At 35.9% G+C, this 144,179-nt stretch overlaps 1 protein-coding gene across 4 annotated transcripts; it reads left to right on the top strand.

The window, feature by feature from the left end:
• The first annotated feature begins 34,445 nt into the window (after nucleotides 1-34,445).
• GLRB (glycine receptor beta) lies at nucleotides 34,446-137,503 on the top strand. Of its 4 annotated transcripts, none has more exons than XM_045464680.1 (10): nucleotides 34,446-34,823; nucleotides 36,428-36,577; nucleotides 71,365-71,471; nucleotides 73,200-73,267; nucleotides 100,012-100,241; nucleotides 100,349-100,431; nucleotides 102,264-102,404; nucleotides 108,324-108,476; nucleotides 121,942-122,240; nucleotides 135,821-137,503. In XM_045464680.1, the coding sequence occupies exons 2-10, from the start codon at nucleotides 36,456-36,458 to the stop codon at nucleotides 136,115-136,117; spliced, it is 1,500 nt and encodes a 499-aa protein (XP_045320636.1). In that variant the 5' UTR covers nucleotides 34,446-34,823; nucleotides 36,428-36,455; the 3' UTR covers nucleotides 136,118-137,503. The 4 variants fall into 4 exon arrangements, with proteins under 4 accessions (XP_045320636.1, XP_045320653.1, XP_045320654.1 ...); XM_045464698.1 differs by lacking the exons at nucleotides 34,446-34,823; nucleotides 36,428-36,577 and adding exons at nucleotides 70,055-70,073; nucleotides 72,552-72,668; XM_045464697.1 differs by lacking the exons at nucleotides 34,446-34,823; nucleotides 36,428-36,577 and adding an exon at nucleotides 68,673-68,691.
• Nucleotides 137,504-144,179: the final 6,676 nt, after the last annotated feature.

The raw sequence follows: 144,179 nt of genomic DNA, 5'->3' as shown, positions 1-144,179 counted from the left end.
AGAAGCTGATTTTACAAGACATCACATATGTATTTGTCAAGTTGGCTTTATTCAGCTTTCAGACACTAAATTAGACACCCAGGAATATTGTATTCATAATGGTTAGGCGGTCTAGAGCAACATTCACCAAGATGGTCACTGGACATATGTGGCAACTTCTATTTAAATTAGCAATTCAATTTCACTCATCCCATTTTGAGTGCTTACTTGCCATTAATGGCTTGTGTCTTTTATGATGGAAAGCGCAGATAATAGAATATTTTCATCATTGCAGAAAGTTCTATTGGTAACAGTGTTCTACAGCCTCATCCTCAAACTGTGTTCCATGGACCTGACATTGCTGTCGTGTGAGAGTTTATTAGAAAAGCAGATTCATTTTTGCGCCCAGGAGGCTTAGTCGGTTGAGCAACCAACTCTTTCAGCTCAGATCATGATCTCACCGTTCATGAGACTGAGCTCCGTGTTGGGCTCTGCACAGAGCCTGCTTGGGATTCTCTCTCTCCCACTCTCTGCCCCTCCCCCACTCTCTCTCTCTCTCTATCTCTCTCTCTCTCTCTCAAAAATAAATAAACATTAAAAAAAAGGAAAGCAGGTTCCTGGGCTCTATCCCAGACCCACCGAATCATAATTTGCACTTTTTGCAAGATACCTAGGTTTCATACGAGGACACATCAGTGCTGCCAAGACATCATTTTTTGTCTGCCTTTAAATACTAACTTCCTGGAAGATACATCATATTGAAATGTGCCTGATTTTTGGGGCACCTAGGTGGCTCAGTTGGTTAAGCATCCACCTTCAGTTCAGGTCACAATCTCATAGTTCACGAGTTCAAGCCCCACACTGGGCTTTGTGCTGACAGCTCAGAGCCTGGGGCCTACTTCAGATTCTGTGTCTCCCTCTCTCTCTGCCCCTTTCCCCCTCTTGTCCTGTTTCTCTCTCTCTCTCTCTCTCTCTCTCTCAAAAATAAATAAACATTAACATTTTTTTAAATGTGCCTAATTTTTGAGATGTAGGGGTCAATACTTTATCTGCACTATTTTTTAATTCAATGCCTGAGCAACAAACTATTTTACAATTATTTTATAACTAAGGGTGATTATGATGTGTTTGTGATTTTCCAAGTTGTCTGGTTTAATTCACAAGTTAACCATTTGCTCTCATGGTTTGAACCCACATAGCTTTTAAATTCAGAAAGCCTCCTTATTTTATTGAGACCCTCAGAAAAAAAGGAATGCCAGCAGAAGAAAATCACAGGCCAAGTGATGGTAATGATGATGTTCCACTTGTTTGAGTCATGAAAATAGTTTGGTCTGCATAATAGGACCAGCCCCTAATAAAGGCAACTCTCTGAGAGTGGAACTAGAAATCCATACTTGAAACTGCAAACTGGAGTGGGGTTAGCCCAATTTTAAAAATGAAGGTAAAGATTAATCTATCCAACAGTATATATACCAACCCAAAGATATTTACTATTATTATAAGATTAAAAAAATTAATTCAGTTCTCAGAGTTGCAGAACCACTCAGGTGTAGCCTCCTTTAAAATGGAGAAAATCTCACTTCACGTATATTGCATAATATCTCATCACCTTCTACATTAATAGTAAATTGTTTTGTGACGATGGAATTGATTAACATGTCAAATGTAAGAATTATTGCTGAGCTTTAGGTAGATCATTTGAATATAATTATGTTCTACATATTTGTTCTTGAAGATGAGTATTCATTTCTTTACAACAAGCCAAGATTCTAAGATAAACAGTTCTCATAAAGATGTATAGGGCTTAGTTCAGGCTCTGAAGATAATTAGAAAGTTTCACAAATGGGCCGGCCCTGAATTCCAACTCTTGAGATAAACCAGGGATCCAAATAAAATAAGCTAATCTGGCTCAAGTTTTATAAAATCATGCCAAAATTCCATCTTTAACTGCTTAAAAATACAATATACTTTGTGGTGGCCAAATAAAAAATAATCACATTATTTTGTGATGAAGACTATGGTCCATGTCTTTCTTTGAAGTGAGATTAAATTTATTTTTCTTCTGGCTCCGCTTCCTCAGTTCCAAGATTCCAATTTGTATACCTGAATTATTAAAGAAATCATTTGGAGTGAAATAAAAAATGTCAAACTCCTAAGCTTGTAGAGCTTCATGGAGACCTTTCCTCTCACTCTCACCGAGATCTTTTCCCTCTTGCTATATTTGATACTACTTTCTAAAGCTGAAAGAGAGAGTATTTAAAAAACATATATATATATACATATATATATATATATATATATATATATATATATATATGAGATAAGAACTCAACTGCCCCTTCCCTACATTGGTTCCCAGTTGGCATGGTGCATTAACTAAAATTTCACCATTAGGAATCTATTACTTTATCCCAACTCATATCTTCTCCAAACATCAGTCTTTATGTTGCAAAGTCCTGGGGGTAGTTTTCATTTACATTCTACTGTATGAATACTTTTATCAGATGTTTTACCTCCAGCTGTGACAGGTTACATGAGTTTTAAGGAATGTGACTGGGACTATATGGGACAGAGGGTAATACTAGAGCCTAGAGCACTACCTATGGAGGACAGGCTTAGCCAAGTTACTAAGAGGACAGTATAAGCTGCCCAGTACTCTGGGATGATCTGGATGGAGAGCATGGTATTAGTAAGGGAAGGTGAGGGAACAGGCTCAAACTTTATGTCTCATTTTGCCCAGGACTATAAACAGGGAGACTGTTCGTTGCACTAGAGTTTCCTAATTCAATCAGGAACCCTGTATTTAAAGTCTGAAGCTTGTTAAATTGTAAAGACTAAGCTTATTAGTTAAGCAGATGGAGTTTTGACTCAAAGGTTGTACCGAGCAAAGTACACAAAGCAGCAGACTTTTCACATACCAATACGGACGATTCGAATAAGCACTCTATTTTTTCTATGTTGGATATTTGGGAGAAAAATAATTTTTGGTCTGAATAATCTGCTGATAATTCTTGCAAATACCCACTGTACTGTCACACTTTACTGTCAAGACAGCAGCTCGATTATAGTTCACATACTTCTGGAATACAATAGAATACTCACTGCTGTTTTACCAGTGAAAAGTATTATTATGGTAGACCTGATACTGGAACAAAAATAAATAAAAAATAAGTAAATAAATAAAAATAAAAATAAAAATAAATAAATAAATAAATAAATAAATAAATAAAATAAAAAAATAAAAATAAATAAAATTTTTAATTTTAGTAATTGAAAATTATAAATTTATACTTTTATTTGTCAATTAAACAAGTTAGCCATTTTTCATAATTCTTTACACTGATAGTTTGAAAAAATAGTTTTTCTAAAATTGTACAGAATAACATGCATAAATAAATGCATACAGAATAACTTAATTGAATAAAGACATGGGGAGCAGAACTGATCGTGATATGAATTCTAAGAAAAAATAAAATGGTCTATATAAAAATTATCAATAAAATTACATTTCCATGAATCACAAAAATCTACCTGGATAAAAGTTAACTAGATTGAAAAAGATTAATCATCAAACTTAAGATTATATAAAAAGATTCCTATCTATAAAAACTTGCATTTAAAATATCCAACATTCTGTGAATCCTTGTGATAAAATGCATCAATACGATAACTACCTTCTGCAAAATTTAAAAACAATGGTTTTAAAAGCAGAAAGATTTTTATGAGTATTTCCAGAGTAATATTACATCCTGTTTGTAAATTAACGAAAAATTATAAGCATTTATTCACTCTAGTTATTAACTCTTCCTAGGAACTCTTACAAAATGCATGTGCTGTAGGAAGTATATTAAATCATTTTTAATTAGCAGAAGTACTTCCATTCGTACATAAGTATTTTTAAAGTGTCATATTTACAGACAACTAAAGGTTGGCTAGCTAACTTATACTTCTTGGATTCCAAAACTATGCCTAGGACGCATAATAATATTTTAATTTTTACATTCTCTCACAATTTCATTAATATCTGACTTAGTTGCATTATGTTTAAATATAAACTTCAAAATTTCAACCATAAATGTTTAAATGTTTAAAAATAAATGTTTAAAAACAAAAGCAATCATTTGAATTATATTTTGCATTGATAATATTTAAAATATATATATTACACATTATATATAGTTATATATAATATGTATATATTTAATTATATATAATTATGTGTATTACATAAATTTTATATTATATAAATATTACATATTTATACATTGTAATATATTTTATAATATAATTTATATTATACAAAATGTATATGAAATTTTTATAAATTTTCATAAGTTTATACACATTTTATATAAATATTTTAAATTTAGTACTTTACATAGAGCTACATGTGATATACTCATGGACCATTAAGAGATTGTCAAGGATAATTTGATTGGACCTTATTTTGTTTTTTGAACATTGACTTTAGAATCTAATTCTGCCATAAGATGTGTTATTTTTCATGATTAGTTATTTGTAGCGAGGTTTATTCCAAGGTAGCCATTTAGACATTAAGTCTTCCAATTTTCTCTCTTTCTTATTCTGATACAATGTTAGAGAATTCAGAATTTAAAAGTACAAAATTCTTAATAATATTGAGAAAAAAACATCATGTCTTCTGGATGTGGGTAACCCTATGTGCCAGGGGTCAGAAACTTTTTTTTAAGTCTATTTATTTATTTTGAGAGATAGAGAGAGAGAGGTGGAGGAGAGAGAGAGAGAGAACAGGGGAGGGGCAGAGAGAGAGGAATCCCAAGTGGGATCCACTCTGTCAGCTCAGAGCCCTATGTGGGGCTTGAATGCCATGAACCATGAGATCATGACCTGAGACAAAATCAAGAAGCAGATGCTTAAACTGAGCCACCCAGGCTCCCCTAGAAATTTTTAAATAGGAGGATTTAATAAGGGGATTTTGCTACCCTCATGTAGCTAGTTTAGGAGAAAAGGGAAGAAAGACTTAGAGCAGGAGGTAGCCACCATCCCAGGTCTGGGGAGTAAAGGGAAGAGAGCCCGGTAACCAGAAACTGGGGGCAGACCTCTGACTAGAGTGCTCCGAGCAGAAGAGGGAAGCCATAGAGGCTGATGGCCAAAGCCATCTGCCACTGTGGGCATGATGGTGACAGGCACAGCAAGCAAAGAAGGATAGATTTGGAACTGAGATACAGTGGATCAAAACCCACAACTTGAAAGCAGTAACTGACAATGTTTAGTTATTACATTCTTTGAATATATGTATCAAAGTTCGTTTAGCTCTAATGACAAATAATATTTACAACAAACTAACCGATACTCATAAAATCGTTTTCTGCTATAAAGCTACAACTCTTTGATACTTAAGTTCGTCCTGAGTTCATAGACTTACAACTTCTACATATTAGTCATATTTAATGCTATATGTCATTAAAAGTTACTGAAACGGCAAATTAAGAATATGGTGCTACGGAGAGGAAAGAACCTTAGATTTTGCGTCAGAAAAGCTGGTTTTTAATCCAATTCTGAACACCAAGTAGTTGATTTTGGACACATCTCTTAAATTGCCTGAATCTCATATTCCTCATTATGGGGTTTATTTAATGATATTGAATATTATTTCAAGATTCACATATTAGAGACTATTTGATTCAGTGACTTATAGAAGAACAATACAATAAATTGTGTTGTTTTTCGGAACAGTGTGATGATATGCCATAGAAATGACCTTATGTAAATTAATGGGGTCTATAAAAATATGAAGAAATTATTTCATCCACCTATCTGCTTTCAGATACACAGATGCCTTGGTATGCAAAGCTAAAAGAAAAGATTCTGTTTAGTAATAGCACTTTGTTGAAAGAAGTGTAATAGGAATGGGCCTTTGTTTTGTATAAAATTGTTGCATCATTGCTAAAATTGGAAAAAATACAATCAGATATGCCCAGAATCAGAAAGACATTGTTAGTTATTGTCCAAATTTTACTTTTCTTCATAAGTGTTATAATATCGGGAGGAGTTCAAAGTAGTTATTTTAAAAGTCAATAAATAGAAACTGCTAAATAATCAATCTAGCATATATAAAAGGGTTGAGATGTGGAATAACTTAGCATTCAGAAATCTTGCCATTTTTCTGAAATGTTAAAATAAGAATCAAAGTGACAAGAGCAAAAATATTGGTTTCTAAAGCACAATAAAATTCAGTAGAACTAAAAATAAAATAAAATAAAGGATTGACCAGACAAAAATATAAAAGAAAAATCTGGAGTCTTGATGCTGAACCCAAGCTATTATGATTCTGGAATTTATTAAAAGGAATAATTCATGGGACATTTGGAAGTAATCTTTCTGCTATATTATGCATTCATGAGCTCTTTATTAGGATATTGTGGCTACTTTTTGGTCACCGCACTTTTTAAAAGATGTGGACAAACTGGAAAAGATCAGTGAAGAATGAGGAAAATGAATAAAGGGATAGAAAATAGTAACCCAAGGAAAGGTTTAAAGAATGGTGTTGCTCATAATAGACAAGGAAAGCCCACAGGGCAGTCTGATTATTGTAATTAGATACATGAGGTATTTTCACAAGATTCTAACTGTTATTTTTTTCTTGATATGAATATTAGCTAGAACAAAAGAAAGTATGTAATTAAAGAGCATTTTATTATATACATATATATATGGTAGTGTATATTTTATTATGTACTATATATTATAGTATATATATAGTGTATATATAGTATATATCCCCCCAATTAAGCTTGTGTTTGTTTGTTTTTCCATTTCTTTGAATCTAGTGAGAGAAATACTAGAAAGTTACCTTGGTAATCCTTAGGAAGACAAATTTCCTTTCAGACCTGAAGGTAGATCCTCTTTCTAAGCAAACAGAGCAGCCTCCTTTGTCTAGGAAATGGGGTATAAAGCCATCTGTTGTGTTTTGGATGGTGTTGGGCCAGGACATTTAGTCTAACAATCCTCAAGTGGGTATATAGATAAACTGAGAAGAAAGGGCATATGAGGCCCTTTGAGTTTTGAGAAGTATAAAAGCAAGGCTCTGGGCAAGTTCAGAACTGCACAGACATTTCTTGAAAAAATTTTGGAAGGGCACTCCCAGAATCTGGGTAAGGTCTGAATATGACTGAGAGAAATAAGCATACGCACCTTGACTATATCAATCAAAACAGTGTAGGTCCTTGTTCCATATAATTCTCAGAGAATAGAGGAGAATCCCTCAAAGATTTATGGACTCACCTAGCTGATTGTGGAGGACGGGTTGTCAACAGAGACACCATGTGGCAGGGAGAAGCAATGGCAGCAGGAGAATGAAGAGAAACTCCACGTTCCCCTTTAACTTAGGGAGAGGTTGAAGCTCACAAAGGAGAACTCGATTCTCCTTGTGATATGGATATTTCAGACTGTAATAGAGATATGGCTGCGTTTCTAGCCCACCTTGGATAAGTACCTATATAGCAAAGCAGCTACATGAAAAGAATGTTTTTAAAGATGAAATAAATAATTAAAAGCTATAAAGATAAGAAGGAAACATTTAATTATGCACAAATACTGTTTCCTCATGAAAATCTTTTTAGTATGCCTACATGAGATTTTCCATGATCAACACTCATGGCACCATGAACCCTCTACTTAGAAATCATTAAAATTGAAATCCTATATACATTGCTGTTTATTGACGAAAATCTGTCTCCCCCTTTAGAATAAAATATTCCACAAGAGCAGGCCACCCATCTCACCTTGGTAGCTTCAGCACGTCTCACTCTAGGCTCACAGGATCACCATTGTAAAGCCAACCTCTACCACAATGGTGCATAACATGCATTCTATACATAACTTGGTAGATAATATACATTTAATGAACAGGGACTGAATATCATTCTTTAATAATCTAAAAGTTAAAATTGAATACATTAAAAAAAATTCTTCTCAAGGGGCGCATGGGTGGCTCAGTTGGTTAAGTGACAGACTTTAGCTCAGGTCATGATCTTGCAGTTTGTGAGTTCGAGCCCCATGTAGGGATCTGTGCTGACAGCTCAGAGCCTGGAGCCTGCTTTGGATTCGATCTCCTTCTCTCTCTGCCCCTACATCACTCATGTGCTCTCTCTCTCAAAAATAAATAAATATTAAAAATTTTTTAAATGTTTGTATTTATTTTTGAAGGAGAGAGAGAGACAGAGCATGAGTGGGGGAGGAGCAGAGAGAGAGGTAGACACAGAATCCGAAGCAGGCTCCAGGCTCTGAGCTGTCAGCACAGAGCCCGATGCAGGGATTTGCACTCACAGACCGTGAGATCATGATCTGAGCCGAAGTTGGATGCTTAACCGACTGAACCACCCAGGGTGCCCTCAAAAATAAATAAATATTAAAAAAAAAAAACTTTAGGGGCGCTTGGGTGGCGCAGTCGGTTAAGCGTCCGACTTCAGCCAGGTCACGATCTCGCGGTCCGTGAGTTCGAGCCCCGCGTGGGGCTCTGGGCTGATGGCTCAGAGCCTGGAGCCTGTTTCCGATTCTGTGTCTCCCTCTCTCTCTGCCCCTCCCCCGTTCATGCTCTGTCTCTCTCTCTGTCCCAAAAATAAATAAACGTTGAAAAAAAAAAAATGCTAAAAAAAAAAAAAAAAAAAAAAAAAAACTTTAAAAATTCTTCTCACAGTAAAAACTCCAGGCCCAGAAAGTTCCACTGGTGTATCTTTACAAACTTAAGAAGAAACGAGGGGCACCTGGGTGGCTTAGTCAGTTAAGCATCCAACTCTTGACATCGGCTCAGGTCATTATCTCATGGTTGGTGAGATCAAGCCTTGCACTGGGCTCTGCACTGACAGCATGGAGCCTGCCTCTCTTTCCCTGTCTCTCTCTGCCCCTCCCTTGTTCGTGTGATCTCTCTCTCTCTCTATCAAAATAAATAAATAAACTTAAAAAAAATAAAGAAGATGGGGTGCCTGGGTGGCGCAGTCGGTTAAGCGTCCGACTTCAGCCAGGTCACGATCTCGCGGTCCCTGGGTTCGAGCCCCGCGTCAGGCTCTGGGCTGATGGCTCGGAGCCTGGAGCCTGTTTCCGATTCTGTGTCTCCCTCTCTCTGCCCCTCCCCTGTTCATGCTCTGTCTCTCTGTGTCCCAAAAATAAATAAACGTTGAAAAAAAAATTAAAAAAAAAAAATAAAGAAGAAGTAAGAAATAATACCATTCCAACATAAATTCTTCCAGGAACTGTAAAAAAAGGTGGAAGTCATAGCTCCTTATATGAATAGCATCCACCCTCTGATTCAAACCTGGCAAAGAAATTACAAGACAAAAACATTACAGACCAACTGTAAACATGGGTGCAAAAATCTTTAACAAAATATTAGCAATTAGGATTTAGTACAGTCGACCCCTGAAAAACCGCACAGGGTTTGAACTACACGTGTCTACTTATGTGCAGATGTTTTTCAATAAACACAGTACATCTTTATTGTAAGAATAGAGTATATAATACATATAACATACAAAATATGTGTTCACTGACTGTTTATGTTATTGGTAAGGCTTCCCGTCAACAGTAGGCTATTAGTAGTTAAGTTTTAGGGGAGTCAAAGTTATATGTAGATTTTTGACTGCCATAGGGATGGGCGGTAGTGCTGCTAATCCTTGCATTATTCATGGGTCAACTGTAGGTATATTTATACACACATACACCAATACCAAGTGGGGTTTTCCATATGCAAATTTAGTTTCACATTAAAAAAATCAATCTTCGGGGCACCTGGGTGGCTCAGTCAGTTGAGCACCCGACTTCAGCTCAGGTCATGATCTCACGGTTTGTGGGTTTGAGCCCCATGTGGGGCTCTGTGCTGACAACTTAGAACTTGGAGCCTGCTTCAGATTCTGTGTCTTCCTCTTTCTCTCTGCCCCTCCTCTGCTCACACTCTGTCAATCTCTCTCTCAGAAAATAAATAAGCATTAAAAAAATTAAAAAGAATCAATCATCATAATTTACCACACACACACACACACACACACACACACACACACACACAGAGGCAGGAAGCGGGGGGAAATCACATCATTGTTTTGATAGATTTATAAAAATCATTTGACAAAATTTAACACTTACTCATAGTAGAAATTCCAAGAAAACTAGGATAGTAGGGAAATATCTTAATCTATAAGTAATCTATAAGAATATCTATAAAAAACTTAGAGCAAACATCTTACACAATGAGGAAACATCAAAAAAATTTCCTTTGAAATTCGGAAGGAGACAAGGATGTCGACTATCACTATTTCACTCAATGTTGTACTAGAAGTTCAGTCAGGAAACAAGGCAAGAGAAAAGGACATAATAATGAAAAAAGAAGAAATAAAGTGATCGTTACCATAGACATAATAATTTGTATCTAGGAAATATAAAAAGCTTAAAAACAATTATTACTAATAACTGAATTTAGCAAGGGTATTGGATATGTGTCCAATCTACACAAATTGTGTGCATTCTAGCAATAAAACAACAACGAAATAAAACAGAAAATAATTGTATCATTATAACACATTAACAAACATTAAATGTCTAGGAATAAATGTATCAAAAGATGTCCAAGGCTTCTGCACTAGAAATGGAAATTTTTATTAAGGTTGAAGAAAGAGGAGGAATAATTTATGTTTATTGGAAGGCTCAGTATTGTAAAGATACCAATATTTCCCCAAGTATGTTTAGATTCAATGCAATCCTAACTGAAATCCCGGTAGATTTTTTTTTTTTAAATCAAAAGTGATAAGCTTATTCTAAAATGTATATGGAAAAAATTAGCAATAGCAATATTGAAGAAAAGTTGCTAGGCATTACCAACTATCAAGATCTGTTATAAAACTACCATGATTAAAACAACATGATATTTGTGTAAGGATGGAGAAGTTGAATAAAGGAATAGTACAGAAAGCACAGAAATAGCCCCCATATGCTGTCATCTGATTGTGGTGAGTGATCTGCCCATATTCTCCTTAATAAATAAAGGACTTATTATTTCAGCTGCTGGTAAGGTAGTTCTCAACTGTCAACCCTTTATGGGACTGCCTTGGCTAAAGAAAACTCTCACTCAAGGGGTGCACTTATTTCCAGGGCTAGCCTGCATCCAGTGACTGATCGGCACCATTATATTAAGGCTAGAACCCTCTCCTTAACTCAAGAAACTCTGAAAGGCCATCCCAGCTCCAGACCTCTGCACGGAATCCACAGGGCTCTTGTTGGGGCAACATTACAGATTAACTTCTCTCTCTGTCCAACCTTCTTTCCCTTCTACCTCTTTTACAGTTCTGCGTTCCCAAGAGCACTCCTTAACAAATGTCTGGCAAGCCAACCTTTATCTTTTTAATAGAGAAGCCAAAGAGCAGCAGTTAGTGCCAGGAATGTTCTAAAAAGCAGATGCTGATATGCAATTTCAGAGCTGGATCATCTGTTGCTTGACTGGAGGATGGCTGGACTACTGCAAAGTCAACCAAGTGGTTGACTTAAGTCAAGTGGTTGATTTAAGGAATGTGTTCTTTTCCACTCTTATCAGAAAAGAGGATCATAAACAGAATTTATTTGGAATAGAGGAAACATTTATAGACATTTGGAGTTTTGTCCCAGGGCTATGCTAACTCTCTTACACTGTGCCATGAAATAGTCCAAGGGGATTTGTACCATTGTATAGCCCACAGGAGATCATTGGTCTATTAGATTGATGCCTTTATGCTAATCGGACTGAATGAGCCAGAAGTGGCTATTGGATTAGAGGCCTGAATAAGACTCATATATTCCAAAGGGTGGGAAATAAAACCTGCAAGGATTCAGAGACCCATTACATCAGTAAAACTTTTAAGGGTCCAGAGGTCCTTTATTCTCCAAAGTAAAGGATGGATTATTGCATTTTGTACCACTAGGAAGAAAGGACATTGCTAAGTAGGCTCATTTGTGTAATGGCGGTACCATGTGGCATATCTAGGAATATTGCCCTGACTTTTGTATCAAGTAACACAAGAGTTGGTCACATTTGAGTAGGGCACTGAGCAGAAAAAGGTTCTAGAGTCTGGCCTCGAGACAAACTCTAGGTTATTAAAATTGATGGACTGTATGGTATTTAATGTATCAGTGGTAAAAGATGCTATGAGAAGTTTATGGAAAGTCTCAATGAAAGAATCATAACATAGACCCTTAGGGTTTCTAGCAAGGCCATGTCCTCTTCAGTGGATAATTATATGCCTTTTGAAAAGAAGCATCCTGTTCAAAACCACTGAATTGTAGATAAAAAGTTTAATGCAACAGGATAGAGAGTCCAGAAATAGTTTCACAAATCCAAAATAGCATGGAAGAGATGGACTAATCAACAAATGAGCTTTGAGCAATCAAATAAATACTGGGGTAAAAAAATTAAGTTAGACTAATTTTCACGCCAGCACCTACGTAAACTCCATATGGATTAGGGCCTAACTGTTAAGAGAACAACCTCTGGGCTTCCAGACTTGTTTGGGTTTTCTTGAGGATTTCATTGACTTTACAAATTAATTTGGAAAGTGTCATCATCTTTATAGTATTGAAAAATTCCTATTTAGGAGTATGGTCTCATTCTTCACTTATTTTGGTCTTTCTTTACATTCTTCAGTAGAGTTTTAAAGTCTCCTTGATGTACATGTTCCTTTTATTTTTTTCAAGTTTTACCCCTGAACTTTTTGTTTTTCTTATAATACGTATTATTTGTAACAATAGCTTCAACAAAGTTGTGGTATCTTGAGGCTCTCTCCCCAAATGTCACCATTCTTTTTTCCCCAAGTTCTACATAAATAAAGAAAATAAAGAATGGAAAATGGAGGGCGAAATGGAAATGGAGAGAGAGTCAATTAAGAGACTCTCTTAATGGGAGAGTCAAACAGGTTTGCTAACCAAGTCCCAGAATTTGGCAAATGTAACCCACCTAGTTACGAGCACTGATGGACTATCTGAAGTTGATGCTGAGCACTGTTGGCTTTCCCCTAACCTTCCACTGTTTGTATCTCATGTGAATTTCTGTTGTGTATAGACTCTAACCTGGAACCATACTGTAAGTGGATTTGGGAAAAGATAATTTCAAGCTTCTCCTCTAAAATATAGAGGAGACCTAAGAAAAGAGTAGCAGTGATTTGAGTTGACTTTAGACAGGGGCCACAGGGGCAATTCCATCCTGCCACATGCTTTTTTCAAACACAGCCACTCCCCGGAGTTTTCTATGACTGCTTTCATGCTGCAATGGCAGAGTTGAGTATTTTCAACAGAGACAATATTGCTGGTAAAGACTCAAATATTCACTATCTGGCCTTTTAGAGGAAAAAGTTTGTCAACTTTTGCAATAGAAAAATCCAATATGCTTTTCAATATATTCTGTGTGCATTGGTCTTTGTGTTTTTTATGTCTTCCTGAGTCCATTTTGGTTATTTATATCCTTGAATATTATCAATGGCATCTAAATTCATCCTGTTTTTTTGTTTGTTTGTTTTGTTTCTTTTCTCATTAGTAATTGTATGTAGATGTTTCTTTTTTTTTTTTTTAACATTCATTTTCAAGAGACACAGAGCACGAGTGGGGGAGGGGCAGAGAGAGAGGGAAACAGAATCTGAAGCAGGCTCCAGGCTCTGAGCTGTTGGCACATAGCCCTAAGCGGGGCTCGAACTCACGAACCATGAGATCATGACCTGAGCCGAAGTCGGCCACTTAACCAGCTGAGCCATCCACGTGCCCCAACATGTAGATGTTTCTAATATCTTTTGTTTTGATACAAAATAAGACTTTGCCAGAAGTTATTTTACTTTAATTGATATAATTTGTTATTTATTTTCATTAATTTTTGCTTTCACTTTTACGTTTTCTTTTATATTTAAAAGGAAATAGCCTTGTTCTTTTTATGCACTTCTTGGATTGAATGCTTAATTCATTTATTTAAAATATTCTTGGGTTCTAATAAATACATTCATAAATTTTCTTCTTGGTACTGCTTTGGTCTAAAATCCGTTACTTCTGAAATACAGAGCTTCTTCATTAATTTTGAAAAATTATATTTTCAGTTTTGATTTTCTCTTTAACTCAAGTTGTATTTTGAAATGTGTTTTTTTCATTTTGGAAATGAAAGGCTTTATGTGTATGTATGTTTCTAGTCATTTATACTTAATTTTTAGTTTATTGTATTGTAGCTTGAAAATTAAGCTGATATAGATTTTCCCACCCTGAAATCAGTTGAGTGATTTACTGCAGCTTTATAAATAGTCATTATCTACTATTGCAGAGGCAAAGAAGTTGGGCTTTGGAAAAGATCATGCATAAATTACAAGGTTTTTGTCTTTTTTTTTTTTTTTTTTTTTTTTTTTTTTACTGGTTATAAAATTCTCTCTGTAGATCAGTAATGTTAATTGTGTCATTCAGATTTTTATCTTCAGCATTTTGTGGTCCCAAACCAGACAGAGATAGGAATAGGGAAAGGAGAGGAAAACTGACAACAGCAAGACAAAATTAAGGGCGGTTTTAGTTACTCTACATTTTAGTCACCAAATCAGACCAATTCAGGTAAAAAAAGAATTATGTATTTATTAATAAAAGAAACAGAAGAAGCAAAAAATGCAAACAAATTCCATATCTTGCAAGGTTTTTGCTATGTGATCTGATAATTTTTGAAAAAGTCATGTTAAAAATCTTCCCCCATGATTATAGAATCATGTACTTCTCGTTTTATTTAAAAAATTTAAATTACTATTTTTTAATTAAAAAAATTAAAAACAAATTCAAGTATGTATACATACAGTATAGTGTTGGTTTCTGGAGTAGAACTCAGTGATTTACCACTTACATATAACCCCCAGTGCTCATCCCATCAAGTGCCCTCCTTGATACCCATCATCCATTTGCCTCCCCGCCCCCCCGACTTCCCTTTATTATTATTTTTTAAACAAAAGCATTTATTTGGGGTCATAGTATCGCAATTTGAGAGCACAGATTCAGGTAACAACCCAAATTGTGTCCTACTAAGGAACAAAGTTAGGGGTTTTTAAAGACAAAAGGGAATGCTGTATATGTTGTTTACAAATAACTGTGACTGATATTGGTGGCAGAAAACTAACCTTGGCTAAATAGAATTGGTTGCTGAAGCGATCACTGAGCAAAAGTCCATTACTGTAGCAAGTTGCTGGTATTCCTGCAGACCCCCCAGACTATTTGTGCTTTGACCCTACTCAAAAGCTTTTGGCCCACCTAAAGACTCTACCAAAAAACCACTAGAACAAATAAATGAATTCAGTAAGGTCATGGGATACAAAATTAATATACAGAAATTTGTTGCATTTCCATATACCAATGATGAAGCAGCAGAAAGGGAAATTAAGAAAGCAATCCCATTTACAATTACTCTAAAAATAAAATACTTAGGAATAAACTTAACCAAAGAGGTGAAGACCAGTAGTCTTTGAAAACTATAACACACTGATGAAAGGAATTTGAGGTGACACAAAGAAATGAAAAGACATTCTATGCTCATGGATTAGAAGAACAAGTATTGTTAAAAATGTGTATACTACCCAAAGCAATCTACAGATGTAATGCAATGTCTATTAAAATATCAACAGTATTTTTCACAGAACGAGAACAAACAATCCTAAAATTTGTATGGAACCACAAAAGACCCCAAATACCGAAAGCAATGTTAAAAAAGAAAAACAGAACTGGAGTTATCACAATTCCAGACCTCGTGTTATATTACTAAGCTGTAGTAATCAAAACTGTATGGCTCTGGTACAAAAATGAACACATAGATCTATAGAACAGAACAGAAACCCTAAAAATAAACCTGTAAGTATATGATCAAGTAGTCTTCTCTCTCTCTTCTTCTTCTTCTTCTTCTTTTTTTTTTTTTTTTTTTTGAGAAATTTTGGAGAAATTTTTGTTTTGGAGAAGTTTTTGTTGTTGTCTTAGCTATAGAATGAAAGTTTGTGATTGTTATAATTTCTTTAGGTATTTCCTTCTTTGTTGTGGCCAGTCTTCTAATGAGGTCATCAAACGCATTCCTCATTTCTGTTAATCTTATGTTTTGTTTCAATTTTTTTTTTTTTTTACTGAAGTATAGTTGATACACAATATGACATTAGTTTTAGGTGTACAACATAATAATTTGATGAGTCGGTATGTTATGCTGTGCTCACAAGTGTAGCTACCATCTGTTATCATAAAATGCTATTATAATACCACTGACTTTATTCCCTTATTCCCTGCGTTGTACCTTTCATCCTTGTTACTTATTCCATAACTGGAAGACTGTACTTCCCATACTCCTTCACCCATTTTGTCCATCCCCCCGGACAGAATTTTCATGTCTGCTTTTGTTACCCATCTATTACTGCATATTTCTACTTTTCCCATTAGAGTCCTTATCGTATTCATCATAGCTGTTTTAAATTCCCTGTTTGATAATTCAAGCACCTGTATCTAAGACTGGTTTCTGATGCTTGCTTTATCTCTTTATATTGTTTTGTTCTTGCTTTTTATTTTGTTTTGTTTGTTTGTTTGTTCATTTATTTTTGATGAAAGCTATACGTGTTTTATTGGGTAATAGGAACTGACGTAAATAGGCGTTTAGTGTGAAGTTTTATGTTAATCTGGTTAACAGCTGGGCTTCACTTACTGTTTGCTTAGTTATAGGTACCAAAACCATCAATGTTTCTTAACCTTGGGTTTTTTAAAGTAGTTTTCAGGGAGGGGTAACTGGGTGGCTCAGTCAGTTTAAGTGCCCAACTCTTGATTTCAGCTCAGGTCATGATCTCATAGTTTGTGAGTTTGGGCCCCTCCTCGGGCTCTGTGCTAAGCACAGAGCCTGCTTGTGATTCTTTCTCTCTGTGTCCTTTCCCTGCTCATTTTTCTCTCTCTCTCAAGATAAATAAGTAAACTTAAAGAAAAAAAAAAAAGAATTTTAAAGTACTTTTCAGGAAAATTCTGTTTCTTTCAGTTGTAACACACCATTCTTACCCAGGAGGCTTTCGGGTGTGGCAGTATGGGGTGGGGGAGGTTATTCTATAATCTTCCAATCAGTCTTTCACTGGGGCCTGTGTATCTGGCCTATGGCTTTTCACAAGTGTTTTGTTTTTGTTTTTGTTTGTGTTTTTTTGTACAGGTTCCCTCCATAGGTGGAGAGGAAGGCCGGAGGGGTTTGAGGGAGCAGAACAGTTTTCCCCAGAGCTCTAGGACAAGGCTCTGATGAAGTCTTTGCCCCTGGAGAGTAGGTCATCGTTACAGAGAAGGCTCTGGGCATACATCACAAGGATTACTCTTCCTTCCTTGCTCTCTCCAGTCTTCACTGTGACAACCTGTTTGGTTTCCTCAGGGTAAAGTCCATGAAGTATGAAGCTCCCTAGGACTTCAGCCCCCAGGAGTATCTCATTCTCATGCTAGTCCACACTCAGCCTCCAGTAATTTGTCAAAATTACCAGTTAAGATTCCTACCAGTTTATAGCTCCAGTGGCCTCTGTACCATGTGAGCAGATTTTGGCCATGAGACTCTGGAATTTCCCGTCTCTCCAAACTCCAGGGCGGACGTTAGCACAATAGACTTAGTTCTCTGATAGGTCTAAGAAAAATCATTGGTTTCCGGTTTGTCTAGCTTTCTCTTGTAAGGATAGGAGTGACAACTTCCAAGTCTTTACATCTGAAACTAGAAGCCTCTAATCTAGTCTTTATCCTTATAAATATACTTGTTTGGGGCCTCATTTAATACTTGTAGTGTTATATCTTACTTTATCTGATTTTTAAAATTATCATTTGTTTAGAACATTCTTAGTCATGTCATTATTGTTAGCCTATGTGATTTTATTTTGTTTTGTTCCTTATAAAAAGCACATGGCTGGATTTTGTTTCTTAATCTAACCTGGCATTTATCATTTAATAGGGTAATTCAACCCCTTACTCACGCTGTCATTGCTCTGTATTGTGAGGATTCTGACATTTGATTTTCCAAATTGATGATTTGTTTTTAGCACTCTATTTTTAAATTCCCTTTATTAACCTTTTTTATATAAAAAAAGTGTGCTATTGTTGTTTTTAAACTGTTTAACTTCTTTTTTTATTCTTCTCTACTTTCTTTGAAATGTTTTCTTATATCATTTTATGGATTCATTTTTATTTCCTTACTCGTATTTAGGGATTGTCTTACCTGGGTAGTAAGAGGCTAAAAAGGAATTCTGTCACCAGTTGGCTAGGAGCCAATGGACTGGCAAGCTGTGACACCTCGGTTGAGAGCTCTCTTTGGAAGCCTCCACATTAGTAAGCTCTTACGGAGTGAGCAGCAAGATGCATCTTCCTCCTGGCTTCTCATTTCCCTGGCACAGTCCTTCCCTAGGGGGACACAACAGGTAAGTGCATTTTGCTTTTCCCTGTGCTCTGATCACAGTGCAGATATGAACAGTTCTTCTGTGAAAGCCATGGCATGGGAGGGCATCACCCCAATTTCCTCATGTAGGTTCTCCATTAGGACTCCATGGTCTTGCATGACAGAAATCACTCTTTGTAGACTTCCCTTGTAAAAGAAAACCTTTTATGAGGTTGATTGCCTCTCTCTAAGCTGTATCCTTTGGCCCAACCACCCAACACAATTCCTCAACACACACACACACACACACACACACACACACACACACACACACTAATTACTAAAGAGGTGATTTGTAAAAGACAGAATTCATTAGTAACATAGGAAGACATCTTTATAGAATCTCGTTAGTTATCATTAACTTTTTCCATCTTCTTGAATAACAATATTAGACAAAGTAGCTTTCATATTGGAGGCTAAGTATATAGCAATATATGCCTGAAGAAGACTGAAGAATTTATTTTTATTTTGTTCTTTGTAAATAAAAGAGAACCTTGCATTTGCATTAGCGAAAGTAAAGAAATATATCTATATCTGTCTATTAGAAAAACACTCTGATTATTATTTTGTATCTGGCCAAGCTAAAGCGCTCACATCAATAGTGCCCTATTTATTCACGACATAATATTATCCTTATAAGTTGGGAAAATGAAGAGGTCTATTTCTTGAAATGTATTTTTGTCTACTCGTCAATGTGGAGATAATAAAGTACACTGCTTCAAAAACAATGGAAAACATTAAATTTACTAAGTTTTATTCACATGTTAACCTTCCAGTTTCTTTTGACCTTCTTAAATTTTGGCATACTTCCCCCTTCTTGGCTTTTCTCATCTTCTTCCAGATCAATTCCATTTGGAGCTACAAATTTGTTGAAAGCAACATTTAAGTGTTCATAATAAAAATCAGTGAAACTGCACTAAATGCCATGTATCATAAATTTTAAAATATATTCTCTCACTAACCTAATAAAACCTCTATTGCTTTTAGCTATTCCATCATTAACACTTAACCTGATTTGGCATCTGATTGAGACATCTTCTATCTTGGTTTTCAAGTGAAAGCAATGAACTCAGTCAATTGTACACAGTTTCTTTAGGAATGACACTAACTAAAATAGAAGGGCAATAGATGAAGAATTATTTTTGGATATTCCTATATTTCCTTTGACAACACACTAAAATACAAACAAGAACAACAACAACAAAAACCCTATAACTTCCTAAGAGGCATTGACTCAGGTCTCAAGTATCTTATTTACCTCTTTTATGTTTGTTTTCTTAAGAATATTTCATTTTATTCTGTATTAGAAAAAGTTAATAACTATTTTATCCTTATGAAAGTCAATTATGTGGATTCATCTGGGAATTTTCCAAAGTGTATGGACAAATATTTATGTTAAATAGCTAGGAATTCTGACTTTATTTTGCTATAGATTTCTCCAAAAATAAGGCTGACGAAATCTTGGGCTCATAAACCTAGTGGAAAAGATTTCCTAGGGATGTTCCAAACACCAAGCCAGAGATATAAATGACTCTCTTCCTCTTCTTTAAGTATTCTGAATACAAGCCTATCCACTGCATGCGAATATGTAAACTTCCTTTTGTACCCCTGCCTCCTGTTGTGGCCTCAAGTTTTTTGCAGCTCAGGGATTCCAGGTTACTGGCACTGCAGTCAAGGTGGAAATTCCTTGAATGACATTGACTTGTGTTAGAGCAGCAATTCTTGCCAGTACCATTTTTATTTTTAATTTTTAGGTACAAAGTTATTTTGCAAATATCATTGGGATTGAGCCAGTTACCAATTGAGGATATAGACTGATTGACACTGAAGCTTCATACACAATTCATTAATGGAGACATTTAAATTCTTAAACAATTCCATAAATAACCCTCTAAATCACTTTTTTAGCTATTTAATAAAAATGCCAAAAATGAATTAATATACCACAAAATCGAAACAACAGCGTTGTGTTATCTTGGAATCACAATATGTTATGTTGAAAGGTTTGCTTTAGTGCAAATTCATTACATTGTTTGCTTAATCTGTTTTAATGAAATTCCTTAATATTTGGAAATAATTCAAAATCAACATATTTTTGTGCTTATCATACTTCTTTTTTTAACTTTTATCTTATCTTATCTTATTTATTTATTTATTTATTTATTTATTTATTTATTATTCTCAAATTAGTTAACATACAGTGTAGTCTTGGCTTCAGGAGTAGAACCCAGTGATTCATTTCTTACATATGACACCCAGTGCTCATCCCGTAGAGTTCCCTCCTTAATGCCCATCACCCATTTAACCCACCCCAACATCCTCATCAACCCTCAGTTTGTTCTCTATATTTAAGAGTCTCTTACGGTTTGCCTCTGTCTCTGTTTTTATCTTATTTATAGCAGTGATATCAATAATAGCCAAATTATGGAAAGAGCCCCAATTTCCATCAACTGATAAATGGATTAAGAAGAGGTGGTTTATAGATACAATGAAATACTTCGCGGCAATGAAAAAGAATGAAACCTTGCCATTTGCAACAACATGGATGGAACCGGAGAGTATTACGCTAAGTAAAATAAGTCACTCAGAGAAAGACATATCATATGATTTCACTCATATGTGGAATTTAAGAAACTTAACAGATGAACATAGGGGAAGGTAAGGAAAAATAATCATACTTCTTAAATGTAAATCCAGTCATGTTTTATCTCCTACTTAAAATTTTAACTCTTTAGCCTGGTGTTCAACATTCTTCATTATCTGGCTTACCTCTCTTGTTCTATGCTCTTCCATTCTCTTACAATGTTCCAGCCATACTGAAGTTCTGAATACCTCTTGGGCTCACACTCAGTTCAAATATCCATCCACATCCTGGTCTGTAAGTTTAGAAAAACAAAAACAAAAACAAAAACAAAAAAAAACAACTGCACCAGAAGGACTTTCATCCAGTTTACTCCTAATCTTTTACAAGATTCATTCTTTTGGAAGATTCATCTCTTTTGGGAAACCTTCATGATTCCCCCAGTCTGGGCTACATGCTCCCAGAATGCTCTGTGTGACAAACTCTTAACCACACTGTTTTACAAATGTTTGTTTCTCCTACTTTATATCACTTTTGTATAGGTATCATTTCTTACTAGTTTTTATATTTCAGTTGCCTATATGATGTTTGGCCCATAGTGGATATCTAAAACATGTTTTCATTCAAATAAAAATAAAATGAAAATGAGTTACCTAGTATTCTTTCAGTCATAATGGGTAATTTTCTTACTTAAAAATATAATGTCTAGTGTTGCTCTAGTCCTCTATCATTTCCATGTCTATACATTTTTAATAACCATATCTTTCCTAGGTTTCATTAATTTACAAAGACAGTATAGGAAACTGAGTTGAATTAATTGAAATTAATTAATAAAAAGGAAATTGAACACAAAAATGAGAAATAAATATCAAAAGTGCCAATTAACTAATTTGTCTTGGGATAAAAGTTTTATTTTTGAAGTATCAATTTTGACCAACGAAGATGTCCATAAATGCTTGAGGAATTCTCTTCCTGTTGACATTTGATGACGTACATATGATGTTGAAAATGTTGGACTTTGTTCTCTGTTAATATTTTTGGAGACTATCTTTATATCTCTACCTGTCCATTTATCTATTTATTTTTACCAATTCCATTTTCCTTTCTGTGTTTTGACTTTTAATATATTATCTCTAAAGTTCTATATAGATAATTAACTGTAAACCATTTACACAAAGTAGGATATGATAATGAAAAGACCTAGATTTCAAACTTGGCTTTAATACATAGAAAATGACAAAAGACATATGCTTCCAGAGTTAGAAATACTGTACCTAAAGCTTCTGGTATAAGGTAACTGATTTATGCTTATTTTTGGTCCTTTATTTCATTCCTACCCCATTTTCCTGTGAAACACATCTTAGTCATTGAGAATGACAGACTGCAGCCTTTCACTCTGGTAATTATTATTTGTTTGTTTTCAAAATCTCTCCTCTCCTTATTTCCATGAATTTTGTTTCCTCATTTATTTTAATAATTCTTCCATTTTTCCTCTAAGTGGAAGCATCTCCAAAGGTATAGCTAGACTTCTTTCTCTGTATTTTCCTTTAATGTGTAAGTTGGTATTGTGCGTTATATTACATTGCCATCCTTGACTTTTTCCTAAGTGTAGGTTTTTCGATTCTTACAGCCTGGCGGACATCACTATTTGGTGCCTCAATTTCGGTGCATCTGAAATAGAATATTTCCTCTTCCAATTGCACTCCTCCTCCTATTCCCTTCTATAAATATTCCATCAGAGACCTACTCATCTAAGTTCAAAAACCATGAGTTATATATGAGTGATTCTCACTGCCCCCCACATTCAATCACATTATAAGTAATACGGACCTACTTTTGAAATCTCTCTCACATATTTCCTTTTTCTATTTCAGCAGTTTCTTCAAAGTCCTTTCACACATCTGTCTCTGCCATCCATTCCAGGTGCTTTGTCCAAAGTCTAACATAGTAGGCCTGAAACTTTTCCTTCTACCATCAGAATAAGAGAAGAAAATAATAAACTAATAATATCTAAGTAGTCAAAAAAAATTGTGAGTCTTCACTGTGCTCTTCTTTCATATCTGCTTATAGTACTTGTCGTAGGCTAAACTATGTCCTCCCAAAATGTGTACATTGAAGTTCCAACCCCCAGTACCTCAGAATGTAAACATCTTTGGTGATACGGTCTTTAAAGAAGTGAAAAAATTACAGTGAGATTGTTAGGAAGGAGCCCCATCCCAGTATGACTAGTGTTCTTATGAGAAGAGGAAGGGACACCAGGGACATGTGTGCACACATTGGGATGACCATATGAAGAGGTAGGAAGCGAGCCAAAAAGAGAGACCTTACAAGGAAGCCAACACTGCTAGCACCTTGATCTTGGACTTTCAGCCTCCAGAACTGTGACAACATTAATTTCTGTTGTTTAAGCCCCAGTCTATGGTATTTTGTTATGGTGGCCCTAACAAACCAGTACAGTTTTGAACTTGGGTCAAGTACTTTCCAATCAAAAGGGATCCTCATGTTCTTCCTCTACAAAATAAAGTTGATCACGTAAAGAGAGAGAAAGAAGATTCTAGCCAAAGTTCAGTAGATGTAGATCTTCACAGTTGGAATGCTTTGTACCCACTGCTTTATTTCATTTAATATTGAAGTTTATTATTGATTACTAGTCTTTCAGAAGAAGGTTTTTGTTTTTAAGTGTTGGAACGCATTAGCGTGTTTAATGATGGAGTTAGTAGAGAAGTTAAAGATGAAGGTAAAGGAAAGAGAGAGGAGAATTGATGTGTTATAGTTCCTGAATATAACACAGGTGATAAGATTTAAGGCACAGGTATGGGAATTGCTCTTGGAGAGGACAAGGAACGTAGAAGAAGTGTTTTATTTAACTGAATGGGAGGAGAAAAGAAAAATTCTTATCAGAAGTAGGTTTGCTGAATAAAACTTGAGGAGTTTCCATTCTGATAGCTTCCATTTTCTTTCCTTTTTTTTTTTTTTTTTTTGGCTTCCATTTTCTCATTGGTTGAGAGTGAGTAGGAAGTGAGACGTTTGGAGGTTTGCAAGAGTGGAGAACGTATGAAATAATCATGGAAAACAGGAGCCAAGGTAGTAAGATTGTTGTGCTTTCAAAGGGCCATCTATTATAAATGTCACTTAAGCAACTGTTAAGTAATTAATCTGTTCACTCAGTTTTGGAGAAAGCAGGAAGTTGGCTTCACTCAGGATTGGAATGTTATCAAGGAGATAAAGCAGAACAAGGAATCGTTCAGGATATTAATAAGAGAGTTATTCCTCGAAACTGCCTAGCCGTAATTTACATTCCCATTTCAGCCACTGAACTGAAATAGATTAAACAAAATACACAAAATAACTACCCCGTTGTTCCTATGTTCTTGGTTATCCACATGCTTGGTTCTGCCATCCTCATCCTATCATGTTCCATTATTCATTCCTTAACATCTAAATTGTCACCAGTCCTGGGAATTTTGCTTCGAAGATATCTCTTATATTCTCTGGCCCCTTATTTTCCAAGACTCTACCTATGTTTGGACCCAATTATTTTGTGTGGACTTTTACAACTTCCTCAGTGCTCTTACTTGTTCCTTGTTTTGTCTCCCATCATTGTCTCCAAGTGGCTGTTCAAGTGATCCTTCTACAAAAAAAAAAAAAAAAAAAAAAAAATGTGATCATATAATTCCCTTTCCTTAAGACCCTTGGCTGCTTTATTACAGCTTATAAAATGAACTTCACTGTATATGAGACCCTTCATAATCTGACCCATCCCAACTTCTCCAGCTTTGTTTTCTGTTCCGTTCTCTTTCCCTCATATCAACTCTTTATGTTCCAGCAAAACAAAACCACAAAAATATGGATATAACATGCAATCTACATCTATGTCTCACACGCATTTTTCTACTTGTTAGGAATTCCTTTTTTCCTTTTGGGCAATCTGGCATATTGACTTTAGAAAAACAACTCAGGCATCATTTCGATGGGAAATGGCAATCCTTTCCCCATACCTCGGAGTCTGTTAATAACTTACTTTCAGGAGGCCATGAGTGCCTTGTATATGAGTTTTGTTGTTGTTGTTGTAATGATTATACTCTACTGTTACCCTATTAGGAAGTGGTGCACTTAAAAGAGATGGTAATATTGTGTTTGATTCATTTGAGGATTGACAGATGGATATGACATTTATTGGTGTGGCCCCTGTGGACCAGCACCCCGTCTTGCTCATTGTTAGCGAAAGTTCTAATTTTCTTTTTCTAAGGCTTAAGTCTTGGAATCATTGGAAATACTGGAATTTTTCTTCCCTTCTGTCACCAAGTTCTCATTCTTCTCTTTGCTAGCACTGCTATCCTTGTTCTTGGCAAATTATTTAAGGCATAAGACCTACCACCTGACAAGTTTTATTTTTGCTATTCTTGTTGATTATCTACTTGATTTACCATTAGTGCTCTCAAGATTTAATGCTCAATGTTGAAACCTCTTATGTTGCTTGCAGTTTTTCACATCTATTGTTTGCTATCCCTCCCACTGAAAGATAGCTTATTAAGGAAGGTTACCATGTTTCAGACTTTCTAGAACTATTACATAAACTCTTGAATTAAGAGTTGTCGATTGCCTCTCTGGAATGTCTATAAGGTTGATCATTTGTGTTTACTTTCATAGCCTTCATTTCATCTAGCCCTTCATCTTATGCTGTGATTACTGTTAAGATCCTTCTAGACAGGTGCTATGCCACTAGTCTCTTATTTTAGCTAATATTCTACTCCTAAATGAACACAAAAAGCATTGTTCACACACTCCCTTTAATCTACCAGGAGCCTATTCTTTTTTTTTTTTTTAATTTTTTTTTCAACGTTTATTTATTTTTGGGACAGAGAGAGACAGAGCATGAACGGGGGAGGGGCAGAGAGAGAGGGAGACACAGAATCAGAAACAGCATCCAGGCTCTGAGCCATCAGCCCAGAGCCCGACACGGGGCTCGAACTCACGGACCGCGAGATCGTGACCTGGCTGAAGTCGGACGCTTAACCGACTGCGCCACCCAGGCGCCCCTACCAGGAGCCTATTCTTATACTGTTTTGTTTTGCTTGTTTGTTTGTTTTTTACAGATTTTCTGAATTCTATTTCTTGGAACCCTAGGTCTATCTTTTTAAACTTGCAGCACTAAAAAATAAATCTTACGCAAACATGTTATGGAGATACTGGGTTAGATAATGTTGAAATGTTTCTTTATGACATAGCAAAACATTGAGTATGCTAAAATACTTTGTAAATTTGAGAAGATAAAAATTGCCGAGTTTGTTTAGTCATTGACTATTTCTTTTTTCTCCTGAAGCATACTGAGGGCTAAGCTTGCATAGGACATCCTTCAGGAAATGCTAACTGAGAGATTTTGTCCAAATGTTTTATTCTGATCCCATTTTTCCTAACCCAATCCAATGCTTTCTTGACTTTCTTCGTGGCTTCTCTTTCACAACCAAGCCAGAGTCAGAATTGGACCTTTATCTGTCACCCCTCACCCTCTCTACTGATGCTATTGCCCTAGAACCAAAGTTCTCCTGCACTAGTACTATATATATATATATATATATATATATATATATATATATATATATATAAATTCTATTAATAAAATATGTTTTAAAAATTAGGTTAGAGATATATAATCGTTACAATCCACAGCAAGCTTAAGTAGTTAATGATGACATGATGAGCTTAATTTCCTTGGTGAGCCTGATTTTAAAGTCTTATTTTAAACTATATTAATGTGATAAATACCATGTTTTTCTTTCTATAACTTTCAATATTTGCAGGACCATTACCCATTCATGTGTTTATTCTAAAAAAAAAAAAATCTGCTAAAACAGAATGCTTGATCTTATTCATCATCTGTCTCATTTAAAAAAAAAAAATTAAGATTTATTTATTTTTGAGAGAGCATGAGCAAGGGAGGGGCAGAGAGAGGGAGACACAGAATCCAAAGCAGACTCCTGGCTCCTAGCTGTTGGCACAGAGCCCAATGCGGGGCTCGAATCCATGAACTGTGAGATCATGACCTGAGGTGAAGTCGGACGCTTAACCAACTGAGCCACCCAGGCACCTCTTTATTCATCAGCTCTTATGCCATATACATAAATTATAAATGGGATTTACTAGTGTGGTAAAAAATGAAACATTTCCTGCAAAGGCACAGATTTAGACTTCATCATCTGCATGTTTGGAACTTTCAGTGGATCTAGCTTGACTTTAGAAAACCTAGAGGAATACATTTGTAATACTGACCAATATTGATTGTTTCCTCGGGTCTTAAAAAAGAGAGACAACAACAACAAAAAATAAATGCTGACGTTGTTTACAAATTTCTAAAAACCAGATTTTTGGATTGCTTATCAAATTGAAATAACATATTTGCTTTGGATACCAGAGGAAGAGGACATGTTGTCATAAACATTTAAGACTTAAAATCCTGGTTGCTGGAGGAAAGCATGACCTCAGAGCTGCAGCAATGTTGATCGGCAGATTCAACGTTTGTCAAAAGAGGCAAATACAACTTTGCTCAGACTTGGCGAAACTGCCTTTGACTGGGAGAGTTGTGCCCTGACATACTAGTCACCTGCTTCTTTTTTTTTAATTTTTTTTTTCAACGTTTATTTATTTTTGGGACAGAGAGAGACAGAGCATGAACGGGGGAGGGGCAGAGAGAGAGGGAGACACAGAATCAGAAACAGGCTCCAGGCTCTGAGCCATCAGCCCAGAGTCCGACGTGGGGCTCGAACTCACGGACCGCGAGATCGTGACCTGGCTGAAGTCGGACGCTTAACCGACTGCGCCACCCAGGCGCCCCTGCTTCTGCTGCAATAATTGTTACTATTACTCCAGAGGAATGTTTGGCTTTGAATAGTCCTGAATGAGACAATCTATCACACGTTAGCCATAAAATAAGGGAAAAAATAACATACATAAACTGATCTTTGGATGACTGTTGCTTTGTCATATCTGCTTGGATGTGAAGAGTTTTGGCTCAAATCAGCGATTTTGGTATGATATTGATATTGGACTAGCTTTGATGACACTAAATAATAGTTTTGTTTTTTTCTGAAGGCATATTCTGGAAGTATAGTAACAGTATCATGTTATTTATAGAAGTCAGTAATTTTTTGTCTTTTTTTGCTAAGGACCTGGGATATATATCTGGTCTATCTAAAAGCTATATCATATTATGTAGGTGCTTTTGCATTGAATGCTCTGATAAAACATCAAAACCTTGATCTATTTTAAGTTCCTGCACCTTCAATCACAGATTGTTCCTCTCCATGGGCGTAAGGGCTGATGATGGATTGATAGTACAGTGGGTCTTTGTGCAGAACTGTTTTCTCAACTGCATGATATGGCATAATGCTCAAATTCATAAACAGGAAAGCCTCACTCATATTTCTTATTTTATATTCTCAAAATCACATTACTATTAATCTGATGTTTTGGTTGCATATGAATGTTATTCTAGGTGTCATGGGATATGATTGAATATATAATTTGCAGTCATACACGCAAAAAGATATTATTTAAAAAAATTTTTTTAACATTTATTTCTTATTGAGAGACAGAGAGAGAGCACAAGAAGGAGAGGGGCAGACACAGAATCTGAAGCAGGCTCCAGGCTCTGAGCCGTCAGCACAGAGCCCGATGCAGGGCTTGAACTCACAAACTGCGAGATCATGACCTGAACCGAAGTCGGACACTTAACCAACTGAGCCGCCCAGGTGCCCCCACACGAAAATATTTTAAAAGCTTACTTTTCAGAAATATGTAAGTGTATGTCTTCTCTACCACTTATTAGGAAAGTTATTTGCAAACTTTATAAGAGTTATATGATGCCTCTGAATCTTCATCTATAAATTGTAGTAAGAATAGATAGTATTGGCCCCATAAAATCGTTGAGGAGATAATGAATTTAACACACTTTGTCCATGTCTGGAAAATAGTACACTCTATCAATAATGATAATTATTACTATGACCATTATGTTGAACAAAAAAATTAAGTGAAAAATGATTAACATATTAGTTCATGTTTAGGACCAACCTGGACTTGGAAGTAAGAGCCTGAATCTATACTTGAACGGCCTCTCTGACTTCAATTTCCTAATCTGCAGCCAGAATTCTGTATAAGCCATGTCTGCGTCTAAAAACTAAGCTGCTTTAACTCACCAGAATCAGAGTCTTAATGTTCTAACAGGACATTAAAGATGGAACAATCCCATCTCTTCCCTTTCTAACTCTATTATTCTAGATGAGTTATTTTCCCTTTTGAAGCCTCTGATTTCTGACAAAAAATATGGGTATTAAAATAACTTGCAAAGGTAGCTTGAAGTTTTTAAAGTATGGTATCAGTGCCATTTCTGGCAATTTAATCAATTACAGTTGGCTATTATAGATTAAAAGTTAGTTTAAAAATAATTGGAGATCGGAGAATATTTTAAGGATGATATGGTATTTTGGAAAAACATGGAAGTGATCGTGGGTTATCAAATACTGTTTTCATTATTCTAATACATTAAAATTGGCTGTCCATTGACACTTCCTAATACTAATTTTGCTGTCTTCTGACATTCGTGAATAGTACTTAACAGATGCTGAATAACTGGCACATTATTCTAAGCATCCTCTGTTTTAACATTCTCTTTATTTGTACTTGTAATCCCATTATCTATTTTTGAACAATTTTTGAAGATGATGAATTGGGGGAAAAAACACATCTAAAATAGCTGGACATGAGGGGCGCCTGGGTGGCTCAGTCGGTTAAGCGTCTGACTTCAGCTCAGGTCATGAGCTCGTGGTTTGTGAGTTCAAGCCCCACGTCGGACTCTGTGCTGACAGCTCAGAGCCTGGAGACTGCTTTGGATTCTGTGTCTCCCTCTCTCTGCCCCTCCCCTGCTCACGCTCTGTCTCTCAGTAATAAGTAAACATTAAAAAAAGGTTTTTTTTTAATAAATAAAATAGCTGGACACGATGGAAGAATTGAGTGAAGGTGGTCAAAGGGTACAAAATTTCAGTTATATGGTAAATAAGTTCTGGAGATGTAATGTACAACATGATGTTTATAGTTAACATACATTTTGTCTATTTGAAAGTTATTATGGTGCCACAGTGGCTCAGTCAGTTGGGTGTCTGACTGTTGATCTCAGCTTAGGTCATGATCTCAGTTTGTGAGATGGAGCCCAGATCGGGTTCTGCTTGGGATTGTCTCTCTCCCTCTCTCTCTGCACTTCTCTTGCATGCTCTCTCTCTTAAAATAAATAAACTTAAAAAGAAGAAAGTTGCTAAGAGAGTAGATCTTAAAAATTCTCACCGCAGGGGAAAAAAATTTGTTAACTATATGTGGTGATGAATGTGGTAATCATTTTGCAATATATACATACATCAAATCATTATGGTATACATCTGAAACTTATACAATGTTATATGTCAATTATATCTCAACAAAACTGGAAAAAATAAAACAGCTGAATATGTTTTTCTTGAAAATATATGGTGGTTAAATTGAATTTGGACTCAAGTTTTGATGAAAAACCTCATTAATGATTTACAATTCAGACTAACATTAACAAATCAACATGATCTGTATAGAGAAAAAATAGAAAGGGAATGAATTTACATATTGCAGACTAATGTTTCCAGACTTAAGGCAGTAGCAAGAGTGCTAAGTGCTTATTCCATATGAACAAATAATGTGGTGAGAAAAATCTCTCTTCTTCTTATGTTTGGTTACTCAGTCTAATGCAAGATATATAGAACAGCATTTACTTTTGATGATCAATTAAAATAAATATTATAGGCTACATGAAGCTGGGTACATAAGAAATAGGGTTCCTATTGAATATGCTGAGCTAGGTCTCATAATATCATTCCAGGTAGATGTAAATAAAAGAACAGAAAAGTAGGAAGAAATGTACAATGGGATCCCATTAATAAAAAGAACAAAAAACAAAAAACAAAAAAAACACTATCATTCCATTAAACAAATAGAAAAAAAAAAAAACACAAGAAGAGGGGAAGTAATTATTTATGTTCTCTCTACTATGTACCAGATATTTAACATAAATGAACCTGATTAGTTTTTAGAACAATTCTATAAGTTATGTACTTTTTTTTTCATTTTACTGATAGAAAAACACAACATTAAAGAGATTAAGCAACTAGGGCAAGATTTACTCATTTATTCAACACCATTCTACGTGCTTGGGCAATATCAATGGACAAAAACAGACACAAATCACTGCCTTCATTGAGCTTACATTTTTAAGTACGGAAAGAGAGGCAACACATATATTAATAAGTTGCGTAATATATTAAAAGGCAAAAAAATACTATGAAAAAAGAAAAGGAAAAGCAGGTAAAGGGGGATCAGAAATCCTTGGAGGGGGGACAGTTTGCACTTTTAAATAATATCAGACAAATCTCCTTGAGAGGTTCCATCTCAGATATAATTGAAGAAGTTAGGAGGTTAGACATGGCTGTCTGGACGAAGAACAGACTAGCGGGAACCAACAACCCAAGGTGGCATTTGCGTGGCACTGGCATGTTGGAGAAGCATCAAGATCAGTGTGGATCGACCCTAGGGATCAAGGGGAAACGTGGGAGAAGGGTACATAACAACTAGAACCTTGCAGACTATTGTGAACACTTTGGATTAGAATCTGAGTGAAATGAGGAGTCATTGCTGGGTTCTTGACTGAGGAGTGACATCATCTGACATATGACATATTTTAACGGTTTCTGGCTGCTGTGCTGAGAATACTAGGGAATAGGGGAGGCACGGGTAGAGGCAAGAAGAGCAGCCATGAAGCTGTACAAATAATCCGATTTAGAGATGATGGTGACTCAGTCCGGGTATGTTACAGTAAAAATAGTGAGAAACAGAGTTTCCTCATAGTTTGGATGTGGAGAGTGACACAAAGCGATATTGAATAAAGAACAACTTTTAAGATTTATTTTTTGGCCTGAGGAAGGAAGAAAGGCAGGCATTGCCATCAGTTGAGAAGAAGACTGAGTGTGGAACAGATTTTGGGGAGAAGAAGATAAGCTCCGTTTTGGACTTGGTGAGTACTAAATGTTTATTAAATATATGAGTTGGGACATTGAATACGCAATTGGATATAGGAGTCTATAGTTCTGGAGGAAGGTCTTGTTGGGAGAAATAAATTTGGGAGTCATCAACAATGGTACTGAAAGACCTGTAACTAGATGAAATTACTAAGACAGTGAATGGAAATTAAAAAAAAAAAAAAAATAGAGAAAGTGAACCAACACTTGACAAGATTGAGAAAATAGATTATTTCATGACATCATTGGGAAGCTTTCCTTTTGGAAATATACAAAGCAGCTATATAAATGCAGATGGGCTGATATCTTCATAGATAATATTCAAAAATCTGAACTTACAGCTTCATAGGCCTGGAAGTGGTCATTTTAGGTCACCAACTGTATTTCCTAACTTCTGGGCAAAAAACAAAAACAAACCCAAACCTATCCAAACAGTTGGACATGCTTTTCTTATGAATAATTCTCTCAATATTATATCTACAGGTGGCATAATTACAAAATGCTTCTAAGGAAAGTAAACCCGTCAATTTTATGTGTTTACAACACATAAATTCTTCCAAATGTGTTCCTAAGATTTTGTAAATAAAAGGTAAGTCTATTTCATTACTGGAATCTGAATTTCTTATTATTCCAAACTCTTAGTGATTCCTTGATTATGAGAAAACTAAGTTCAAGGTTTTCTTCAACTTCCGAACTCCTTTGGTTGCATGAAACTTATTCTTTTACTTTTCTGTAGGGGAGGAGAAAAAAATTTTCCCTCTATCCTTCTAGATTCTTGGCTAAGAACTGTTACATTTCACCACCAACCCAATAAAAGACAGATTAACAGGAGAAATACAAACAAGTTTAATAACACGTATACCTCTTTGTACACATGGGAAACACCCAGGAAAACTGAGCAATTCTCTAAAGTCCATCAAACCATCATCTTAAATACCATCTACTGCTAAAGACAAAATAAGATGTTAGAGGGTGGGGCAGTTGTCAGGCAGGAAGGCCAGTTATGGGAGGTTTCCAGGAAAAGCACAGTAAACAAGTGTATCGTTGTTATGCAGATTTAAGTCAATGACTTCTCCACTGATAAAACTTTCTAGAGATTTAGTCACCTCTTCACCCTGGTGGATAGAGAAAGAGAGAGACAGAGAGAGACAGAGAGACAGAGAGAGAGAGAGAGAGAAACACCCTTACAAATGGAGACTTCCCCTCTACAAGTGAAATGTTTTTTACAAAAGGGTAACTTCTGCTCAGTTTTCAGAACTTTCTCCTATGTCTGTTGTATCTTAAAAATGATCGGCTCAAAGTAATCCTTATCCCAAAGAAATATAGTTTGGGGTAGCAAATTCTGTTCCCCTTCAATTCCTTACATCACATATTCTCCAAAACTTGCATCTTATAAAACTTATACGGTCAATGCAATTCTCCTTTATATACTTGTAAAATCCCAAAGTCCTATTCTGATCCAATTTGGAGGCTCCCAATAGAACAGTTCTTTAAGTAAAATAATGATCAGATGCTAACCTTAGGCAGCAGAACGTCTTGTGAAGCTTATAAAACAGGGTTAGGTATGGAAAATGTCCCCTTCTGCTCTTATCATCTGGTTTGAAATATTTATTAGTGGATACATCTGTAGGCCCCAATATACAGTACTAAATGGTGCTCATCTGGGACAATGCTTTGTTCATAAAAAAGTCAGTTAGGCACACACTCAAGCAGTAATAGGAAAGTTTTGTCTGTTACCTGAAGGTGTATAGTCAAATAAACGGCTGCTTCCTAAAAAGCGACAACCAACACTTTGCTACCAGAAGACGGAGATCATATTTGACTCAAATGTAAAAATCAGACTTTGAGTTGCTGGTAAATTCCATTCAACATTAAGCAAATTCCTTAATACATTTGAGCTTCACTTTCATCATCCGCAAAACAGGAATGACGACATAAAACTTGCCCAGGAATGAATGATATAATGCAGGGATAGGATTTTGAAATTGTAAAGTTCTAGACACATGCTAATTATGTAATAAATGTTAAAATAGCATTACCTGAAAGATTATATGGTGTTAGTAATTTCGACCAATTTAAGCTTGCTTAGAAAGGTCAAGTTGTTAGAAATAGTTGGTAAAACTCAAGGGATTAAGTTAGATGCCAAGAGTCTGATGATGAAATTACAGAAGCTGTGTCCATCTGCTTTATCCAAGATCATTTGTTGTTTTCCTGTTTTTGTAACTAGTGATCAAAAGTTGACCCTAAACGATTTCAGCTCCTTGAAAGGTCTGTCTCCTTCTGTCCCCAAACTGGTCCTCCCCCCCCTCCCCCCCTCCCCCCCCCCCCCCCCCCCCCCGCGCGCCCGTCGTTTCTAGTCCCCTGCAGGGGGACTACATTTCACAGAACCCCCTCCAGGGCCTGGAGGGGAAGGTGCAGTGACGTCCTTCCACGCTCGGTCGGAACACCTTCTCCCTCCTCCCGACCCGCCGGCCCGCCGTCGCGCCAGCCGGCTGTCCCGCGGGCCAGCCGCCCCGACTCACAGCAGCGCGGCCCGCGACCCGCAGCGTCCCCGAGCGCGGCTGCGGACGCCCCGGCAGCGGCGCGCCACGCACGGCGCAGGCTCGGCGGCCCGAGCAGGCGCGTCAGCCGAGCTCGGCGGTGGCGCGGGCGGCGGGGACGCAGCTGCCCCCGCTTTGCGCCCGCCGCACCCCCAGAAGCCACCGCCGTCTGGGCCCCGCGCCGCCGCGTCCTCGCCTGGCGGCTGCGGGCGGGGGCGCCTCGGGTAAGAGTCAGGGGCTCCACTCGGCTGGGGGTAGGGGTGGGGGGCAGAGAGGACGGGGAGTGGGCGGCGGCGGTGGTCTGGGGACCGGAATAAATGCTCTGCGGAGAGACCGGGTCAAGCCTGGGAGGCGCGGGGAGCACTGCGGCGTGCAGGGGGAGGAGGTGAGCGCTGCCCTGCGCGGGGAGAGGGGCACGAGGCGCCCGGCAGCCGGGTCACGGATGCGGTGGCGTCCGCGGATACGCTCCGGAAGGAGTGATGCAGAGAACTGGGGGGGCGTTGGGGGAACACAGGATTTGCGGGGAGGGCTCCTTGCGTTGTTTTGTTTGTGAAGCTCCTTCAGTCATTGCAGTTGTCCCCCTTGAAAGGTTGGAGGTGAAGACAGAGAGCATAGGGTTGGATTTCTGTCGACCCTTCAGCCCGTTAAGGATGGCCCTCCTGATTTCCCGGGGAAGAATGTGAAGGTGGGAGAAGTACCTGATGCTGTGGGCAAAGGTGTCTGGAAGCAGATGCCACCGTAGGATGGGGAAGGGAGCGTTCAACGCTGGAAGTTGACAGAGGAGAGCCTTCTGTTGTTGCTCTTGGCCTGATAAGCCCCCTCTGTTGTCCTCAGTAGAGAGAACCAGGGAAGAAGCCCTTCTGGCTTCCCTCAGGGGCTGTAAAGGATAAATGGGAGAAAATGAGAGTTCCTGGGAGAAAGGGAGATGCACATTATGACATTGGAGAAGGAGAATTATACAGGTGAGATAGGAATTAAGTTAGTGTTGAGGATTATGATAGATCTCTTAGTCTGCAGAAAACAATGATGGGGAAACAATTTATGGTTTGGAAATGAAGGACTGCAAAAGAGGCTTAAATATTCCAGTGTCACTAGATGCTTAAAGTTTTTTTCTTTCTCTCTTTCTCTCGCTTTTGTTACTGCATTGGACCGGCAAGAATATAATTCTCATTTGAGCATAGAGAATGTTATTAAAATAGGACTGAGAAGATTATTTGGAAGGGTCTGACCACACTTGCTATTTTTTTCATATAATGTTACAGAATTTGTGGAGTCGAAAATCATCTTGATGATAAATGTTAGTAATATGAAAGTGGGAAAGCCAACAAGCTAACTTAAATCAATATGATCCTATTTTGAGTAAAATGTAACTTGCAAATTTAATGCATATAAGTAAAAAACAATGAATATAAAGTGTGAAACTTTTGGTACTAATTTTTTATCTCTATCAGTTCTTTAATATTTAGAATTATCTTTTCCTTTAGAATAGTTTTATTATTTTTGAAAAAAAAATGTACATGCAAAATTCAAACAATATAGAAATTTAAAAAGGAAATAAAGAATCCAATGTACAAGAAGAAGATAACCTTTTAACACTGTGTTAAACATCCTTCCATGTAGCTTTCTAAACATTGGGATTATATTTCTGTGAATCACTATTTAACTTTTACTACTAAACATCACACATGTATAATGAAGGCTTACCACTTAGGTTTGAGCAATGAAACTTTCACGTATAAATGCCCTTGGCCATTGGGTAGTCATGGTCTACTCTGTAGAGTCCTGTTGTTATCATTTAATGTAAACATTTTCTTGTTCTTTCTTGTAGATTGATCTCCTGAAATTTAACTTTCAAGATGAAGTTTTTATTGGCGATTGCCTTTTTTATTTTAATTTCCTTGTGGGTTGAAGAAGCTTATTCTAAAGAGAAGTCTTCAAAGAAAGGGAAGGGGAAAAAGAAGCAGTATCTATGCCCATCGTATGTTCTTCATGTCTTATATTCTTATATGGAGAAATGTTATTGCATTTTTTATCAAAGTAAGGTGGTTTACTAAAACACATATCAGCAAAACTTTTCATATCAGAATATGTACCCATTGGTTTCACAAGAGAGGTTTAGCATGTGATAGCTATTTCCTAGTGTTTAAGGTAAAGTTTTATAAAGTTTTGTTCATGTTCTGGGATTATATGATTTCTATACATCTTTTATAAAATTAGAAAAAAGCATTACTATTTCTTTCAACCCTAAATATGCAGCTATAATTAGATACTGGAATTCTGTGTTTTGAGCAAATACCAGTTCAAAAAGATGGTTTTAAAAAATATTCCTAAAAATGAATATTAATTTAAAAATTAGATAGCTAAAGTAGGATTTTAAGGTGTATTTAGTTTATATTCATACATGGAAGAAGAAAATTCACATGGTAGATCAGTTTTCTATTTCAGTACTTTTCTGCAAAGGACTTAGATTAGGAGATTAGGTTATTTCTCAAAAAAAAACCATGAAAACAAATCCAAATCACCCACTCCTCCTTTTGTGGATTGGATTCTTTTTTTTTTTTTTTTTAAATAGGAAGGGTTAATATTGCTGGTGAATAACAGCAAATAGTACCTAATGGTTAGAGCAATTGAACAGTATGTAAGCAAACGACTTACACCAATATAATGTGTTTTTAGGTAATAGTATATGTGGTGGTCTGAAATAAAAGTTAATTTGTTGTTATAGGTCAGTTTTGAATTAAGATTTTTTTAAATGCCATGTTGATCATGGGTAATTTCAGGATCAACATCATTTAAAGGTAGACCATTATAGTTTGTAGATACTTTGTAAGACATGTTAAGGTACATTTTAGGAAGTTTATTTTATAAAGAAAGGCTATTAAATTGTTTTTTGGAATGGGTATTTATATGAGTATGTGAGACTAAAAGTCTGGAGACAGTATCATGATCCACATCAAAGTCTAGAATTAAATAAATTTCTCTATTTAGAAGTATCTGCTGGTTTTCAGGTTTAATAGTCCTGCTGCTTATTTCAGTGCTGCACAGTCTGATGTCAGGACCAGATTTCTGGGTGTGTAATAGGATGGCCCTGAATTCTACTCATGTGTCCCTCCTTGGCCATTTGCCCAACTGGGTATGAGGTATCTGATGGAGCAGGTTCAGGAATAATTGCCATCTGTAACTATCACTGTTCTTCAATGTCAAGAGCTTTGGTGTCACAACCAGGAGATAAGCATTTTAGGGAACTGGACATTGGCAGGCCTTACTCCTCCAAAGTGAAAGGACACATTCTCATGTTTTAGATGTTCTTTATATTAACCATTTATTTGATGATTGTTGGCATATTGGTACAAACTGTTGCATATGTCTTAACAGTCATGGTCATCCCGTGTGTGGAATCAAGCCAACTTCAATCAGTCAGGTTTCTCTATATGTAGAAGTTCACAGGGCTCTTTTCCTCTTCCTTCTGCCTCCCCCATCAACTGTCATGAGTTAAGAGAGTTCTGAAGATGCCAACACCAAGCCTGAGAACTACCATGTATCTTACATGAGTTCTTTAGAGGACATTTTATCCCTTTTCAGAATTATGCTGTTAAATTGTCTTATATATAAAATGGCTATATATTTAAGTGTCTATACTTAAGACAGATTTTTAAAGTTAAATCTAGTAGGTTAATTAAGAGTGAAACCATAAAGGTTCTGTTCTGATGAATATGAATATCTTCAAGCAGAAGGCCCAACATACACTTGGTAAGCCCATATCACAGTATTTTAGACATGTTGGTAATTAATTGAAATTTTATCTTTGAAATTTTCTAACACAATTTTAAACTTTTTAGTATTTTATTTTTTTATAATTATGAGACTAGCTAAAGCATTATTAACAGTTGCCATGGTGATGCTGCCAAAAATCTGACTTATTAAAAAGTAAGTGTGCCTTGGAGAATAAGATTTACATATTTTTTGTTTGAGCATTTTATTAAGAATTTTGACTTATTATCACTGAATTCAATGAACTTCAGAAGACTTGAGTTTTCTCTGGCTATGTTTGGATCCATTATATTAAATTTCTTTGAACATCCAGATTAACAACCTCAGCTTTAATACTGTGTTGTGAAAGAATATGCAAATCATTTGTATCTAGAGGATGATCCAGTTAGCCCATCTTATTTTTTTTTTTAATTTTTTTTTTTTTAATGTTTATTTTTGAGACAGAGAGAGACAGAGCATGAATGGGGGAGGGGCAGAGAGAGAGGGGGACACAGAATCGGAAGCAGGCTCCAGGCTCTGAGCCATCAGCCCAGAGCCTGACGCGGGGCTTGAACTCACAAACCGTGAGATCGTGACCTGAGCCGAAGTCGGACGCTCAACCGATTGAGCCACCCAGGCGCCCCAGCCCATCTTATATAAGTTGAAAAGTATAAAACATTTTGACTAAGAGGAATATTTGAGATTATGAAAGTTAGGTTCCGATCACATCATAATACTCTTTAATATGGGGAAGTCTTAGTGATTTTTTATTTAATTTTTTTTTAGTAGAGTTGAGGCATTGGAGTTGTATAGACATAGGCAGTTAATGTATGAGTGTAGCAGACACAAGCACAAATTTTCTGTTTCATTGTTGTGATAATATCCTTCCCCCAACCAAGACTGTATATAAGAAGAAAAAGGTCTTAAAATGTAGAAGAAATAAAAGACTTGGGGTCCTTAACATTCTAGGGTTCAATTTTGATGTTGAGCTTGAATTATATCATAAGCTTTTCCTGGCTTTTTTACTATTTTTTTTTAATTCACATTTTTTTGAGATGCTGTAACATAAATTTATGCTGTTGTTTTTTGATGTGTAAGTGAAACAGCCATATGACATTGACAAGCTATCTGATAAATCTCCTTTCAAACATTTTAGAAATTTAATATATTTTAAAATATAAGAAATAAACTGTAAATGAGAAGATAATTTTGATTAAGTCCTTGGACACAGTGAGCTTTTTATTTTCCAGTTTGAATTTGACATTAACCTTCATTCCTTGGTCTTTCTTCTGGTTGTCTATACAGTCGGCCTGAGAGATTCTGTCCAAATCTATGGCTGTAACTACCATTTATTCACTGTATTCCTAAATCTCTGTGTCCATTTCAGACTTCTTTGAAGAATGCCATACCCATAACTCCAATATTTTATTTTGACCTCGGGCTCAACTCAACATGATAAAACCTGAGTTCAGAAATCCTCCCCACCACTCCTAATACCGTGTTCATTTTTCCAGCAAATGATACCACTACCTCTTTTGCTAACGGAAGTACTGGGGATCACCTTAGACATTCTCTTTCTACCTTAGCGTCTCAAATTGAGTAGTCTCCAAGACTTCTCAATTCAGAGTCTTTATCAGCTCTGGAATGTGTCCTTCATTTTCACTCCCCTGTGGACACACTACTTTAATTACTCTTCTCCACCTGTGTTGGTGAACTTTTTATTCGTCTCTCTGCTTCTTGTCTTCCTCCATCAATTCATATTTTACTGGAGTGTGTTTTCTGAATCTTCAGTCTACTCAAGTAGTTCCAATGCTTAGAGCCCCTTAAGCGCCTCCATAGCTTTCTATATAAGGTTCTCATTTCTTGGCTTCATACTCAAAGCTCTTGCTAAGCTGGCCTCTGACACGTCTAGCAATATCTTTACTTCTTCTTCTTCTTCTTTTTTTTTTGAATAGCCATTTGCCACCACTTTTATTTTTTTACACAGAGAGAGCACGTACATGTGGAAGAGGGTAGGGGGAGAGAGAGAGAGAGAGACAAAGGAAGAGAATCTCAAGCAGGCTCCACACACTGCACGAAGCCCCACACAGGGCTCTGTCCCACGACCCTGGGATCATGACTTGAGCTGAAATCAAGTGTTGGATGCTCAACCGACTAAGCCACCCAGGCATCTCCAGCAATATCTTGCTATCCCAGTCCCCCTCCCACCTCAACACATATGAGTCAGATCTCATACACACTTGCTTTCACACCTCTAGAAGTGTTCTTTCCTTTACCTGAAATGCCAATGCTTTTTCTTTGGTTAACTCCTGCCTCAGTGGTCTTGTCTAAATCCATGGCTGTAAATATCACTTATTCACTCTTGACTCTTCTTAGAAAACAAAATTCAACCAAGTAAATTTGAACATCTCATTGGTTTAGTAGCAGATCCTGAATCAGGCAGCATTCCATCTAGCAAGTACAGAGATGCTCTGAGGAGTTATACAACATGGAAGGTTTTTACAGGAAGGAGAGTGTGGCAAGAAGTTATTTAGCAAAAAAAGGATTATTTCAGGCAAGGCTACATTCCCTTAGAGGGAGGGGATCTTACTAGATGCATTATCTCATCTTTTGGGGAATGGAGAGGGCACATGTGACAGATTCCTCATTGATGCTGATCAGAACATTCCTGACTGACTAGTTAAAACTACATTTTTAGGGGACGTTGAAATGTAGTTGGGTTAGGTATTAGTGTAGTTGGGTTAGGTATTTGGTGACTTGGCTTAAGTGACACCATTTTGGGCCTGTGGTTTTCTTTTTAATACACCTAAGTCTGTATGTCTGGCCCAGACCTCTCTCTGAAGAGCATCATACCCATATAACCAAATTTTAATCTGACTGTTCCATCACGATCTCAAACCTTGGGAAACCTTCCCTAATCTGATCATTTGATCTAGATAATGACACTCTGTGCCTCCATAGTTCCCCAACTGCCTATCATGTTTATTATAATACTGTTTGGTAATCATCAGTTGTAATTGCCTGCTTTCCCCACTAGATTGTAAGCTCCTAGAGAGCAGTGTCTTATTGACTCAATCATCAGAGATCACAGAATATATACATACAATAAAAATTTGTTTAAAGAATGAATAAAAACCTAAAGATCTTTGGCTCTTATAAGTCATTATATCTGGGTTTTGTTAAGATACTTGAAAGGAACTTATATAAGTCCCTATGGACCATATTTAGAAATATAGTCTCAATATAGGGACAACTAGATGAGTTAACAACTGGGTGATTAGTGGAACATCTCCAACATGGATGATGTTTCCTTGTGAAATTTTGGCCTTATCAAGTTTAACATTTTTTTCAGTGACTAAAATAAGACTATACAGAGGAAACACCCAAACTGAGGATCATGTGATTTGGGAACATACAGTGAATATGAGACAGAATTAGATCCACTGTGATGTTGAAGGGTTAAAGTGATGGGCTGAATCTAAAAAAGATGGAAGTATAAATTGCACTTTTGTCCAGAAATCACCTGTGCAAGGATAGGATGGGGAAAATATGGTAGAAAACATTTGAAAGAAAAAATGAGATACTACGTTAATTATATATATATAATATATATATTATATATATATGTATATATATATATGCGCTACATGTATATAATATATATGATACAAACGAGTATATATCATTACTTAAAGAAATTAGTATTTCTATTTTACCAATTTTATGTTAAGTATATTAGGAGAATGATATTATTTGAAGCAAGATTTACAGAGATTTCTGCATTGTGCTAATCAATATTGCAGTAACAATTGAAATAATTAAAATCATGTCATACTAGGAAGAACTGAAGAAACTGAGGTATTTGAAAGTTGTTTTCAAATCATTGAAAAACTCTGATGTGGATGAGAAAGTAGATTTTGCTGCTTGGCACCAATAGTTAAAATAAGTAGTAACTGGAGGCACTCGGCATGAAGGGTAATTATTTGGCAGATATATTTTATAGAAAATTTGAACATTGGATAGGTGGTTAGACCAGATAGTGATATTTAAGGTCAATTTAATTTGTCATATTTTTAAGATTCTTTGATTTTATATATTGTATTTGATTACAGCCTTACTATTATCCAATAGAATGAGATAGAATCATTTGAAAATTTTGTTTCAGTGCAGATTTAAACAGATCTGCCTTTATTTTTGGTGCATTGTCTTGGAAAGCCCACCCATATAAAATAAATATATCTTGGTCTTGTGTTAATAATAAGGATTTAAAAACCTTCAGTGGTAGAATCTCTTCTTGGAATTTCATGAATGATCATACTTTTAAAGTATGTCTTTCAAGCCCAGAAAATATTTCTCCTTTCTGATCTAAACCAATAGGAAGAAATATGTCAAGCTACTGTTCTCAAATAATGATTGAGGGATGGCAGATTTAAGTGATCTAGTCATACCTGCCGTAATTTTTAAGAAGGTGGTGTATGTTTATATATTTGTATTTATATGTGCATTATATATGAAACCAGAACATATATACTATACTTTCAGAATTTTTGATTGAATAAACGAAAACAAAATAGAGTTATCTCAACAAAAAACATTACTTGTCACTTCTGTTTGTGCTATCAGCAGACGCAATGACACTTTTAAATACTGAATTTGGCCAGGCTGTAACCTTTTGGCACATGCTGCCATTTTTGCCATCACTGAGCCTAGGGAATCTTCTACCATTTGTTGAGGACTGTTTGGATTTCAAGTATATGATAGTTTACAGTAAGTGCACTAATATGTTTATAACTTAAATTTAAAATTTCCTTTCTCCCACTTTTGGCCCATACTTGTATCTGAAATATGGGGAGACTTAATAATGTACCCTTGATTGATACTAGATGAGGGCTGCTATTATTTATATTAGTGTGTAGTCATGTTAGCATAAATGAGTCCCATCTTTTTTCCTCCAAACTGTTGGTACTCTACTTTTAAAATCATGACAAAGGAATTTGGTTCTGTGTGTATAATGGAAAACGATGTGGCTTCTCTATATTAATTTGTTCACAAACTAAAAAAAACAAAAAAAAAAACAAAAAAAAACAAAAACAAAACAACTATATGTGTAAAAGCATTTGGTATGTTATGAGAATTTTTTTTGTCTCTTAGAGATTTGACCATTTAATGATAGCATTTGTATTTATCAGTTATATGTGGTAGAAGGGTAGATGTACTGAATAATCAAAGCTACTACATGTTGCCTAAGTATAATATTAGCTATTTTCTTCCTATTCTGATTTTCTTACCTACTATTGATTATAATAGAGTGGATTGATTTTAGTTTAGTTCTAGTTTCTTCCTGATGGAAACATTCAAGATAAATGTGTTGGCCAAAAGATGAAAAGCTGATTGCAAAAGGGTGTGGGTAATTTCTGTAATGAATGCAATTGAAAATTGTCTGTATTATTGTTACCATAACACATCTAGCTTGAATATGTCACTAATGTTTAGTTATGCATTTTTTTTTACTACCTGTTAAACAATCCCAGCTTACTGGCATGCTGTTGTTTTGCCATCAGGTGAATTAATGATCTTCCCTTTCCAAATAATTTCCTAGGTTTTGAAACTGGCATCCTCATTACTCTAGCTACTCAGGCATGAAACTTAAATGGAACCTGTCTTTCTTTCTCTTAGAATGATTTCCTCTATCTGTCATGTTCATTGCATCTCCACTTACCATCATTTTGAACTTTTTTCCTCAATAGTTTTCTAATTATTTGCCCTATTTTTTCTCTGGTCATTATTATTCGTCTTATATATTGTTTCCATTTTCATCTTGTTAATATTATGTTCAAGACCCACAATGTCTTCTTTTTGCCTGATGGATCCTAGTGCAAACTCTTTACTTTGATTTTCAAGGGCCTCTCTAATTTGCATCCCAAACTTTATGTGAAACTACCCTCTAGTTTTAGAAAGGTTGATCTGCCCTTGCTCCTAAACTACTCTTGCCATTGTTTATGCTTAGACATGTTTATGTTTAGAATGACAACACCTTGTTTAATCTCTGCAGGTCTCAGTCGTCCTTCATGATTCACCTCAAGTATTACCTTACCTTATGAAATTTTTAAAAATAATTAGAAGTTTCAGTTGAGAATAAGGTTAATATAAATTGATAGCATGTGCTGGCTATTTAATACTTAGTCTTGGACATTGATAGAAATACTATTTTTAGAAAGAAAAAAGTATTAATATCATGGTGGGTATAAATTCTGGTTGCCATCATTTGTGATGGTTAGAATTTCATGGGAATTTGTTAAGGAATCATGATCAGGATTTGCAGGAACATGAAAGTCTGTTGTTTGGTTGGTTGTACTGTGAGTTGTTTTCCTTGAAGAATAGAAGAGTAGTTACCTGCTATTTGAGGATTTATTACACAAGATGAACTAGACTTCTTTTGCATGATGTCGACTTATAGAACCGAGATCAAAGAGAAACATAGAGGAAGACAAGTTCAATTTTAAAGGATATGATAGAACTGTCCAAAGAGAAAATGGATTTCTTTGGGTAGTTCTTTGTTGCTAATAAAATGTGGCTTGGGTAGAGATACTACCCAAATCAAGCCTCACTGGGAAATTACAGAATTTAAAAGTTGTTCTCATCCCCAAGATTTCATGAGTCTATGACTAGAATGAATGTTAACTCCCTCTTCTTGAGTCTTTTTTGTTCATACTGCATGTTTTGATATTTGATTATATTTAATAATAATACTCTTTATATGGTATCTTTTATTTTCTTGTTGAACCATGTATAGTATTAACTCTAACAAATATATGCATACACACATACACACACACACACACACACACACACACACACACCCCTCATCTAATATGTATATATACATATATCTTAAGTGTTTACAATTTATGGTTAACACAATATGTTAACTGTAACCATATTTAACAAATGTATACACAGACACACTTTTATTTAGTATGCATAATGAGAATCTTATGTAAAGTATCTCAAAGTAGGCAGAATGTGAAAGTTTAATGTATATACATACATATACACACATATACTTAGTATATATGTGAAGGTGTGTGTGTGTGTGTGTGTGTATACACACACATGCATAGTATACACACACATACACAATTTTATATTCTGTCTACTTCAAAATTCTTTGCATAAGAGCCCCACTATGCCTGCCAAGTCAAATGGAATAAAATGGGTGACTGACTATACAGAAATAATATAAATCAATCTTTTGATGGGTCAGTGGCTGACTGGGACTGGGATTAAAGGTAACACCTTTAAAGTTCCCTTTGTATATCTGCTAAATCATGATGGTCAAGGCATTGTAATATGGGAGAAAGAACACTCCTGTATCTCAGTTAAAACTGTTGCTGATTGGTTTTATGACTTTGAATAAGTCACTAATTTGGGGGGTCTCTACTCATTTGTATAGGGAAAAGTTTGATTTCAGTAGTCTCCCAATTTCACTCATCCATCATTCATTTATGACAACTGTATCTTTTATGACTTAATCAAGTTTTATTTATCATTCTTTTGGTACCTTTATATTCAGGGTTAACTCCTTTTGTTTTTGTTCCTCTTTTGCTTTCAGATTAAAAACCAGCCAAACCTACCAACAGAAAAAGAATACACAAAATTCTGTTTCTTGACTAAGTTAATTACAAAGGGAGCTAAATTTCAGAGTTGACTTATTAAAATGTATGTATTTCATTGTATTCCAAAGTAGATTAATGTATGTAGGTGAATTGTTTGCGTTATTAGCGTACCAATTTTTATACATTAAGGAATTTGACTTACAGAAATGTGCCTTTTTTTTTTCTTTTGGAGATACAGTAATATGGTAAAGCACAGAGTATATTTGCAGAGATCTTCTCTATTCTCATTGTGTTACTACCTGAAAGAGACAGAACACTGCTGTGTTCCACAAAGCAGAGAACATTTTATAAAGGATTTCTTTTACCGTAGACATTTTATGGAAATTTACGCTTAGAATTCATGAGGCAAATTATTCAAATTTATGTACATACAAATAGCTCCTCTGAGACATGATGTAAATATGAAATAATATTTCTAGAGCTCTGATTGGAATAACAGCAAAACACTGATTAAATCACTAATAGAATATGTTGGTTAACTTGAAACATCTGACCTTTATTGGTCCTCTTTTAGGAGAACAATAGTATGGATTCATGACTGTTCAGGGAAGTTTACTACCATGATTCCTGGGAATAACCTCATAGAAAATACCAATATATTAATGAGTAGATGAGTAATGAGTGCCCTTTTGCATCAATATTTAGCTCTCCATTACACCATGGGCATGACTGACAAAATCATCCAAATTCTTACTACAACACTTTTCAATATCACCCAGAATTTTGTATTCATTTGACTATGATATTTTTGGCTTAATTCTTCAGATGTAGATGCTTTCAGTTATTCAGAATCTGTACTGATTTATTTTGTGTGGTGATCTAGTCTTGGCTGGGTCTTCACAATGTTTCCAATAATCCTTTTACTTGGCCCTTAGTGTCTCTGTTTTTCTCTCTCTCTAATAATTGTTTTATACTTGAGCCTACCCCTTTGAGTCTTAGCATACAGTCTTAGTTTATTTTAAAGAGAAACAAATAGAAGTAATTGGGTGGAAACTCTCCCAGTGCCTATCTTCACTCTAAAGCTACCTATACTATCCTTTCTTTTCTCCTTTCCATCTGATATAACAGGAAAAGGGACTTCCTTTTGTCCTATCTCCTCTACTCTCTTCTGAGACCTATCTCTATTGCCTTACCTCTGCTCTCCCAAGTTTTCAATTTGCTTTTCTTTCTTTGGCTTTTTTTTCCCCCCTAAGGGCTTACAAATATACTAAATTGTCTCTCAACTGAAAAAAAAAATATATGCAGTTTTTTTTTTTTTTTTTAAGTTTATTTATTTTGAGAGAGAGAGTGCAAGCTAGGGAGCGGCAGAGAGAGAGGTAGAGAGAGAATCCCAAACAGGCTCCATGCTATCAATGCAGAGCCCAACTTGGGGCTTGATCCCACAAACCATGAGATCATGACCTGGGCTGAAACCAAGAGTCAGATGCTTAACTGGCTGAGCCATCCAGGTGCCCCTACTATATAGTTTTTATTTTTGTTTTTGTTTTTTCCTTCCTAGTATAGTTTTTATATTCCTATTTCATTAACTTTGTTTTTTCCCTCTGTTCACTACCGTGTATCTTAAATTAATAGCCTACAATGGTCTATACTTTCTCTGGGCTATTCATTATTTCTTTCCTTTCCTTTCCTTGAATTTCTTGGAATTATGAAAGCCATACATTATTGTGGTAAGAAATGAAACAATGTGTACTACTTAATATTCTTAATGTTCACTCCTCTGTTAATATTAACTCCTGTTACCATTGTACTTTTTGGTAAAGATATTTTATTCTTTTTAAGCAAGTCTATTGACTTTTGAGTCCTTCTATGACTTGATAAGGACTAATGATTGTCTTCTACATCCTGACTCAGTCTCCTACCCTAAGCATCCATCTTTTGGCTACTAGCACTTGACTCACTCTTGGAACTTTTTTCCTGATTTAACTGATTAGCCACTTTCACTAGCTATTCCTTTTTAGTGTATCCTGAAATACTGGGTTTTACCAGGTGTTCATTCTTGGTCCTTTTAGCTTCTTACTCATCAGTTTTTTTCCTGAGTAATTTCTACCTGTATCTGTGGTTATCCACACAACTTTATCTCTAGGTGCGACTACTCCTTTGGGTTCCCCATAATTATTTTCAACTTCCTACTGGACCTCAGAGTTCATGTATCAAGCCGGCTCTATCATCTGCATTTCTCAACTTTGTACTCAGCCTTTCATGAAAAATGGCAGAAGCATCTTTCTTCCATGAGCTCTCTCCCTGATCATCTCATCAGTTACTTATCCTATTGATTCCTGTTTGGAAATGACTCTTATATCTGGTTGCTTCTCCCCATCCCTGCTATTATGGTCTTGGTCATTTTCTCATCATTTCATCTCGAATCTTTTATTGAAATTGCTTACCTAGTTGCCTGAACTCCAGGCTGCCTTCTCCACTTTAGTTCATACTGCACAGCAGTGGCTCTCCAACTGTTGGTCTTAGCACCCCTTTGCAATCTGAAACATTTTGAAGGCCACAAAGAGCTTTAGTTTGTGTGAGTTATATGTACTGATATTGTCTTATAAATTGAGACAAATTTTTAAAATATTAATTAAATCACTTAACTATACTTATTACATCTTAACATAAGCAACTTAATTTTTATGAAAAGTAACTATATTTTCAAAAACAAACAAAAATAGTGGGAGGAGTGGCTGTTGTTTTACATTGTTGCATATCTCTTTCCTGCTGGCTTAATGGAAGAGAGCCAGATTCTCATTTTGGCTTTGTGGTATATTGTTTTGATTGGAGTACGTAAAAAAAGTATGACTTCACACAGACATGTAATTAGAAAAGGGAAGATTATTTTAATAGCTTTTTCATAGCTGTGAATATTCTTTTTTAATGCCATGCCAAAAGTTAACAAGTGATAATTTCTTAAAAGTTAATTGCGGTGTTAATTCTGAAATCAGATCAGTGAACATTTTGTTCTCTGTTGTACGAAAATCTATTGGTTTCCCCCCCTTTTTTTTTACACTTTCTTAGTTTTATTACTGTTCACATTTTTTTAGCGTCTTAAATTGTTTTTGGAACAATTTGATTTCTGGTTTTTTTTTCTATTTTCATTGAGATGTAACTGGCCTATAACACTGTGTTAGTCCAAGGTGTACAACATAAAGATTCGACATATGTAAGTAAGGTGAAATGCTCACCACAGTAAGTTTAGTTAATATCCAGCACATAGTTATACAATTTTGTTTTTCTTGTGATGAGAATTTTTAAGATTTACTCTTTCAGCAACTTTCAAATATACAGCATAATATTGTTAACTATAGTTACAGTGAATGACTGTAACATAATTTTATAACATTCTCCATTGGCCATGAGGAAAATATTGGCTTGCTGGGTTTTGCAAATGTTGACACATTTCATTATACAATATCAAAACATCACATCTTTCTAATGTCACTTCCAATCTCACTGGAAAGTCTGTTAAGTATTGGAAAGTATTGAAGCTCGTGATGGTGAGTATTACCTTGTCTAAAATTCCAATTTTTGTGTGGAAATTTACAATTTATTATTGGAAGCAAATACTATGCTCTTTGCAGTTTTTCTCAAAGTTAACAAGCTCTCTTGATTCACTTTTGAAAAATTGTTTGCTAAGTAACTAAGACTAAATTACCATAGTTTTTCTGTGTTGTTCCATGAAAATGGTGTTCCATAAGAAGTGTCTGCTTTGGCTAGAACATCAGTGACCCAATTGCTTTTCTTTGGACCTGTTAGCATAGTTCGATGTTCTGTGTGGGTACTTCCCATTTTGTTCACACAGAATATTAAGACAATGTGGATTTAAATTTCATTTTTTTTTTTTTAATTTTTTTTTCAACGTTTATTTATTTTTGGGACAGAGAGAGACAGAGCATGAACGGGGGAGGGGCAGAGAGAGAGGGAGACACAGAATCGGAAACAGGCTTCAGGCTCCGAGCCATCAGCCCAGAGCCTGACGCGGGGCTTGAACTCCCGGACCGCGAGATCGTGACCTGGCTGAAGTCGGACGCCTAACCGACTGCGCCACCCAGGCGCCCCAGATTTCAAAATTCAATAAAATTAGCATTTTAGTGCTTCTTTAAGAATATTACTTAGGAACACTGTTTTTAAAACTATTTATTTATTTACTGCTAACATGCAAAAGTAAAGGACTGTTAATACGTATAAACTTGATTTGCTTTCTTGATTTACTTTCTTGATTTGCGCACCGCAGTTTATCCACCGTTGCTTTTGTGGCATCGGTGTAAATGTCAGTATAGTGAAACAAAGCAAATAATATTTTTAAAGTTATTATTTTTATGAAAGTAATTTTGACTCCATGGACCACCAGAAAAGGTCTTGGGTACCTTCAGGTATTTGTGGACTGCACCTTGAAAACTACTGTTTTATAGTGTCAGCAGATCAGTGATGCTCAGTGTATATCCCATCATTTATTTCTCTGACTATGGCTGACCCTTTCTCTTTTCACTTCTATTCCACACCTCTAGCATGCTCTTGGCATACTTAACTTGTCACTGACAGACGTCCCTTTGTGTGCTGTTGTGCATACTGTAACCACTGCCTTGACTTTGTCTTTGTCCTCTCCTTTTTTACCGGTTACCTGCCTCCTCCTCCTCCAGCCCCACCTCAAAAGCCACCTACCTACTCTACGAAAGCCCTATTCTATGTGCAATTAAATGATTGAAATTAATGCCAAATTTAAAGTGAAATTAGTTGAATTAATAAAGAGGAAGAAGAATTAGATTGAAATTCTGGAGAAGAATTGGGCTCTGCTCTGTTACTAACTCGTGGTGTGTTCTCAGATAAGTCACTTTTCATTTTAATAACACTGATCTGTAAAATGAAAGAATTAGCAATAAGATTTATGAATTTTTCACAGTTTGGGGAGAAAAGATTATTTGGGATTTTAACATGTGGAAACAATGTTGTCCTGAGTCTGAAGACCGTGGTTCTGTTCTAGAACAGATTAATACATTTGTGACCTTGAATAAGCAATTGTTTTGCCTCTCCAGTCCTCAATTTTCTTATCTGTAAATTGGAAATAATTATCTCTACCTATTTCACAGAGCTTCTCTGATAGTATAATTTGAAATTGCATATGAAAGTATTTTCTGAACTGTAAAAGTTCTACAAAGTGGATTACCTATATTTGTGTATTGTTGAAACCTTTTTAAAGGTTCAAAGGAATTTTACGTATTTCATATTATTCTTGGTCTCATTCTTCTATCATTACTTAAGCTAATTATTATAGGCAGGAAAACTAATCATGGAGAAAATATATGAGTAACTTTATTAGACATAGCTTTTTCATAGATTCAGAATGCTAAGATTTGGGTGAATACAACGTATGTGGCACACTCTCTCAACGTGAGGGCAGGTGCCATGTGCTTGACCTATGACCCTTTTTAATACAATGAATCTATATAGGAGGCAGCATCTTTCTCCCTTTACATGTGAAAAGTTTGTGCTGTGGAGCATGTTTATATAGCTTTCTTAAGGTCATAAATTTAGTAGTATTCTTGTTATCTAATCCACGTGGGTATTTTAGGACTTTTTTTTTCTTTTTTTGGTCATACAGCATCATAGTCCATTCCGTTTATTTGGAAGATAAGGAAGCTGAGGTCACAGGAGGAAATGGCTTTCTTAAGGCACACCACAGGCTAGGAGCTGGAAGTAAAACTTAGGTCTTCTGATTCTCAGTGCAATTTGTTTTATGAGCCTTCTTTCCAGTTTGTATTTATCTAGATGTTATTTCCACCAATGAGAACTCATTTTTCTTTACCTTGATTTCACTTATCCTTTGTATGTTTTTACCACTTTCAAGTAACACATTAGGTTTGCTTGTGGGATTTTACTGAGATTTAAAACTCATCGATGTTTTATCTAAATAACAGAATGTCAATTTCTGAGGACACAGTCTTACAATCTTCCTGTTCATTGATGTGGGTTCCACCATATAAAAAATAGTCATTCATTTGATTAATGGTGTTCAATTTGGATGTTGGTTACCAATAGAGTTTTGTAAATAGGAAGTCATTCTAAGCTACTATTGTCAGGAAACAGTATCTGTGCACTCTTTTTTTCATACTGCCTGTACTCATACAATAAGATCTACAAAGGCATAACTACAAAGGAAATGTGTAAAACACACAGTTCTCCTCGACTCTGCTTTCAGGGGATAAAAAGCAATAGTCCAGTTCTTGAGAGATACAAAAGGGAATTATCTTTTAGTGACTATAACAAATTTGGATGCGTGTATTTATCCCCTTTCATATAGAATATTAGAGAATTTTAGTTTTAACTTACCAAGAATTCCAGAATCACCTTTTAATTGCTTTATGCAATCTCTCTGTTTCTCTCTCTTTTCATGTGTGTGTGTGTGCGTGCATGTATGTATATACGTGTGTGTGTCTGTCCATGTGGGTGTACACATACATACACATAATTTAAACACAAAAGTTGTTGTTGTGTGTATTGTTTTACATGCTTTGAAGTCTAATATGCATATATAGAAATGCACTAATCATAAGTGTACCACTTAATTAGCTTTCACATTTAACCATGGAACCAGCACTCGGATCTAGAAAGAGAACGTTACTCAAACTTGGGAAGCCACTTCATTCTTCTTCCAATTACTCACTGCCTTTTTGAAGATTACCATACAGTATGTTAAATTTGCCTATTTTTCAGCTGCGTATAAATGGAATAATCCAGTAAATATCTTTAACGAGTGGCTTTTTTTTTTGTTTTATCTGTGAGATTCATCAACAGTGTTAAATGTCACAGTAGTTGTTACTGTCATTGCTGCATTGTATTCTGTCATATGAGTCACTACACTTTATTCTCCTGTGAAGGCATTTGGGTTGTTTCCAAATGCACAGACACACACACCAACAAAGACTTTTATTGAGAACATAAAAAAAAAATGCTTTTGAAAATCATTAAGGAAAAGGCAGGCAACCTAATTGAAAATGACCAAAAGACTATAGCCAAGAGGTCAATAAGCATGTTCATTGGTCATTAAGGAAATGCAGATGAAAATGACAATGGCATGCTATTACACATCCACTAGAATGGCTAAAAGTAAAAAAAAAAAAAAAAAGAAAGAAAGAAAAGAAAAGAAAAAAGAAAATACCAAGTGTTAGTGAGAATGTGAGCTACAACTCTCATGTACTGCTGATGAAAGTATGGACTGGCACAAGACTTGGTGACTCATTTAGCAGCATCCAAGACGTGAAATTCATATTCTCTATCACCCAGCTAATCTGTTCCTAGGTATATACTCAGTGGAAATGTGTACATATGTGTACCAAAAGATATGTACAAGAATGTTCATAGAAGCACCGTTTGTAATTAATTACCAAAAATATAATTCATTTTTTAAAGTTTAGATGTGTTTCTTTGATTCAAAATATTCAAAATTTTGGACTAATGCATTTGGCAATGCAGCAGGAATTAGAACTTTGATAGTACTAATATAGATTGGGTTATCTAGAATAAGAATTATGAAAAAAGGTAAAATAGACATTTGGAGCTACAGTTCAAAGTATCCCTAATAAAGATGGACTCCTGTAGGTAACTTCTGGAAATGTGCATCTTCTTGCTTATAAAAATTACGTAGGTATAGTCAATTCTGTCTTATCAATGGAAATGAAAAGAGTGGCCTTATAGGTAGCTTTAAAAAGAAGGCACAGGGGCGCCTGGGTGGCGCAGTCGGTTAGGCGTCCGACTTCAGCCAGGTCACGATCTCGCGGTCCGTGAGTTCGAGCCCCGCGTCGGGCTCTGGGCTGATGGCTCAGAGCCTGGAGCCTGTTTCCAATTCTGTGTCTCCCTCTCTCTCTGCCCCTCCCCCGTTCATGCTCTGTCTCTCTCTGTCCCAAAAATAAATAAACGTTGAAAAAAAATTAAAAAAAAAAAAAAAATAAAATAAAAAAATAAAAAGAAGGCACAGTCATTACAATTTTGAGTACATTATATGATTATATTCTGGGATTTCAAAATTCTTTTTTTTTTTTTTTTTTAAGATTATTTTGAGAGAGGTAGAAGGACAGGAGAGGGAGAGAGAGAATTGCACGCCGGCTCTGTCTGCCAGCGCGGAGCCCGATGCCAGGCTCAATCCCAGGTTATGAGATCATGAGCTGAGCCAAAATCAAGAGTCAAACACCTAAACAACTGAGCCACCCAGGTGCCCTGAGATTTCACAATTCTTAATGCAAATTTTCAACTTAGAGCAAACAATCTCTTTCTGACACTTAACTGATATACTGTCTACTTCTTTTATGTTTTAAAAATGAATCATTTAGTTTATTCAGTTACCCTTTATTGAGCATTTAATATGTACCAGGCCCTGATCTAGGTGCTTGGGCTATAGCTGTGACCAAAACAAAGTTCTTGCCCTCAGAAAGTTTGGTACTAGTGGGAGACAACATGGATATGTAGACATGAATTTTTAATATGGCAGGCGGTGAGGGGCACCTGGGTGGCTCAGTTGGTTGAGTGTCTGACTTCCGCTCAGGTCATGATCTCGCACTTCACGAGTTCAAGTCCCGCGTCAGACTCTGTGATGACAGCTCAGAGCCTGGAGTCTGCTTTGAATTCTGTGTCTCCCTGTCTCTCTCTGCCTCTCCTCCACTCATACTCTGTCTCTCTCAAAAACAAATAAACATTAAAAAAAAAATAATATGGCAGATGGTGATCACGGCTATGGGGAAAATTAGAGTAGGAAAATTAAGGGGTGGGGGTTCCTATTTTATACATGCTGGTCAAAAATATCTTTCTGATAAGGTAATATTTTAATAGGGAGCTGAAATAAAGATGAAGCCATGGAGATCTCTAAGGGAACAATGATTCAAGGAAAAGGACACCAAATATCAAAGTCCTGAAGCAGGCTTTATGTATTTAAATGATGGTATGGAGACCAAGAGCAGAGTGAATGATGGGAAGAGTCAGAAAACTTGTAGGTCATTGTAAGGGTGATTCCCATGTTTTGGGCCTGAGAACAGAAAGCATGAAGGTTTTTGTTTGTTTGTTTGTTTGTTTATTTGTTTTAATATACTGAGAGGTCTATTAAAGACTACATTAGGAGTAGATCAGAGGTGAGGGGAAATCAAGAATTTGGTTTTGGTTGTCTTAATTTTGAGGTTTTCATTAGACTTCAATGGAGAAATGTCCAATAAGCTGTTGAATATAGCATCAGAAATTCTGGGAAATGGTGTAGTCTGGAGGTATAAATTTGTGAGTTGTAAATTAATGAAATGAATGAGGTCACTTAGAAACTGAGTCATTTAGGAAGGTAAAAACATCTGAGAAATGACTGGGGATGAAGTTGAAGAAATGAGGAAGAACAGGCAAAGGAGAATGGAAAGGAGCAGCTAGTGAAGTAAGATTGGAATTAAGGTCATGTCTTTTTACTTAGAACTCAAGCCAAGAAAATCTTTTAAGGGAGGTGGTAATGATCAACAATGTCAAGTATTGTGGTTAGATCAAGAAGGTGAACACTGAGAATTGGTCATTGCATTTGACAACATCATTGACCTTGATAAGACTTGTTTCTATAGATGGTTACAAAATCTTGCTACATTGGACTTAAAGGACATTAAGGGAAGAAATGGGGGCTGCAAGTATTAAAATTCTTCTGAGGAATTTTGATGTAAAAAAGCACATTAGTAATGAGCTGTGGTCAGAGGGGATGCAGGGTCAAGAGAAAGGTTTTTACAGATGGGGGATAACAAAGCATATTTGTAAGGTGGTGGAAAGGTTCTGGTAGAGAACGTTTATGATGCAGGAGAGAGGGGGCAGTTGCTGGAGTGATTTCACAATGGCAGAAACACAGAGAAGTGGAAAATGTAACCTTCAGTAGCTTTTTTATCTCTTTTTCCAGCTTTTGTATGAGGTTCACAATGATAGATAGAGGAAAATTAGATAAGCAGTTGTTTTGGTTAAAAAATCATATTACATTGGAAAATATAAAAGGGACTTAATCTGGTATCAACATATTGCACCTGATAACCTTGCCACTTATTCTGCACTAGGACACAGATACCAAAATAAAATCTTTGGATAGATAGCAGAACATCAACTGTATTTCTGTTAAGTCTCCTTTGTATTGCCCTACAGGATCTGTCCAACCTGTGCAGGTTTTAATTGACTGATACCCCTGTGCCATGCAGTAGATAACTGCTTATGGTTCATTGTTCTCTCTCTATGGGTTGCAGAAGATTAGCGTACAGAGCTTTAGATTGTTTTCTTTCCATATATGTACTTGCTTGTTTGCCTTTGAACTTCCATTTCTAAGCCATAGTGCACAAATTACCTTTCAATAGTGTGTGAAATTTTAGAGAAAAACCCACCTGAACAGGAATATTTTTGAGATAAATGTTTTTATTTTTTTTTAATTCTTCCTTTAGAAATGACCAGTTGTTGATTCAACTATTAATTAGGGCAAAGAACTTTTATTTAATTAGAAAGCCAAGTTATAAAAATTCTAGTTGATAATGTTCGTAATTCTTAAATCTTAGCTCATGTGAAAATTCTTAAATTTCTACTTCAAAAAGTCTGCCTATCTGTATTAATTCACCTTCTTTATTGGAAAGTCTTTTATCCTTATGTTATATCCTGCCAGAATCCAAAATATAGAAATGATAATTGATTATTTGATATTAAGGAACATTTTAAGTACTTCTATTTAATGTTAAGTAAATATTAATATTTACTTCATTAATTGTATAAATAATCTATAATTACCTACATTTTCTGTTAGAAAGGACCACTAAGAGCAGTTAAAAGTTAGCTTAGTATATCAGGAAGTTGGAATAGCATTCTTTCTGACTCAGTTTTTGGCTGAGGCTCCAAAGGCCAAGAACAAAACAATAGGTGCCACGAACCCCCACATACCAAAGTTAGGAAAGAGACCTCTTATGCAGTCATGCAAAAAAGGTGCTGAAAACTGGCTTTGTGACCTTTACTCAGCATCTACCTCAATGGCCTTAAAGGGTTAAGATTGAAGAGAGCATATAGAAATACTTTGGAGGAAATTCTTTGGAGCCCACTGACATTTTCCATACTCCCTGCCATAGAATTGGGAGGAAAATGTTTTTCCTTATTCTCAATGCTACTGAGAGGCGGAACCATGTCTGTCCCCTGTAGTTTGGGGGATTCATAGTAGACTGGTATCTGACTCACACTGGAGAAGTCATCAGTGATGGCTGCAGGTATTGGCTAGAGGCTGTAGAACAGAGAGAAGAGGGCTACCATGACATGGAGATTTGCTTTCTGTGTGTCAGGAAGAAGAATACTTGGGCATTCACTATGACTCCGATGTTGGTCACATGAGAGAGAATAGGAGTAGACAGTGACAGGGTGAGAGCAAAGTAAGTAAGAAAGTGCCGGTTTGATGTTTAAAACAAAGGAAATATGGGGAGCCTGGGTGGCTCAGTTGGTTAAGTGTCTGACTCTTGATTTCAGCTCAGGTAATGATCTCATGGTTTGTGAGTTCAAGCCCCACATCAGGCTCTGCACTGGCAGTGTGGAGCCTGCTTGGGATTCTCTCTTTCTCTCTGCCCCACCTCTGCGTGCTTGCTCGCGCGCTCTCTCTCTCTCAAAATAAATAAGTAAACTAAAAAATAATAATAACAAAACAAAGAAAGGAAATTCGCCCAAAAGGGGCTGGGAAGATGATGGAACCCCAGTAGTGTGCCTGTGAGGTGTGGACTGCAGAATACCTGGGGTGAAGATTGCAATCCTGAGTTGCCAGCTGAAAAAAAGCCATAGCCATTTCATGGTGATTGAACTTTGAGGTTCTCGGAGAGAGGATTTTGAGAAACCCACAAAAATGCTGTAAACTAACAAGGCAGGAAGACAGAACAAAACCTAGTCATGCCTGCAGCCCCTTTCTGAGGGAGACTCGAGGAGGAGAGGGAGGTGTTGTCATTTCTGAATCAAGCTCTGAATTTTTATCATTACCAGGGACTGGGCATCTGAAATATAAAAGTGACAATTTTAGTGGGACTGAAAGTGCCAGTGGAGACTTTTTATTATCAGAGAATGACTGAAAATATTATGAGACCTGTTGGAGATTTCCTTCAAGTGCAGTGGAATGCTGGCTCACATCCAGGTTTGGATGGATGTTGGGGAGAAAACAGAATTTTATTTTTTAATTTTTTTTATAATTGAGTCCTCCAGATTCTAGCTCATTCAATAAAGAGTCACATTCGTTTCCAAACAGTGGTTGATAAGGACAAAAAAAAAGGCTTATCTTTCATTATCCGGATGCTAGCACATACTGCAAGGAAGTAGTTCATCTCACCTAATGACGCTCATACTTGTTGCCTTTGTATCTTGTCATGGGATTTTTGTTGGGGACACTTATCATTGTTCAGACGTGTGCCTGTGGATATTTTAATGAAGATATAATTCAAAAGAGATGGTTTTCTTGTCTCTATATCACAAGTAATCTTACACCTTAGAAATGCTGCAAAGAGAAGTTGCAAAGAGCAGTTACAGCAGAAACAGAATCAACCGTGGTGGCTTTTCAGCAAGCAGTTCACTCAGCTCATTGGTTTTGCGGACAGTAGCAAAAGCCCCTTTCTCCAAAGGCTCTGCAGTGTCTCTTGGAGCTCTGTGCTCTAAAGGGTGTTGAGGCTTAAGATTTTATTTCAATTCCTGATTTCTGCTCTGACTTCTCTTGACTTAATGTCCTGTTTTTAAATTTTGGTTTGTGGTAGTAAGAAAGCTACTTCCTTTCACTAGCCCAGTACCATAATTTTCTAGAGAGCAGTAAAATTAGAATATCGTTTTGGAAAATAAGATGCCTGAATTTACAGTATGCATAAATGCAAGAAATCAGAATATTCTACATATTCGCTTAAACCAAACCATAATACTGATAAATTTCACTTGCTTTGGACTCCATTTTTTTTTTTTTTTTTCTGACTGGGTTGTCTTATTTTGTAACAGATTCCTTTTGCTTTGCTTATAATACAAAATAGGTTAATGTGAATTGATACATAACACGATGTATAACATACTATTCTAAGCTCTTTACTTAAATTGTCTAATATTGAAAACAGGTCTTTTACGAAGAAAGGATTTTCTAGAATAATTAGGCTCTCTGCCTCAGTTAGCTCATCTGTGAACAGGGATAATAATCTTGGGAAATCACTTCACTCAACATCATATCTGTGAGATTTCACCCATGTTGTTGGTATAGCGATAGCTCTTTCTTCCTCATTGCTGTGTTGTATTTAATTGTCTTGAATATACTGCAGTATATTTGTCCACTTTATGTCAAATGGAAAACAAATCCATACTTAGGCAAGATTTAATTGGAAAGGATTGTTGCAATAGAGGGATACTCTGACTTTAAGACCGATAAGCATCTGAAAGGTCAGGCAGAAGGACCTTCTCTTTTATAGGAGTGAATGTGGCCAGAAGGAGCCAGTTGTTGAAGACTGCAGTGAGCAGGTGGCAAAATTGGACAGTTTTTCTTTGCTGTGAGCCAGTTCTTGGAGGAGTCCATTAAGGAGGTTTTGTTCTGCTTTCCAAGTGATTGCTTTTAATCTTAGGGGCTAGAGAAAACTGAGGAACTCGTGGGAGGAGAGAAGCCTAAGCCACATTTGGTCAGGTGAAGTTGCCAGGTCTCCGATTCAGATTGGTCAGTGGTGACAAACAGTTCAGGTACTCATTTAGTAGACAAAAAAGGGGAGTTTAGAGAGTTTCTGGTCTTGTCATAGGTAAACAAGGGGTTAACCGTGAGTCTTACTTAGGTCACCTGGGGACAAACTCTTTGAGGTAAAGTGCTTCTCAGAATGCTGGGAATGATGGAGGTATTTCTTAACATCTCAGTGTTACAGGAGTTCAGGTAAAGTTCGAATATTACTATCACTACTATTGATGAATATTCATAATGCTTCCAGTTTAGGGTCATTATTATTTGGGTTCATTAAAAGTGTTATGGACATTTTTATACATGCATTTGGGTAGACATAAGCATACACCTAAGAATGCAATTTCTGTATCATAGGGTATATGAATATTGAACTTTAGGAGATATGGAGAGTTTTCCAGTTATTCTCCATCATTAATGTATGAGGGTTCCAGCCACTCCACATTCATGTCCAGAGTTGATATTATTAGCAATCTCTTGAATTTTAGCCATCTTGTGTAGGTATAATGATACCACAGTGTAATTTTAATTTGTATTTCCCTGATGATTAATCTCATTGAGCACCTTTTCATATATTGGACTTCTAGCTATCTCTTTTGCAAAGTGTTGTTTCAAGTGTTTTTCCACTTAAAAAATTTGTTTTCTTTTTCTTATTGGTATGTAGTTCTTCATGCATTCTAGATAGGATTCTTTGTCACACACGTGTACTACAGATCTCTTTTCCAATCTTTGTTAAGCATTTTCACTTTCTCAATGGTGTCTTTTGATGAACTGAAGTACTTATTTTGAATAAGCTCTGATTTATTAGTTATTGTTAATGCTTTTATGGTTTTTTAAGTCTTTAGTCCAAGGTCATGAAGATAATCTATTTTTTTTTTTTCTGAGAGCTTTATTGTTTTATGTTTCACATTTAACTGTGTAATCCACTTCAGTTTAACTCTTGTATATGATGTAGGGTAGGGTCAAGACTCATTTTTAAAATAGGCATATCCAGTTAATAAACACATTTATTTACTTATTTACTTTTAATATTTTTAAAGTTTATTTATTTATTTTGAGAGGCAGAGAGAATATGTGAGCAGGGAGGGGCAGAGAAAGAAAGGGCGAGGGAGTGAGAGAATCCCAAGCAGGCTCCATGTTGCCAATGCAGAGCCCAATGCAGGGCTCAATTTCACAAACTGTGAGATCATGACCTGAGCTGAGATAAGAGTTGGATGCTTAACCGACTAAGCTACCCAGGTACCCCAGTGCAGCACACTGATTGAAGAGGCCATCCTTTCCCTGATTTCCAAATAATAGCTGTGCAAAGAGTTCAATAATAAGCTATTTGACTCAGTTTTTTAAAAAAGCAGACTAATTTTTTGACTTTTTTTCCTACATCAAATTGAGCAGTAACTCATGCAAAACTTAATTTATGTATACACACAGTATAGAGTTTTTTTTTTTGGAGGTTGTCACTAGAAATTGAATTTTTTTTTCCATTTTATTGTGGTAATAACACTTACTATAACCATGTAACCTCCTTAACAGATTTTCATGTACGATACAATATTATTAGGTATAGGCACAATATTGTACAGCAGATCTCTAGAACTCATTCATCTTGCATAACTGAAATTTTACCTCTTTTTTTTTTTTTTATGTTTATTTGTTTTTGAGAGAGAGACAGAGTGTGAGCCAGGGAGGGGTAGAGAGAGACACACACAGAATCCGAAGTAGGCTCCAGGCTCTGAGCTGTCAGCACAGAGCCTGACGCGGGGCCCAAACCCACAAACCGTGAGATCATGACCTGAGCTGACTGAGCCACCCAGGCACCCCAGAAATTTTACCTCTTGATTAGCCACTCCTCATTTCTTCTCACTCTAGCGAACCGTCATTTTCTTCTTTGCTTCTCTGAGTTTGACTACCTTAGAGACCTTACAGAAGTGGAATCAGGCAGTACTTATGTTTTTGACTGGCTCATTTCACTTAGCATAATGTCCTCAGTGTTCACCCTTGCTGCATGTTGCAGGATTTTCTTTTTTAAGGCTTGATAGTCCTTGATTGTATGTATATACCACATTTTTCAATGTGCTCATCTGTCAGTGGGCATTCAGGTTACTTCTATATTGTGGCACTGTGACTGCAGTGAGAGCTGGGTTTCCAGCCCACTCACAGCAAAGTGGGGGGCAGAGCTGTGGTGAGTGCCACTTGATCAAACAGCTGCTTTGTTCTCTCTATTCCCCGGGGGACTACCACGTGTGTGCTGGATCCCATCATTGCCCCAGATGGTAAGATAGGAGTTGGTTCCTAAGGTAGACTCAGAAAAGCTGGTATATTGGATGTGAGGTCTCTTTCCCTCCTCAGGAAGAAGCAGGAGCTAAGGACATCTCTGGATGGCATTGCACTGTGCTGTATTGTGCTAAGGTGGAGATTACGGCGAGAGGGTGTCTCCACTTTTCCTGCTACTTTCATTACACATGCTTGGGTGTAGAAGCCTCTCAACTAGCTTTTGGATTTCTGACAAAAAGAATTGATTTGTGTTTTGCTGTTCATTTGGTATGTTCAAGAGGGAAAGGAGGGTCCAGAGCTTCCTGTCCCTTGCTGAAGTCTCTCCTAGTCAAAAGTTTTCAATGGGTATTCTCCCTATCCTACCTTACCGCTCACTACTCTGCCCACTCCAGTCAGGCTTCTGTCTCTCTCAGCTGAAAAACGGCTCTCCCTTTTGCTAAATGCCATGGGGATATTTTCTGTCCTCACCTTAACCTCTCAGCGGTATTTGGTCCCGTTATCCAACCCTTCCATAAAATTTACCCTTTCTCCTTAATTTCTGTTGTCACCACACACTTCTTGGATTTCTTCCTTCTTCTTGGGTAGTTGATTCTTTGTCTTAATTATTGGCTTATCTTCCTCCATCTGCTCATTAAATGGTGGAGTTCCTCAGGTTTTAATTCCATGTTCTTCTCTTCTAACAAGTGATTCATCTGACCATTAGAATCATCTGAGGAGCTTTTAAAATCCTGATGCTTGGACTTCACCCCAAACTAATTAAATCTGGGGTGAGACTAGGCATCAGTAGTTTGCAGAGTTTCTCAGGTGAATTCCGTGCACAACAAAGCTGAGAATCACTAGACAAATCCATGTGGATCTACAGTATTGAAGTTTATTTATTTTCAGAGAGAGAGAGACAGAGAGAGTGAGAGAGAGAGAGAGACCGAGCATGTGCATGTGTATTGGAGTGGGGGAGGGACAGAGAGAGAGGGAGTGAGAATCCCAAGCAGGTTCCATGCTGTCAGTAAGAGCCAAATGCAGGGCTCTCGATCCCAGGAACTGTGAGATCATGGGAACTGAAATCAAAAGTCGGGCAGTAACCACCTGAGCCACCCCAGTGTCCCAAGAACCCACAATTTTAAATACTACTTTTGCATCAGAATAACCAACATTTGTGTTTCATTCTTAAGTGCATAGCCAGCATATGGCACCATGCATGGCATATAGCAAATGCTCAAAAACTTTGTTAAATGCATTCAGTAATGACTAAAATTCATGCAAGGAGAAATTTAGCATGCAGACAGTTGAATGATGGTTAAGTTTTCATTGCTCTTTGAGGAGTTTTATTATTTAGTTGATGGTGTGGGTTGAGTTATCTCTAAGACAGGCTGTGAGATGAAGATTTACATGCAGAAAGAGATTGCTTTTGGAACACTTCTAGGGAATGAGGAAGCGGGTTCAAGCACAGGAATAATGCCTTTGCAATTGAGGCATCAGGATGCTCCAGGGAGCTCTGAAGCCTGGATGGCTTGCAGAGATGTCTATCAGTAGGAAGGGACCTTGAATGCTTTTGTGTCCCCGTATCAAAGTCTTTGAGTGTGGGTTGCCTCCAGGGCAAGGCTGAAGGAAGGCTATTCTGGAAGTGACCTGGCTCAGAGCCTTAGGCAGCCAGCATTCCTGGCAGCAGCCTCAATTCTGAAGGGGTGATCTGGGGGATGGGGCACCACAGCATCCGCTGCAAGTGGAACCAGATTATCAACTGAATGGGATCTTACAGACACCTGATTTTGACCTTTGATTTAAAGGTGAGTATACTGAAGCTCAGAGAGGGATTTGCCCAATATTATGTAGTAATCTTCCAGTCTGTCTGCGTCTAGAATGCTAGTCTCTTGGCTTTTTGACAAGTGTCTCTTCAATTATAACCACACGTAACTTGATCATGTGTGCGTGAGTGCTGGACTTATCTTCTCACCATTTCTGTGAGGCCAGAAGGGAAACATTTTATATTTATGTTCTGTATGGAGAACTGAGAAAAGGTAAGCACCGTAGCAGTTGCAGTTGGTGTTGGAGTCAGAGGTATTACTCGGGATTTGTATCTGCTGTAATACCCTGTGGGTGGAAGGTAATTGCACGGTGAATGTTTTGAGGCATAAGTTTGACTCCTTATGTCATGAGGTTTGTATCAAATTAGTAAACCAATAAGAAGTAGTGAGAATAATTAATGTTTTACACTGTCTGAGAAACATAACATGTAAATAGATCTTTGTAGTGTTCATAGGATGAGTAATCTCATGTGGTATGAAGTTAAAAAAGACCATAGAGATTGGGAGATTGCTGGTATCCCAAAACCAGAATCTCTACACATAGATGTTTCTACTTTGTGAAAAATGTTTTTCTTTGGGCCATGGGTGATGTAATTCCATGATTGTAGGTAGACAAGATTTGAAAATGTTTCCACAAGATCCAACAGTTCCTTAAGCCCAATTGAGGGATAAATAAAATGAATGCTGTGAAGCACTGTTCTTAATTATGATTCTTGGCCTATAATAACACAGTAGACTTTGCCACACACATACACATATGCCCATAAACACATTCTTCTCAAATAAATATAAACTAATTAAACTCAACTAATCCTGTAAAAGGTATCACTCACTATATTCATAAACCTTCTGTTCACAGTTTAATCTGTGAAAACTGAATGGAAAATAAATATAGAAGCTGTCAAGAGAGGTAATAATAAGTTATACTGTAATTAGGAAAATGCAAAATAAATAAAAATATAATAACCCTGGATTCGTACACAACTATTGACTTAATTTATTACCTGAATATATAAAGTGTTGCTCTGTCTTTGTATGTCTATCTATCTGATTATCTAGAGGAGACTCACAGAGGGATTTGCCCAATATTATGTGGTAATCTTCCAGTCTGTCTGGGTCTAAAATGCTAGTCTCTTGGCTCTTGGACAAGTCCTCTGTGCTCTGCCTATTAATCTCCCTCTCACTCGCAGTCCCTATCACCCACTGATCTTTTTACTGTTCCATAGTTTTGCCTTTTTCCACAATGTCACAAGTTTAAAATCATCATACAGTGCCTTTTCGTATCGTCTTTCATTTAGTAATATGCGTTTCTGGTTCCTCCATATCTTTCCATGGTTTGATAGAGCAAATAATTTAATGCTAAATAATATTCCATTATCTGGATGTACCACAACTTATTTATCCACTCGTATACTAAGGGACATCTTGGTTGCTTCCAAGTTTGGCGATTATGAATAAAGCTGTTATAAACATTTGTGTGCATGGTTTTATTTGTGTGTGTGTGTGCCTGTGCGTGTGTGCCTGTGTGTGTGTGTGTGTGTGTGTGTGTGTGTGTGTGTGTGTGTAGACATTAAGTTTTTATATCCTTTGGGTAAATACCAAGCAGTGAGATTGCTGGATTGTGTAGTAAGAGTAAGTTTAATTTTTGAAGAAACTGCCACACTCATTGTCTTTCTAAGTGGCTGCACCATTTTGCATTCCCACCAGAAAGGTATCAGAGTTCCTACTGTTCCTATTTGTCCATATCTTCATTTGCATTTGGCGCTGTCTGTGTTGGAGACTTTGGCCATTCTAATAGGTATAGATGGTATTTGATTATTTCAATTTGCATTTGCCTGATGATGTATGATGTGGAACCTCTTTCCATATGCTTATTTGCCATCTGTCGATCTTTGGTGCGGTATCTGTTAAGGTCCTTGGCCTTCTGCTCTTCCCCGCCCCCCCCCCAATAAACTTTTTATTTTAGAACAGCTTTAGATTTATAGAAAATTTGCCAAAGTTTCTCCTATTATTAACATTTTACGTTAGTATAATACATTTTTTTTATAATTAAAGAACCAATACTGATACACTATTATTAACTAAAGTCCATGCTTTATTCAGGCTTCCTTGGTTTTTACCCAATGTTCTTTTTCTGTTCCAGGATCCCATTCAGCATAGTACATGTAGTCTTTATGTGTCCTTAGGCTCCTGTTGGCTGTGACAGATTCTAAGACCTTCCTTTTTTTACATGACCATGATGGTTTTGAGGAGTCCTAGTCAAGTATTTTATAAAATGTCACTTTGATATTTTTCTCATGATTGGATTGGAGTTACGTGTTTTGGTGGGGGAAGACCACAGGATTCATTGCCATTCTCATCACATTTTATTAAGGGTACATAAAGTTGACATGACTTTTCACTGTAGAGGTTAACCTTGATCCTCTGGTTGAGATAGTATTTGTCAGGTTTCTCTGCTGTAAAGTAACTCTTTTCCCCCTTCCTATATGTACTCTTTGGAAGGAAGTCATTATGCACAGCTCACACTGAGAAATGCAGAGCTCTCTTCTACCCTGAAAATAAAGGGTCTATTTGGAATTCCAGTTATTTGGAATTCTGCATGGGAGAATTGTCTGTTCTCTTCCATTTGTTTATTTGTTTAATCATTTGTGCATGTCTTTATGGACTCACAGATTTTTATTTTATACTTTGGGATATAATCCAATATGACTCTATTTTATTGCTCAAATCATTCAAATTTGGCTCTTGGGAGACCTTTCTGTTGGCTTTGTGTCTCTTTGATACACTCTTATCTTCTTTTTTTTTTTTTTTTTTTTTTGAGCTTACTTGCAGTCACTACATGATATCTAATTTGTTTTTTAATCTTCTCTTTTCCTCCCATTTTAGATGAGAATACCAACATCTGTTTCCACAAAAGAGGGTTTCTACCACCTGAGGTGTTCAGGTCCACAATCCCTCAGCATTGTAAACTTTGCATTTTTTCAGGGAAGAACATAGCTTTTACCAGATTCTCAGTGTTGTCCATAACCTAAAAAAGAGGGAATCGCTGCCGTAAAGAGGAGAAATAATACAACCTACACATTTTACATACCTTCCTCTTTGCTTACTGCTTTGTGCTTGCTTGCCTCAGTTCATGTGAGGCTCAAAGCTTTGTGGCTCCCACACCCAGATTACTCATGCTGGCATGTGCCATACTACTTCAAAGTCTGAAAGGAATTTTGACCATTGTTGTTGCATTTATAACTCTATAAAAACAAAATCATCCGTTTGGACTCCCTCCTGGTTGGAGGGAGGATATTCAGATAATATGCTCAAACACACCAGTTTTGAAATGGAGCTGTGCAGTATGGTCACTAAAGGGTCATGTAAAAATAAGAATGCTCTTCAGTTAATGGAAAACTGAGTTTCCCCTTTGGAAAGAAGTTTCTGGATTTTTCCCTTGGTGCTGGAAAACATTACATCATCCAGCTATACAGCCCGATGCATTCCTTGCATAACTTCACATATTAGTAATGACATCGGTTCAAGTTTAGGCAAGTGAACAAAAGAAGACTGGTTGTAAAAAGGCTTTTGATATAAAACATTATTTTCTCTAGTCATTTGATCACTTTGCCTGAGTAAAGTAAGTTATTTTCTTAAATTAGTATCGTATTTCTATGCAATAAATCCTCTTTTGTAGTAATAACAGAATTGTTGATAGATTTCTTGAAATAAAACAAAATGGCATAGTCAAATAGATAAAATATTGTACTGAGATTCAGAATATAAAGACTAACAATGAAACGTGAATTAAGTATGTGCCCTAATTAAATGCATTTAACTCTTCTTATTCTTGCTTATTTTGTGTACATACTAGTCACTATACCAAATTTTAAAATTATGTAAAGTGTAGGCATAATTTGAAAATATGCAAATTATTTCAACTCTTTGGCAGAAAGTGGTATAGCTTCTAGACTCTTAAAATATATTTTAATGTGTAGAGATGACTTTAATGTTATTTAGTATTGATTGAGCTAAACAAGTGTTTTCTACTGTTTTTAGGTAGGAAAACCCCTGAATGCATGCATGTGAATATAAACTACATGGGATTTCACTTAAGTTTTAAAACATCTTTGAATTTCTATTATAAATAAAGGTGAACTACTGAACTATTGAATAAATATTCATATCAAATTAACTACAGCAGAGTCTTGAAAATATATATTGATACAAATAAGAATGAAAGAAAAGAGCTGTAATATATTTGATATATTCCTTCTTATAATTTCAAGAGATTTTTGTTAGCGACATTGATTTTTTATTGTTAATAAATAAGAATTTTTCTTGTTTTTGTTGTTTCTTTTTAGCTGTGGAAAGAAAAACATTTAGAGATGGCTGGAGGGAAGAATGGTGCTGATAAGTTATGGAAAGAGCAAATTCAGATTTTTCAGGACTAATGATTTTAAAAATTAGTAAGACTAATGAGTATAACCTGATATATATATATATATATATATATATATATATATATACACATACATATATGCATACGTATATGTATGTATATATATATATATATATATATATATATATATATATATATATATATATATATATATCAGGATTTTCTCTTTCTCTCCACTGAAAAAGAGCTCTCTGGGTGGTTAAGAATCTCTCCTATTTCATCAAAGGAGCATTTGTGATTATTAAATGAAAGAATGTAGTGGACCTGACAGTTGATTCCTCAATGTCTATTTCATTCCAGACTACTGATCTGAGCCAATAGTGATTGTTTCTTTCTCCTTGCCAGTGATTGGTTCAGCAGTGGCCAATGCTGGGAAGCTTCTGAGGAACACAAAAACATAAAACCACAGAACCACAAAAACTAACCTTCATCCTAAGAGGACATCTCAGGAGGAAATGCTCTTCATCTGCAAGTGATGTGTGTACTACTACTGCGACTCCTGCTGCCGCCTGCTACTCCTATAGCGCATGCAGGCATCTTGAGGCCGAGGTCAATTTAGAAGCACTGGCGGATGGGAAGTGCTTGAGACAGTGTGTATTTCATACTATGCAAGCACTATAGGGAATTACAAAAATATGGAAGCCATGATTCCCTCCAGAGTCGTACTGTCTACATTCAGTCCAGTTAGTAATACACACACACATGCGCGCGCGCGCACGAAAAAAAAGCTACAAAATGATTGCCAAACAGTATATCTATGTTTGTGTTCATTAGAGTAAGCTGGGATGATTAAGGCAAGATTTTAGATAGGCAACCTTAAAGGACAGGCAGGATTTAGATGAGGACAATGAGAAGAGGAAGTTACAGTACTCTAGAAAGGAGGATTTATTCTGAACCAGTGAAGGGGGGAAGGATAAAATTTGGTAATGAATTACAAGGGCTAGGAAGTGAGTTTGACACAAGCTTACAGCTGAATGGGGGAAAAGACTTTTCCCTCTATCGTCGATAGCTAGGTCTATGAAATAATGGGCATATTAACAGGAGTAAAGGTATACAAATTATTAATTTTTAATTTTACATGCATCAGGGGCACCAGAGCAAAAACCCAAGTGAATACCCAGAGTGTGATGAGATTTGAGAGCTGATATTATGTCTTGATAGGGGAGAATACGTGCCTCGTAAAGGGGGAGTACGGGAATTTTAGGAAAGATGAATTGGCCCCCAGAAGAATAGATGGGAGATATGACAGTTTGTGACCAAGTTTTTTGAGTGTCCTCTTCTGTGATAAGATTCAATCTTCTTTAGTTGATGAAACTCCCAGGGAAGGGATTTAGGACAATAAATTCTGTTTGGAGGATCTGTCTGTAGGCAGATGGGAGTTCAGAGAGAGCCTCCCCTGCATTTGCTCTTTTTCAAGTGGCTTTAGCTCCAGATAATCCATCTGCCAAAGAGACATCTTCCACAGCTGGAAGGAAAAATCGGGCTGGAAATTTCTCTACTACTAAAATTAGTATTCATTGTTTTTATGGTGTCTGGTCATTTCATTGCTTAGAATGAATGTACCTGTAAAGGAATTTACATCAAGAGACACAATAATGCAGTCTTTAATTGATCCAATAGAAGTGTATTTTGTAATCAGTTCTGTTTTCCTCCCCTGAATGAGAAACCTTGTAGATGGGTTTGAACACTAATTTGCATCCTAATATCCAATTTTCCCACATACCCTCATTCTCTTTAGAATTTTCAATCTTTTGATAAGGGATGACAACTGGCTCTAGGGAGGTTACAGTTTCACCTGCAGTGAAATGGAAAATCCCATTACCAGTCCCCAAGTCCCGGCAGCTGTGATATTAGAACTGGTAAGACCATGAGAAGCAATTTTAAAAATCTATATAGTCTTTTGCACCTTTAGCTGTTTTAACTAATTGGTTATCAATTTTTTCTTTAATATTTTGGACTCTGATATCTACTTGAAAAGGTTTTCTGTATCAATTTGTAGTATTTTCTGATTTTTTAAGCTTCTTAATATCAGTCACATCACACCTCTACTGGTTCTTATCAGCAGATTGTACGATAATTAACTCAGAACAGAATTGACTGGTAGGTAAGAGCTGGGATTTCAAAACAAAGCCATTACTTCTAAGTTTGTTTCACATAAATTAATATCATTTGTGAAATTAATAGTTTCACCATATCAATACAGAATAGAGTAGACTGCTAGGTATTCCAAGTATAATGAAAACTTCTTTGTAATTGTAATGGATTTTTTTTTTTGTAATGGGGCAATAATTATATAAGACTTTATGGGTCATAAAAGGAACCCAAACAAACAGTAAACAACAAAAACATTTTTTATTAGATCTAAGGACATGCGTTTTTTGTTTCTGTTAAATGCTTTCAAAGGATACCAATTTAGTCAAGCTTCATTGTTCAAAGTTAATTAAAATGGAAAAATATGGAAATTTGTCCTTTCTTTGATAGTTGACAGCAAACATGTAGAAAAGATAGTTGTAACTTGTAGCTCTGTATTTTCCTTGTTTAATTGATCTCGTGATAGAGAAACTTCTTTTACCATCCCTCCACCCCCCTCCCCCCAGCATATTTAACTCAATGAGAACATTCATTGGTTATTTCTTGGGTAATACTATTTTATAAATGTCAACATGATAGTTTTATGAATTCTTAGACAATCTCTCTGGCTGTATTCTCTTAATAGTATTCACATACTCCTTGCTTAGGTTAATATACATCATTAAAAAATATTTTTTGCTGTTCTTATTTTTTCCTATTATCTCATTGTCTGCACTCCCTTTGCGCTTGTCTAGATTTTGATTGCAGGTTGTTTTGGGGCAAGTAAGACGTCTGCTTAATTTTATTTGAAAGAGAGTTACAAGGAGTGTTTAGAACAGTGTTTTCATGAATGTGGTAAAATTAAGTGGTAAGATACTTTTTTCATTTTTTATTTTTTATAACCAATATTTGTTGGGCATCTGACAATGTCTACTATTTTTAGTTACTTCTATTTGGAAACACCATGCTTTCGTTGTGAATTTGTCTCAAAAAGCGTCTTTTCCCCAATGACAATTACCCATTTCTGTTGTTGGCCATTTCTAAATACTTACCAGAGTTTTGTTTCGTTTTCTTTTATAGCCAGCAGTCGGCAGAGGACCTTGCCCGCGTACCCGCCAACTCCACTAGCAATATCTTGAATAGGCTATTGGTCAGTTATGATCCCAGGATAAGACCAAATTTTAAAGGTTTGTTTCTCCCCCCACCAAAAGTCTTCAACCTATGAAGTTTAAAAATTATTTTACCTGTATAAAATCATTTAGTTGTGATATTCAGAACAATGAGATGTCAAATTGTTATGTTACTGTCCTGTGATGTGCTTAGACTTAGAGCAACTTAATGACAAAGGTATTCAAAGATAAGCAGAACATTAATTCTAATAGTTTCATGTGGTTCCCAGTTAAAAAAACAAAAATAGGTATAATGTGAATTAACAATCAACCTCTGTCATGGGTTTTCTAAGTAGTACTTCGTATTCTTAACCTTAGTGATTTAAACTTCAAGCTCTGGATGCAGTCTGGCTTTCATTCACAGACACCAATGTTATAATTTGTAGAAAAGCTTATATACTCATTAGGGATGGACAGTAGTTCCTATATGTATTTAGATTATTTCAAAATTTTTGTTAGCATTAAACGTTGATTAAAAATTCCCTCTACTCTTTCACTGGAAAAAGATGGCCATATGGTTTTAAAAAACATGTTAACTTTGTGAATAAGAGTGACTATGCTTTCTACCACATAGATTGCTTCTACTCCAACAGAATATTACTATTTATCACACCTTTCAAGAACCAAACTATACTTTCAATAAAAGTCACGGAAATATTGTTTAGTTGTGCAAATTTTCGTTCTTTCCTTCCTTTTTTCTTTCTTTCTTTCTTTCTTTCTTTTTTTTTTTTTTGTCCTTTTGATGAGTTAGGAAAAGCTATATGAAAAGCTCTCCTCTGAAAAACTGTAATCCTTATTGCCGGCTAAAGACAGGTATTAATGTAGATCAGATTAACATTATAAGGCTTGATATTTTTTTCTTCTTCCTTTACAGAAAAAAAAAAAAAAATGTCTGCAGCTGTTTCTAGTCAACTGAAGTTATACAACTATGTTGTAAAAACAGGGTTTTTTGTTCATTACCAGAACCTATTCAGTTACTTTCAACAACAGCCATGGTCTGGGTTGTCTCATGTCTACCATATATTGATTCACCACCTGTTTTTCATCAGTCAGTGGTTCTGTGGCTAAAAGGCTAAATTCGCATTTTCCCTTTGTTAGCCCAACCAGCAGCCCACAACGAATAAAAAGAAAAAAGAAAAAAAGCAAGCAAGAAAGAAATTTGTAACATTATACCTTAATTCTCACTCCATGAACTTTCAAATTATTTTCCAACAGGTCAGGCAAAAATCTTTATAATAATTCTGTTATATGTCTGCTTGACTTCACATATTTATGAATTAAAAATCAAAATATAATAATTGTAAGTAAAATGTATTGAATCCCGCTTTCTAATTCAAGTAAGATTTGAAGTGATTATAAAAATGCAAAAAGTTAAAACATTTTGAAAATGGTGCTTTTTAAAGAATAATTTACATTTTGTTAAGGTATATGCATTTGCTCAATTTAAAATTTCTTTAAAGGTGAACAACTTACTCCGAGTCTGTACAATTTAAGAGATAAGTATGTCCGAATAAATAACATGAGAAAATACAACTTAACTCATTTTTATTTTTATTATGATCCCTTATTTAGAAAAATATGTTAGTAGCAATTGTGAACATGGAATATTGAGACCATAGATTTAAATTTTTATATCCCATGTGGATTGGAAAAAATATAAAAATCAAGTGCATAAACCATTAAAATTTGAAAATTCTGACCAAGTTTTTTATAGTTACTAAATATATTCTTAATTTTTATTCACAGGCATTCCTGTTGATGTTGTAGTCAACATTTTTATCAACAGTTTTGGATCCATTCAAGAGACAACAATGGTAAGACTGCAGTTAATTTAATATTTTTAATTATCAAAATTTTAACTAGAGAATAGTGAAACTAATATTAAAACTGAAAAATAAGGGCACCTGAGTGGCTCAGTCTTAAGCATCCGACTTCAGCTCAGGTCATGATCTCACCATCTGAAAGTTTGAGCCCTGCGGCATCAGCACAGAGCCTGGCGCCTGTTTCGGATTCTGTGTCTCCCCCTCTCTCTCTACCTCCCCTGCTTGCACTCTGTCTGTCTCTCTCAAAAATAACATAAAAACATGAAAAAAACTGAAAAATAAAGGGGCACCTGGGTGGCTCAGTTGGTTTAGCATCTGACTTCATTCAGCTCAGGTCATGATCTCACGGTTCGTGAGTCCGAGCCTGGTATTGGGCTCTGTGCTGACAGCTCAGAGCCTGGAGCCTGTTTTGGATTCTGTGTCTCCTCTCTCTGCTCCTCCCCATCTTGCGCGCTCTCTCTCTCTCTCTCAAAAAATAAGTAAACATTAAAAAAATTAAAAAAAAAAACAAAAAACTGAAAAATAAAGAATAACTCTAAGGCAAAATGCATGCTTCCTTCTAGTATAAAATATCCAAGTTCCAAGGTTTGTTACATTAATGATTTCAGTGCCTATATAATTTTGCAATTCAAATGTAGCCTTAATGTTAGTTAAAACTTACGGACTTGGAAGAATTAATATACTCACTCTGAGCAACTAATTGGTTACCACCTGGGAAAAGCACTTCTGCAATGTATTCTGGAGCAACATTTATTTCCTAGTATGCTTATCTGTGTGAGCATTAAAAATAAGTGTTCACAGTTTATTTTTCTTCTGGTTTCTTGAGGAGAATCTTCATTTCCTCTGTTGTGCTAATATTGTGATGTTGAGATCAGAGAATTGTAGAAAGCAAAGAAGAAAATCAATCTTTCTAAGATATGGCAGCAGAGCTCCCTAAAAAACTGACGTAGTGAGGGGAAAGGTCAAGGAAAAGCAAAGGAAGAGCAGAAAGTAGTGACAGGCAGGTTCCTGTCTTGAAAGGCACGGAAAAGAGTTTGGAGGAGTGGCTGTTATCCGTGATGAGTTGTATTGCAGCTTCCATGAAGTACTTTTTTATTAGTAGGTTACTAATTAGCAGATTACATTAGCAGACTTCCTGAATGATGTGTGATGTAATTCCTCTTCAGCTTCTTAAAAGACATTCAATAAAGTCTACTTGCTTTTTGATGTTTTAGAATATTGGATTTTGCCCTTTTTGAAAAAACACATGCCGAAATGCTGCTTCAAGTGGGAGAGAGAAGGCTCAAGTTTTTTTGTATTTTTTGGAGATACTTATATATTTTTTTTTCAACGTTTATTTATTTTTGGGACAGAGAGAGACAGAGCATGAACGGGGGAGGGGCAGAGAGAGAGGGAGACACAGAATCGGAAACAGGCTCCAGGCTCTGAGCCATCAGCCCAGAGCCTGACGCGGGGCTCGAACACATGGACCGCGAGATCGTGACCTGGCTGAAGTCGGACGCTTAACCGACTGCGCCACCCAGGCGCCCCAGAGATACTTATATTTTTATTAATACTTACATTTTTATCAATATAGTATATGTTCCAGATTGAAAGCCTAGTAATAGATAAGGCACAGTATAATTTTTCAGGGAATATCCCACACTAGAGAAAGAGTGATTTAAAATATGTATTCCATTATTCCTCAGGGTAGCACAATGTGTTATAAAAGCAACTGTGTGTTGCATTTAATTTATGACAACTGTTTTTATGTCTAATTGCAATGAGAATGTTATTTATTTTTTGTAGAAGCATGTATTTAGCCCCTGAATAACTGATTATTTTCTTAGCTGATAGATGTTTTTGGAGAATTATTCAAAAGGATATTTTGGAATCAAATTCATTTACTTCCAGTGACCTTTTAGTTCACCTAAATGACAGAAACATACAGTATAGATCACTAGAAGATAGCTGTGGAATAAGATACAGACTACTGTTCAGCACTCAGGAGACAAGTGTAGTTAACTTTAACTGAAAATGTGGTTAGTCTGTCTAAGCACTTCACTTTGTAAGAGTAGGAGATGTTATTTTCCCAAGGTGAAACTTTAAGAGGATCTACGTAGTGTCTGTGCTCTCCTCTGTACCCTCTTTTGTCTTTTGTGGCATCCTTGCCCTAATCCTAAATCATCCCTGAAAGATATTCTGGCCTGTTGGAGACATTCCTACTGTATCTTGCATTCTGGGACAGCTAATGCAAGGATATTTGTTCTCATTTGTATAAAGGCTACCATGTGTCCCAACTCAGGAGGTATCATTAATATATCTATGCTTTAGTAATTATCGAATGCCCTCCAAATGTCAGACACCTAAACTTCTCCAGGTCCCATCAGTAGTTACTTGATTGTATCGGGTTGAAAACCCCTGGGGAAAAGGGATGCTAGAAAAGGGAGAGGAACTTTCTTACAGAATATTTGAGGATTATAATAAAATATTGCATATTTATAATGTATCCTCTTGTTGTCCTCCTGCTGGGATTCATCATGGTAGCTAGCCCAGAGTACTTCCTGCTGGAACCGGATTCATCCAATTTTCATCAGGGAGTCTTTGTCCCTCCTATTTATCCCTGATTTCCGTCTCTTGTCTTCTAATCAGAGCCCTTTATGGCTATTCTGACTCACTTAGTGCTTTCTTTTCAAACCACATCTTTCATCTCTATCATCTGATAGCTTCTTTACTGTAACTAAATTATTTTTGTGTGTTATTTTATTCTCTAATGGACTGTAAACTTCTTAAAGGCAGGAATAATGTATCCCACTTCATTTTCTCCAAGATACAGAAGACAAAAGGTGCTCCATAAATAGTAAACCAATAAATAATTTTTTATATTAGCTAATATTGATTGAATAAATGAACAAATATTCTGCTCTTTGCCTAGCACAGAGTCAAAGTAGTGTTAAAACAATTGGCAGGGCAAATGTAATTAATAGACTTATGTCAAGCACTTATTTGATTAAGTAACAGACTGAAATAGGTTTTTATTGTAGAGCATTGGTTTTGGAAATTTTAGAGACCTTTATCCAGAGGAGCCAAATTATATATATTTGCTGGATGAAAATCAATCTGCCTTTCCCTTTGTGTTGTGTAAACACAGCCTAAAGTTTTGCTTATTGAATAGACTTAAATATTCTGCTTTATTATTATTATTATGTTTTGCTTTCAGCAATGTTTATTTTATACATCCCCATAAAACAGTTTCCTAAACATGTCTTTTGAGACTGTCATATTTTATAAATTTGCTCAGTCTTTTAAAAAATAGTGCCCTCATACTTTGTTCCTTCCAAGTAGGGAAAGTCACAAGGTATTATAGGTACATAGATAACTTTAAGGTGTCATCTAAGGAAAAACAAGGTCTAAAACAAAATTTGTTCTTTGTTACTAGATACAAACACTGGTCAGGAATAATAGTGATGGACTCAAGAGAATAACTTAAAGGGTATATTGGGTGAGAGGATATTTCTTTTTTTTTTCCTTCCAATCTGCCAGGGTGGGCTTACTTTATTATTATTATTGTTTTAGCTATTGATGTGTAATTGACAAAATTGTAAGAGATTTGAAGTGTATGTGATGATTTGATATATGTCTCCATTGTGAAAAGAGTCCCCTCATCAAATTAATCAATACATCCATCACCTCATATACTTATCTTATTTTTTAAAGTTTTGGTGAGAACATTTAAGTTCTACTTTCTTAGCAAATTTCAGTTACACAAACAGTGTTTTCAACTATAGTCACCATCTTATACATTAGATCCTGACCTTATTCACCTTATTCACTTTATAACTAAAAGTTTGTACTCTTCTACCAACCACACCCCAAGCCCCTGACAACCACTTTTCTACTCTGTTTGTATGCCCTCCAGGCTCATCCATGTTGTTACAAATAACATAATTTCCTTTCTTGAAGGATGAATTGTATTCCATTACACACACACCCCCCACATTTTCTTGATCCATTCATCCACTGATGGACACTTAGGTTGTTTCCATACTTTGGCTGTTGTCAATAATGTTGCAGTGAACATGGGAATACAGATATGTCTGCAAGATTATAATTTTATTTCCTTTAGATATATACCCAGAAGTGGGATTACTGGATTTTATGGTTGTTCTATTTTTAATTTCTTGAGGAACCTCCATACTGTTTTCCATAGTGGTGTATATACCAGTTTATGTTCCCATCAGCAGCGTACAATGGTCCCCTTTATTCCACATCCTTGTTGGTATTTGTTACCTCTCTCCCCACCTTTTCGTTTAAAATAATAACTAGAGAACATATTTCTTAGCAACAAAGCAAACAAAAAAGTGCCCTAAAACAAGAGGTTGGGAAAAAAGAGTATTAGATTTGTCTAAATACAGGATGTATGTTTATGGAAACAGTATGGTGCACAGTGTGCAAGCCGTGATAGCAGACAGGCTTGTGCTTGAACACCTGAATGTACTTGTGTTGAATACACTTGTGTTGTGTACCTGATGTGCTATACCCTAAAAAGAGTGAATAAGTTACAAAAATAAAGCAACAGTATTTTGCCTGGCATATTAGCTCTCAGTGACGGTGACTCGGGTTGTCAAGCATTTTCAAATTATGTACTGTTTCACAATAGAATCGCATCTTAAAGGAAATGCTAGAGAAAATGAGCTATTTATAAGTCTGTTAGTAGCCCCATTGTAAAGTTGTGGTTTTGCTTATTAATAGCTGCCTAGAAATTTCCCCTACAAAGATATGCTGAAATAAAGGAGCTCCTAAAATTTAGGAAGCTTCAATATTGCCCAAAGCTTTTCTCTATAGTTCAAACCTTTCTACCTCAACTGGCAGTTTCTTGTTCCAGAAGGCATAATGCAGAACACAAAGCTCAGGGGTGCGTGTAACATCAGTAGCTACAAGTCAGGTGGCAGACAGATGTAGGGAAGCTTCTGAAAGAAGGCAACCCAGTCCTTTCTTCCAACAGATAAAGTTGATTATCGAAGAAGCAATCAGGGTTCCAGGCATTCACATTGTTGTTGGGAAATTTTAACCAATTCCATTTGGCAACCATTTCTTTGTGCTTGTTTGTTTAACTCAGATGCTAACTATTGCTGGCTAAACTAAAAGTAATCTCACATTGATTCACAAGCCATAAATGTGTAGTGAAGGAGAAATTACAGTCATATTAATATTCCTTAAGATCTTTCCATGTTATATGCCCTTACAGCTTGTTTTACGATCCCATTTTATAGCTCAAAATTCTTATTTCTCATTTCGATGTGTTTATTTGCAACCTACTACCTTACTTTTTGTTGTAAAATATCATAATTAATACTACAAGTGGTATTTCCTGACATTAATAGTAACATCAGCAAAATTGTCAAATAAATGTAATCATCCTAATTTGAAGTTCTAATTTTATCAGTGTAGATGCCACTGCTTGGGACAACTGGAAAAGGAGCATTCAGAACAGTGAGAAGAATGGTTTTTTAGAAGCCAGGTGGCATCTGTTCTATGGTTATGTTTATAATATTTATTGATTTTTTTTAATTCAGTTCTTACCTTTGGCTTAAATCACTGGGATTTTCATAATTGAAAATGTGAACTATTACACTTGTGGGGGAAAAGTTGGGTATTATGGTTTATTGTCATAATCTATACACAGACACTTCACCTCATCCGAGATACGTAAGCGCTCTTTCATGGAAATCAAAGCCTGTTTATACAATCCATATTCTTTCTTTGGTTTAGTCATGCTTCATAATTATATTGAATTATTATTGCACTATAACTCATGATCCTGTCAGACTTTCTGTGCCTTTCTGCTGTATGACTTTTTATTTGTCTTAATAATAGACTTCAGCTCTTTTTGAGCCTATCAGGAAAAAAAAAGTCACATTTGGGATCTGCTAAAAGAGCTTAATTCAGGTTTATGGCAATGATTTATCTTTGTTGTTTTAAAAACAATTTTGTATATTTCCCTTCTATATAGAGATTTACATTTTTTCCTTGAAACTAGTCTTAGTTTACTATCCCTTTTCTTTTGTTGCTTTTATTATTAACTTTCCAACATTAATTCATTATAGAATAAAATTAGACATATGTGTTCCCATTTTTTTTCTATTTTACATCTTAGATACACAAACCTTCAAAAGGTTTTATACATATATATATATTTTTTTCTCATATGATCTACCTTCAGGTTTGTACCCTGTGGTAGGAATAATGTTCCTCCAAGATGCCCATGTCCTAATCTCAGAGTCTGTGGATATGCTGTTTCACATGGCAAAAGAGACTTTGTGTGTGTGATTAAAGTAAGGATCTTGAGCTGGGGAGATTATTCTGGTTGTCCAAGCAAGGTCTCTATAATCACCAGGGTCCTTAAAAACAGGAGGCAGGAGGATCAGAGTCAGTAGTAGATGCAATGAAACCTATATGAACTTGGAGTAATACAAGGAAGTGATGTATCATCAGTCAAGGAACATAGGTGCCCTCTAGAACTTGAAAAAAGCAAGGAAATGGAATCTGTCCTCAGAACCTCAGAAGGAGTCAGCCCTGAAGACACTGTAACTTGGGTCGTGTGAAACTAATTTTGATGTTCTGAACTCCAGAAGTGTGAGATGATAATTGTGATCTGTTAGGCCACTAAAGCTTTGGTAATTTTGTTACAGCAGCAATGGGAAACTAAGACACATGCTGATGAATACTTTAATACAGTGTTTCCTCCCAAATTCTGTTGGAGGATTATCCCAATTACGCTAGGTTCTTTCGGTATATGCAGCCCAGCAGACTGCTACTCTCATGGAGTTTTGAGTTCAGAGAGGCACCACAGTACCACCTAGCAGGCACTCCTAATATCCATGGAATATTGGAATAGGACTAGAAAATTTTAAATATTCATAAGGTGTTATTGAACGCCATTTAACTAAAACTTTTTAATAAAATTACATATTGAGAAATATTGCTAAAATATGACCTAAAAAAATTTTAGTGGCATTTTGTTAATTTGTAATTCCTACACAAAACGTCTAACCTCACTAATGACTAAATTTAAACCCTTTTCAAACAGCCTTATAACAGCTTTGTTGACAGAACTTTAGTTATTATGCTGCCAGATGCTATGAGAATTGATCTCCTTTATTTCTTTGAATGCTCAGTTTGTATTGTAATGTAAAGACTACCCAAGAGTTAAATTAAAGATTGCATATGTGAAGGCCAGGTAAAAATCAGGACTAACCAGAATAGCTATCCTAACAATAATACAAAGTATAAAAACTTTTTAAGTGTTAAAATATCAATAATGCAATTCAACCAGTTTTAATGTCTTGTTGTGAAGTGTTTTATTGCCTTGAAGAAATAGTTGAATTTGGGTGTTAATTGGGACTGAAAATTTTGGAGAACATCCATTTTCTAGATAATGAATAATCGTATGCTCTTTGGAATGAACAATGAGTAGTATTTGTCACCAAGTTCTTTAAAAACAATTAAGTAATTTTCCACTGATAAAAGAAGTCTGTTTCTGATGGGAATTTTTCATTGCAAAACAAACGATAAAGCTATAATTATTGTGATTGAATAATTGAAAATGAAAATAAGTAGGTTTCAAAGATAGTTATCTTAATATAGAGCATTGGAAATGCCAGTAACTAGCAATTATTTAGAAATGCCCATAAAACATTCACCAAAGCAACTAATGAGCTTTTATCTTTTAATGAATGTTAAACTCAAATTATTAATTTAAACTGTAAAATTTTAAAACATTCTTAAAAGATATATAAATTTGCTGCAACTTGGATTGAATCATAATAATATGTGGCTACATAGCTAACAGAAAAACATCGTTGAAGTACTTTCATAATGAGATAATAAGATACAATGACCAAGACTGATACAACAAGAAAAGCAATTTCCAGTTTTTCAGTGATGCTTACTGTAATACAACTCTAGAGTACTCTAAAAAATAAAATTAAGAAAAGGATAACTGTAGAAGCTTGAGGATTATGTGGTATGTTGAGCTTACAACAGAACAGTTGAAAGCAAGAAGAATAATACAGGAGATGCTCAGAAGTATATTTTAGTACTGTGTCAGGATTTGTGACCTTGAAGTAAATTATTGTTAAGAATAACTGTTGGTTGATCAGCACAGTACAGAACAAATTGAATGAGTGACACTATATGCAGAATTTTTTTGAGGCAAAAATTTTATTAATACGTATAACCAATATTATAAAAGGATAACAGCAGCATAAAAGATATATCCTAATAAGGCAATGTGCTTGTTTAGCCCTTAGTATAGCCAAGTGCAGAATATATTACCTCATTTAATCCTTATAAAAATGCTATCTTTGTGGGTATATTATTATTATCCACATCTTATAGACAGGAAACTTTGTCTTCTGTTCAGTTCTTAATCCTCCATAATCTTGCTTTTACTATGTCACTCTGTTAAAATGCTTCTGCTAAAATTTTCAGGGGCTTCCTCATTTGCTGAAAGTGTGATTATACTTGAACTTCTGTGACGTCTGCTGCTGTTGGCCTTCTCAAAGTTTTTGCCTGTTTGGGTTGGTGATGAAATCACATTCTCAGGGTTTCCTTTTCTCCTCAGTCTTCTATCCTGTCCCTTAAATGCTTGCCTTTCCCAGAGCTTTGTTTGTTTGTTTGTTTGTTTTTTGCCTTGCATTCCTACTATGATTAATACTTTTAGACAAACTCTTCGTTAGTCTTCTTTTTGTTGTTGTTCTGTTTTCAAGATTTATTTCTGCCATAATGTGTACCAGAATTTCATTCCTTTTTATGGCTGAATAATATTCCTTGGTGTGTATGTGTATGCAGGCATACCTTGTTTTATTGTCCTTTGCAGATTTTGTCTTTTTTACAAATGGAAGATTTGTGGCAACCTGCAGTGAGCAAGTCTATCGGTGCCGTTTTTCCAACAGCATTTGCTTACTTTCTGCCTCTTTGTCACATTTGGTAATTCTCACAGTATTTCAGACTTTGTTACTATTATTTGTTATGATGGTCTGTGATCTTTGATGTTAGTCTTATAATTGTTTTGGGGCATCAGAAACCATGCTCATAAAAGATGACAAACTTAATTGATAAATGTGTGTGTTCTGAGTAGTCCACAAACCAGCCATTTTCTGTTTCTCTCCTTGTCTGTCCTTGGGCCTCCTATTCCCTAAGATACACAATGTTGAAATTAGGCCAATTAATAACCCTATGATGGCTTCTAAGTGTTCAAGTGAAGGAAGAGTCGCCTGTCTTTCACTTTAAATCAAAAGCTAGAAATGATTAAGCTTAGTGAGGAAGGCATATCAAAAGCCAAGATAGGCCAAAAGCTGGGCCTCTTGCACCAAACAGCCACATTGTGGTTGCAGAGGAAAAGTTCTTGAAGGAAATTAAAACTGCTGCTCCAGTGAACACATGAATGATAAGAGAGCAAAACAGCCTTATTGCTGATGTGAAGAAGGTTTTTGTGGTCCAGATAGATCACACCAGGCACAACATTGCTTTAAGCCAAAGCCTAATCCAGAGCAAGGCTCTAACTCTCTTTAACTCTGTGAAAGCTGAGAGAGGTGAGGAGGCTGCAGAAGAAAAGTGTGAAGCTAGTAGAGGTTGGTTCATGAGGTTTAAGGAAAGAGGCCATCTCTATGACATCAAAGTGCAAGATGAAGCAGCAAGTGATGATGGAGAAGCTGCAGCAAGTTCTCCGGAAGATCCAGCTGAGATAATTCATGAAGGTGGCTACACTAAACAGCAGATTTTCAATGTACACAAAACAGCCTTCTATTGGAAAAAGATACTATCTAGGACTTCAGCAGCTGGAGAAGAGAAGTCAATGTCTGGCTTCAAAACTTCAAAGAACAGGCTGACTCACTTTTTAGGGCCCAATGCAGCTGGTGATTTTAAGTTGAAACCAATGTTTATTTACCATTCTGAGAACCCCAAGGCCCTTAAGCTTTATACTAACTCCACTCTGCCTGTGCTCTTATCAGTAGCACAAGAAAGCCTGTATGACAGCACCTCTGTTTACAACCTGGTTTACTGAATATTTTAAGCCCACTGTTGAGACCAGCTGCTCTAAAAAAAGGTTCCTTTCAGAATATGACTGCTCATTCTCAATGCACCTGGTCATCCAACAGTTCCGATAGAGATGGACAAAGAGATTAACGTTGTCTTCATACCCGTTAACATAACGTTCATTCTGCAGCCCATAGATTAAGAAGTAATTTTGAACTTTGGGGTGCCTGGCTCAGTCGTTTAGCGTCCAACTTCGACTCGGGTCATGGTCTCATGGTTTGTGAGTTCGAGCCCTGTATCAGGCTCTGTGCTGACAGCTCAGAGCCTAGAGCCTGCTTCGGATTCTTTGTCTCCCCCTCTCTCTGCTCCTCCCCCACTTGTGCTCTGTCTCTCTCTCTCTCTTAAAAATAAATAAACAATTTAAAAAAAGAAGTAATTTTGAACTTCAAGTCTTATTATTTAAGAAAAACTTTCCTCAAGGCTATAGTTGTCATAGATAGTGATTCCTCCATTGGATCTGGGCAAAGTAAATTGAAACCCTTCTGGAAAAGATAGTGTTTTAGATGCTATTAAGATCATTTGCGATTCATGGGAAAAGGTCAAAATATCAACGTTAATAGGACTTTGGAGAAAGAGATTCCAAGCCTCATTAATGACTTTGAGGAGCTTAAGACTGCAGTGGAGGAAATAACTGTAGATGTGATGGAAATAGGGAGAGAACTAGAATTAGAGGTGGAGCCTGAGGATGTGACTGAATTGCTGCGACCCCATGATGAAACTTTAATGGATGAGGAGTTGTTTCCTTTTGGATGAGCAAATAAAGTGATTTTTTGAGATGGAGTCTCCTCCGTGAAGATGCTGTGCAGATCGTTGAAATGACAACAAAGGTTTCAGTATAGTACATAAACTTAGTTGTAAAGCAGCAGCATGATTTGAGAGATTGACTCCAGTTTTGAAAGAAGTTCTTCTGTGGGTCAAATGCTATAGACAGCATCTCAGGCTACAGAGAAGTCATTCACAAAAGGAAGAGTCACTGGATGTGGCCAACTTCATTCTCATCTCATTTTAAGAAATTGCCACAGCCACCCCAGCCTTCGCCAGCCACCACCCTGGTCAGTCGGCAGCCATCAACATTGAGGCAAGACTCCCTCCACCGGAAAAAAAAAAAAAAAAAAAAAGATTATGACTCACTGAAAGCTCAGATGATGGTTAGTATTTTTTAGCAATAACATATTTTTTAATTAAGGTGTGTACATTGTTTTTTTCAGACATACTGCTGTCACATACTGAATACACTACGGTATAGTGTAAACATACTTTTTATATGCACTAGAAAACCAAACAATTCATTTGACCTGCTTTACTGCAGTATTTACTTCATTGCTGTGGTCTGGAACTGAACCCGCAATATCTTCAAGGTATGCCTGCATACCACACTTTGGTTATCCATTCATCTCTTGGTGGACACTTGGGTTGTTTCCACCTTTTGACTATTGTGAATAATGCCGCAGTGAATCTGAGCATGCAAGTATCTGTTGGAATCTCTCCTTTTGGTTCTTTTGGGCTTATACCTAGGAGTGGAATTGCTGGGGTATATGGTATTCCTATGTTTAACTTGGTGAGGACAGACTATCATTGTTGAAAAGTTAAATATGTACGTAGAGTGAGGACATGTTAGTGATTTATTGAACTCATTAGTGAGGGATCCAGTGGGATAGTAAAGCTGCTTCAGTGGAGACTTCAGGAGCTGGAAGTGAAGGAATGAATGCTGAAATTAGACTGCTAAATTAGATACAGACTTGTTAATGTCTCACAGGGCAATAAAAACATATTCTTGGTGGATATCTTTTCTACCTGACATAAAACATTTGCATCTACACCAGGCAAAAATCATTTGCAATTTACGAACCTGCTATAGGTTATATGATTTTATGGCATCTGGGCCCGTAACCAGTAGAAAATGGCAAGTCAGACAAAGTTACATTTTCCTGGAGAATCCTATGACCCTTTAAGTGGGCTTGTTAGACAATGTTTCAGCATGATATTAAAAAGGCAAACAGCATTTTTTCTCTTATTTCCAGATTTTATTTTACTTTACCTCCTTTTCCCTTTTATTTTGTTTATACTATGTGTTGCATTCAATTTTTTTTGTAGCTTCATCTTTGTACATACCTTTCTTAGGATGAATTACTTTGTTGGAATTTGTTTACTTTTCTTTAAATTTTGATATATATTGCCAAATAACCCTCCAAGAAAGTTTTTAAGTTTATTTTGCTATCCGTAGTGTAGGAATGTGCCAGGTCTCCATGCCTTGTGAATGATTAATATGATTACTCATCATCCTCATTTCCAATTTCATGAACAAAGGGAAAAAATTGAATCTTGTTTTTTATTGTGTTCCTTTTCTAGTGAGGCGGAACATATCTTCATGTTCATTGGCTCTTCTTAGCAGACTTCGCTATTGGGTTTTCCATGAGAAATGTTACTTTCTTGAAAGAAACTAGTAGTATCAGTGTTTTGAGAGAATGATCAGATTGTTTTATATAAATTATGTTCATATTTTTAATGGTAAATTCATTCTATCATATGAAAATAACATATTTTACTAATCTGTTCCTCCATGATAGATTTTATATTGTTTCTGGGTTTTTTTGTTGGTTTGTTTGGCTATTACATAGATGTGTGCAATAAACATCCTTGAAATATATTTATGTGCCAAGTGCATTCACTTTTATGTATGTATGTATGTATGTATGTATGTATTTTTTAATGTTTCTTTTTGAGACAGATCAAGAGGGAGAGAGAGTGAACAGAGGAGGGGCAGAGAGAGAGGGAGACACAGAATCCGTGACCTGAGCCGAAGTCGGACTCTAAATGACTGAGCCACCTAGGTGCCCCAAGTGCATTCACTTTTAAAAGTAGAGTTTATTTTTATTTTTTAAATTTATTTTGAGAGAGAGAGAGAGAGAGAGAGAGAGAGAGAGCACAAGTGGGGGAGGGCAAAGAGGGAGAGAAAGAATCCCAAGCAGGCTCTGCACCATCAGCACAGAGCCTGACGTAGGGCTTGAGCTCACGAACCGCAAGGTCATTACCTGAGCTAAGATCAAGAGTCAGATGCCTAACCTAGTGCACCACCCAGGCACTCCAAAAGTAGATTCTTTCAGAGCAGTTTTAGTTTCACAGCAAAATTGAGCAGAATGTGTAGGGAACTCTCATACACCCCCTGCCTCTCCCTGCCTGCAGCCTCCCCCACTATGGACATCTGCACCAAAGAGATACATTTGTTGCAATCAGTGAACCTACAATGACACATCATCACCTAAAGTCTGTTAGATTACATTAGGGTTTGCTCTTGGTGTTGTTCATTTCATGGGTTTTGACAAAGGTGTGAACACATGATCTACTATTATAATTTGATACAATAGAATCTCGCTACCCTAAAAATCCTTTGTGCTCTACCTATTCATCTCCCCCTCGCAGCCACTGATTTTTTTTTTCTTTTTTTTTTACTGTATCCATAGTATTGCCTTTTCCAGAATGTCACATAGTTGGAATCACGCAGCATATAGCCTTTCCAGATTTGGGTCTTTCACTTAATAGTATATATTTAACATTCCTGTATGTCTTTTCGTGGCTTGACAGTGCATTTCTTTATCCTGGTGAGTAATATCTGTTGTGTGGATGTACCACAGTTTGTCCATTCATTTACTGAGGGACGAATTTTGACAATTACGAATAAAACTACAGTAAACATGGATGTGCAGGTTTTTGTGTGAGTGTAAGTTCTCAGCTCCTTTGGGTAAATACCAAGCAGTGCAGTGTGGTAAGAGTATGTCATTTTTTTTTTTTTATTTAAAAATTTTTTTTTATTAACGTTTATTTATTTTTGAGACAGAGAGAGACAGAGCATGAACGGGGGAGGGTCAGAGAGAGGGAGACACAGAATCTGAAACAGGCTCCAGGCTCTGAGCGGTCAGCACAGAGCCTGACACGAGGCCCGAACCCACGGACCCCGAACCCACGGACCGCGAGATCATGACCTGAGCCGAAGTAGGCCGCTTAACCGAATGAGCCACCCAGGCGCCCCAGTATGTGTCATTTTGTAAGAAACTTCCAACTGTCTTCCAAAGTGGATGCACCGTTTTCATTCCCACCATCAATGAATGAGAGATCCTGTTGTTCCACATCCTCATTTGCATTTGGTGTTGTCAGTGTGGTGGATTTTGGCCCTTTCTAATAGGTGGTGTAGTGGTATCTCATTGTTTTAATTTACATTTCCCTAATGACATGTAAAGTGGAACATCTCTTCATATTTGCCATCAGTTTATCTTCTTTGGTGAGGTGTCTATTAAGATATTTGGCCCATTTTTAATGGGGTTGTTTGCTTTCTTATTGTTGAATTTCAAGAGTTCTTTGTAGGGGCACCTGGGTGGCTCAGTCATTTGAGCATCCAACTTTGGCTCAAGTCATGATCTCATGGTTCGTGGGTTCGAGCCCCGCATCCGGCTCTGTGCTGACAGCTCTGTGTGTCTCACTCTCTCTCTGCCCCTCCTCCACTCATGTTCTGTTTCTCTGTCAAAAATAAATAAACATTAAAAAAATTAAAAAGAGTTCTTCGTATATTTCTTGCTCTTGATTTTTAACTAATGTCTTTCCACTGATTACTTACAAAACCTCTGTCTCTTGTTCTGGCCTCTTTTTAGTGATGATATTGATTATGTTTGTCAATTTATGTATCTTGATATTTAGTGATTCTTTTAATTAATTTTTTTGAAGTTTTCATTTATTTTTGAGAGATCAGGAGCATGGGAGGAGCAGACACAGGAGAGAGGGAGACACAGAATCTGAAGCAAGCTCCAGGCTCTGAGCTGTCAACACAGAGCCTGATGCGGGGCTTGAACCCACGAACTGTGAGATCATGACCTGAGTCAAAGTCGGATGCTTAACCAACTGGCCACCAGGCACCCCTTAATGATTCTTTTGTGTTACTGATAAAACACTTACCTGACCTTCTCTGATCGCAGCACCTGGCAGAATTCTGCCCACTCTCAGGGACCCTCCTCAGATTCACATTCTACAGCCTTTCCTGACTGGTGTCTGAAGGGATCATTTATTCTGTCAACCCTTAGAATCCTTACCAATTATTTCCTTACTTGTATCCTCATCACCTCCTGAGAGTGTGGCCCTCATGTTTTTATCCTTCTCAGACTGGTAGCTCAGAACTTCGAACATAGAAAGTCCTTAATGAATTACTGTTTAGTGAGTGAACAAATGAAGGAAGAAATGAACGTTTAACCTAGCATAGTAAAACTGATTGTTAACCGAGCCTCTTTTGTAATCATTGAATTTAGTCTGGAACATAATAGCAAGTAGATATTTTATTTTGTTAGTCTATAAAACAAACTTGCCATTGCTCATTGATGTATCTAAAGTCTGTGAAATCTTAATATTAGATTAATCAGATATTAATAATTAATATTAATAATCAGAAATCTGCTTTGTTTTCTAATATTGTATTATGTTGATCTGTGTATAATCAGCAACTAATATAGTACTTTACATCTGGTACATGAACAATGATTTTTCAAAGCTTTTGAAGAATTAATAGAATTAAAGTTAGTTTTGATGTTTGGTAACCAATTAAAACTTACAGGTGGCATCTTTACAACAATAGAAAAGAAATGCTTTCAATAGTAATTGTTAGCCTTTTCACAGGGGTGATATAGCTATCTTGATAATAATGTTAATAATACATATAATAAATTAGCTAACTTTGAGTACTTCTTTGTTCCAGGTTTCATGCTTTAGGTACAGCATTTCATTTGATTCCTGTGAATAATTTAGGATTAATTTTATTGACAAGGAATTTGAGGCTCAGAGAGATTAAGTGAATTGCTTTAGGGCACATAAAATATATATAATTCAGACCCATATTTGTCTGACTGTCCTGTCTTCAGGTCCCTGCCTTGATGTCAGTTCACTTGGCTACTTTTATCTAATCCTGAGTCTAGATTAGATGCCCTGTTGCAAACTATTTCCATTTTTATAGCCTTTTGCAAATTGTTTTATGTTTGACTGATTGTCAGTGTAACTTACAATTATCTTTGAAGTCTGGGAGTACTCACAGATGTATCAGTATCCAGTGTTTGGAAAAGAATATATGGTTAATAAATAATTTTTGAATTGAATGAATGAGCCAACCCATCACCTAGGGATTTAGGAGGAATTTAAGTAAACATTTTCTGAAAGTATAGAATGTACTCTGCAGCTAGATTCTCAAGGATGTTTAATGAAAAGAGAACTAACTTATTTATATAGCAGTCACTGTGTTAATCTTTTAATTGAGTATTTTATTGAATTATCACATTAGGGTATTAATATTCATGCTTTTTATATGAAGAAACTGAGCTCAGAGAGGTTAAGAAACTTGCTCAGGGTCAAAGCTAAAGATTCAGAGCTGAAATTTGACTCAAGTACTTTATCTTTTCTAGCCCATGTTGACTCCATTATACTAGGCTTTATAATTTGGCTAATATAACTTCAAAAACACTATTTATGATGATATATAGAATAAAAAGGTGGTGACATTAAAACATTCTTGTATCATTTGTAATTTTATAATTTTTTCCACAGATAGGTTTTATTTTGTCAAAACCCTCTGGTACTGTATAGGGCTATGCAAGGCTTTAATCAGCTTTCAGCTGGTTAAAATGCTTTGAACTTAATCATGAATATAAAGGTATAAGTGATATAAAGATATTCATGCATTGATGGAAACACTGTTTAGAGTTCAAGAAGGATTTGGAATAATGATCTTCACATGGAGAAACACTCTTAAAATTGCTATAAAATTTTTAAAAGAAAAATAATTTTGCTGTATAATTTTAGATGAACTATCCATACAATTTTGGAGACAGAATAGTGGAACATAGGATATGTGTATGTGTGGAGATTTTAAGGAGAATTCAGGTTACCCCAAACATTATAAGGTGGCTTCTTTTTAATTATGCAAAGTATGCTAAATTAAAGGTTGGCATTGCTTTCATTCCTGTCAGATATCTTGAGTATTATTAAAAATATTGATATAATATCATTGGAAATTAATTACTATGGGGCAAACCAGCATACATCCCAAAATGTAGTTGTTTTTAGTCTAGATACAGAATACCAATAGATCTTAATATTAGTATCTCTATAAATATATCTAACATTCTATTAAAATAAGAATACCTAATATTAGACTAAAATAAAGCATCTAGATTCTAAAAGCCACATTGGCAGAGTTGCTTAATTAACAGCGGCATCCAAATAATGCTCTTGTCTCTTGTCAGGTATATGACAATCCCTCAAATGATATTTTACTTTTCATCCATCTCTATTTCTGGCAAGGATTTGAGGTGTATAATAACAACAAGAAAAATGCAAGCAAATAATTGAAATAGGACTAAATGTGCAAGAACCATGCAATGATAGTCATACCAGGATATGAGAGATGAATTATTAATTCAATTGGCTGTAGAATTTAGCCTTCACTCCTTAGCTGCCAGACAAAAAGAAAAACATGATGAGATACTTCAGTTTCACTTTCCTGTAAGAGAATCAGGAGAATTCTGATGTAAGAGAATCAGGAGAGCATTTTTAGGAATAAACTCTAACGAATAGATTTATTTTTGCAAAGCGCTTAGAGTAAGTGTGCTAGCACACAGTAAATACCTATTAAGTGATATAGTAATATATGTGTAAACAAGTGAAAAATTAATAAATAAAGAAGAATTTATCTTGTGTATTTTCATATACTGGTGTTGACCAAAATAAGGGGTCATGGCTTTAACAACATGTTTACAGAAGATAGATAGGCAACCTCATCTGGTTATTTTTCATACTGATCCTTGACAACAAGTTAAGGACATGTATTTTATCATGACATGTGAATGCACATTTTATTTATTTATTTATTTTTTTATGATTCCATTCATTTATTTATTTTTTTTTCCAGTGGTAACTAAGATTTTATTTTATATTTTTTTATTTTTTTTTATTTTTATTTTTATTTTTTATAATATATGAAATTTATTGTCCAAATTGGTTTCCATAAAACACCCAGTGCTCATCCCAAAAGGTGCCCTCCTCAATACCCATCACCCACCCTCTCCTCCCTCCCACCCCCCATCAACCCTCAGTTTGTTCTCAGTTTTTAACAGTCTCTTATGCTTTGGCTCTCTCCCACTCTAACCTCTTTTTTTTTTTCTTTTTTCCTCCCCCTCCCCCATGGGTTCCTGTTAAGTTTCTCAGGATCCACATAAGAGTGAAACCATATGGTATCTGTCTTTCTCTGTATGGCTTATTTCACTTAGCATCACACTCTCCAGTTCCATCCACGTTGCTACAAAAGGCCATATTTCATTTTTTCTCATTGCCACGTAGTATTCCATTGTGTATATAAACCACAATTTCTTTATCCATTCATCAGTTGATGGACATTTAGGCTCTTTCCATAATTTGGCTATTGTTGAGAGTGCTGCTATGAACATTGGGGTACAAGTGCCCCTATGCATCAGTACTCCTGTATCCCTTGGATAAATTCCTAGCAGTGCTATTGCTGGGTCATAGGGTAGGTCTATTTTTAATTTTCTGAGGAACCTCCACACTGCTTTCCAGAGCGGCTGCACCAATTTGCATTCCCACCAACAGTGCAAGAGGGTTCCCGTTTCTCCACATCCTCTCCAGCATCTATAGTCTCCTGATTTGTTCATTTTGGCCACTCTGACTGGCGTGAGGTGATACCTGAGTGTGGTTTTGATTTGTATTTCCCTGATAAGGAGCGACGCTGAACATCTTTTCATGTGCCTGTTGGCCATCCGGATGTCTTCTTTAGAGAAGTGTCTATTCATGTTTTCTGCCCATTTCTTCACTGGGTTATTTGTTTTTCGGGTGTGGAGTTTGGTGAGCTCTTTATAGATTTTGGATACTAGCCCTTTGTCCGATATGTCATTTGCGAATATCTTTTCCCATTCCGTTGGTTGCCTTTTAGTTTTGTTGGTTGTTTCCTTTGCTGTGCAGACGCTTTTTATCTTCATAAGGTGCCAGTAATTCACTTTTGCTTTTAATTCCCTTGCCTTTGGGGATGTGTCAAGTAAGAGATTGCTACGGCTGAGGTCAGAGAGGTCTTTTCCTGCTTTCTCCTCTAAGGTTTTGATGGTTTCCTGTCTCACATTCAGGTCCTTTATCCATTTTGAGTTTATTTTTGTGAATGGTGTCAGAAAGTGGTCTAGTTTCAACCTTCTGCATGTTGCTGTCCAGTTCTCCCAGCACCATTTGTTAAAGAGGCTGTCTTTTTTCCATTGGATGTTCTTTCCTGCTTTGTCAAAGATGAGTTGGCCATACGTGTGTGGGTCTAGTTCTGGGGTTTCTATTCTATTCCATTGGTCTATGTGTCTGTTTTTGTGCCAATACCATGCTGTCTTGATGATGACAGCTTTGTAGTAGAGGCTAAAATCTGGGATTGTGATGCCTCCTGCTTTGGTCTTCTTCAAAATTCCTTTGGCTATTCGGGGCCTTTTGTGGTTCCATATGAATTTTAGGATTGCTTGTTCTAGTTTCGAGAAGAATGCTGGTGCAATTTTGATTGGGATTGCATTGAATGTGTAGATAGCTTTGGGTAGTATTGACATTTTGACAATATTTATTCTTCCAATCCATGAGCAGGGAATGTCCTTCCATTTCTTTAAATCTTCTTCAATTACCTTCATAAGCTTTCTATAGTTTTCAGCATACAGATCCTTTACATCTTTGGTTAGATTTATTCCTAGGTATTTTATGCTTCTTGGGGCAATTGTGAATGGGATCAGTTTCTTTATTTGTCTTTCTGTTGCTTCATTGTTAGTGTATAAGAATGCAACTGATTTCTGTACATTGATTTTGTATCCTGCAACTTTGCTGAATTCATGTATCAGTTCTAGCAGACTTTTGGTGGAGTCTATCGGATTTTCCATGTATAATATCATGTCATCTGCAAAAAGCGAAAGCTTGATTTCATCTTTGCCAATTTTGATGCCTTTGATTTCCTTTTGTTGTCTGATTGCTGATGCTAGAACTTCCAGCACTATGTTAAACAACAGCGGTGAGAGTGGGCATCCCTGTCGTGTTCCTGATCTCAGGGAAAAAGCTCTCAGTTTTTCCCCATTGGGGATGATGTTAGCTGTGGGCTTTTCATAAATGGCTTTTATGATCTTTAAGTATGTTCCTTCTATCCCGACTTTCTCAAGGGTTTTTATTAAGAAAGGGTGCTGGATTTTGTCAAAGGCCTTTTCTGCATCGATTGACAGGATCATATGGTTCTTCTCTTTTTTTTTGTTAATGTGATGGATCACGTTGATTGATTTGCGAATGTTGAACCAGCCCTGCATCCCAGGAATGAATCCCACTTGATCATGGTGAATAATTCTTTTTATATGCCGTTGAATTTGATTTGCTAGTATCTTATTGAGAATTTTTGCATCCATATTCATCAGGGATATTGGCCGGTAATTCTCTTTTTTTACTGGGTCTCTGTCTGGTTTAGGAATCAAAGTAATACTGGCTTCATAGAATGAGTCTGGAAATTTTCCTTCCCTTTCTATTTGGAATAGCTTGAGAAGGATAGGTATTGTCTCTGCTTTAAACGTCTGGTAGAACTCCCCTGGGAAGCCATCTGGTCCTGGACTCTTATTTGTTGGGAGAGTTTTGATAACCGATTCAATTTCTTCGCTGGTTATGGGTCTGTTCAAGCTTTCTATTTCCTCCTGATTGAGTTTTGGAAGAGGTGGGTGTTCAGGAATTTGTCCATTTCTTCCAGGTTGTCCAATTTGTTGGCATATAATTTTTCATAGTATTCCCTGATAATTGTTTGTATCTCTGAGGGATTGGTTGTAATAATTCCATTTTCATTCATGATTTTATCTATTTGGGTCATCTCCCTTTTCTTTTTGAGAAGCCTGGCTAGAGGTTTGTCAATTTTGTTTATTTTTTCAAAAAACCAACTCTTGGTTTCGTTGATCTGCTCTACAGTTTTTTTAGACTCTATATTGTTTATTTCTGCTCTGATCTTTATTATTTCTCTTCTTCTGCTGGGTTTGGGGTGTCTTTGGTGCTCTGCTTCTATTTCCTTTAGGTGTGCTGTTAGATTTTGTATTTGGGATTTTTCTTGTTTCTTGAGATAGGCCTGGATTGCAATGTATTTTCCCCTCAGGACTGCCTTCGCTGCGTCCCAAAGCATTTGGATTGTTGTATTTTCATTTTCGTTTGTTTCCATATATTTTTTAATTTCTTCTCTAATTGCCTGGTTGACCCACTCATTCGTTAGTAGGGTGTTCTTTAACCTCCATGCTTTTGGAGGTTTTCCAGACTTTTTTCTGTGGTTGATTTCAAGCTTCATAGCATTGTGGTCTGAAAGTATGCATGGTATAATTTCAATTCTGGTAAACTTATGGAGGGCTGTTTTGTGACCCAGTATATGATCTATCTTGGAGAATGTTCCATGTGCACTCGAGAAGAAAGTATATTCTGTTGCTTTGGGATGCAGAGTTCTAAATATATCTGTCAAGTCCATCTGATCCAATGTCTCATTCAGGGCCCTTGTTTCTTTATTGATCGTGTGTCTAGATGATCTATCCATTTCTGTAAGTGGGGTGTTAAAGTCCCCTGCAATTACCACATTCTTATCAATAAGGTTGCTTATGTTTATGAGTAGTCGTTTTATATATTTGGGGGCTCCGGTATTCGGCGCATAGACATTTATAATTGTTAGCTCTTCCTGATGGATAGACCCTGTAACTATTATATAATGTCCTTCTTCATCTCTTGTTACAGCCTTTAATTTAAAGTCTAGTTTGTCTGATATAAGTATGGCTACTCCAGCTTTCTTTTGGCTTCCAGTAGCATGATAAATAGTTCTCCATCCCCTCACTCTCAATCTAAAGGTGTCCTCAGGTCTAAAATGAGTCTCTTGTAGACAGCAAATAGATGGGTCTTGTTTTTTTATCCATTCTGATACCCTATGTCTTTTGGTTGGCGCATTTAATCCATTTACATTCAGTGTTATTATAGAAAGATACGGGTTTAGAGTCATTGTGATGTCTGTATGTTTTATGCTTGTAGTGATGTCTCTGGTATTTTGTCTCACAGGGTCCCCCTTAGGATCTCTTGTAGGGCTGGTTTAGTGGTGACAAATTCCTTCAGTTTTTGTTTGTTTGGGAAGACCTTTATCTCTCCTTCTATTCTAAATGACAGACTTGCTGGATAAAGGATTCTCGGCTGCATATTTTTCCTGTTTAGCACACTGAAGATATCATGCCAATTCTTTCTGGCCTGCCAAGTTTCAAAAGAGAGATCAGTCACGAGTCTTATAGGTCTCCCTTTATATGTGAGGGCACGTTTACCCCTTGCTGCTTTCAGAATTTTCTCTTTATCCTTGTATTTTGCCAGTTTCACTATGATATGTCGTGCAGAAGATCGATTCAAGTTCCGTCTGAAGGGAGTTCTCTGTGCCTCTTGGATTTCAATGCCTTTTTCCTTCCCCAGTTCAGGGAAGTTCTCAGCTATGATTTCTTCAAGTACCCCTTCAGCACCTTTCCCTCTCTCTTCCTCCTCTGGGATACTAATTATGCGTATATTATTTCTTTTTAGAGTATCACTTAGTTCTCTAATTTTCCCCTCATACTCCTGGATTTTTTTATCTCTCTTTCTCTCAGCTTCCTCTTTTTCCATAACTTTATCTTCTAGTTTACCTATTCTCTCCTCTGCCTCTTCAATCCGAGCTGTGGTGGTTTCCATTTTGTTTTGCATTTCATTTAAAGCGTTTTTCAGCTCCTCGTGGCTGTTCCTTAGTCCCTTGATCTCTGTAGCAAGGGATTCTCTGCTGTCCTGTATACTGTTTTCAAGCCCGGCGATTAATTTTATGACTATTATTCTAAATTCACTTTCTGTTATATTATTTAAATCCTTTTTGATCAGCTCATTAGCTGTTGTTATTTCCTGGAGATTCTTCTGAGGGGAATTCTTCCGCTTGGTCATTTTGGATAGTCCCTGGCGTGGTGAGGACCTGCAGGGCACTTCCCCTGTGCTGTGGTGTATAACTGGAGTTGGTGGGCGGGGCCGCAGTCCGACCTGATGTCTGCCCCCAGCCCACCGCTGGGGCCACAGTCAAACTGGTGTGTGCCTTCTCTTCCCCTCTCCTAGGGGCGGGATTCACTGTGGGGTGGCGTGGCCTGTCTGGGCTACTTGCACACTGCCAGGCTTGTGATGCTGGGGATCTGGCGTATTAGCTGGGGTGGGTAGGCAAGGTGCACAGGGGCAGGAGGGGCAGGCTTATCTTGCTTCTCCTTAGGTGATCCACTTCAGGAGGGGCCCTGTGGCAGCGGGAGGGAGTCAGACCCGCTGCAGGAGGTTTGGCTCCTCCGCAGAAGCACAGAGTTGGGTGTTTGCGCGGAGCGAGCAAGTTCCCTGGCAGGAACTGGTTCTCTTTGGGATTTTGGCTGAGAGATGGGCAGGGGAGATGGCGCTGGCGAGCGCCTTTGTTCCCCACCAAACTGAGCTCTGTCGTTCGGGGGCTCAGCAGCTCTCCCTCCCTTTGTCCTCCAGCCTTCCCGCTTTCTGAGCACAGCTGTTAACTTATGACCTCCCAGACGCTAAGTCGCGCTTGCTGTGGGAACACAGTCTGTCAGGCCCCTCGGCTTTTGCAAGCCAGACTCCGGGGCTCTGCTTGGACTGCGAGCCGCCCCTCCGCCCCGGCTCCCTCCCGCCAGTCCGTGAAGCATGCACCGCCTCGCCGCCCTTCCTACCCTCTTCCGTGGGCCTCTCGTCTGCACTTGGCTCCGGCGACTCAGTTCTGCTAATCCTCTGGCGGTTTTCCGGGTTATTTAGGCAGGTGTAGGTGGAATCTAATTGATCAGCAGGACGCGCGGTGAGCCCAGCGTCCTCCTACGCCGCCATCTTCCCTCCCCTTGTGAATGCACATTTTAAACATAGAAATTTAAAGATGTGGTTTTTGATGAATTACCTTTTGACAAGACATAGAACATAAAGAAAGTAATAAAATAGTTTTAGTGTGTGTAATTTTAGAATACCAATAATTTTAGCTGATCATTTCAAGGAAGCTTTTTAGCAAATAATATGAATACTCATAAGTGCTCAAAGTCATGACAAGTCTATGTCAACCATGCGCTTAGTGAAGGTAGCATAATTGTTATTTTATTAGAAAATAATTGAACCTAATGTGTATGCCTTTTAAAGGGGAGGGCCACGGATGTTTGCCTGGAATGGATAAAAACTTGGGGTGGGAAGAGCATTACTTCTGCTGGAAGTGTCACCACGTGATGGTGAGAAGCCTTTGTCTTGGATGAGTTTGAGTTATTTCTTGTAGTCGTGACAACCACAGTCAGATATAAAGCAGTTAAATCCCATTATGAATTTTAAGATATGCATATATTTTAACAAACAGTTTATGTAGCTGTGCAACATAACTCTTTGTTTTCTAGAGTCCTTGGCCTCCTTATTCCCTCCTTAATTCCATGTTCATTTAATAAGATAAATGTTACCTCCCCCTCCCCCGCCCCCAATGGTGCAGATAAGTTCAGTGTCAGCCTATATAATCCTTTTTTTTAGTGTATATTATTTACTTTTGAGAGAGGCGTGTCGGGGGAGGGAGAGAGAGAGAGCGCACGCATGCTCCAGCAGGGGAGGGGGAGGGGCAGAGAGAGACGGAGACACAGAATCCAAAGCAGGCCCCAGGCTCTGAGCTGTCAGCACAGAGCTCAACGTGGGGCTGGAACCCATGAACAGTGAGAACATGACCTGAGCTGAAGTTGGATGTTTAACTGACTGAGCTACCCAGGCACCCTGCTTATATAATCCTTGGTTTATTTGCCTTTGACACTCTGAAACCATCTGCATATGATTTTTAAGAAACCATTTGTGTTATATATGTTGAAGCCTTTAGAAACCTTAAGTTTAGAGTAGCTGTGAGATATAGGTAGGTTAAATCTTATTTTACTCTCTGTACTTCAGTGTGTGGATATTGTTACTGTGTGCCTTTACCCTTCTACAATTACTATACAGTCTGAAGATCATATGAGAAAGTAAAATGTCTCAGATTGCTCCTTGCTTATGCTTTATTTTATATTTTACACATATGTAAAGCATGTACATTTATGTTTTATAGAAATCTATTAGGTCTTATTATTTAGTAAAAGATGATCTATAACCTCTTCCTAGTTAATTATTTTGGATTTTGATTTGAAGTTTATGATTTCATTCATTTTGATAATATCAAAAGACTATATGGATAGATAGTATTTTGTGAATTTTGAATGATTGAAAATAAGGAAGCTGAAGCCCAATGCAATTTATGCTTTGGACACTTTTGTGCACATTCTGAGTATAGTATATACAATTAAAATCAAAAGATGTGAGCATGATGCTCAATGTTAAGTTCATACATACTAACAACCTGATTTGTGCTAGAACCCCATTTAACTGGCAGATAATAAAATGTATTAAGGTATTAAACTTGTTCCTAGTGCACATACTCTTAAAATCTATGTCTTGACATAATTCAGTTTTTACAAAGTTTTAAGATAAAAATTTTAGGAGATAGACAAAAAACTCAAGTAAAATAATCAGCTATTTAGTAGATTTCAAAACATTTTTCTACTATAGTTAAATAAAATACAACATTTACAAATTTTGATGTACCTGTTTTGCGTCCAATTCAAATCTCATTTGACTATCTTAAATTCTCCCTATAATTGTACATGTATGAATCTTCAAAGACAGTTTTTCTTTTTCCTTCTTAGGTAAACATATGTATATATGTGTGTTATATACATATATACATAATATTATATAATGTATATGTTTTATATACACATATATATTATTTTTGTAGTTTGCTAACTAGTAAAAGGCCAGGAGAAATATTTTTCTTTACTCTCCTTTTGTTTTTTAGCTTTATTGAGGTATAGGAGTAAGAGTAATTAAAGATGGGCATTAAGCATAAAGCAGTGAGTGTTGGAAAGGCACATTTCATAAGCAAAAAAGAAAAAAAATTATTTTAGGTATATTGACACAATATACACATATATTGATTAATAACCTGAAGCTTTTTTGTTGTTGTTTATTTTGTTTTGTTTTGCTATTATTATTATTTTGATTTAAATCAAAGTTAACATACAGTGTATTTATGATTTCAGGAATAGAATTCAGTAATTCATCACTTATGTCTAACACCCAGTGCTCATCCCAACCAGTGTCCTCCTTAACGCCCCTTCCCCATTTAGTCCATCCCCTCACCTACTTGTCATCTATTTTTAATTAAATTTTATTCTTTTTTTGGTGTGTTGGGGGGGGGGAAGATTAATGGTAATATTTAGCAGTTTCAGGTTTTTATAACACCACTTACCCAACTGGCAGAACTGGCATTTGTATAAAGGTAAAGCAATTATTGGTAAACTTACATTCTGATGTTGGAGCTAGCAAGTGCTGCTGGAATATCTATAGAGACACAAGGGTCTTTTTAGACTGCTCTTTTTATTTAGTGACCAAACTGTTTTGCTCCTGGTTGATGTTACAAGACCAAAAATATTGGTGCTGCTAAGCACTGAAACCCTTTTTATTCTGGTGCTGAGCATGTCTTTCAAATAGCAATAAACACCCACACGCACACATTTTTTTCCCCCCAGGACTATAGAGTTAACATCTTCTTGAGACAAAAATGGAACGATCCCAGGTTGAAGCTCCCTAGTGATTTTCGGGGTTCAGATGCACTGACAGTGGATCCCACGATGTACAAGTGTCTGTGGAAACCTGACTTATTTTTTGCAAATGAAAAAAGTGCCAATTTTCATGATGTGACCCAGGAAAATATCCTTCTATTTATTTTTCGTGATGGAGATGTTCTTGTCAGCATGAGGTACTTGTTAATATTTGTACATTTATACATGTATATATATATTTTAAGTCAGTGTATCACAGAGAAACATGTTAAGCAACTTCTAAGACCTCTGTTTCTACTTTCAGGTTATCTATTACTCTTTCCTGCCCTTTGGACTTGACCTTGTTTCCCATGGATACACAGCGTTGCAAGATGCAGCTGGAGAGCTGTATGTAAATGAGACCCAAAGTGACTATAGCATAAAATCTATATGTGACTATATGTTTAAAATCTCTAGACAATACATTCTACTAATATCTTGGATAACAATGATAAAACTGATGCTTTTGATTACAAATAGTAAAATAATTTATTTAGGAAAATTATAATTATTCTTTTACTGTAATCATTACTAAGACAGATCCCTTTGGTACTAGTTTTACTTTCAGTTACGTAGGTGTATACTTCTAACTTCTTATAATTACCAACTTCGTTTGAAATTAGTATCATAATTAAAGTAAATGATGAGGCACCTAGGTGGCTCAGTCGGCTAAACATCTGACTTCAGATCAGGTCCTGATCTCACTGCTAGTGAGTTTGAGCCCCATGTTGGGCTTGGTGCTGACAGCTCAGAGCCTGAAGCCTACTTCGGATTCTGTGTCTTCCTCTCTCTGCCCCTCCCCTACTCGCGCTCTGTCTGTCTCTCTCTCCCAAAAATAAATAAACATTTTAAAAAGTAAGTAAAATAAATGAAAAAAAAATGATGTCTTAACAACTGTTCTGCTGTTAAAATCACGTGTTCAGAGCAGAAAATTTGAAAACATTGAAAAACTGTCTCTAAATCCTGCCAAATAGTCATTTTCTTTGGATGTGTAAAAATTTTTTCGATAACATTGGAATTTTTGTGTTTCTATGATCATATGTTTTTCAGTTTATGAAGGGTGCACTATATTAAGGTATAAAGTATATTAATTGAAATTATTATTGAAATGATTATTTACCTTTAAAATATATTAATTCACTATGATGCTTATCTTTTGAAAATAAAAGTGGGACATAAAACTTGAAAAATGAACACTAACACAAGGAATCCTTAGCCTGAATACCTATATACCGTGAGCTATTTCAGCAAAAAATAAAGAGTGATAGCCTTGGAAAATATCGTATATATACTTGCTAGATGATGTGCTTTAAAGTTACTTTGTGGTTATTTGTTGTTGTTTTAAGTGTACTGAAGTTTGATCCTACATTTGAACAATATCGGTTGCTTTCTAAGTATAAAAAGGGATTTTGTAGATGTAAGTGTGTGTATGTACATTTTTGTGAATGTGTTGTACAGTGTATACCTGTGTGTCAGTATGTATTTGTGTAGGAAATTTTAACTATTTACATTCAAATCTATTACCAGATGCACTGAAATATGGCTTTGGAAAATCCATACACTTTAAGAGTTGAATGGTAGGCTACTCTGTGCTGTAAAACTCTATAGGATCCTTGAATTGTAGCCATATTACCTAAGCCCAAAATGTGTGCTTCAGCCTCTGCTGTAACACTGTCCACTTGAGAGGTTGTTTTACTGTTTTCCTGTGGCCATGCAACTCCTTCAGGGCAGTTTGTGGTCATGTCTTCAAAAATATAGGTGATTTCGTGCTTAAATGTTTTTTGTTGTTTTTTAATTTCCAGGTAGCATATTGTACAGTTGTGAATGTAGATATGCAAAAAAGCTAGAATGACTTATTCACTACTCTTTATCAACGACAGTTCAGAATTTTGATGTAGAGAAATGTGCTACTACATATGATGCCGTAGGATTGTAACTGCAATATGCTAAATATTTTAGCTTATTCTTTCTTTAAGCCAACTAACTATCTGTAAATTTGTGCTAATAATTTCATTAATGGCCATAGATTTTATCTCTTCACATTTTTAACAAAAATTTTATATAAGTAAGGCCTATGATCTTACCGTTGCTGAATTTAATAATTGGACTATTAAAATATTTAAAAGTATTAATAATCATATTCCAAACTAATATTTTTATTTATTTACTTTTGTTTATAGTTGGCTACACAACTGATGATTTACGGTTTATCTGGCAATCAGGGGATCCTGTTCAGTTAGAAAAAATTGCATTGCCTCAGTTTGATATTAAAAAGGAAGATATCGAATATGGTAACTGTACAAAATACTATAAAGGCACTGGTAAGTAATATTCTTTGAATTAAACAAAACTAAGTCATATTTCAAAGATTAATTTTAATTTTAATATATGCTAGGAACAGGATAGAAAAAAACTTAGTTTAAAAGAAAGTTCAGTATTTATAAGTAGTTTATCATATATCCATATACTTAAATTACATATTTAAATCTTTCATAAAATTACATTTACTAAAGTTCTTAAAAAATTTTATTCTAGTTTTGCTTTTCTTTATGTAATTCTAGATAACAAGAGGTTTTCAATTTTTTATTTTAGTAATATGAACTCTCCCAAGCAATGGTTTGCTTAAGTATTGAAGAAACTCTGCTTCTGGCAAGATTCATTTGGGGGCCAAACATTATGGATTTGATCGATATAATCCATATACATTTGTCTCTTGTCTTTTAGGCAGGTTTTAGATGTTGGTTGAGCCATATTGTTAGTTTTACAAAGCACTGATCTTTATGCTGTGCAGGAATCAATAGCATGTCTAGGAAATAACTAGACATCAGTGAACACTCCCTGTATAATATTCTTGGCATACGTTATGGAGCAGTTAATTGCGAAAAGCACAACAAATTAACCTCATTCATTAAATTACCTCAAACTTTGCAAAAATAAAAATATAATACTAATCAATACTTTAATAATATGATTCATATTCAACCTTTGAGTCACAACTGATAGTTACAGAGAGTTTTAGATATTAAATATAATAACATTGTTTCTCTTAGTAAAATACATAAAAAGATGATTGAATTTTGATCATTATATCAAACTATTATTTCAAATTATCATTTCAACTTGTAAATTACCATACAATTTCTAATTTTCAGGAAGTAAACAAAGATATGATGAAGATATTCAGAAATAGATACAATAAAAGTTTAAATTTATTGCAACATTTATGTTGGCTTGCAAAAATAAAACATGTATAGTATAATTCTGTAGAATTCAGAAAGATCAGATGTTTGAGCAAAAATGCTGTCATCGTGACATCATCAAAGACAAATATAATATTAAAAAAGGTAGAGTGAACATTTGCATATTTACAGTGCTACAATAAACGCAACACTTAAGCAACTTGGAGATAGAGTTAGTTTAAACATGTGTTGTTTACTTTCACATAAGTTAACAGCTTATATAGCATTTATATATAAGGAGTTCCTTCTCTTATAAAGCTTATATATTTTAGAACGGGAGAGATAATAAGGAAGTGCACTGCGAAAGAATTTATGAAGGTTTTTAAAAGGAAAACCTGAAAGCTCTTAAAAATTTGACCACCAAAGTACTCAGTGAAGAAGTCATAGATACACGGACTGCTAGATATGGAAGTGATCTTATTGACAATTCTGAGCCAGCTTCTTTATTTAACACATAAAATAACTGACAATTCTGAGGCAGCTTCTTTATTTAACACATAAAATAACTGAAGAGCAGGGTGACTGAGTGATTTACCGAATGTTCCAGGCAGTTCGAGGTCGGCGACTGCACGAAGCATAGTGTTCCTCTTCTTGGTACTCACTCAAATTAAGGAAATGAGCTACAGTGTTTAGAAACGTTTACAGCTCACCTAGTAATGAAAAAAATAAGCTTGAAAGCCAAGAAGCAGCGTTTTGGGATTGTTGTGTAGAAGCACATATTAAGTACATAGCTCTTTGATTTCTTGCTGTATGTCAGGCATTATTTTAAGTAGTCTACAGGAATTCTGTATCTTTTTTTTTTTTTCCAACGTTTTTTTTTTATTTATTTTTGGGACAGAGAGAGACAGAGCATGAACGGGGGAGGGGCAGAGAGAGAGGGAGACACAGAATCGGAAACAGGCTCCAGGCTCTGAGCCATCAGCCCAGAGCCCGACGCGGGGCTCGAACTCACGGACCGCGAGATCGTGACCTGGCTGAAGTCGGACGCTTAACCGACTGCGCCACCCAGGCGCCCCAGGAATTCTGTATCTTAATCCTCACAACAATGCCATGACTTCGATACTTTTCTTCTCCCTATTTTACATGTTAGGACAATAAAGCAAAGACACTTATCTAGGTGGAGCACTGGAATAGTGAGTCTGGTATTGCTACCCTACCTGTGGAGTCAGTCCCATTATGCACTGCAAATAGTTACCCACATCTAGATTATATGCTTAACATTTCAAAATGAATAGTCTCTAAATTGTTTTAGGAAATTTGAAATAGACCCTAGTGAAATTTTAAATTTCATCTAAAAGATGAAAATAAAACTGGTAATTTTATTTCTGATTTTATGTAATAGCATAAAATGATGACATAGCATTGAAAATCCTGGGATATTTGTTTTTTCACCTTTAAGCCCTACATCTTAAGCCCTATATCTAAAAGTCTCCTTTTGGGGATGCAGCAAGGAATAAAGGCAAGATCCCTGCCCTTTTGTACATATGTATTCTGGTATAGTACACACATAAGCAAAATAATTTATTTTAGTTTTAAGAAGAAAATAAGATGTGCTGGAGAGTAGTTGAGAGATTACTTCAGATTATAATAAGTAAAGATTTTGTGGTATATTTTGAATTATTGTAAATAAGTCACTGAACTCTCATTAGCTACAGAAAATAAAAAAAAAACACCCTTATTTCTATTTAAAAATTTTTAAAATGTTGTTTATTTATTCTTGAGAGAGAGAGAGAGAGAGAGAGAGAGAGAGAATGAGTGGGGGAGGGGCAGAGTGAGAGAGGGACACAGATTTGGAAGCAGGCTCCAGGCTCTGAGCTGTCAGCACAGAGCCTGATGTGGGGCTTGAACTCACAGCCATGAGATATGACCTGAACCAAAGTTGGACACTTTACTGACCAAGCCACCCAGGCACCCTCCCCCCTAAAAAAAACTTATTTCTAACATCATAATAATTGTCATTTACTATGTTTCAGTAAGCATGCTTTATCATCAGTGTTTACATGCATCATCATATGACTATTAGTAAAATATATTTAATATTTGGATATTTAGAAATGTACTTAGAAATATAGAGCCTTCTGGGGCGCCTGGGTGGCTTAGTTAAGTGTCCAACTTAGGCTCAGATCATGATCTCGTGGTTCGTGGGTTCCAGCCCCTCGTCAGGCTCTGTGCTGACAGCTCAGAGCCTAGAGCCTGCTTCAGATTCTGTGTCTTCCTCTCTCTCTGCCCCTCCTCCACTCGTGCTCTGTCTCTATCTTTCTCTCTCTCTCTCAAAAATAAATAAACATAATTTTTTAAATAAAAGAAATAAAGAAACTTCTAAATATATGGGATGCTTAATAATGTAGAATAATGAAAAAGATATAGATAGCAACATACATAGAATGATGAACAATATGTTCTTTAACTTGTACAGAAATAATCAGAAATAATAATTTAGCTTTAACTTTATTAAAAGTTACAGGTTTTTTATAATTGTAGATGTTACAAAGGAGAAATATATGGGAAAACAAGTATGAAAAATACTTAAATTGCAAGCCTAGGTGAATAATAATGAAATAAAACCCCACAGGAAATAGAAAGTAAATTGAATTTGCCAATGAACATTTATATCAATTAGCTGCCCACCTGCCTCTCATAAATGTAACAGTACTAGGAAAAGATCAAAAAAGATCAAGAAATGTTTCTCATAAAAGTTTATGGAGCAAATCACTATAATATCCAAGCATGTATTTTATTGCCAAATTCATCCAAGTCTTGGGAAGCTCCCCTAGTGGGTGCCTTCATAAAAGGAGGGGGTGGAAACTTGCTTCAGAGTACAGGGTTTCTGTTATTTAGGCTGCCAATTAAATATGATGAGATGGAATGCAAAAGTTCATTTCAAAGTGAGCAACTCCATAGTAAAGTGTTGTAATGTTTGTGACAATTCAGGTTACCTAAAAATATGCAGTGAGAGACTACTAAAGATAGAGAACAAACCGAGAGATAATGGGTGGGGGGATGGGCTAGATGGGTGATGAGTACTAAGGAGGGCACTTGTGTTGAGCACTGGGTATTGTATGTAAGTGATACATCACTGAATTCTACTCCTGAAATGAATATTGTACTGTATGTTAACAGATTAGAATTTAAATAAAAATTTGAAATGAAAAAACAGTAAAAAAATAAATTTAAAAATGTGATAAGCACATGTATGTCATTCCCTATCTCACATGTGCTAGGTAAATGTAAAATTAAATTGAGTAAGTGATGCTATTGCAAAGCCGGGTACTTTAGAACCACTTTTAAGAAGTACTGGGAGCCTCTTAATTGCAGAAAATGGGACTTTTAAAAGATTCTATTTTGGAAATTTTGCACATAATTGTTAGTTAGAAACATATGTTCTTGTTTGTCCAGGCAGGAAGTTAAGATGAGTGGTGGGGAACAGAAAAGGGAGGAGGTTTCATTATTTGACCTTTTGCATCTTTTTAAAACCTATGCACAATTTAAATTAATTGCCTGGTTTTAATGAAATTAAAATTAAAAAAAGAGACAAACATTCTGCATTTTGTTTTGTTTTCTGATATAATATGGAAACATTTGGCATAAGTAGAATTTACTGCAGTTCAAATCAACTCTTTATTTTTGTTACATATTTAGCCCTAATATGTTTCTAATCTCTCAGAGGTGGCGATGATTATAATTCACACTGGGGAAAAGATAGGGTTCTAATCTAAGTTATTTAATAAGAGGACGTGAATAGCCATTCTTTTATTTAACATTCTTTAATTGTGCCACTATTGCCATAAATACCATTAATGAATAAAAATGAAGACTGTTCTAGTGCCAGAAGTGTATATATCCTTCCTAACTAGGAAAATCAGATAAATATTTCTTTTAAAATTTAAAATAGTAAAAAGCAATATTGGCCTTTCCCCACAATTATTTTATGTGTTCATTTATCATTCATTTATATATTTCCACATTTTAAAATAACAAGGTTTAAGCTGAACACAACTGGAGATATTTTAACTTTCTGGTATTTGCACATAACCTTGCTTTTGTTTGAATGGCTAACGACAATTTTATCAAAATTAAGACTGTACGCATTAAATATTATATTTAATTTGCTAACTGAAAGAACTAAAGCATTTAAAAAAATAGTCTCAAACATCTAGAAGTGTGTCTTCTATTCCAGTGCTAGGAGAATATTTTGTCACTTATTTTGTTTCTCAAGTCAGCAAAGGCTATTATGAGGCTGCCCATAATTTGTGATTAATCCGGGGGACTAGTAGTGTCATGGCATCTCTAGAATTATGCTGTAATGCAATTTCCGCATTTGTCTCCGCTTGTGAAAATGAGGTCCTCTGCCTCATAAAGCATGCTTGAGGGTCTAGAGCGGAGGAGAGAATTGAGAGGAACGTTGGATATTTGCCCTTTATAATTTTTTATCTACATAGATTGAAAACACATATTTCTTATTGCTGCTAACATTTACTTCCAATACTCTTAACTTTTAAGGTTTAAGTACGCATAGGAGTTATTGAAGACTGCCATACTTTCTAGATAAGAAGTGGTACATGTAGCTGAAAAATTATACTGACAATGTGTAGTCGTGGAGTGTTTCTTTTTAGACTTGTTCCACTTTGATTTACTGCTCCCTATATGACTCCTTTAGATCAATTGCTCTGAGAGGACCCATGGGTAATGAAAAGTTTAAGTTCATTGCGAATTCTCTGAACAAAGACTTAAAAGCTGAGATGTTGACATAGTGGCATAGCATGTGGTATCTATTTCTCGATGCCATAATAAAGTTGTGAAAGGTCAGGTGAGACAGGTCCCATAATGTCAACCTTTCGCATCAAATGAATTATATATTTATAGAAAAAAAAATCTTTTTCTGAGTTTACTTTGTGAAACTGCCTCAAATGGAAGTGACTTACAGTTTATAGGTACATCGTTGATTTTTGCAGTTGCACGTGGGTGAGCCCCTCATATTTCTAACATGTTTGTTTCTGAAAGGGTACTACACGTGTGTGGAAGTCATCTTCACCCTGAGGAGACAGGTCGGGTTTTACATGATGGGTGTCTATGCCCCCACCCTGCTGATAGTGGTTCTCTCCTGGCTTTCCTTCTGGATCAACCCGGATGCAAGCGCTGCCAGAGTGCCCCTGGGTAAAACGTTCTGTGCTTCTCTCTCGATGTCTGACGTGGGTTATGTCCTTGCCTAACTGTGTAATCAACTATTTTCAAACAGAACTGTTGAATTGAAGGCAACCTTTTTCTTTTCTTTTTTTAGACTCCCTTCAAAACTGACATCGCACTGTATTTTCTCAGTGTTTATGCAGTCAATAATTAAACTAAGTTTTTTTTCTTCTTTCATGTCTTTGGGTATTTTAAATAGCTGGTCTGTCTAACTTTGACTCTTGTGAAATAATTATTAAGAAGTGATTTCCACAGGTCACTAAAGTCTAAAAGCCGCAATAGTGCCAGACTTAAAAACAAAACTATATTGATGGGAATCTTTCTCAGTGATATTTTATACTATCTCATGCTCTTCACTGGGGAATGACTTTGCATCATTTTCTTTTTTTTTTAAGTTTTTTTTAATGTTTATTTTTGAGAGACAGAGAGACAGAGACAGAGAAGCAGAGAGAGAGGGAGACACAGAATCCGAAGCAGGCTCCAGGCTCTGAGCTGTCAGCACAAAGCCTGATGTGGGGCTTGAACCCATGAAACGTGAGATCGTGACCTGAGCTGACGTTGGACACTTAACCAACTGAGCCACCCAGGCGCCCCATCTTTGCATCATGTTTTTAAACATCGGATACTGTGTGCTGTATCATCAGGAGTGGCTAGGGAGAAGAAGAGCTGGTTATCTATGCTCTCTTATTTGTTATTGTTAATGCTCTGTCACATAGAAACATCATTAGCCAGTCTTAAAATTGTGTCTGTATAGGGGTGAAAAAGTCTTTGCTTTGTGAAGTAATCAAGAGCCCTTCTAGTGGGTGAAGTGAATAATCTTGAAAATAAGGATTTTGTTACAACAAATTTTGATTGTTTGGAATGTTTTAAAATGTTTCATTACCTTGTGTGTGTGTGTGTGTGTGTGTGTGTGTGCGCGTCCGTGTGTGTGTGTGTTCTCTGACTTTCACCTGGAACTTATATAGGTAGGGCTGTGGTATATCTGACCTCTTGGTGACTGATTGCTTGCAGCATTTTATTTTTTATTTCCATCAAAAAGGCTTTGTGCAAATCTCCCCCCAGACTTGTTAGGGGAATTAAATGAAATACAGATTTTAAAGAGTAGAAAACCAGGAAAGAAGCAATGAAAATGACAGTTTTACTTGAATAAGACATTTGATGATTTACATTTAATAAAAGCCACAGAGACCAAATCTACATCTTAATGACCAAAAATGTAGGAGATTTCATCCTAGTGGTTATGTATGTATAATGAAGACAATGGCAACTCCTAGATTAATTCATTTAGGGGATGAGAATTAACTATGTAGTATGTTGTACTGAGAATAAAACTACTGGAAAACTAGATTTGTATTCTTAGACTTGTCAAAAATATCACCCATTTCCCCCAAGTAGTCAATTTTTTGCTTATTATAAATATCTTACTCTTATGCACCAATATAAATTGAAATGTCAGACTTTCAAGAGTACTCTGGAGACACTTAAATCCCTGATATGTCCTTGAAGGATTTTTCTCTGTAAATCCCCATCTATTGCAGGAGTTCTGACATAAGGTCCCTGAGCTGTCCACTTAACGTCCAGTAGACCTGTTGTATGGAGCAGAAGTATTTCATGGTTGAAAGTCAGTCCCTCGAGTTCAACTTGGATTTCAATTCCTGCTCTCTGTCTAAATTGTGACAATTTAGATAACAAACAGATCTAACCTCTCTAAACATACTCTGTTGAAATGTCAATAGGGATCAAAAAATACTCAAGGGGTTGGTTACTTGGAGAACTGAAAATATGAGTGTAAAGTGCTTATTACACATTCAGGAGTTAATAATATGCCACATGTATACATTACTTTACACTTTGTAAAGCACTTTTGCGCTCTTGATTCATTCAGCAAGTATCTAGTGTGTGCCAACTGTGTACTAAGCAATTTTCAAGAGATGGGCACATAGCTAACAAAGTAAATAGCTAAGAGATAGTTAATAAAATAGATTAAACAAAAGAAAACCTCTAAGCCTCAATGAGTATGTATTTCTTTTGGAAAGAAACAGACATCAAATAAGTACAATATATGATACATAAGACGGTGATGTATAACTTCCAGTTATAAAACAAGTCATGGAAATGGAAAGTACAAAATAGGGGATATAGTCAATTATATTGTAATAACAAGGTGTGGTGACAGATGATGACTGTACGTAATTATGGTGAGCACTGGGCAGTGTATAGAATTGCTGAATCACTCTGTTGTACACTTGGAACCAATATAACATTGTATGTCAACTACACTTCAATTAAAAAAAAAAAGTCCTAATGTCCGGGAATGTAGAAAGATAGTGACATAAGGACAGAGAGTTCAGGGACAGCAGCCTGCTTGTAGGGAACTGTTGAAAGAGAAGTGATATTGGGTAAAGATGTGATGGAGGTAAAGAAATAAATCACGGTGGATATCTAGGAAAGAATGGGCTGGGTTAGTGATCATCAAGGCCAGCATTCCTATGGCAGGAGCATGTGTGGAGTACTTTGGGAACACCAAGAAAGCCAGTGTGGTTGGATCAGAATAAGTGAAAGGGTGATGTCAGAAAGACAGCAAAAGGGAGGAGACTGTGTAATATGTCCTAAGGCATTCTGATTATTTTGGCTTTTATTCAAAGTGAAATGGGAAGCCCTTGAGGGCTTTTCCCGCAGGATGTGCTTTAAATTTTAACAGATCTCAGGGCACCTGGGTGGCTCATTCAGTTGAGCATCAGACTTGATTTTAGCTCAGGTCACGATCCCAGGGTCGTGGGATTGAGCTCCCCCATGTCGGGCTCTGCACTGAGCATGGAGCTTGCTTGAAATTCTCTCTGCCTCCCCCCAAATCAATAAATAAAAATAAGAAAATAAATACATTTTAACAAATTCTCCTTGCCTCTTTGTTTAGAACCCACTAAAATGGAGCATGGGTGGGAGCAAGGAAATCAGTTAAGAAGCTATTTTAGGGGCGCCTGGGTGGCTCGGTCGGTTGGGAGTCCGACTTTAGCTCAGGTCATGATCTCACAGTCCGATCCGTGAGTTCGAGCCCCGCGTCGGGCTCTGTGCTGACAGCTCAGAGCCTGGAGCCTGTTTCGGATTCTGTGTCTCCCTCTCTCTCTGACCCCCCCCCCCCCATTCATGCTCTGTCTCTCTCTGTCTCAAAAATAAATAAACGTTAAAAAAAATTAAAAAAAAAGAAGCTATTTTAATAATCTAAGTGAAATGATCACGGTATGAGCCAGAGGGTAGAGATGCTCATAATAGATGATGGATATGGTAGAGATAAAGAGATGTGTAGATGTGTTGTATGTAGGATTTTAGAAAGTAGAATCGAAGCTGACTTCAAAGGGTTTTTGGTTTTGTATTTGTTTTTTGTTTGTCTGTTTGAGAAACTAGAGGGATGAAATTACCACTTAGTGACATGGGAAAAGCTGCATGTAAAAGAGGTTTGAGAAGGTGGGAAGATGAGGAGCTTGGTTTTGGACATGTTAAGTTTGAGATCTCTTTTAGGTAGAGATATCAGATAGTTGGCTATACAAGTATGGAGTTTTTAAGAGAGATCAAGCCTGGAGGTAAGAACTTTAGATTTGTAAGAACATAGATGGTCTTTAACGTGAGGAGACTGGAGTGCAGGTGGACATATAAAGGTTAAACCGTTGAGACTGAGAAGATGAACAACAACCAGTATGATGTAGTTTCCTAGGAGCCAAACGGGGAAAGCATTTCTAGGTTAAAGGAGTGCTCGGTCAAGCTGCTTGCCAATCAAGTAAGTTTGGGGCTAACTATTGTCATTGGATTCATTAACCTGGAGAAGTCACTGGTGTCCATGATAAGAACAGTTTCTGTAGAGTGAACAGAGGAAAGCTTGATTGGAGTGACTTCAAGAGAGAACGGTGGCATCTAGGGAGGAACTAGAGGCATCCAGTAGAAACAACACGCTGGAGATTGTCAGCTATAAAAAGAAAAAGAGAATGGGGAAATAGCTGGGGTGGGAATAGGAGTTGAGAGGGTTTCTGGTTTTTGTTTTGAAGACGGACAAAAATCTTAGCATGTTTATATTTAGAGGAAAACAACCAATAACACAGGAAAAAATGAGAGATGGAAGAAGTGCAGGAGCAGAATTTGAGAAGTGAGAGGGGATGAGATCAGGTAGACAGATTGGCCTTTTCGAGGACAAAGTGGATTGGTCCCAGGGATCAGCAAACTCTTCCTGTGAAGGGCCAGATAGTAAATACTCTATGTTTGTGGGCCATATGGTTTTTGGTGCAACTCCTAAATCTGTTGTTGTAGCATTAAAGGCAGCCTTAGACAATACATAATTGAATGGGTGTCCTATGCATCAGTTTAATAATCCTTGGTCTTCAATATCAGGAGGGAAGGCAGAGTATATAGGTATAGACAGAGATAGGTAAGTAGATATGGTAGTGGGGGCTTGTGAATGATTTTGTTTTCTCAGTAAAATAGGAAGAAAGGTCACGAGTTGCAAGTGAGATAGGATAGACTGTTGTGAGTTTGAAGAGAGAAGGTAGTGAATGGACAAGGGAAATATACGATGCTTGCTGTGATTATGGGCTTCCTGAGGTTAGTGATTATAAATTTCAACTAAGATCATTCAGTATGTTGGGATGATTATCTCTAGCCACACCCACTAAAAGAAAACTAGAGGATAGGAATATATTTATGTTTGTGAGATGTATCCATGTTGTTGCTCATGTTTATATTTGACTCCATATAATTGTTGGGCAGTATCTCATAGTTTATTTTCACTCCACAGTTGATGGGCATTTAGATCATTTCCAGGTTTGGGTTATTATAAATAACCCAAATGTTGTTTTCAATAATTGTGTACAAGTCTCTGTATGGACATATGTTTTTATTACTCTTGGGTAAATACCCAGGAATAAGATAATAAGATTTCTGGATTTTAAAGTAAAACCATGTTTTACTTTTTGAAAAACTTTTATTTTATTTTTACTAAGTTTTTAATTTCAATTACAGTATAGTTAATGTACAGTGTTATATTAGTTTCAGATGTACAGTGTAGTGTTTTCAACAATTCTATATATTACTCAATGCTCATCATGAGTGTACTCTTTAATCCCCATCACCTGTTTCACCCCCCCCCCCCCCACCTGCCCTCTGGTAACCATCAGTTTTTTCTCTATAGTTAAGAGTCTGTTTCTTGGTTTGCTTTTCTCTTTCTTTCTCCCCCCTTTTGTTTTTTTTCCTTTTGCTCATTTGTTTTGTTTCTTAAATTCCACATATGAGTGAAATAATGTGATGTCTTTCTCTGACTGATTTATTTCACTTAGCATTATACTCTCTATCTCTAGCTCCATCCATGTTGTTGCAAATGATGATTTCATTCTTTTTATGGCTGAATAATATTCCATGGCATGTATATATGTGATATATATAATATATATATATATTATATATATATATAATATATATATATATTATATATATATAGTATGTGTGTGTGTGTGTGTGTGTGTACAGAGGTGCATGCATTCCTTTGAATTAGTGTTTTTTTAAATTTTGGGGTAAATACTCAGTGGTAGTTCTATTTTTAACTTTTTGAGGAACCTCCATACTCTTTTCCACAGTAGCTGTACCAGTTTGCATTCCCACCAACAATGTACAAGGGTTGTTTTCCCCCACATTTTCCCTAACACTTATTGTTTCTTGTATTGTTGATTTTAGCCATGCTGACAGGTGTGAGGTGATATCAAGATACACTTACTTTTATAAAATACTGAGATACTGTTTCTCAAAAAGATGGTACCATTTTGCATTCTTACCAGTTGCTTCAAATACTCCCCAACATTTAATTTTCTTACCTCATTGTGGTATTTCTACTTTAATGTTGAATAGAATTGTTGACAATTGTTCTTCCGGATTCTAGTAGAAATAACAGCCATTCACTATTAAGTGTGATAGTAGCTGTAGATTTTTTGTAGATGTCTTAATTGAATTGAGTAGATTTCCTTTGCTTCCCTAGTTGGCTGAGAGTTGTTTTTTTTATCACGTATGATAAAATTTCGTTGAATTTAAATTTGACTGAATTTTGCCATATTCTTTTTCTGCATATACTTAAACATTTAGATGGGTTTTCTTCTTTATTTTGGTGAATTATATTCATTGATTTCTAGATGTTACATGAGTTGCAAGAATTATTAGCACAAAATATTTTCATAATATTCCCTTATCCTTTTAATGTCTGGCTATTAGTGGTATTTCAGATTTAATTCTTGATATTGTTAAATTGTGAATTCTCTTTTTCCTGATTATTCTAGCTGAAGGCTTTTTTTTTTTTTTTGATATTTTCAAAATATCAGTAACTGTTTCATTTATTTTTTTCTATTTTCCTTTTGGTTGATTTTTAGCTCTTTATTAATTTCTTCTTTTTAATTACTTTGCATTTAATTCGATCTCTCTTTGATGCTTAAAGTGAAAACTCAGATAATTGATTTTAGATCTTTTTTCTTTTTAAACAGGAGCATTTAAAGTTATAAATAGATGTATTCTTTCAGTTAAAAATGTTTTCTAATTTACCTTGTGATTTCTTCATTGGCCCATGGATTCTGTTTGATTTCCAAATATTTACTTTTAATAAGTACCTGATAATGATTTTAATTTTATTTAAATGCTTTTTGATTTTGTCAGAGAATATGATTTCAAACTTTTTGTTTATTCAGACATTTTTTTTTTTTTTTTTATGGCCTAGCCTAGCATGTATCTCCTGGTAACCATACCACATTCCCTTGCAAAGTACATTTGTCACTTGGATGTAGTGTTCTGTAAATATCAAGTTGGTTGATAGTACTGTTGACATCTTTTATGCCTTTTGTCTAGTTATTTTTACAGCTATTGTTGAGAGAGTTGTTAAAAATCTCCAACTATATAAAATTATGCTGTAGGTATTTAGAAGCTCTGTTACTAAACCTATACATATTTATAATTTTATCTAAAAGAGAAATAATATTACTTTAATGTACTATTTAATATATCATATTACTTTAATAAAAAGATATTCCATGCAAATGGAAACAAAAAGAAAGCTAGAGAAGCTATATTTATATAAACAAAATAGACTTTAAATACAGACTGTAATGAGACTAAGAAAGGCATTACACAATGATAAAGAGGTCAATCCAACAAGATGATATAATATTTACAAATATTTATGCACCCAACATAGAAGAACCTAAATTAATAAAGCAAATATTCCCAGACCTAAAGGAAGAAATAGACAGCAATCCATAATAGTAGGGGACTTTAGTCCCCCCCCCCCCATTTACACCAATGCATAGATCACTCCAACAGAAAATCAATAAACATCAGTCTTAAATGGCACATTGAGCATATGTACGTAACAGCTACTTACAGAATATTCAATCTAAGAGCAACAGAATACATATTCTTCTCAAGTGTACATAGAACAATTTTCAAGATAGATCATATGTTAGGCCACAAAATAAGTTTTAATAAATTTAAGAGGATTGAAATCACATCAAGCTGTTTTCCAAACCACAGCAATATGAAACTAGAAATTAATTACACTAAGAAAACTGGAAATTTTGCACGTTTCTGGAGATTAAACAACATACACCTTCACAACCAGAGGATCAAAAATAGAAATCAAAAGAGAAATTAAAAAATACCTTGAGACAAATGAAAATGAAAATGTAACATATCAAAATTTATAGATGCAGCAAATGCAGTTTTAAGAGGGAAGTTTATAGTAATAAATGCCTACCTCAGGAAACAAGAGAAGTCTCATATAAACAACCTAACTTTATATCTGAAAGAACTAGGAAAAGAAGTACAAATGAAGTCCAAACTAAGCTGAAGGCAGGAAATAAAAATTATAGTAGGAAAAAATGGAGACTAAAAGGCAATAGAAAGGATCAATGAAACTAAGAGCTGACTCTTTGAAAACATAAACAAAATTGACACACCCTTAATTAGACTCACCAAGAAAAAAAAAAAAGAGAGAAAACTCAAATCAATAAAATCAGGAAAGAAAGAGGAGACATTACAACTAATATCAGGGGATACAAAGGATCCCAAGGGACTCCTAGGAATAATTATATACCAACAAATGGACAACTGAGGCAAAATGGATAAATCCCTAAAACTATACAACCTACCAAGCCTGAATCATGATGAAATAGCAAATTTGAACAGATAACAAAAATTACCAGTAAGGAGATTGAATCAGTAATCAGAAACCTCTCAACAAACAAAAGCTCCAGACCAGACACATCACTGGTGAATTCTGCCAAACATTAAAGAATTAATATCATTTTTTTTTTCTCAAACTCTTCCAAACAATAGAAGAAGGAAGAACTCCTCTAAACATATTTTACAAGGTCAGCATTACTCTGATACCAAAATCAGACAAGAATACCACACACACACAAATAAAATTACAGGCCAATATCCCCGATCAATATACCTGCAGAAATCCTCAACCAAATATTAGCAGACCTGTTTCAAAAATACATAAAAAAGATCATACACAATGATCAAGTGGAATTTATTCCAGGGATACAAGAATGGTTCAACATCTGTAAATCAATCAGTGTGATATACCACATTAACAAAATGAATGATAAAACTCCTATGATTATCTCAATAGATGCAGAAAAAGCATTTGATACATTTAACATCCACTTATAATAAAAATCTTGTAAGAAAGTGGATATAGAGAGAATGTACCTCAACATAATAAAAGCCGTATGTGACAAGCCCACAGCCAACATTATACCCAACAGTACTCTAAGATCAGAAACAAGACAAGGATGGCCACTCTTGCTATTTTTATTTAACATAGTATTGGAAATACTAGTCAGAGTCATTAGGCAAGAAAAAGAAATAAAAATCATCCAAAATGGACAGGAAGAAGTAAAACTGTCATTACTTGTAGATGACATATTATATTCAGAAAACTGTAAAGACTCTATCAAAATACTGCTAGAACTAATAAGTGAATTCAGTGAAATTTCAAGATAGTCTGTTGTTTCTTTACACTAATTATGAACTATCAGAGAAATTAAGAAAGCAATCCTATTTACAATTGCATTAAAAGCATAAAATACTTAGGAATAAATTTAACCAAGAATGTGAAAGAGCTATATGAAAACTGTAAGTCATTAATGAAGTAAATTGAAGACAGTGCAGATAAAGAAAAAATATATTCCATACCCATGGATTTGAAGATTAATATTGTTAAAATGTCTATACTACTCCAAGCAATATGCAAATTCAGTGGAATCTCTATCAAGATTACAATAGTATTTTTCACAGAAATAGAATAATCCTAAAATTTTTGTGTGGACACTAAAGATCCCAAATCTTGAGAAAGCAAAGCAAAGGTGGAGGCAGTATTTCAAACTATACTACAAAGCTGTAGCAATTAGAACAGTGTGGTAAAAAAGAGACACATAGTTCAGTGAAACAATAGGGACCTCAGAAATAAATAAATAAATAAATATATATATATATATGTCAATTAATTTATGACAGGTGAGCCAAGAATGTATAATTGGAAAAGGGCAGTCTCTTCAATAGTGTTTGGAAAATTGGACAATCACCTGCCAAAGAATGAAACTGAACCATTATCTTATACCCTACTCAAAGGGGATTAAAGACTTGAATATAAGACTTGAAACCATAAATCTGGAAAAAAAAACAGGTGATAAGCTCCTTGGTATAGATCTTGGTCAATCTTGATGATTTTAGCAAAAGCAAAAATAAACAAGTGGGACTATACCAAACTAAAAAACTTCTGCACAGCAAAGGAAACCATCAATAAAATGAAAAAATAATCTACTGAATTGAAGAAAGTAATTGCAAATCATATATCTGATAACAGGCTAATATTGAAAATATGCAAAGACTCATACGGCTCAAAAACAAAAAGAAAACAAAAAAAGCAGAAAAACCAAAAATAAAAGTCCAGTTAAAAAATGGGCAGCAGACTTGAATAGGCAACATCTAATTGGTCAACAAACACAAGAAAGATGCTAAACATTCTCCCAATCTCATTTGAATTTACCTTTCCCATTGTTAACAAACGTGAAAGCTCCCTCTATGAATTTTAGGTACAGAGTTTTGTCTGTAGCTCTTTCTCTGAGTATGGAAGTAATTATTGAAGCAATTTTTTGCTGCATTTAAGTAAATTATGCATAACACTCCATGTCTCTGGTACATATAGTACTTGAATTGTTGCTAAAAGGGAATTTTTTTAAAAAGGGAGTTTTTTTAACACGTAACTTTCAGTTGAAGTGTAAAAAGATTAATAATTTAGGTTACAAGGCAGACCTCTAGCAGACCATGCATGCACACATTCTTCCTTATACTCTGATCATCTAGAACAGTGTTCAGGGATTATAAGGACCTCTTACAGAAATGTCAAAAAGGTTTTTTTGGATTCTCACATGATATTAATAATAGCTTTCCTTTTCGTATCCTTAGAGTAAAATGTTATGAAATGATAACATGCTAATATAATTTAGTAGTACTTCTAAATTAATTTTCATCTTATTAATCACAATTCCCCATGTATGAATTTGATAGTTTATTGCAGTGTGAGATAAAAATTATTTGTAGTTTAGACAGGTATGTAAACACTTGCAGTTTACTCCTTGACCTCTACTGGTTCATGACATTTGTTATTATATTAGCATTATACTCTCTAGCTCCATCCTTCTTGCTGCAAATGGCAAGATTGGCATTGTTTTATGGCTGAGTAAAGTTACATTGTATGTATATGCACTTCATCTTTAACGATTCATCTATCGTTGGACACTTGGTAGGCTTTCGTATCTTGGCTATTGTAAATAATGCTGCAATAAACGTAGGGATGCATATATCTTTTCAAATTAGAGTTTTCATTTTCTTTGGGTAGATGCCCAGTAGTGAAATTTCTTTTGATTGGTTTATAAATTATTAAACCAATTGGTTTAATTGGTTTATATTGGTTTATATTGGTTTATAAATTATTAAAATTCACTATGCATTATTTAACAGTGAAGTAATTTTATTTGAAGACTATATAAGTGAATGGTACAGTACTTGTCCAAAGAAATATTATTTGCTCAGATTTCTTATTTTAGGATTAAAAAAGCAAATGGATATTTTCTAATTTTAATATGATTTCATGAAGAGAAGGCATACAGTGATGTTCACATTTTTCTCCATTTCTATTCTTTCATCTCTGAAATGATAAAAATCTTAATAGAATTGACCATCATGGTTTCTAACTTAATATCTGGAATTATAAATGCCTCCCTCCTCTCCCCAGAAAACCCTTAATGCCATATTCTTCCTTTAAAAGGACAGTCCCTTCTCTGTTTCTTTGGTCTGCTTTCTTTGACATTCCAGCATCTTTTCCTCACAAGGTTTTCTGCGTTTTCAAAATGACCTCCATCTGAATAATATTGGCTAATCTTTTCTTTTACAACATTCTCAAGTGTATCATGCTCTTGTCATGGTCATCGGTTTTATGCTTCTTGGCCTTTCTCTAACCCACCTCAATGTTTTCATACCAAAGTCATTTCTTTCCTACGTCTCCTCTTCCCATCTTTCATGGGTATTCTTCCAGTTATTCCATTCTTCAGAGCTTTGTCTCAATCTTTTCCTTCCTCCTTTAATCAGTAACCAAGTCTTTTAAAATGTCTTGTCAAAATCCTTTTGCATCAGTTCTGTGCTTTGTTTCTGCAGCTACTATTTTTTTCCTTTCTTAGTCTGTTGTATATATCCCTACCAGAATAATGTTACTCAGCATTCTTTTGGTAATGTCATTTCTCTTCCCCAAATTTAAAGTTTCTTAATATTTTCTACCAGGTATGGTAAATTCATTATAGGGCTTTCAGGACCCTTAAAATCTGCCATTATTCTCCATTTTCTCATGAAGTTTCTGATATATCAGGAAATTTTCAGGTATACTACTGAGTTTACAACAGTTTGATATATCTATCCTGTGTTATTGATGAAAGTGAAATGCTATGGAAACACAGAGAATGGTGTGTCAATATATTCTATTTCAAAGAATTAAGTAAGGTTGTTTTTGATTGCTAGATTGACATATAGCATTTGATTAAAAATAGAAAAATTGACTTGGAAATATGACTTGTTAAATTAATGCCCATAGGTATAACTAATTGCAGTTTCGGGCAACAAGTGATAGGATCTTGGTTTTATGTTAGTTTCCACTTCCAGGTTAGAAACATTGAGACTTATATTAACTTTTAAGATGTAGTCTCTATTAATTAGTTCTTAGTTTTCCTCAGGACCAAGGGTAATTAATATAACTGTCAAGCCTTTACATTCTAAGTAATATTGTTTCTATCTGCAGAAGTTACTATATTTTGCTAGAAACCTTTCTTTCTAGTAGAGAATCTCGTAGCTCTTCAATACTCACAAAAAAGAGCCGAACAAACTTGACACCTCTCAGGAGACTTTAAAACAGTGCAACTGATGGAATATATTTTTCAGTGTTTTAACTGATTATTAATACTAATATAATGCTTACCATACTTCCAAGGCGAGAGACAAGAACACCAAGTATATCTTTGTTCGGTTGACCTATTTGTTAATTCTCTGTGGTGGTCAAATCTAAGAATAAAAAGTGCATTTGGCCCCATAAGTGCATAGCCTAGGCAAACCTGTTTTCTACATTATTTAATGTGAGCCTCCTTTGACATCATAGAAGACTTTTTCTGACACAGGGTGTCACTGGTAGTCAGTGGGAATGTGGCAAGTGCAAAGAAAAGGAGGGATATAAATTATTGCAATTTTCCTTTTGGATTTTACAATTATTTGGCTTAAATTGATATGTAACTAGTTAACCTTCCACAAATGGTTAATACAGATAGCAGAATATTACTCTTTCCTTGAAAAGCTGAAATCATTTGTTTCCCCTGAAATAATCAGGAATGCTCTATCTTTGTCTTTTCTATTAGATATTTTAAATTGTGAGCCTTATCAGAAAATTGCTTTATATGTTCTATTCTTGTTCAGACTTAGTTGTTCTTGGGGTAAAATGCAGTTCTGTGACTGTCTAAAATAAAGCTGAAAAATGAAATAACTCTAACTAGAGAGCTTTGTGGCTTCCTCCGAGATACTACAAAATAGTTTCAGACATCTTTAATATTTAAACCAGATCTAAATTGTGTTTTTACACGTTGGCTTAAATTTCTATTTACTTTTAAATATTGAATATTTACAAACATCTCCAACTACATTAAATAATACTTACATGAAAAGTATGTCAATATTATTTTTTCTACTCTTTGAGCTTGAAAGAGACCTGATGGCATTGGAAGTTAACTGCAGAGGGATATCATCAAAAAGTAATGTTTGCAGAACATTTCACAGGGGTAATAAGCAACTTTAACTGCTATTTCTATTTCTGTAGGTATCTTCTCAGTACTCAGCTTGGCCTCCGAGTGCACAACCCTTGCTGCTGAACTTCCCAAAGTATCCTACGTGAAGGCCCTTGATGTGTGGCTCATTGCTTGTCTTCTCTTTGGGTTTGCTTCTCTGGTGGAGTATGCTGTCGTGCAGGTGATGTTGAATAACCCCAAACGAGTCGAAGCAGAGAAAGCCAGAATTGCAAAGGCTGAGCAGGCAGATGGAAAAGGTGGAAATGTAAATGCTGCTAAAAAGAATACTGTGAATGGTACAGGGACTCCTGTTCACATTAGCACTTTGCAGGTAAGAATGACACTGGCGAAAGTATTTCCCCCATCCGCTCTGCAGTTCAGGAGAAAGGTACTTTTCTGTGGGTGTGAAGCTTTGATAGAATTGGTGCTCCCTCATTCTTCTCTCACAGATAAAAAGGAACTGAAACACATCGAACCTTTTTGTAAAAGAAATAAAAAATACTTAGGTCAAATACTAATTAATAAAAAGAAATCAACACCTTATCAACTTTCTAGAAGACTTTCCATGGAGTTTAATGAGACGTTTCTTCTTTGATGGGTACCATTGGCTGTGGGGATATTGTCAAAGCTACAGACCCTCCTGTTCTTTCTCACTTGATAAGCCTCAAAGGCCAGAGGATTGCTGGAAGCACTGACCTTTTGCCCACTTGGTAGATTTAGGGGAGCCCATGCTCTCAATAAAACCCCCTTCCTGTTCCCTATCAAGTTAGAGAGCTCCACACAGAATATGGCCAGCAGGCTACTTACTTACGGGATGCCTGGCCCATGGGAAAACTATACCGTAGTCAGGGATCTGTCCAGCCCAGTGGTACTTGCAGCAGAATTGGACCTTGCCTTGTCACTTGATCATTGGTCTAAGAGTAATGGTCAGTGCCTTTAGATTCTGATAAATTCTGGATCAACAGGCTGTTTCATGAATTTAGGATAGGTTTCTACTTACCCCAAAGCTCCCCTGATTGATACCTTCTGTTTGGGATGACCAGTAAACCAGGAGGCTATTGCCATTGAGCTTATCAGCCTGGTACATTCCACAGGAGACTAATAGGTTCACACCATCTTACAACCTTGAAAATCTTGCCTTCTCTGCCTATATTTTGGCCCAATATTACTCTTTCAGTTTGTTATCTACCATCACACCCCTTACCTAGAATGTTAGACAAGTATGCCAGGTGCGTATTTGTAGATATGAAAAGTAAACTATTTTTGTGGTGCTGCCTGAAGCTATATTTTTTAGAAAATTTTAATTTCTTGTAAAGTCATTAATCTGATTTTCTGCATCTACAGCCAAATCTCTGTAGTGTTAGTTGCTACCTTGTGGGAGGGTTTTTAAGGCCTTATGATTCTTTCATACCCTAACTCTCTTTATGATAAATAAAGCTAAACTGTTTGTTAATAAAGAGCGATCATGACCTTAGAGAAGTCATATATTTGACATATCTTTTTCCATCCTTTTCCATCCAGCATGTCTAAATCATTATGTTTGAAGTAAGTTTCTGGTCGACAACATATATAGTTGATTTATGACTTTGAACTGCTCCACCACTCTCATGTTTTAATTGGTATGTTTAGATGATACGATTTAATCTAAGTAGTGATATGTTAGGGCTTCAGTCTATTGTTTTATGTTTTCTTTTCTGCTTATCCCATTTTTTATCTCCCTCTTTTCTGTTTCTTGCTTTCATGAAGGTTACTTAAACATTTTTGAGAATGACATTTTGTGAGTTTTCTACATTGTGTTTGAAAGTGTGTCTCTTTATCCATCTTGTTTAGTGATTGTCCTAGGTACTAATTATATGTACATAACTTATCAAAGTCTGCTGGTGTCATTATTTTACCAGTTTGTGTGATGTGTAAAAATATTACATCCTTTAATGTCACTTTAACTTTCTATTTATGATAGACTTGTAAATATTTCTGAGAATCTAATTAGAAAGCATTCTACTTTTTATTTCACCATTGAATATACTTTAGGAAACTGCAAGGGAGAAGGAAAGCTTATTGCATTTATGCATATTTTTGCTCACCATGTTCTTTCTTTTACTCTGATATGTCTTTCATTGTTTACTTATAGAGAATTTCCTTTATTAAATATTTTGGGGAGCACTCCTGGTAACAAATTCAGCTAGTTTTCCTTCATCTGAGAAAATCTTGATTTCCCCTTTATTTCTGAAGGATATTTTCACTGGGTATAAAATTCTAGGTTGACAATTCTTTTCTTTTAGCATGTAAAAAATATTGTGCCTCCTCCCTCCATCTGGCTTCCATGGCTCCTGATGAGAACTCCTCTTCATTCATATAGGTTTTCCCCTGAGGGTAAACTCATTTTTGTCTGGCTGCATTCAAGACTTCTTTTGGTCTTTATTATCCTTAAAGTCTGTGTTTTGGTGGGGATTTCTTTGGGTTTATCCTGTTTGGGATTTATTCAGCTTATTTAAAAATGTAGGCTTATGTTTCTTGTCAAATTTGCAGTTTTCGACTGTTATTTTTTTTGAGTACCCTTTGCAGACCCACCTTCTTTCTCCCGTCTTTCGGAGCCTCTGATGACGCAACTGTTAAATCCTTTGTTATAGTCCCACAGATCCCTGAGACTCTCTTCATTTTGTCTAGTCAATTTTTTTCGGTTTTGTTCAGATTGGATAATTTCTTTGGTTATATCTTTTAATTCACTGATTCTTTTTTCTGCCCCTTCCATTTTTTCTGATGAGCTTATCCACTGAGATTTATATTTTGCTGAATGTATTTTTCAGTTACAAAATTTCCATTTGGGCTTTCTTTTTGCTGAGATTTTGTATTTCTTTGCTCAGGCTTTCTATTTGTCAGTGCTTTCAAACAAATGTTCATAATACCTGATTGAAATTTTTTTTTTTTTTATCATCCATGTTTTAGAACCTCTCTCAGATGATTCTAACACATTTTTCATTTCGGTGTTGTTATCTACAGACTCTATTTTTTAAAAAATTCAGTTTGAGATCTTCTCCAGTTCTTCATATGATGAATGGCTTTCTATTGAAACCTGGACATTTTCATAGTTTGTTATGGACTCTGAATCTTATTGAAACTTTCTGTGTTAGATGGCTTTCTCTGGCCCTGTCCTGCCAGGAGAAGGAAGGGTGCTGCTTCAGGACTTCAGTGGAAGTAGAAGTCCAGGGCTTGACACAGTGTAGCTGGGGGCTCTTTATTATTGCAGGGTGGGACTGCTAGTTTTTAATTACCCATGTGGTCTGCACTGATACACAGTGTGTGTGTGTGTGGGGGGGGTTCCCTCATTACCACTTTGTGGTGATAAAAGTCCTGCCCCTCAGCTAGGGCTCCTGTGACATCACCTCCAGTGTGGAAGAGGAGAAGCAGTCTGTTTCTGCTGGGTAGGGGTGGAAGTCCATGCTGCCTGCACAGTCTCCTCTGATGCAATGGGGGAAGCAGGGCCTTGTTAGTGGTCTATGGAGATGAGAGTCCTCTCTCCTTAATGGGTCTTCTTTGATATCACTGCGGTGGGAGTGTTGGGCACCTTGTTATAGCTTCTAAAGGTGGAAGACTCAGCTCCCCACTCAACCTTTGCTGGCGTGGGTGGGGATGGAGTCACCTTTTTGTGTGTGGTGTTTGACTGGACTAGAGAGAACATTGTCTAAAAGTTTTTTGTCTTGGGGCTCATGGGTGGCTCAGTTGGTTGAGCGTCCGACTCTTGATTTTGGCTCAGGTCATGATCCCAGGGTCATGGAATCAAGCCCCACATTGGACTCTGTCCTGAGTGTGGAGCCTGCTTGAGATTCTCTCTCTCTACCTCTGCCCTTCTCCCTGGCATGCTCTCTCTCTAAAATTAAAAAAAATAAATAAATAAAAATTAAAAAATAAAGTTTTTTGTCTTGCTAAGCTACTCTTTTCTTTGTCCTTTGGCTAGAGGAATTAGACTTTTATTGGAGCTATTTTTATCTGTACCAATTTCATTTTGAATTTCAGCTCCTTCAGCTTCAAATCTGGGATATATGAGGCAAAAAGGACACTCACCACCATGTTGTTCCATGCGTCTGAAGTCCACAACTGGAGAATGGTTGTTTCTCCACTGTTCACAGTCTTCTTAGGTTTGTTTTATATAACGTCCAGTATATGTCTACTACATCTTCCCGGGAGCAGAGTTCCCCAATACTCTTTTCAAGTCTCCCAGCATCCTCACTGAACCTGTAGCCTGGCTGCCACACCCTAGTGATTAGACATGTCACTGAGCTACTCTTAACACTTCAGTTATGTGACAGCTGCTCTACCTATTGGACTGTTTCAGACTTAGTGCATTCCTGCACCAGGAACACACCTTTTCAGAGAAATATTGGTTCTTTCCCCCAGTATTTTACTTTACTTTCTGTTATGACCCAAACCACCAAATAGTACCTTGGAAGAGCTCATGGCTGGTTAAGGGTGCTTTAGAACATAAAAAAAAAAAAAAACAAAAAAACAAAAAAACTGGTATTTGAAGCATGCTAGCTCCTTGTGAGGAACTTTGCTTTTCCTTCTAAACATACTTATTTCTCCATTCCAGAAATGGAAGGAGGAATACTTGAGCCCCCTTTTTTATATGGACATGTCACTATATGGACTCCTTAAATATGTGGCCCTAGCTATCAGTCCCCCAATTTATATCTCCTAGTCTTTTACCACTTTCTCATTTTTCCTACCTACTAATCCCTACTACCCACTAACTTGAACTCTGGTTAAGTGATCTAGAGAAGAAAACAAAGACGTTCTATGGAATGGGTGCTTGATTTTCAGTAGTGCCACAATCAGTTCCATTTTATGGCATGTCACGGGGCCTGGATAATTGCAGAAATTATCTAGTAATAGGGAACACCAATGTGCAAGGAATTTGGAATCTTAATATATTCGATGCAGTGGGATTGATACAAGAGATTCATTGGAAGCAGATTTTCAGAGTACTATAGAACATATCAAAATTATTTGTGAAAATAGATACAAAGGATAAATAGGATCTAGACCATTAGACTGAATTATTTATTTTTTATCAAAGAATAATTGCTACGCAATATTGAATTAGTTTCATATGTACAACATAATGATTTGATACTTATATACACTAGGAAATGTTCAGTGCAGTAAGATTTGTCACCATCTCTCACCTTACAAAATTGTTACAAAATTATTGACTTTATTCCCTATGCTGCAATTTACCTGTTGTGTCTCACTTATTTTTATATATAGAAGATTGTATCTTTTAATTCCTTTTACGTATTTCATCCATCCTCCTGCCCCCCTCCTCCAACAACCATCAGTTTGTTCTCTGTATCTATGAGTCTGTTTGTTTCATTTTGTTTGCTTGTTTGTTTTGCTTTTAACTCCAAATATAAGTGAAATCATACAGTATTTACTTTTTACTGACTTATTTCACTTAGCATAATACTCTCTAGGTCCCCCCATGTGGTCACAAATGACAAGATTTCATTCTTTCTTGTGGTTGAGTAATACTCCAATGTATGTATTTACCACATCTTCTTTATCCATTCATCTATCAGTGGACACCTAGGTGCTTCTATACCTTGGCTATTGTAAATAATGCTGCAATAAACATTGGGGCACATATGTCTTTTTGAATTTGTGTTTTCATTTTCTTCAGATAAATACTCAGGAGCAGAATTGCAGGATCAAATGGTGGCTCTCTTTTTAATTTTTTTCGGGAACCTCCACACTACTTTCCAGTTTACATTTCCACCAATAGTGCACAAGGATTGCCTTCTGTGTACATCCTCACCAACACTTGTTACTTATTATCTTTTTGATAGTAGCCATTCTGACTGATGTTGTATGATAACTCATTGTGGTTTTGATTTGCATTTTCCTGATTGTTAGTGATGTGGAGCATCTTTTCATGTGCCTGCTGATTATCTGCATATATTCTTTGGAAAAGTATCTATTCAGGTCGTCTGCCCAGTTTTTAACTGGATTGTTTTATTTTGTTTTATTTTGTTTTATTTTGTTTTTGATATTGAGTTATATGAGTTCCAATGTGAATGTTAGCACATTTGATATTGTCCCAAAGATCTCTTAAATTATCCTATGTTTTAAAATCCTTTTTTCTTTTCATTGTTCAGTTTGGGTTATTTTCACTATCTTGTCCTCTAGATTGTTGATCTATTATTATATATCATATAATGTGCTGTTTATTCCCTCTGATGTATGTATCATTTCTGTTATTGCATTCTTCAGCTCTGGTTGGTACTTTCTTATATTTTCCAGCTTTGTTAAAATTCTCACTGTGTTCATCCTTTCTTCTCCTGAGTTTGATAGGCATTTTTATGACCATTACTATGAACTCTTTATCAAGTAGATTGCTTTGCTTCATTCATTTAGTTCTTTTTCTGAGGTTTTGTCTTGTTCTTTTATTTTGAACATATTCCTCTGTCTCTTCATTTGCCTGACTTTCTCTATATGTATTGGGTAGTTCAGCTCCTTTTCCTGGTCTTGAAGGAGTAGCTTTATGTAGAAGTTCTCCTGTGGGGCCCAGAAGTGCAATTCCCCCTGGTCTCCAGAACAAGGTTGCTCCAGGAATGTCCCCTGTGTAGTCTGTGTGCACTCTCCTGTTCTGGTGGGGAAATGACTGCTGTGGGTACATGATAGGTGGGAGTGGCCCTGGACCAGCTGGCTGCAATGCCTGGCTGTCATTGCTGCAGATGCACTGGTGGGTAGGGTTATTATGCTGTTTGCTGTAAGGCCTAGACAAGGCCCAGGCTTGTTTGACATTATGGTGGATCATGCCCTCTGACATTAGCAGTCTAGAGGGAAAATCCAAAATGGTGCTCCCCAGTGCCAAAATCAGTATGGCCGAACAAGATAGTAAAAATGGCTGCCTCCAGTGTCTCAGTTCCTGGGGAGAGAGAGGCCCAGCTTTCTCCTGCCTCTCTAGTGGGTGCATTAGTAAGGAGGCCTCCTTCACCTATAGATATGCACTTTTTGATTGTGTTTCTTGCACTGCTTTCCATGTCAAGTGAGCCAGCACGTGAGCTTTTTAAAAGTGGGTTATTCTGTCACTACAGTTTCATAGTTTTCCTGGATATGTTCCTTGTAAGTTTTCAGAGTTGGGTATTTTGGGGGTTCCTCTCTCCTGTGCAGAATCTAAGGGGTAATGTGCCTTACATGGAGCTCAAATCTTTCACTCCTCAGGGTAAATAAACCTCTGTATCTTTGAGATTCCTCCGATCCATGGAGTGCTGCATCTCGGGTGTGTTTTTATCCTTAGCGAGTCAGTGTCTCTGCCTCGTCAACCCATTTTGTTGTTCCTTGTTGCAGAGGCTCTGTTCATCCAGCTTCTCAATCCCCTTCATTGCACTGCTTGCCATGTCACATGAGTCAGCACCTAAGCTTCTCAATCCAGTTTCTCAATCCCCTTCAGAGGGAATTATTCCATATGCAGTTATGGATTTGTTATGTCCATGGGAGGGGTGAGTTCAGAATCTTCTATGCCATCTTGAACTCTCCCCCAGAATTATATTATTTAAACTTTAGCCTTCAGGCATTAAAATAATTTCCCAATGAAGAAAACTTCATCATATTTAAGAACTTCTGTATTTCAATTCTCTATGTTTGGGTTGCTAATAGAAACACACGTGTCTTAATTCTGAACCTGCTACATTCTGCTACAGAAGTTATAGGGGCGCCTGGGTGGCGCAGTCGGTTAAGCGTCCGACTTCAGCCAGGTCACGATCTCGCGGTCTGTGAGTTTGAGCCCCGCGTCGGGCTCTGGGCTGATGGCTCAGAGCCTGGAGCCTGTTTCCGATTCTGTGTCTCCCTCTCTCTCTGCCCCTCCCCCGTTCATGCTCTGTCTCTCTCTGTCCCAAAAATAAAATAAAAAACGTTGAAAAAAAAAATTAAAAAAAAAAAAAAAAAAGAAGTTATAGAGTGATGCTTAGGGAGTTTAAAAGTTGACCAGAAATTTTAATCTCCAGAAATAAATGTAAATTACTCTCATGGCTTACAGGCCAAATGCAATTTCTTTTTTAAAAAATTTAATGTTTATTTATATGAGAGAGAGAGAGAGAGAGAGAGTGCAAGTGGGGGACAGGGACAGAGAGAGAGGGAGACAGGATCTGAAGCAGGCTGCAGGCTCTGAGCTGTCAGCACAGAGCCCAATGCAGGGCTTGAACCCATGAACCGTGAGATCATGACCTGAGCCTAAGTTGGACGCTTAACCAACTGAGCCACCCAGGCGCCCCCAAATGCAATTTCTAAAATGAACATTGGACCTATGTAGTATTTGTACCCTGAGAAAGATTTCAGAACGTGAATGCACCCGAAAATAGCTTAGCTTTAATTTATCTATATTTATATCTATATCTATATCTATGTCTATATATGTATATCAAGCTTTATCAAGCTTACACATTTGCTTGATAAAGCTTACACATTTGCTCTAAGTTTGATATATATATAATATGATATATATATATATATATATGATATATATATATCAAACTTAGAGCAAATGTGTAAGCTTGATAAATTCAGTAAGATTGTTACACATTGACACATAAAAGTATGTAAAAAAAGAAATTAAAAAATTGTTTCTTTTTTCATTGATGGTTTTCCTGTGAAAAATATAGTTTTTGGTTTCAAAATGCATCTGTTCCAGTGTATTTTGCTTTCAAATCACAAACTTTTGCTAAGTAATTTCAATGAAATTGTTAGAAAAACCCAACTTCGGCTGCTTGCCACTGGAAAGGTAATACTCAAAAGACAGGTGCTGGCCAGAAAGGAAAGATTGCTTTATTTAGGAGTCTGGCAACCTGGGGAGATAGCGGATTGGTGTCCGAGGACCATCTCCGAGGTTCCAGGTTAAGGAGCAGGGTTTTTAAAGGGGAATTCAGGGTAGGAGATTACATATATGTTGATGAAACGGGCAGGGAAACTTATGACTATTCATGAGGAAAGGTGGAATACACACATTGAGCAAACATACATGCAGCATACATCCCATGTTCACTTTGGGGTGGGGACTTAACACCAGAGGAGGAAAAATTCAGCTCCTGGCGTCAGTCAGGAGGTTATTTTACGCCAAGGACAAGGGGCTATGGGCATGTTCCAAGAGCTGGCATAAACTGGAATGGGGTCTTAGGCTCATTATCTGTTAAGGAATGCAGGGCTTTGCTTGTTCATAGGCTGGAACTATACAGTTGACCTTGAGTTCAAGCCTCTGTAGAAACAGCTAGTGGATTTGTTAGTGGGGTCTGAAAAGACACAATAGCTGATTAGGGAGAAACAATTCTCTAAAAAACAACCTTTAAACTTTCTACTGGTTTCAGTCTCATTAACACTGTGGGGCATGGTTTCAAAATGATATGTCATTTATTTTTAGACAGCATAGGAATAGTAACTGGAAGCACAGTGAAATTTGGATTATAGGAAATTTTTGATGCTGATATTTAAAATAATACTGTCCTTGCTAAGAAAAGGGGAGATATAAAAAAATGTAAGAACAATGATAGTTTAATCTAGCTTTTAACGTGTTTTTATAATTTTAGCTACATACATAAATCTGTCAGCATACATACATAATTTTCCAGGTAAATTTAGGACTTCCTCAACCATTACAATATTCTGTTTACCAATTTGTTCACTCGCACATTTCTTTCTTTTAATTCAGCAAAAACAGTGGGGACCTACTGTTGTTAATACCACCCTATTCTCAATGCCTAGTGTATGCCGTGTACCATTCACAAGAAAGTTGTGAATGAAAGACAAAAATAGTATCCTTGCTTTTGGATTTGATTGAATTAAAAATAAAATCTACTGTTCATGCTTCAATGGGAGAGTTGTTTCCTTTGGTAATGTTAAATTTTTAAAAATAAGGAATGACTTAAATTTAGTAAAATATATAGAGATTATTCCCTTCTGAACTTATTTTCATCAACTGCAGAAGGTATCTTTATCACCACGAAATCATGCGTAAGTCTTCTGGTCAAGGAATATTGCATAAGGTTATTTGCCTTTAAATGTGTGACTCAAACTGAAAAGGACAACAAAGAAAATCTTAAAGGCTTCAGTTTGAAACATTAGTAAGTTATTCTCTGCATCATTATTTTTATTCCTGACAGTTTCATTATCATTTTTACTACCTCATTTTTGCTACCCGTGATTTTCTTTTTTTTTTTTTAATTTTTTTTTTCAACGTTTATTTATTTTTGGGACAGAGAGAGACAGAGCATGAACGGGGGAGGGGCAGAGAGAGAGGGAGACACAGAATCGGAAACGGGCTCCAGGCTCTGAGCCATCAGCCCAGAGCCTGACGCGGGGCTCGAACTCACGGACCGCGAGATCGTGACCTGGCTGAAGTCGGCCGCTTAACCGACTGCGCCACCCAGGCGCCCCGCTACCCGTGATTTTCAAAAGTGACAAGTTTATATGATGAAATTAAGACACATATTTATCTGAGAAAAATTGAGAAATTTTAGATTGGAGATTAATATAACTAAGATCACTTTTAATAATGTGTTATGTAGGGTTAGCATCTCATTTATAAGGAGTTTATTGAATCTCTCTTCATGTGATATTATAATTGCTTAAGACATTTTAATAAATTTGTACTTTTATGTACATATTAGATATGATAATTATGTGTGGAGAGTATTAACTAAATAAAAAGTTATGTTTGTATAAAATCTCTGATGAATGGAAAAAGGGGAGAGCAGCCAACTTGTTAATGAATCATGACTTATTTAAGGAATCTGAGGACTTCTTATTTCTTTCTCAGTTGTGTCACATAATTAAAAAATATTTCTGTAGAAGAGGTTCTCTCCATCAGTACACACACACACACACACACACCCCTACTCTTTTCAAATAGAAGAATCTTCAACTACGTTTCTAAAAGAGGTTTTAATAAATAAAATGACTGAAGATTTAGTATAACCAAATTGAAGCCCTTTGGAGTATTTTTCTATTTTATTATTTTAACATTGAAGAAATTATTCTTCTCTTAGAATTTCAATTAACATTGAAGTTCTTCTCTTAGAACTTCAATTAACATTGAAGAAATTATTCTTCTCTTACTGACAGGTTTACTATATTTAAATAAACTCTCTGAATAAATATAACATCCTGTGTCACATTTTGAATAAACTGTGTAGGTAAAAATTTAAAATTATTAAAATTGCTAGCAGAATCTAAGAATATGTTTATGTAAATAAAACAGATTAGAAAATGTGAAGCATTTATGTGTGACTTAGGTTATAATATCATATAAATTTGATTACTTGTTTAGTTATTTATAGATACTAAAACTATACTTAGAGCTATGTAGGTGTGTATAAAATATGACTTAAAGTAAATGTATTTCTCATGTAAATATGCATCTCTTTCTTTGTGAAAAAGTAAAGTCACTGAGAAGAAACATACTTCTTAAGTCTATTGGCAGAAGCCCGAATACTCCTTTGTTTTGATAAGTGGATTCTAAAGCACAGTTAGTGAATCTAAAACTTTAGATTTCTTAGAGAATTCTAAAGGGAGAAAGACTGGGATATCTACAGAGTCCCAGATTTTGCAGATTACTCTGAGAGTCTGGGGATAGTGCACAGATTTGATATGTAGAACCTGTTCTCAACCTCTGTTCCAGTGAAGGTAGTCATTTTACTCTTTACAAAAGTTCACTGGTACATACTGAGACCGACTCCTCAGATAGCACTGGAAAATTTGAGCTTTAAGTGCGGGCTTCCTTCTGGCACACTTACACGGAAAGTGTGTGAATGTGAATATGATGAGTCTGTGTATGTGCATGAGTCTGTCATGGTGGTGGAACTTAAATGACAAACCGCTTGCTGAAAATGGCCTTTTGAAATTTCCAATTGGGGAATTTAAATGGAAGGTCTAAAAGTAAATTTAATATATATAAAGTCTATTTTATATCATATGTAATCATTATATTCATAATTCATAATACATAAATAATACTCATGTACATAGTCAAATATTTATAATATTCAAATACAGGTATTCATGAATTATATATATATGTGTGTATATATATACACATATATATATATATATGATTTCCCAAAGTCCTATTTAAATAATTTAGGTTTTAGTTGCTACCTTTGCTGTCTTTCTCATTCACCAGCCCCTCTTTTTTGCCAGATATTGTCATAGACACAGTGCATAAATTGGTATGGACTAGACACTAGACCTGTGGTTGCTCCGTCAAAACCAGATACCTCATCAAGACACAATTACTCTTCTAAGCTCAGCTGAGATCTCACAATTGGCAAATTGTAACGGCACATTAGAAAAGCTGTGGGGATCCTCTTTCTTAAGGTTGGCTGCTGGTAGCTAAAACAAAGTCCCATCAAAGCAGGATGGAAATGTGTTTCCATTTGGGCTATTTAATAACAAACATTCTCTAAATATGTTAATATATTGGCACTCCATATCTTTTCTTTCTTGTGTATTTTTGTATAATTATGCTTATAGAAAAGTATTTTTTTAAAAATCCTTACTCAATGGGATTGTACAAATATCTATGTGGTATAAAGTATATAATGATCAAGCTAACACTTGCATACCAGCTGAAAAAATAACATTACCAATACATGTTCATAATTGAAAAAAAAATGGAAATAACCTACATATATAATGACAGGAGATGCATAAACACATTTTGGCTTTTCCACTCAGCGTATCTTAATTATGTGTGCTATCCACCTCTAGACACTGCCATCTGTCTCTGGCCCAGAAAATATGTCTCAGTGTTTGTTCAGATAAAGGATAAGGTCCTGCTACCTGAAGTACTTCTAGGAAATAATGTGTTTTACTTCTTAGAGTAAGCATAACTTTTACCCAGCCATAACTTAGGGTAAGTAGAATCCATATGTATTATACTAACAAGGCAAAAACTATAGTATACTGACAGTATATATAATGACATAGTTTCCTTTTTCAGTCAAATCAGTAAATATCGATAATGGAGATCCCAAAGGTGAAGCATAGAACTCAGGAGTAAGAACAGTAGGAAATTAAGCAGTAGAGTCAAAAGCTGGCCCTTCTGTGGCCTTTTGTAATATCAGGGCTATCCTAGACACTGGGGTTAGCCTACACCTCTGTTTTTTCTAAGAGCATTTCTGATTGCTAGAGTTCAGTGTAAAATAATTGTTATGTATGTTATGGGGAATGAATTCAGATTTAATAATTCAGAGACCATCAACTGAATAATCTCTATGGCTTATGACCTGGCTGAAATACACACAATTTCTTTAGATTCTCTGAGTGTGGTTGGCTCTTCAAATTTAGTCAACAAATTAGGAATGGATGCCTTTCACCAGAAAATCTTTGGTTCATGGTAATTGTGACCATCTTTTAGATCTTGTTTGTGAGTGTGGTTTGGAGACAGAGTCTGTCTCATTGAGGAGATAAATGCCTCAGTCATTTACAAACCACCGTCTTTGGAAATAGAATCCATGGGGAAGTCAAAGGTTAGAAATACCAGAAGATTTCCGTAATCCACATATTGTGGTAATGTGGTCTGTGTTATGGTTAAATATTGGATTTTTATTCATTGGTATTTCAGCTGAGAACTCTCACAAGCCTGGGAGCGCCTGAGATAAATGTTGGTTTGTGCTTTGATCCTTTGACATAAAATAACCTGTCAAAAGTTTATTCCATGACATAAGCCTTGTTATATGGGCAACATTTTCAAGCCCTAAATGTTCAGGTAACCCGATGGTCTAATCAGTTGCTATTAAATTGTTTTGCCAAACAGAGATAATAGTCAACTGATTAGACCATCAGATTTTTTAAATATCCTTTTGAAGAGATGTTTTATGAATAGAAAAAAATTAAATATACCCTGTCCTTAATTTTTATTCTCAGGTTGGAGAGACAAGATGCAAAAAGGTTTGCACCTCTAAGTCGGACCTGAGGTCTAATGACTTCAGCATTGTTGGAAGCTTACCAAGAGATTTTGAATTATCCAATTATGACTGCTATGGAAAACCTATTGAAGTCAACAATGGGCTTGGGAAATCTCAGGCAAAGAACAACAAGAAGCCGCCCCCTGCCAAACCTGTTATTCCAACAGCAGCTAAGCGAATTGATCTTTACGCAAGAGCATTGTTTCCTTTCTGCTTCTTGTTCTTCAATGTTATATATTGGTCTATATATTTATGATAAATCTTTTTCATTTGTGTAAAATAAAATCCCATGTCATTGTGACCAACCTCATTCATAAATGCCAGTCTGAAAAATTTTGCATTTTCATAGCAATATATTGCATTTTGGATGCCATGTGATTGTAATAAAAATGTGGCACCTAACTTTCGAATGGCAGCATGATCTTGTTACGTCTGTGCTCTACTGATGATGTATATATGTATAGCAAACATATTGCTTTAGGAATAAATGAAGGATAAGCATACTCCATACAATAAAATCTAAACCATTCTCTTTGGTTAGTGTAAATTGCAAATATTTCACATAATTCTGATAATAAAATGATGTGCACGCTGGATCCTGTTACGATGACCACTCTAATGTATGTAGTATTTCAAATTTCCTTCCTTGTAACTTTCAGAGAAAGCCATCTTATTCTTGTATAATTTTAGATGGTACTATCACAGATTAAGCAAAAAGTATATTACATATTGTTTAAACTTTGTAAGTAGAAATATATTAACTATAATTATGTGGGCTCTGTGGAGAAATAAAGTTCAAAAAGTTACTAGTTTGTAAAATCAGCTCATTTTAAAGTGTGTCTGTGTTGTCAAAATGCCAGGTTATGAAACACGGTAAGCATTTTTGAAACAAAGGGACATCTGGATTTACATAAATTCATACTGAATTCTGGCTTCTGATAAAAATAAAGGATAGATACATTGATTAAATGTTTCTGACAAAAGAAATTCTATTTAATCCATCTTAAAGCCTAAATATATTTTCATGGATTTCATTTTGTTGATATAGAATATACAAAATCATTGTGCCTTAAAGAGTCATAAATATTTTAAATTGGAATATAATAATGGATATATGATTCCACATAATTTTTAAGAAACCGAGAGGAAAATACCCTATTATTAGAAGTAACGAGTTTGGAAAAAAAAAATCTTTGAAGGATTTTAGCTTCTTTATTTTATTAAAATGCTTACATATTTTAAAGTAAAACTAAATTTTTTAAATTCATTTCTTTTTTATTTGAATAATTTCGGATTTGTTATAAAACATTTAAAGATTAAGTATATAATGTCTTTGTCTATGTTAGGCCTTCTAGTTGTATTTTTGTTCTTGCTACAAGTCTAGATTACTTAGATTTATTTACTTTGATCTTCAGTTTGAAAGTAGGCAATTTCTGGTCTTATAAGTGTCCTATATCCTAGTGGTATCAACCCAATGTATTTTTTTATTTCTCCATAGTTGAAATTGGAATTATCAGTAATTCATATAACACAAACATAAGACCAAATAAGTATATTTACATTATTTGGAGAGTTCTGTCGCAGATGAGAGTTTATATGGTTAATTTGACAATAAAGTGTGTTTAAATATTGTTTATGCAAATTGCTATGTGTCATTCAATGCTATTTTATTAAAGACTTTAACTTTTAAAAATTTTCACCGATTACCAAATTTTTAAAAAAATAAGATGTAGTCTAATCCTCTGTAGAACTTCAGCACCCCCTAGTTGCAAAAGCTCAGCCATCTGAATAGTTTTAAAATGCCACAAGTAACCCTACTGATGGACTTCAATATCCTGCAAGGACCCAAGGCAGCAACATTTTAATGGAACCATGCTAGGAAGAAAATGCCTTGAGTAAGACTTAAACCATTTACAACTTTTATTTATAAAAATGGCATTTGCTTATAATACATTTTTTATATTTCTGCAAATTTCACTCATATTCAGAAGTTTGATTTAGATATAGAGTTTTAAGTGGAAATGTACCAAATGGAAGACAGGTTTCATTATACAGGAATTTATTTATTGAAAATAATGTGAATGAATTCCTTTCTGTAATATTTTAGCCTCCGAAGATCAATTTTAATACCAAACTAAATACATAGCCATCTAAGGATTAAGTGTGTGTATAGAACTTCAAGTGGAACATTAGACAGTGATCATAACAATGAAGTCCAATTAGTGTCCACTTAACAGTTGTTCTATAATTATTATCTCAAGGACTTAGTCGCTTAACCCCAGGGTAGTTCTGGTCTGTGTCTTTAAATATTATGTCTTTCCAGGAGACTTGCAGTGTATTTACCTGTATCTCAGTATCTCAGATCCACTGTCTCCAAAATAAAAATTATCTTGTCCTCACAATCACTAGGTTCTCTCATTCTCTATTCCTGTTAAAGCTGTCCCTGTTGCAGTCAGCCATATTAAATCTTCTTTCCTTCTCTCACTCTACACCTGTTCAAGTACCGAGGCATATAGATTCTTCCTCTCACACCTACCACTTCCTCCTCTCTGTTTCTGCTGACACAACCCTAATTCACTTGCGCTTTCCCATTCTTTATCAGACTGTTACAGCAGACTCGCTCCACTAGAACTCAGCTTATTATTATTATTATTTTCATCAGGTAGGCTTCACACCCAATGTGGGGCTTGAACTCACAATCCTGAGCTCAAGAGTCACATGCTCCACTGACTGAGCCATCCAGGCACCTCAAATCAGCTTATGTTTGAACTGTGTGATACTCATTTTTTTTTAATTACCCAAGTAAGAGATGAATACCTTGATGTATTAGAAACCAAGATGTATTTCGAGTAAGCACTCAAAGTTGCTGTCATGGCAGCTGCTCTCCAAGCTCTTTTCTCTTTTCCCCAGAGGTCACCACCTTAGGCATCTGCCTTAGGCATTTACAACTCTATCCATTTTTTTAAGTCAAATTTTTAATTAAAATTTTTTTTTAACATTTATTTATTTTTGAGAGAGACACAGAGACAAAGCATGAGTGGGCGAGGGGCAGAGAGAGAGGGAGACAGAGAATCCAAAGCAGGCTCCAGGCCCTGAGCTGTCAGCATAGAACCTAATGTGGGCCTTGAATCCACGAACCCCAAGATCATGACCTCAGCCAAAGTTGGACCCTTAAATGACTGAGCCACCCAGGCACCCTTATCCAGTTGTGTTTTTTTAAATGTTTATTTATTTATTTTTGAGAGAGAGAGAGAGAGAGAGAGAGAGCACAAGTCAAGGAGGGATACAGAGACAGAGGGAGACACAGATTCCAAAGCAGGTTCCAGACTCTGAGCTGTCAGCCCAGAGCCTCATATGGGGTTCAAACCCATGAACCGTGAGATCATGACCTGAGTCAATGTTGGGCACTTAACCGACTAAGCCACCCAGGTGCCCCCCCATCCAATTTTTAAATATGAAAGATAATTTAATGTAATGGGATTTAACATAAAGGGGATTTTACCATATGTTTGGTTTTGCAATTATCTTATTCTTTATTTAATATGTCTTGGAGATCTTTCTTTGTGAGGACATATTGGACATTCATAGGTCTATCTTCTGTCTCTTATTATTTTATAGCATGAATATGCCTGAATGTAGCTTCCTCTTAAACAGAAATTTGTGCACATATGAATATTCTTCCATGAGACAAATGCCAGAAGTGAAGTTACCGAGTTGAAAGATGTATACATTTTAGATTTGGGGAGTTCTCCCAGATTTCCCTCCTAAAAGCTACAAATGTAGCTTTTCATCATGATAAACTCTCACAACCTAGTCATCTCTTAACCTATCTTATGTCATTGACATATTACTTTTATAGCTCTTTTGAAATTGTTTCAGACTTTTAGAAAGCTTGCAAAAATATTCCAAAGAATTCCTGTGTACCATTTATCCAGTTTCCTCAAATGTGAATATTTTATCATACTTGCTTTATTCCCCACTACTGTGTGTGTGTGCGTGCGTGAGTGTGCATGTGTGCGTGTGTGTATGTAAGTGTGCATGTGTGAGTGCGTGTGTGTGTCCTTAAGACATTTTTTTTCTGAAACATTTAAAATAAAGTTGCAGGAAGATATGATGATGTCCCTTTACCTCTACAAACTTCAGTGTACGTTTCCTAAACAAGAACTTGGTACCACCATAATGCCAAGTATCCATATCAAGAAATTAACATTAATAAAATGCTATATTCTAGAGACTTTATTCCAATTTGCCAATTGCCCCACTTTTCGGAGGGGGTGTTCAAGATCCAATCCAGTTTCATATATTTCACTTAATTATCATGCGTTAAGTTCTGTAAAATAAAATTGTGATCGTGGCATTCTGGTCAAACATCTCTAGTACCTTGTGTTGCCCAATGAGCTAAGTAAAAAAAATCCTCCTTCTGACATGAGATTCTCTCCTCTTAAATGTTTAATTTATCCCGGAAGCTGTTTCTCATACTACTCCTCTGCTCACATTTTGAAATCCAACCAAATTGATTTTGACCTTTATGTTTCATTTAGTAGTGATTGGAGTGTTAAGTTCAGCCAGGTACCTTGCCTTATAGGAAAGTGGTTTATGTTTCACTATTTCTTTTACGTGTGCCAGCCTTGGATGTCATGTCTTTAAATACTCCTTTTAACTGATGTGTTTTCACTCAACATTGTCTTTTAGTCACATGGTTACATCTCTATTGAAAAATAAAGTTAAAATATTTCCCATTACATACACAGTGTTTAACTTAAGCTGCTCTAAAAACAACTCAATTTATCATCTATTACACTGAAAACTTCAGCTTACGCAAATAGTTGAATATAAAATTTTGAAGGACCAAGCCTAGGGGTGCCTGGGTGGCTCAGTCAGTTAAGCGTCTGACTTCGACTCAGGTCAAGATCTCACAGTTTGTGATTTCAAACCTCGCATTGGGCTCTGTGCTGACAGCTCAGAGCCTGGAGCCTGCTTCAATTCTGTGTCTCCCTCCCTCTGCCTCTCCCCTTCTTGCTCTCTCTCTCTCTCTCTCTCTCAAAAACAAATAAATACTAAAAATACAATACCAAGCCTGTGATAAATGGTTAGAAATATTTTTGATAACTTTTACTCAATGCTTTCTTGTTAGAATATTACCTTGCTTTAGAATAGCAGATTTATTCCAATTATATTTTCAAATTAAATGCATATGTTTATATAACATATTAATAATTTAGCACTCATTAACTGACCCTCAGTTTTTAACTAAACAGACTTTCTTGTGATTAATATTAATGGATAATATGAATGTTATATTCAAGGTTGGTTATACTCTTAGTGTGTGTATACACATATATACAGACATTTAATATTTTATATTTAATATGTTTTATATTTTCTCTACATATATACCCATATATTGTTATATATGCATATATATTATTTTATTTTGTCCTTACTCAGCAAGAACAATGAAATTTTGGAATTTCTATATTCTAAACAATAAATACCATTTACATTTACACAAGTACTTTAAGATTTCTCACATCTCACATATCATACCCCAGACAATTCTTTCTAAACCCTCTTTAGCCTAGAATACTGAAAAAAAAAATGTAGCTCAGTAAATGCTTCTTGGGTAATTAATATCTTAATAGGTGTTAACCAAAAACTGTGAAGACAGAGATTCCATTCCTAAATTAGAGTCAACAGTGTGAGAAGGAAATATATGTTAAATTCCTGAATCACTATAAAACAAATCAGAATGCATAATGCATATTATCAAAGCATTAGGAGGAACAAAATCATTTGTGTAAAAGGAAAAAAACGTGTCTTAAGGAAAAGTAAGTAAGAAATACTTTAATATACCCATTAATAAAGGCCATTTTACCATTGATCATAGAATTTTGAAGCTAGACATTAGCTAAAAAAAGAAAATTATGATACGTAAAGTGCAGAAACATTGCAATTAAAAATGTCGAAGTGCTTTTTGAATTTTATTTCCTAGTTAACATTGCTGAGGAAATAATGAACAGTAAAGGAAAGTTTCCTTAGCTGATGATGTAATGCACTTTACCTAATGTTTGTTTCTTAACTAAAACTCCCATCTGATCTTAATCCTGTAGCTTGAAACATTTTTCAGTAAATCCCAATTTGCAGCCTGAGGCAACTGCAGTTCAATTAATATCATTCACAGCGAGGCTGTCAAAAGGAGTCAGAGCCCTCCACCCCTTCAGCAAGAATGCAGTCAAACTACAGGTCCTTTCCCAATTACCTCATCAAACAGGGATTTTATTAGTCAATTAGCATTGCCTCACCCTATGCCATCGATGACACATAACAGAAACCCCGTTTGGTGAAACGGTAAACAAGATGAAGAGGCAAATGATTTCAGTTTTTGAAAAGCTCAGCTCAGTTCACTGTATGTTCCCATGGGATATTCTTTTAAGTGTTTATTAGAGTTGGAAGTATAGCAGGAGGGAAATGGCATTTAACAATAGTAAACACCCTGTCTGCTTCTCTTTGAGGACTGCGACCTCACGCCATATAGCTTTTAGGTATCTCCTCCTTAGGACACGAGCACACAAGCACATCCGCTTGCTTTGCTAACAGGGTTTTTTTGTTGTTTTGTTTTGTTTTATAAATCTAAGTCAGAATTTTCAGGCTTGTCAGCTACAAAGATGATCTTTAACTTATTAACTGGGAGAATTATATGGAACTCATTAAGAGGGAATACCTAATAAAGTCTGCCTTAGACTATTATAAAGCCTCATTCTAAACACAGCTGCACTTGTCTGGTTCATTCATTTGTATACTCAAAAGCCCTTTCATTCAAAAATCACTGGAGTTTCCAATCAGTCCACTGGCATCTTAGAAGCTTCCAAATTTCTAGATGAATTAATTTAAATGTCTAAAGAAAAATGTGAACTTTCCTAATGAATATATGCGGGGCATGCATCATATAAAAATAATCTTAGGGTCTAAACAAAGACGAAAGCCAATTATTGTATTATATAGGGAGGCGGGAGTGGGTAGCAGAAAGACTAAAAGTTATAGGACCTAGGTTATAGTTCTAAGTTTGCCATATACAATCCTGCAAACCTTCTCAAAGAATCTTTTTCTCTGTTACCCTATTTTTAAAGAGGGAATAAAAATAATGCAAGAATGACCAATTACAACATGTAAGCCTGCCTTTTATAGTCCATTATAGACGAGGATTTGGGAACATAGAATCGAGGCTAGAATCCTATTTGCTAGTGTAAATCTTGGCAAGTTATTCAACATCTGTGGGCCACAATTTGCCTATTTCTAACTCAGGGGTCGCAATGACAACCTCGTAACGTTTTTGTGGCGTTTTAATTTGTTGTTATAGGTAACATACTCAGCAGAGTCCCCAGCACATAGTACGTGTAATAAATTATGGTTCTTATCATCTCATTTTACCTCTTACTACTATAACTACACTATTTCTAAAGAAGCTGCCACTTTTCAAAAGTTCTTTATTAAAATAACAAGTATTGGGCTAAAAAATACACCGACATTTTGACAATAGATTCACATTATGTCTGTCCTTCAGGTATTTTAGCACTCATAATCATCGAGGTCAATTTGGAGTATAAAGGACTTTAAGAATAGAAACAACATCAGGAACTATAAATTGCCTATTAAAATATTCTTGGAATGTGTAAAAAAAAATCTTCAGACTATTTACTTGGAAGTCCATAATGTAAACATTAGGTTGTGGGTAACGGAATATAGTAATGCCAAAAATTCAGAATCCACATATTTAAGGGTCATATTCTACATGTATCCTATACAAATAAATGAGAATATTTTAGATTTTTTTAAAAAAATAATACAGAAAAGAATTTTCTAGATATGTTACCCATCTTGTTCAAATTGAGCTTAGTCTCTAATAACCCATGAATGTATGGTAGTAATACAAGATAATTAATGCTCGTAACAATTATCCTGGAGAACTGCACGATTCTCAAGTTCTTTCTGAAACATAGAGGGAATACTAAATTATGTTCGGTAGAATTTTCATTTTAATATATTTTATTGTACTTTAATTCTTTGAAGATTGGTAACCCAACTATGTACTGAACATATTCTCAATTAACCCAAATATCCAATTAACCCAATTCTGTATAAATGATAATGTGTTGCATTCTGAACTTACATTGAAAATATATGAGGCCAACCCCTAAGTAACAAAATTATATTGAACTTCTTAAGGCAACATAATTTATATGATAGCCATAGTATTTATCCATTTATGAAGAAACTTTTGTTAAAAACTTGACATCTAACAGGTGTAATGCTGTGAAAAT

This window comes from Leopardus geoffroyi, chromosome B1 (genome assembly GCF_018350155.1).
Source record: "Leopardus geoffroyi isolate Oge1 chromosome B1, O.geoffroyi_Oge1_pat1.0, whole genome shotgun sequence".
NCBI classification, from domain to species: domain Eukaryota; kingdom Metazoa; phylum Chordata; class Mammalia; order Carnivora; family Felidae; genus Leopardus; species Leopardus geoffroyi.
The sequence above is the reverse complement of the archived record's forward strand: the minus strand, read 5'-3'. Positions and strand labels throughout refer to the sequence as shown.

Excerpts from the sequence above, each read along its gene's own strand:
- GLRB (XM_045464680.1), top strand. The coding sequence starts at position 36,456 with ATGAAGTTTTTATTGGCGATTGCCTTTTTTATTTTAATTTCCTTGTGG. Across the intron at positions 73,268-100,011 it reads CCATTCAAGAGACAACAATG|GACTATAGAGTTAACATCTT; the intron begins GTAAGACTGCAG and ends TTTTCCCCCCAG. Across the intron at positions 100,242-100,348 it reads GATGTTCTTGTCAGCATGAG|GTTATCTATTACTCTTTCCT; the intron begins GTACTTGTTAAT and ends TTCTACTTTCAG.